The 135949-nt window shown below is 48.3% G+C and overlaps 17 protein-coding genes across 33 annotated transcripts; 8 read left to right on the top strand and 9 right to left on the bottom strand.

Moving 5' to 3' along the window:
* The first annotated feature begins 14439 nt into the window (after positions 1–14439).
* Positions 14440–19435, top strand: LOC112888449 (alpha/beta hydrolase domain-containing protein 17C-like). 2 transcript variants are annotated; one of them, XM_025954668.1, is made up of 7 exons: positions 14440–14983; positions 17028–17064; positions 17188–17424; positions 17496–17543; positions 18299–18732; positions 18844–18925; positions 19064–19435. In XM_025954668.1, the coding sequence occupies exons 1-6, from the start codon at positions 14655–14657 to the stop codon at positions 18911–18913; spliced, it is 1155 nt and encodes a 384-aa protein (XP_025810453.1). In that variant the 5' UTR covers positions 14440–14654; the 3' UTR covers positions 18914–18925; positions 19064–19435. The 2 variants fall into 2 exon arrangements, with proteins under 2 accessions (XP_025810453.1, XP_025810452.1); XM_025954667.1 differs by having other exon boundaries at positions 14441–14983; positions 18844–19435.
* Positions 19436–21006: 1571 nt separating this feature from the next.
* On the bottom strand, positions 21007–28810 carry LOC112888885 (nuclear intron maturase 4, mitochondrial). 10 transcript variants are annotated; one of them, XM_025955260.1, is made up of 7 exons: positions 27982–28810; positions 25334–27888; positions 24552–24813; positions 22553–22713; positions 22220–22327; positions 21862–22070; positions 21007–21571 (listed from the first exon to the last, which is right to left on the bottom strand). In XM_025955260.1, exons 1-2 carry the CDS (start codon positions 28058–28060, stop codon positions 25529–25531), a joined length of 2439 nt encoding a protein of 812 aa, XP_025811045.1. In that variant the 5' UTR covers positions 28061–28810; the 3' UTR covers positions 21007–21571; positions 21862–22070; positions 22220–22327; positions 22553–22713; positions 24552–24813; positions 25334–25528. The 10 variants fall into 10 exon arrangements, with proteins under 10 accessions (XP_025811045.1, XP_025811044.1, XP_025811042.1 ...); XM_025955259.1 differs by having other exon boundaries at positions 22220–22713; XM_025955257.1 differs by lacking the exon at positions 21862–22070.
* LOC112888886 lies at positions 22311–24545 on the top strand. The gene is made up of 5 exons (XM_025955264.1): positions 22311–22441; positions 22566–22612; positions 22711–22843; positions 23360–23409; positions 23878–24545. Exons 1-5 carry the CDS (start codon positions 22315–22317, stop codon positions 24184–24186), a joined length of 666 nt encoding a protein of 221 aa, XP_025811049.1. The 5' UTR covers positions 22311–22314; the 3' UTR covers positions 24187–24545.
* Positions 28811–29530: 720 nt separating the features above from the next.
* Positions 29531–33264, bottom strand: LOC112890092 (nudix hydrolase 2-like). 3 transcript variants are annotated; one of them, XM_025956946.1, is made up of 9 exons: positions 32912–33264; positions 31985–32205; positions 31408–31473; positions 31072–31209; positions 30807–30884; positions 30661–30711; positions 30514–30548; positions 30108–30216; positions 29531–29969 (listed from the first exon to the last, which is right to left on the bottom strand). In XM_025956946.1, the coding sequence occupies exons 1-9, from the start codon at positions 33138–33140 to the stop codon at positions 29763–29765; spliced, it is 1134 nt and encodes a 377-aa protein (XP_025812731.1). In that variant the 5' UTR covers positions 33141–33264; the 3' UTR covers positions 29531–29762. The 3 variants fall into 3 exon arrangements, with proteins under 3 accessions (XP_025812731.1, XP_025812732.1, XP_025812733.1); XM_025956947.1 differs by having other exon boundaries at positions 31985–32199; XM_025956948.1 differs by having other exon boundaries at positions 31985–32193.
* Positions 33265–34117: 853 nt separating this feature from the next.
* On the bottom strand, positions 34118–40149 carry LOC112890824 (protein STRUBBELIG-RECEPTOR FAMILY 8-like). The gene is made up of 16 exons (XM_025957685.1): positions 39568–40149; positions 39357–39489; positions 38521–38592; positions 38364–38429; positions 38217–38288; positions 38054–38125; positions 37572–37643; positions 37423–37488; positions 37261–37326; positions 36858–37174; positions 36060–36325; positions 35585–35856; positions 35357–35492; positions 35116–35255; positions 34861–35017; positions 34118–34557 (listed from the first exon to the last, which is right to left on the bottom strand). The coding sequence occupies exons 1-16, from the start codon at positions 39653–39655 to the stop codon at positions 34405–34407; spliced, it is 2148 nt and encodes a 715-aa protein (XP_025813470.1). The 5' UTR covers positions 39656–40149; the 3' UTR covers positions 34118–34404.
* Positions 40150–41962: 1813 nt separating this feature from the next.
* Positions 41963–46887, bottom strand: LOC112889946 (plant UBX domain-containing protein 4-like). Its single transcript, XM_025956750.1, has 4 exons — positions 46198–46887; positions 43754–44042; positions 42630–42725; positions 41963–42547 (listed from the first exon to the last, which is right to left on the bottom strand). The coding sequence occupies exons 1-4, from the start codon at positions 46800–46802 to the stop codon at positions 42188–42190; spliced, it is 1350 nt and encodes a 449-aa protein (XP_025812535.1). The 5' UTR covers positions 46803–46887; the 3' UTR covers positions 41963–42187.
* Positions 46888–48815: 1928 nt separating this feature from the next.
* On the bottom strand, positions 48816–51833 carry LOC112890969. Its single transcript, XM_025957856.1, has 3 exons — positions 50619–51833; positions 49391–49694; positions 48816–49279 (listed from the first exon to the last, which is right to left on the bottom strand). Exons 1-3 carry the CDS (start codon positions 51516–51518, stop codon positions 49143–49145), a joined length of 1341 nt encoding a protein of 446 aa, XP_025813641.1. The 5' UTR covers positions 51519–51833; the 3' UTR covers positions 48816–49142.
* Positions 51834–55216: 3383 nt separating this feature from the next.
* Positions 55217–59250, bottom strand: LOC112890060 (triacylglycerol lipase 2-like). Of its 4 annotated transcripts, none has more exons than XM_025956899.1 (9): positions 58905–59250; positions 57205–57439; positions 56989–57129; positions 56803–56916; positions 56579–56722; positions 56448–56488; positions 56040–56119; positions 55795–55890; positions 55237–55656 (listed from the first exon to the last, which is right to left on the bottom strand). In XM_025956899.1, exons 2-9 carry the CDS (start codon positions 57370–57372, stop codon positions 55334–55336), a joined length of 1107 nt encoding a protein of 368 aa, XP_025812684.1. In that variant the 5' UTR covers positions 57373–57439; positions 58905–59250; the 3' UTR covers positions 55237–55333. The 4 variants fall into 4 exon arrangements, with proteins under 4 accessions (XP_025812681.1, XP_025812682.1, XP_025812684.1 ...); XM_025956898.1 differs by having other exon boundaries at positions 59002–59250; XM_025956896.1 differs by lacking the exon at positions 58905–59250 and having other exon boundaries at positions 55217–55656; positions 57205–57649.
* A 4995-nt stretch (positions 59251–64245) lies between these two features.
* Positions 64246–65521, bottom strand: LOC112889850 (oxygen-evolving enhancer protein 2, chloroplastic). The gene is made up of 3 exons (XM_025956628.1): positions 65210–65521; positions 64803–65086; positions 64246–64701 (listed from the first exon to the last, which is right to left on the bottom strand). Exons 1-3 carry the CDS (start codon positions 65436–65438, stop codon positions 64441–64443), a joined length of 774 nt encoding a protein of 257 aa, XP_025812413.1. The 5' UTR covers positions 65439–65521; the 3' UTR covers positions 64246–64440.
* A 4805-nt stretch (positions 65522–70326) lies between these two features.
* LOC112889161 (ethylene-responsive transcription factor ABI4-like) lies at positions 70327–71097 on the top strand. The gene has a single exon (XM_025955652.1). It carries the CDS (start codon positions 70327–70329, stop codon positions 71095–71097), a length of 771 nt encoding a protein of 256 aa, XP_025811437.1.
* Positions 71098–82325: 11228 nt separating this feature from the next.
* On the top strand, positions 82326–82838 carry LOC112889160 (ethylene-responsive transcription factor ERF055-like). The gene has a single exon (XM_025955651.1). The coding sequence runs from the start codon at positions 82326–82328 to the stop codon at positions 82836–82838; it is 513 nt and encodes a 170-aa protein (XP_025811436.1).
* Positions 82839–86415: 3577 nt separating this feature from the next.
* LOC112889639 lies at positions 86416–89719 on the top strand. 2 transcript variants are annotated; one of them, XM_025956370.1, is made up of 6 exons: positions 86508–86554; positions 87521–87615; positions 88022–88894; positions 88979–89154; positions 89232–89353; positions 89486–89719. In XM_025956370.1, exons 3-5 carry the CDS (start codon positions 88196–88198, stop codon positions 89347–89349), a joined length of 993 nt encoding a protein of 330 aa, XP_025812155.1. In that variant the 5' UTR covers positions 86508–86554; positions 87521–87615; positions 88022–88195; the 3' UTR covers positions 89350–89353; positions 89486–89719. The 2 variants fall into 2 exon arrangements, with proteins under 2 accessions (XP_025812156.1, XP_025812155.1); XM_025956371.1 differs by lacking the exon at positions 87521–87615 and having other exon boundaries at positions 86416–86554.
* Positions 89720–92994: 3275 nt separating this feature from the next.
* Positions 92995–95614, top strand: LOC112889918 (transcription factor MafB-like). Its single transcript, XM_025956722.1, has 4 exons — positions 92995–93202; positions 93900–94427; positions 94543–94749; positions 94857–95614. Exons 1-4 carry the CDS (start codon positions 93197–93199, stop codon positions 94890–94892), a joined length of 777 nt encoding a protein of 258 aa, XP_025812507.1. The 5' UTR covers positions 92995–93196; the 3' UTR covers positions 94893–95614.
* A 10445-nt stretch (positions 95615–106059) lies between these two features.
* Positions 106060–109344, bottom strand: LOC112889830 (uncharacterized membrane protein At1g16860-like). The gene is made up of 4 exons (XM_025956605.1): positions 108360–109344; positions 107686–107829; positions 107390–107595; positions 106060–106516 (listed from the first exon to the last, which is right to left on the bottom strand). The coding sequence occupies exons 1-4, from the start codon at positions 109026–109028 to the stop codon at positions 106324–106326; spliced, it is 1212 nt and encodes a 403-aa protein (XP_025812390.1). The 5' UTR covers positions 109029–109344; the 3' UTR covers positions 106060–106323.
* A 5105-nt stretch (positions 109345–114449) lies between these two features.
* On the top strand, positions 114450–116261 carry LOC112888480 (serine/threonine-protein kinase HT1). Its single transcript, XM_025954702.1, has 3 exons — positions 114450–115061; positions 115161–115616; positions 115748–116261. The coding sequence occupies exons 1-3, from the start codon at positions 114570–114572 to the stop codon at positions 115997–115999; spliced, it is 1200 nt and encodes a 399-aa protein (XP_025810487.1). The 5' UTR covers positions 114450–114569; the 3' UTR covers positions 116000–116261.
* A 2-nt stretch (positions 116262–116263) lies between these two features.
* Positions 116264–120348, bottom strand: LOC112888482 (GDSL esterase/lipase At4g26790-like). The gene is made up of 3 exons (XM_025954703.1): positions 119935–120348; positions 116580–117069; positions 116264–116487 (listed from the first exon to the last, which is right to left on the bottom strand). The coding sequence occupies exons 1-3, from the start codon at positions 120346–120348 to the stop codon at positions 116294–116296; spliced, it is 1098 nt and encodes a 365-aa protein (XP_025810488.1). The 3' UTR covers positions 116264–116293.
* A 6254-nt stretch (positions 120349–126602) lies between these two features.
* On the top strand, positions 126603–127122 carry LOC112889159. Its single transcript, XM_025955650.1, has one exon. The coding sequence runs from the start codon at positions 126603–126605 to the stop codon at positions 127092–127094; it is 492 nt and encodes a 163-aa protein (XP_025811435.1). The 3' UTR covers positions 127095–127122.
* Positions 127123–135949: the final 8827 nt, after the last annotated feature.

Raw genomic sequence — 135949 nt, 5'->3', positions numbered from 1 at the left:
AGCAGTGACAGTCACCAACCACCAAGGGTCAACAGTCACATGCCTAATCCAGCCTAGCCTACCAGGCACCATGGTGAACCACATTCAAGCAGAATCCCCAGAAGATGTGCCAGTAGTTCAGGAATTCGCAGATGTATTTCCGGATGAACTACCCGGTATGCCTCCAGAAAGAGATGTAGAGTTCACTATTGACTTAGTCCCTGGAACCAAGCCTATAGCAAAGAATGCCTATCGGTTAGCAGCCCCAGAGCTTGCCGAGTTGAAGAAGCAGCTTGAGGAGCTCCAACAAAAGGGATTTATTAGACCTGCTGCTTCTCCATGGGGAGCCCCAGTGCTCTTTGTGAAGAAGAAAGATGGAAGCATGAGACTTTGTGTAGACTACCGTGACCTGAATGCAGTCACCATCAAGAACAAGTACCCTCTGCCTCGGATTGATGACCTGTTTGATCAGCTGAAGGGAGCTAAGTTCTTCTCCAAGATAGATCTGAGATCAGGCTATCATCAGCTCAGAGTACGACCAGAGGACATCCCTAAGACAGCCTTCAGGACCCGTTATGGCCAGTATGAGTTCACAGTGATGCCTTTTGGTCTAACTAACGCCCCTGCCTTTTTCATGACCCTCATGAATAAGGTGTTTATGGAGGAGTTAGATCGGTTTGTCGTGGTATTCATAGACGATATACTGGTCTACTCTAAGCGTGCTGAGGAACATGGACAACATCTTAGAGTTGTGCTGGGAAAACTCAGAGAACACCAGCTATATGCCAAGTTTAGCAAGTGTGAATTCTGGATGCAGAGAGTCAGTTTCCTGGGTCACGTCTTAACAGCTGAAGGTGTTGAAGTGGACCCAGAAAAGGTCAAGGCAGTATCAGAATGGAAGCAACCAACCTCAGCCTCGGAGATTAGGAGTTTCTTGGGATTAGCCGGCTATTACCGGAGATTTATAGAAGGTTTCTCTAAGATAGCCCGGCCTATGACCGAGCTGCTCCGAAAGGACACAAAGTTTGTCTGGTCTGAAGCTTGCGAGGGAAGTTTTCAAGAGTTGAAGAGGCAACTAACTTCTGCCCCGGTGTTAGTCTTGCCAGATAATCAGAAGAGCTTTGTCATTTATTGCGACGCATCCCGACAAGGATTGGGCTGTGTGCTTATGCAAGAAGGAAGAGTTGTAGCTTATGCCTCAAGACAGTTGAGAACACATGAGCAGAACTACCCCACCCATGACTTGGAGTTAGCCGCGGTGGTGCATTCCCTCAAAATTTGGAGACATTATCTAATCGGGAACAAGTGTGAGATCTACACGGATCATAAGAGCCTGAAGTACATTTTTACCCAGTCAGATCTCAACCTTAGGCAGAGAAGATGGTTGGAGTTGATCAAAGACTATGATTTGGAAATTCATTACCACCCCGGAAAAGCTAATGTGGTGGCTGATGCGCTCAGTCGTAAAGCATATTGCCATCACCTAGTTACGCAAGCCCCAGAGCTGAGTGAAGAAATGAGGAAGTTAAACCTAAGGGTTATACGCCACTCTTGCAACCACAATCTTAGTGTTCATCCCATCCTGGATGACCAGATTAAGGAAGCTCAGATGGAGGATGAACGATTGGTATGGATTAAAGATCGCAACAGTGAAGGCAAAGCCCCAGATTTCAGGATAGATAAGGATGGAGTCTTGTGGTTCAAGAAAAGATTATGTGTGCCTAAGCAAGGTCATTTTCGCAGGACCATCTTGGATGAAGCCCATAACTCCACTTATTCCATTCACCCCGGCACTACGAAAATGTACCTGGACCTTAAGGAGAAGTATTGGTGGAATGGTATGAAGGGGGATATTGCTCGATTCGTAGCTCATTGTGATGTGTGCAAAAGGGTTAAGGCAGAGCACCAGAAACCCAGTGGATTACTCCAACCGTTGCCAATTCCAGTATGGAAGTGGGACGAAATTAGTATGGATTTTATCACCGGTCTACCAAGAACCCAGAGCGGCCATGACTCGGTTTGGGTAATTGTCGATCGACTTACTAAGGTGGCACACTTCATCCCAGTACGTACCAGTTATGGAGGGGATAAATTAGCGAAATTATATATTGAGCGTATTGTGAAGTTGCATGGAGTACCTAAGAGGATTGTGTCAGATAGAGGCACCCAGTTCACTTCGAGGTTCTGGGGCAGCTTACATGAAGCACTTGGTACAAAGTTGGACTTCAGTTCAGCATATCATCCCCAGACCGATGGCCAGACCGAAAGAATTAATCAGATCCTTGAAGACATGCTAAGAGCCTGTGTTCTTACTTATGGCAAAAATTGGGAAGATAGTTTGCCATATGCGGAGTTCTCTTACAACAACAGCTACCAGTCCAGTTTGAAGATGTCGCCGTTTGAAGCCCTCTACGGGAGGAAGTGTCGCACACCGCTCATGTGGACTGAAGTCGGTGACCGCATTATTGAGGGCCCAGATTTTATTAAGGAAGCAGAAGAAAAGATAGCGGAAATCAGAGAGAATATAAAGGCAGCTCAGTCCCGCCAGAAAAGTTATGCTGATAAAAGAAGGCGTACTCTCAGCTTCGAAGTTGGGGACTATGTGTACCTTAAAGTTTCCCCAATCCGCGGCACACGCAGATTCCAGGTACAAGGAAAGTTGGCTCCACGTTACATTGGACCTTTCCCAATTATCAAGAAAGTGGGAGCGGTAGCCTATAAGCTTCAGTTGCCAGCAGAGATGTCAGATGTACACGATGTATTCCACGTGTCCCAACTCAGAAAGTGTCTGCGAGTACCGGAAGAACAAGTGGCACCAGAAACAATCGACCTGCAGGATGATCTCAGATACCAAGAAGTACCAGTAAAAATTCTAGATATTGTGACGCGAAGAACTCGCAACTCAGCAGTCAAAATTTGTCGAGTCCAGTGGAGTGGGCATTCTGAAGCAGAAGCAACTTGGGAGAGAGAAGATGCGCTCCGAGCCGAGTTCCCCAGTCTCTTTAGTGGTGAAGCTGAATCTCGAGGACGAGATTCAACCTAAGTGGGGTAGGTTTGTAACATCCCAGTTTTCATCACTATTGAAAGAAATGCAAAGTAAGGGTGTTTGCGTAATTTTATAAAAGTACAAGTACTTTTATGCAAATATTTGATTTACAAAAGTAACTTTTAAATCTACCTAGGACTAAAGTGTAAAAATGCAAGTCATGTCTATCCAACCATTATGACAAGCCTATCCCGTCATAATGACATGTCTATCCAACCATTATGACAAGCCTATCCCGTCATAATGACATGTCTATCCAACATTTATGACGAGTCTATCCCGTCATCATGACGTGTCATAAATGCTTGCATTTAGGTCCTGAATTTTATAAAGTTTTACTCTTTAGGACAAAAGCAATTCAAATCCGACTTTTGTTCCAAAAATTCATGTGTAAAAACATAAGTTTTGAGTTTTTGAATTTGAGCCCTAAAGCAATGTTGTAGAGTTCGAAAAACTCTTCAACTTTCGTGTTGGGCATTTCTTCATTTGAGTTTTGGATTGATGGGAAATTTTGCCTTACAGATGAGCCCCTGCAGTTTTCTGAAATTGCGCATAAGTCCTTGGGGAATTCGATTTCCCTTTCCCCTATGTTTTCCTTCTCCGGTTCTTTCTTTATCTTCACTAGCAACACCATCCCCCTTGATCTATAAATAGGACCCCTCCTTTCTTTTGCCATCCACCTATGAGCAAGTTACATAAGTTGTGGTAAGCTTAGTGTTGGACTAGCCACTTAAGGTTGTGCGTTCCTTCGTGACTTTGTCGCTCCAATAAGGTACGTGTTAGTCTCCTGGTTAAGCTGGAGTACTTAGTATATAGGTTGTGATTCATCTGTTGGTAGGCTCCACCTCGCCATAAATCAGGGTCGTCGCACACAGCGCCGGCCGAGATATTTTTCCGCCGCGCGAACCGCCTCACCTCATTTAAAAAGGAAGCCGACGCACCTCCCTGCCGTCCCCACCCGTGCTCGCTTTCGCTCGCGCACGCGCGACACACCGGCCCCACGACGGGACCGCGCACTGCCGCCGGCACCGCGCCATGCCGCCCACCTCCGCGTCCCCACCTTGCCCACGCCGCTGCAGCGTCCTCGCCGGCTTTGCCGCCTCGACGCTCGCGTCTTCAGTGCTGCCACTGTGGGAGCTGTCGGCGAGCTGCCGCAGCCCACGCCGTCGCCCGTCCCTGTGCGACGCCGCTGCCTCTCCCCGCCTATAAAAGGAGCGAGGCCGTGATGAGCTCCACCATCAGCCCTAACACACCGAGCCGCTTCACTTTGCTAGCTAAACCACTTCTCCCGAGCCCAATTCACTCACGAGACGAAGCTCCAACAGTTGACCCTCTCCTCAAATCATGTACTATCTATTTCTTCTATTTTCATCTCCATTTGAGCTTATTTTATAGCTTGCTTGTGTTGTTTGCCGGTTGCGCCGTTTCCGCCGTAGATCACGGAGTGACCGAGGAGGAGCCGGCCAAGGAGTACGAAGGCCAGTACAGCGCGCCGGAGCCGGAAGACCCGTACCGCGAGCAGGAAGCCGCCGCCGTCGCCGACGCGTACGTAAGCGAAGGCAAGTTTCATTGACCCCTACGTGAGCGGTTGCATCCATGTGAGGACGTCTAGTTGTAGTCCTGGTTTAGGATCGATTACATATACCGATGCTTGAGTGATTGAGTGTGCTCATACATGCATGTGAGTAGTTATGCATATCCAGAGTTGAGACTAGGATATGAAGAGATTTGGTTGAGGCTAGGGCAGCTGGGTATGCTGGAGCCGGCGCTACCGTGGTGGTAGACTGGCAGGTGAGTGCTACCGTGGAGGTAGGCTCGAGTTGACATGTTGAGGAATGGTTGCTGCCCTGGTGAACCATAAGGACCGAGTTGTTTTGACATCTCACCTAGCTTACTTTAGTACGACCACAGGTTCCGTTATGGGCCGGACTTAGCCTAATCCCACTGGTTAGCCTGACGGTCGCAGGGATGGTTCACGGGTATAGACCATTGGGGTCAGGGCCCGAGGGTTGTGCGGCCGGGCTGGGGCGTGACCACGGCTGGGTGTCGGTTATGTCGGTTGTCCGTTCGGGCAGTCGAGCTTGTGGGTACAGTGTACGACCTCTGCAGAGTGTAGAATCCATTCGAATGGTCCGTGTCCACGGAATGGACAGGCTACGGTGTGGTCCTGACAACTAGTGAGCTACCTAATGTGGGTTGTGTCGGGAAGAGTTGCATACTATAAGTTGCATTACTAATACTTTGTGCTTAATGTGCATCGTGCATGTCATTCCCCTCCCGTAGGGTGAGGTGGAACTTGCTGAGTACTTTTGTACTCACCCGTTTATGACTTGTTGCAGAGGATCCTGATTTCGTGCCTGAGGAAGGCGAGTAGTTCGTGCCCTATACCCAAGTCTGGAGTGGTGCCGTTGTGGTAGAAGCCCCCATGTCCGATGAAGAGTTTACCCTTGCGTTTATCATCGCAACTATTGTATTTCTAGTTTACATTATCATTGTAATCGAACGTATTAAATAAGGCTATGTATGACTGTGGCACCACTTGTGTAATGTATTTTCACCAGAGACTGTTTTCTGGTGTTTAAATACATGTTTAGCTCCGGTTGTTTAGGCCGGGGCGTTTCAGCGCCTGCGCGTGCACCGCATGCCGTGCCGACCGCCGCGCCGCCCGACGCTTGAACGCGCGCGCCCGACCCCGCGACGCCGCGCCGCCCGCTGCTGTCGCGCCTGCCCCGACGCGCGGCCCGCCGCTGCCACACAACGCCACCGTCCTGTGCCGGCACAGCCCCACGAGCGGAGCTCGGCGCCCTCCCCGCCATGCTGCGTCGCGACAGCCGCAAGCGGCCGAGGCGCCATTAATGGCGCCCCGCACCGGCCGCCGCCGCGACCACCCCTCCACCACCTCCTCCGGGCTATAAATAGGGCCCCGCGTAGCCCCGACGACCACCAACGCCCTAGCCACCGCGCGCCCCCCCTCCCCAAGCTTGCAGTGCCGCCGCCGCCCGCAGCTCCACCGCCGCCCGCTGTCCTCCGTCGCCCCGCCCCCTCGTCGCGTCCCGAGCCAAAGTGAGTAGGGGAATCAAGTCCCCTTGCCTCCCTCTCCCTTTCCCCTCAACCCCGGGGCGCCCCCGGGCCCTGGCCGGCCGGCGAGAGACCGCCGCCGCCGCCCCTGTCCCCTCCTCTGTTCGGTCACGGGAGAGAGGAGGAAGAACAGGGCAAATTGCCCAATAACCCCCTCCTTTTCCTGTTTTTTCCAAGAAACCCCCCTCTCTAGGAGCACCCCTATCCACTTCCTTTTTGTAAAAGAAACCTCGCGTTTTTTTGTTAATTCAAATTGAACCCTCCAATACACAAATCTAGATATACTTGACACCTTTTTGCATGCCTAGGGTATTTCTAGGATTCGTAAATAGGTCCTTACTCTTTCCGGACATTTACAAACAAGCCCCTGGACCCCCGCTTAACCCCTGAAACCACCTTTAGCGCGTCATTTTATGTGCGAAACGACCTCCGATCGACCCGAAACTTTACCACGCCCTTTCTAGTATAGTTCTAGCCACGCCATTAAGAAACCACCCAGAGATATTGCCCCGACCCCCGTAACTAAATTATTTCTGATTCAAGCTCTACGACGAAAGCTTTTAGTTCTTACGCTTGATTGTGTGTCTGTTTGTTTGCGTCATAGGACACGGAGTGAACGAGGAAGGTCCCGACTGTGACCAAGCGAACGAGGACCAGTTCTGCGACCCCGAACCCGAGGGACAGTGCTTCGATCAAGACCTCCCGCAGGGATTTGATGATGGCAAGTTCAATTCCGCCCTTTGATGCATGTTTCTGTCCTAGTTTTTATAAACACAACCCAGTGGTCTGTTTTACAAAATTGCATAGTTTTGCGTGCCATAACATGGTAGGATAGCCACCCTTGTTGTGGTAACCGTACCTTGAACACCTGATTTTTGTAAAGAAAATGCGTGTGTGTGGGAAAGGGTAAAATGTGGTATTGAAAATACGAGTCGGACGGGATGGATGGCATTTCTGTGTGAATTGCCGTTGGTGTGCTCGTACCTGTGTGGTAGGGCAAGGAACGGAGATATCCATCTTGTCACCCCTAAGGACCGAGTTGATGTGTCATCTCACCTAGCTTCCTGTCGTGCAAACCACTTGACCGTTGTATGGGCAACGGCTTAGCATAAATCCCACTAGTTAGCCTGATAGCCATCAGGAGAGCTGAGAGCAATGGGTGATCAAGGAGAAGGGATAAGCTCTGTGTGACTTATGCCCGGTTAAACCTCGGAGGTAGGTCGAATGACCCCTTGATGGATCCCGTGATGGCTAGTCAGGTCTAGCTAAGGTGGGTAATGGCTTTGATGGGATCTGCACCGGCACTAAGGTGTTCGTGCTGTAGTACCCCACCTGTGGGTAAAGTTGCACACCTCTGCAGAGTTGAAAATCTATTCGAATAGTTGTGCCCACGGTATTGGGCAAGTTACGGTGTGGTCACATAACTAGTGTTTCTCTCCGGGAATGGTTGGGCTGGCGTGAGTTGTTTGGAAAGTATCCGGCAGTTGTGCCGTGTGCTACGGCGGACGGGGAGTCCGATAGCAGTTTAAAACTTGGATCCTGTGTGGATCAACATTACGTGCTTCTGGGTGTTTGAAAACTAGTTTTGAAAATATTTATAAACGAACCTTTGCATATAACCGAGTTTTCCGCAAACAAACCCTAACCGTACCCTTGGATTGTCCTTTGCATTAATTTCTGTTATACCCCCTCCGTGGGTGTGATTGGACTTGCTGAGTACGTTCGTACTCACCCCGTTCTTACTTTACAGTGGAAGATTCCGACTACATCCCCGAGGACGTCGAGTAGGGTTCCGTCCTGCACCCAGTCTTGCCTGTGGGTGAGGTCACCGTTGGAGCTCCGCATGGCGCAAGACTCTGATGATCCTCTTTTCGTAGCTAGCATAGTAGTGTGGGTTTTAGTTGTAATCCTCGCGATAGTGGCGCTTCACTGCCCATTACCGCGTAGAGTTGTACGGTGATGTACCATCTGATGTAATAAAAGTGTTATCAGCCTCCTGGGACTGATAAATCAACACTTTTAAGTCTTCCCTGATGGGGGGGACGCTTCAGATAGGTGCCACCCCGACTCTATCTCAAATCTCTTCGTTCCGGACTCTATCCCTTCTTGTATGCCCGTAGAACCAACGCAGCATACGCATCTCTGTTACACTCAGTTGCTGGACATGTCGCCTTTTTGTAGGGCAACATTCAGCATCGTATAGCATCGCCGGGCGAATCGTCGTCCTATAGAACTTACCTTTTAACCTCTGTGGCACCTTCTTATCATAGAGGACGCCAGAAGCCTGCCGCCACTTCAACCAACCGGCTGAAATTCTATGCCTAACATCTTCATCAATGTCTCCATCTTTCTAAAGCATTGATCGTAGATACCGAAAAGTATTCTTCTTGGCCACCACTTGGCCTTCGAGGCTAACGTCCCCATCCTCATGCCTAGTCGGGCTAAAGTCGCACATCATATACTCGGTCCTGGTCCTACTCAGTCTGAACCCCCTCGACTCTAACGTGTGTCTCCACAGCTCCAACTTCGTATTAACCCCTGCCCTACTCTCGTCAACTAGTACCACATCGTCAACAAAGAGCATACACCAAGAGATATCACCCTGTATGTCCCCTGTGACCTCATCCACCACCAAAGCAAATAGATAAGGGCTCAATACTGACTCCTGATGTAGTCCTATTTTAATTGGAAAGTCACTGGTATTGCCATCACATGTTCGAACACAAGTCATCGCATCATTGTACATATCCTTGATGAGGGTAATATACTTAGTTGGGACTTTGTGTTTTTCCAAGGCCCACCACATGACGTCTCTCGGTACTTTGTCATACGCCTTCTCTAGGTCAATAAAGACCATGTGTAAGTCCTTCTTCTTCTCTCTATATCTCCCCATCAACTATCATACTAAGAAAATCGCCTCCATGGTCGACCTTCCAGGTATAAACCCAAACTGGTTTTAGGTCACCCTTGTCAATGTTCTTAGGCGATGCTCGATAACCCTCTCCCAAAGTTTCATCGTATGGCTCATCAGCTTAATCCCCCGGTAGTTAGTACAACTTTGAACATCTCCCTTATTCTTGAAGATCGGTACTAATATATTTCTTCTCCATTCCTCCGGCATCTTGTTTGACCGGTAAATTAGGTTAAAAAGCTTAGTTAACCATACTACCACCCTATCGCCCAGACATCTCCACACCTCAATGGGGATGCCATCAGGACCCATCGCTTTACCTCCTTTCATCCTCTTCAAAGCTCCCCGATCTCTGCCTCCTGAATCCTCCTCACAAAGCGTCTGTTGGTATCATCAGATGAGTCGTCCAACTCGAAGGGAGGACCCTCATTTTCCCCATTCAACAACTTGTCGAAGTATTCTCGCCATCTGTGCTTGATCTCCTCATCCTTCACCAGAAGTCGATCTGTCCCATCCTTGATGCATTTGATTTGGTTTATGTCCCTTGTCTTCCTCTCACGGGTCCTAGCGATCCTATAAATATCCTTCTCTCCTTCCTTCGTACCTAGCCGTTGATAAAGGTCATCAAAAATCTGACATTTCGCTATACTTACAGCTCGCTTTGCAGACCTCTTCGCTAATCTATAGCCCTCGATGTTGGTTGCGCTCTTGTCGAGGTGAAGGCGTTTGAAACACTCCTTCTTCTCCTTAAGAGCCCTTTGCATCTCATCATTCCACCACCAAGTCTCTTTCACTTCCTGCTTGCCTCCCCTACTCACACCAAACACTTCTGAGGCCACCTTCTGAACACATATCGCCATCTTTAGCCACATATTATCTACATCTGTTCTTTCTTCCCAAGACCCCTCGTCTAGCATCCTCTCCTTAAACGTTTGTGCCTCTTCCCCTCTAAGCTTCCACCACTTCGTTCTCGCAATCTTGGCACGTTTATCCCGATGGGCACGTACCCGAAAACGAAAATCCGTTACCACAAGCTTGTGTTGGGGGACAACACACTCTCCAGGTATCACCTTACAATCTAAGCATGCACGTCTATCCTCTCTCCTAGCAAGGATAAACTCGATTTGGCTCGAGTATTGTCCACTATGGAAAGTCACTAGATGAGACTCTCTCTTTCTAAAGAGGGTATTCGCTAACAGCAGGTCGTAGGCCACCGCAAAATTCAAAACATCCTCCCCCTCGTTCCTACTACCATACCCGAAACCCCCGTGTACTCGCTCATATCCTACATTAGTCGCTCTCATATGGCCATTGAGGTCTCCTCCTATGAAGAGCTTCTCACTGATAGGCACGGTACTAAACATGCTATCAAGATCTTCCCAAAAATGACTCTTGGATCTCTCACTAAGACCTACCTGAGGGGCATAGGCACTGATCACATTTAGAACCAAATCTCCAATAACCAACCGCATTAGGATAATCCGGTCGCCTTGCCTCCTAACATCTACAACTCCATCCTTAAAACTCTTATCGATCAAGATGCCTACACCATTCCTACCCGAAGTTGTCCCCGTGTACCATAACTTGAAGCCAGAACCCTCCACCTCCTTCGCCTTCTGACCTTTCCATTTAGTCTCCTGCACGCATAGAATATTTACACGCCTCCTAATTGCTACATCGACTAGTTCTCTTAAGTTACCTGTTAGAGATCCTACGTTCCAACTACTTAGACGAATCCTAGTTGGTTCGGCTAGCTTCCTTACCCTTCGCACCTGTCGAGAGAAATGCGAAGACCCTTGCTCATTTTTCACGACACCCGGGCGCAGATGTAGCGCGCCACAGAGGCTGCGACGACCCGACCCTTGCTCACTTATCATCGTACCCGGATCACGATACGACGCGCCCCTAAGGGGATGACGACCCGGCCCTTACCCATTTAACACCACACCCGGATTCCGATGTAGCGCGTCGCTAAGAGGGTTACGCCCCAACGAATTAGAAGTACTAAATATAGATTAATTATAAAATTAATTGTATTAATGAAGATTAATTCACGAGACGAATCTATTAAGTCTAATTAGTCCATGATTTGGCAATATTGTGCTACAGTAAACATATGCAAAATGATGGATTAATTAGGCTAATATATTCATCTCGTGAGTTAATCTCCATTTATACAATTAGTTTTATAGTTACCTCATGTTTAGCCTCTCTAATTAGCATCTAAACATCTGATGTGATCCGGAACTTAAAAATTAGTCCTTGCATCCATACAACCTCTAAACTTTTTTTTCATACTAGGAAATGCCACCGTGGTGCATCCAATTACAAGCCAAACTCAAATTCACCTTGTGCATCAAACTGCTAAATACTTACCCCCTGCCTGCATCCAATTACCTGCCTCATCCTTAATCCCTTTTGGAGCAGAATGTTATTTGGAGACACGCTTCGTTATTGCGGCGATGCTTCCCTAGAGCCTGAATCGGAGGTAGCTATGCACAACCACCAACAGTGGAGAGAACCATGCTACATTCCATTTCTTGGGATTATGGCCGGGCATGAAGTTACGAAAAATCCACTGTCTCAGCTGATGTGTTACGACTTGACGATAATAAGCACCATCGGTTCCTTTGCTAAGCTGGTAAATGCAACCATTGTTATGCACATTCTGTTCAGACTGAAAGCAGCTGTTTCTGATCTCAGGTGCTCCTCCCCTGTTCCAAAAAAAACTGCTTGCTGACGCTGGACTCAAGCAGCCGCAGCTGAGCTTCTTCAGTTGCGTGTTTCAGATGCAGCCTTCTCTGTTTTCACATATAAGTTTAAGCTTAAGCTTGATCTGCAAATCATTTTTTTTCGTGAACGTGCCTGAGCACGTACTTCATTAAGAAAAAAGTAATACGATCGATACAAACCTTAATATGCAGAGACTATTAAAGCGGTTACAAAGCACCACCAAGCAACTGGCATATGACCCTAACACCAAACAAGAGCAGCAAGAACAGGTAGTGAGTATCGAACCCGTAACCCCGAGGTTATGAACTTTGTGAGCTACCAAACGGCTCTACCTTCTTACACTAAAGAGCGAGGAACTAAACTAGTGGATAAAAGGAGCGCCCCTAGAATAGTCCATTTATACATAATGGCAAAGAAGGCTCTTCTACGATCATCAATTCGGGAAAACCATACAAATATAAAAGGGTATTTTATCATTCTGTATTTTATCCTTACCAACGGGGAGGTAACTCACGCGAACCCACGAATCTAGACACGATCAAACAACTGAACTTGCTAAAAAATACACCAACATCAAGATTGCAAAATGTCTCCAACTCGAAGGTGGCAAAACATCCACCAGATCAACGAACCAAGACGGCAAAGCATTCGTCTGAAGTGATCAACAACCAGCACGATGATGGCGGCAAAGCATCCGCCAGTGTAGAGGAGCGGCAAAGCATCCGCCAGACGACATCTTGTGCAACCCGGATGAGGTGGATGAAAAAGGCGAAAGCAGGCACAGAAGTAGGGACTCTCCTCGTAGAGCAAACGACCACTACCAGAACCAGATGAAGGAGGACCGGAGCTCGGCAACAATTCCGTCGGCAACCAGTAGCTTCCAAAACAACATCTCAAAGGAGGGAGCGATGCCACTGGTGCCGTCGTCGTCCGACCACGAGGTCAAGGCTTTCGCCTGGAAAGCATACCGGAGAGGAAAGAAGTGGAAAAAAAGATGACGTCTTCGAGAAGGTAAACGACGCGCAAGGGCATCGCTGTCATCGGTCCGCAAGTAGACCCTAGGCTTTCGCCTTCCCCACTCACTCCCTAGAGTCGAAGAAATCATCAGAGCGCCAGGGCAGGAGGAGCCACCGGAGAAGGCGCAGTGCGCACACCCGGACGAGGGATGCGCAAAACCGGCCGCCAGAGAAGGCTGCAGGGCGCCCCTGTGGTCCAGCGCGAGGACGCCCCAAACCCACCAGGGAGGGTCAGCACCGCAAGCACACCCGGCCTGGGGCGGCGGCGCACCGCACCAAGCGGGGAGGAGGGTGGAGCGGCGCGACGCCCCCCACGGGGATGCCGACAGCCACCGGTGAGCCCCAGCGACGCCACGCCAGAGGAGGGGCCCCAGCACGGGCCACCAGCAGCCGCAGCCCCGACGAGCCTGCCACCAGCAGCCACGCACGGCGAGGGAGGGTCACCAGCGGCCACGAGCCCCGGCGAAGGAGGGTTGGCCCCCCGGCCACCCCCGATGAAGGAGCGCAGATCCGGCCCAGAGGAGCATAGATTCGGCGAAGGGGACGACGGATCCGGCCTCCGATGGCCAGTGGGCGGCGGCGGTGCACGACAGAGGTTCGCGAGGACGGGAGGAACAGAGAGGCGGGGAGGGAAGAAGGGGAGGGAGAGAGGAGGCAAGCCGGGCCGGCTTTGGCACAGCTGCCGGCGCCGCTGTCTGGCCGGTCGCCGGCAGCGGCGGCGGTCACCGGAGGCGGCCAAGGGGAGGGGGTGGGTGGGGGTGCAGCGGAGCCCGCCGAGCCGCCGGGGAGGGCGACGAGGAGGTCGGGTATCTCACTGTGCAGTAATTTTGACATGCAAATCATCATTTACATGTCTTTGAGATCACATCAACTGCCCAGCTTAAGCTTCACGTCTGCACTGTCATTGAGGTCACATCAAGTCTTTTAACCCCTGATTGACCTGCAAATCATCGTTTACAATTACAGGATGCTTACCAGAGCCTGAGCTGCTTGTTTGCGTGCGAAGCGTCGTCGGCCGTAGACAAGTTCTTGCATTTCCGATGAGATGCAGCAGCAGCAAGCAACATGCAACACCGTGCCATGCTTCACATCACATACGAATGCAAATCTAAGCTCCCAATTCAAACTTTTTTTTGAACGAGACGTGCAGCAATCGACCTCGTTGCCAGCCTGACATTCTTTCCAAAAGACACGAGCTGTTCCTGTCCCAGAGTTCAGCTCCCATGAGAAAAGGAGTTGAGCGAAGAAAAGGAGTAGTTTAACGCTAGCTAACCGGGTGTCAAAGAAGGGGCACAGAGTTAGTTAACCCGTCCGTATCTGCACTGCCAATCGGCCCCACCCGCGGTACAAAACTCAACTGCCAGGTGGGCCCGTCACCTCGAGTCAGCAAAATCAAAGGACGACGCGCGCCTTTTCCTTGAAGCGACGGCGTCCCTGCCGCCGGCGGCGGCAGCGCTAAAGCGAGCCGCTTCACATGCTAGAGCTTTCTGTGTTCTTTATTGAGGCCGCGCCCAAAAAAAAAAGAAGACTTTTTTCTCCCCTTTTTGCTTGAGAATGCATCCAAATTTGCCCCGAATTTCCGTTCGGATATTCAAAAACCCTCCCTGAACTCCGGTCGCCGGCCAGCCAGCCAGCCAGCCAGCCAGGCTAAACACCAGACGGCGGGGCCCACCTCCGTTTCGCATTAACAAACCACCCCGCCCGCCGCTCCGCTCCGTTTCCCCTTTCCCCTCCGATCGCGGCGGCAGCTTCCGCGAAAGCCTCCACTAAAAAACCGAGCTCGCCACGCCGCGCCGCGCCGCGCGCATCTCCTCCTCGAGTCCCACCACCTCCGCCTCCCGGAGCCCCTACTCGCTCCTAGCTCCGGCGCAGGCGCGGGCTCCAGCTCCCGATGGGCGCCGTGGCGTCGACGGTGGCGGCGCGGTTCGCGTTCTTCCCGCCGACCCCGCCGTCGTACGGGGTGGAGCCGCCGCCGTCGCCGGAAGCGGCGGCGGCGGACTCCGAGGTGGTGGAGCTCAGCGGGGTGCCCGTGTCGCGGGGCCGCGGCGTGGAGGCGCGCCGGCTGCCCACCAAGCGCGGCACGGAGGTGGTGGCCATGTACGTGCGCCAGCCCGGGGCGCGCCTCACGCTGCTCTACTCCCACGGGAACGCCGCCGACCTGGGGCAGATGTACGAGCTCTTCCTCGAGCTCAGCACGCACCTCAACGTCAACCTCATGGGGTACGTGCCGCTCCGTCTCGCCGCAATTTGCTGCTAGCATTGGATGTTTCTCTTCGAGATCCTGTCTGTTGTGCGCAGCTTATCTTTATTATTACGCTGTGATGTTAGTATCGGGTCGCTTGAAGTGGTAAAAATGAATGCATCTTTTTAGGACTGTTATTGTTGGCGCTGCAAGTCTTGTATGTTCTAGTTTAGAACTTGCTTGCTTGCATGTGATTGTTCAGGTAAATTTGGGATCTTGCAATGCATCGAGCAATGTTCGACTCTGTAGCTGCTTTTTAGGAGCTTAATTGGATGGCTCATTTTCATTAGTAGAAATCTGTTATGTCAATTGATAGAAATTGTAATCTAGAATTGAAGTTAACTTTATGGGGGCAAAAGTGTTCAAGGTCGTGCACGCAGTTGGATTGTTTATCTGTGGAAAGTTAGTGTTAGACTCTGTTGCAAAATGTACTTGTTTGGGAAGTTTGTGCCACGGGGCAAAGGTTGAGATATTATGCCGTGTTAATTGTTATATCAGTGGGAATGTCCTAGGCTGCGTCAGTGTAGCTTATCTGGATGTGTGGTTCAGAAAGTTAGGCGGTTCTGTTGTACAGTGGGTGGGTTTCATTGAAGCTGGTAATTGTTTGCTAGTGCATACTTAAGCTGACTGGAAAGTTTGGATGTTGATGTGCTGTACTGTTGATGGAGGGGCACATCTGCTTCATTGTCATCAGTACCAGAGTTGTTCGGAACTTCTTGGACTTCTTGGATCTGGGGTAGGAAGACTGGTCGTCTGTATTGGAGCTTTTGGTTCTGAATCTAGTTTGACTTGTTATCGATGTTAAATAATCCTGTTGGTACTATAGAACTGCTATGTTAGTTGTAGTTGTAGTGGGAGTGTGGGACCCATGTTGCCTAGGTAATCTTTGGTTAGAATCTGAACAACATCACTAATCTATGGATTCTAGTTGTGCCTGATTGAGATCAACTATCCATCCACTTAACATAGCGACTGGAAGCTGCATATGTAGGGATAGAGTCATGCTTGATGCTCACTTCTTACTCCTTGTTTGCTTGCGCTCTACCAAATTTACTTGCTATTACCAACCCATGGCTTGCCTAAGATAATCTAACATAAGCTACATTCTGCCTCGCTGGCCCTGCGGTGACACACTGTCTCTGGCAGCATGAACTTCAACTCTCCCTGTTGCCCATTCTATTGGGTAAAACCCCCAACCTTCATTGTCCAAGTGAAATGTGCTACAGCATGCTTTCTTGTTAACGGTGTTTCTCCTCTTTTCCCTTGATTCCAATGGTTAGCCACTGTTGAAAGTTGTCAACATTGCCCAGCTGAATTCCAGTTTCTCAATTTAAAAGTTTTATGTTCGAGTTGAAGGTTTGAAATATATACAGTACTTCCTATTTGGTTTCACTTTGGTTATGATAGCTGTCCATTGGCTTCTCTAATCCAAGTTTTGCCATTGTTTTTAATTTTGGAGGACATACTTCCTATTTGGTTTCACTTTGGTTACTGTACTTCCTATTTTAGTTATCAGGTTTTGCTGAGGGCTTAGGCATTTCTGGTTTGCTGGCTATATTTACTAATGGGCTGGGAAGAGCTGTTGGTTGATCAGAATCATTGAACTGTACAGTGGATCTAACACTTCATAACTAATTTGAAATCTTGTGGTATGAAGTATCTGGTCAGCTCTTTACTCCCACTTAAATTTTCTGATTTGCCCTTTTGTTTCTTACTGAATAAAGAACATTAGTTTTTGCCATATTGTAGCTTTTATCCTAGTTTACCTTTTCTATTGTAGAGACCTGGTTACAATTTGATATGTAGTTTGACTTTTTAACTGGTGCACCTATTGGACTGTTGCCTTGACACAGTGGAAGCTATAGTGTGATTGGTTATTATGCATTATCTCTATGGCTTTTTTTGAACTTCCTATTGTGGTCATGATATATATGCTTCTCATTTTGATGCTTCATCAGTCATGAACTTTGTGTGCCTATATTACTCTGCATTAGTAACCTCTGAATTGATATTTTCCTGCAGTTACGATTATTCTGGGTACGGACAATCATCTGGGAAGGTATAAACTCACATTTTTCTAGGAAAGTACTTTCCCTTTCCCTGTTTTCTTTATGCTGTTGTCTGAGTTCCAGGTCCCCTTATATAGCATGACTGACCTGTTTAATTCCATTTGATTCTGCAGCCAAGTGAGCAAAACACTTATGCTGATATAGAAGCTGTCTATAGGTGTCTTATTGAAACATATGGAACCTCTGAGGAAAACATCATTTTATATGGTCAATCAGTTGGAAGTGGCCCTACTTTGGATTTAGCATCCCGTTTGTCTCATTTGCGAGCAGTTGTACTACATAGCCCAATTTCATCCGGTTTAAGAGTGATGTATCCTGTGAAACATACATATTGGTTTGATATATATAAGGTGAGTACTTTACTTTATTCCTTCTAATTTGATCATTTACTTGATCTAATCACTGCCAATTTTTTTTACAGAACATTGACAAAATTCCTCTGGTCAAATGTCCTGTGTTAGTAATCCATGTGAGTATTCTTCTGACAGCATATTTTAAAATAATGTTCAACTCCATGTGCGCATATGCATGTGTGTTTCTGTTATCATTAAATTCTGTATTGCAGATAGCGAACTTGGGTTCAAGGCTTTTACATTTGATGGTTATATATGCTTTCGTACTGTGTTATTTTCAAAATATGTTCCAAGATTGTTGTTACCACTGATGTTCTGACATTTTTATTAAGCCCTGCACCTTTTGTTTATCTCAGTGGAGAGACCTAATGCAATTTTGTGTATACACAATTTCCTCATGGGGGCATAATACTTTTGGGGGTCAATGAATTGGTTTACATGTTAGACAATCTCTCTGTACCATCATACCTTCTCCCACTGTTGACTGAAGGAATACATTATTCTAGCGCTGTACTAGAATACTGTTTTTAGTTTCCAGAGTTCAGGCCATAAGGTCCTTTGCCTTATTTGTAGCTGAGATGTTTTTTTAAAATAAATATTTTTTAACTGAGATGTCATAAATTCCTTCAATCCCGCATATAAAATGGTGGTTATGGGTGGCATACACGAGGGACATAAGTATTTCATAATCTTTCATCACAGTTAGACTGTCCTAATGTTTTTGTTGTAATTGCTGCCATTTTGAAAGGCATGCTTTTCCTTTTTAAGAAGAACTAGTAGGTCCAATTACTGTGTTACAAGATGTTCTGCCGATTGGCTATGTAAAGTTTTTTTTTTACCACTTCAAGGCGCTAAATATATCTTGTTGCAGGGTACAGCTGATGAGGTTGTTGACTGTTCTCATGGGAGGACACTTTGGGAGCTATCTAAAGTGAAGTATGAGCCTCTGTGGGTCAAAGGGGGGAACCACTGTAATTTGGAGCTATATCCAGAATACATTAAGCACCTGAAAAGGTTTGTTACAGCGATAGAGAAATCACCACGAGTGAAAGATGAATCTCCGGAGTGTTCAGGTCCTTCAGATCCTAGTGAAACTGGATCCGAAGGTGCAGAGAGCTCAAGGAGAAGCACAGATATTAGGGACAAACCGAGGTCAAGCATTGATCATAGACCAAGCACAGATCGACGGGAGAAACCGAGGGGCAGCATAGACCGTAGAGATAAAAGCAGAAAAAGCATGGATCAACCTGACAAACCACGAGCGAGCGTGGATCAACCTGACAGGCCACGGAAAAGCATTGACCGGTTTGTCTTTTCGCTTCTATGCATTCTTTTTTACGTTTCCATGTGGATTTCTTTTCCACGAGATACCCCGTTTTATGTCCTCTTGACTCTTGCAATGCCTCGATGTGGCAGATTTGGAGGGATGATGAGATCAGTCAAATTGTGCAACATTGACTGTTTCACTGCAGCTTCTGGGAGCTGAAAGTAACGGGAGGTTAGTGCCTGGTAGAAATCTGTATGTAATACATTTTGTATACTTCATTCAATTGGGTGTTTTTAGTGTGACTGGAAAAGGTGTATTGGTTTGAATGAGGTTTTGTATTTTTTTTTTCCTTGAATTGTTTCTTGAAAGGAAACAACCATCGCTCCCCAACCCCTTCCTGTTTTCTGGAAGTCATCCACTTCTCAACTGATGAAATCCGAAGAAAAGCCGCTCCGCAAGGCAACGAGGATAACTGGTTTTGCATAACTGTAAATAGTTGTACTATTACATTTTTTTTTTGTCCACAGAGACGCGCTCATACATTTTTATTGAACTTTAACTGCGTCTTCATTTTTCCTCTGTGTCCAAATACATTCTCTTGAGATGTGGCTTTCTGTTACTACTGTCATGTACTCATGTAATACCATGGTAAGCAAGCCACAGTGCCACACTTGACTACCTTGATTGACATGTGATGAACTTGGAAACTGATCATGAATGAAGGATTACCTTTCACCTTTACTGTCCACTGTTTCCTATCCAATTTGTGGGACCTCTGTGTTTTCAGCAAGTTTATCAACCATACTAGTGCCTTGCTTCTCTACCTGAACTGAAATGCTTCGCACTTCGCAGAGTTTGCCACTGCGATTGGCTTGAAAGAAGCTAATTGACATACTGGACCGAGGGGCCGTTTGGATCTTTGGAGTAAACTTCAGTTCCCATCACGTCGGATGTTTGGATGCGAGTATTAAATATAAGCTAATTACATAACTAATTGCACAAATGGAGGCTAATTCGCGAGATAAATCTATTAAACATAATTAGTCCCTGATTTGGCAACGTTGTGATAGGTTCATCTCGTAAATTAGTCTTTATTTATGCAATTAGTTTTATAGTTAGCTCATATTTAGTTCCTCTAGTTGATATCCAAATATTCCACGTAACACTAAAAATCAGTCCGTGAATCCAAACGGTCCATGGACCTGATATGAACAAATCACTGAATCTAAACGGCCCCTATCTGACGTGAACAAAGTTCTTGGCTAGTAGTACAGTACGCGCCCCTGCCCTAGCCGGCAGTTTCACCTCACGCGCATTGACGCCGGGCGGGGCTACGGAAGCAGCGTCGCGGCCGCCGAGACGTCGCTGGGCGGGCGGGCGGGCGGCACGGCCGCGACACATGGGGCGGCTAGCCTCTGCCTGCCGTGCGGCCAACCGGCAGCAGCGAGAGCCGGGACCGGTGGTGCGCGAGCGAAGCGGCCGCGCGCACATGCTACTACGCTAGCGTAGCGACTAGCGAGGCCGACGGCGGTGAGGTCTGCCGGCATGTGCGCGCCGGTCGGCCGGTGCTTTCGCTCGCCCCGGCGGAGGCGGAGGTGCGCAGGAAGCCAGCCAAGTGGGCCGACTTAGTCCCGACGGCCCAGCTAGCTTCTCAACCCAGCTGACCTGACAGGCTCTTTTATTTGGGCTGGTCATGGGTCGATCTTTAGAGGGCGAATGTAACTGGGCCGAACAGCGCGCCTGGCCTCCAGTTTTTTGCAAAAGAAAAAAAAGGCTGTCCGTGACACGGACGACACGTAGGATGTACTCGTACACCCCTCGGTCCGAGCCGCGGCTGCCGCGAGGAGGAAAATGTGTCGCGGCCTGCCGCCACGATCGGGCTCCGCGGCGAGGCGGGAATCGGGACCTCGCACGCCCTCGTGCTCCTCCCAGTAACATGAACGCAAATGATGATGCGCCCGCCGGAGCCCGAGGCCTGCCCCCGGCGCACGTTCGCCGGCGCGCCGCCCGATACCGATGCCTCTCTATCGGTTTCCCCAGCCACCCGGATCGGACCCCGTGGCCGGCTCAGCCGCGGCCCACGGCGTCGCCGGCCACCCGCGCGGCCGGACGCCGTTCGCGATGGCGGCGCCAGGGCACGGTGTCCCGGTGACGCCATGCGAGATGGCGCCGGTTGCTCATGCCCGTTTTTCACCATCTGCATCTGGGCGTGTCGGACTGCCATGCCTTCGTTTCATCCATTCAGTAGACAGACTAACAGTAACAAGCAGCATGTAAGAATTCTGCTTTCTGGCTCGTGATGGTCTATCGGCTTGCCCTTGTACACAAGTACTATGCGCACCAGTCCAACACACTGCAGACCAGATCTCTGCCCTTCTCAGTAGTGATTGAAAAACTTCTATTACTGGAAATTTCAGATCTACCACAGTTATGTGTACCAGTGGAAGGGCCCAAAGTTAGGGATGTTCATGTCACTATGCCTAGAAGGAAAACAAACGTCCCCATTTCAATGATTCTATTACAAATACAGTATGACAAGCAAATGCCCCAGCATCCGTAGAACGGATGGATTTCCGACGGCCTCCGTCTGGACAAAATGAATTATGCGGTACTCTGAATCATTTCGCTTCAGATGCGAAACAGGCGAACCGCAATGCCGAGGCATGGGCCACGCAGCTGGGACGACTTGAGTCCCAGAAGACCGTGTTGACTGTCTCAGATAGTACATTCCAGTCACAGTACCGTTTGTATGAATCTTCACACCAGGTGCAGAGAGGCCTGGGACTTGTTCCCCAGCTCATACAATCAGGCAGAGGAACCGAAGCTCAAGCTGGCATCCTGCTCATGCTTTTCGCAGCCACTTGTCACGCCCAACACCTGAAAAGAGGAAAACCATCTGGTTAGTCTAGGCTCAAATCATGTGCTAAGAAACTGGACCAAATTCAACCCGCTGAAAAGGAAGACGGGTTCTTCACGCGTTCACTCTCCCAAGCCCCCCTGATTCAATGCTACCGACAACGGCGGTCGAACACCAGGTGCGCCCTTGCGTGCCGAGGGCATCTGGTTCACACCCACCAATTCACCACCAGTTAAATTTTGTGCTACCACCTAGGAGTCTGACGGATCAATATGGTTTAAGGTACATGTGGGGGCACTGAGGGCATTACTTAAGATCAACGGGAGGTGAAACTCTAGGTTCCGGCCTTGGTCCCGGGAAAACTTTCTAGTTGGCCACCAACGCTTGCCTCTTCTTCCTCACTGCCTGCATTGGCAGCAGCACTGCGGGCAGAGGGCCCAAGGCACCCAAAATCTTCTATCCCAAGCAATTTGCCGATCCTTGGAGCACTTTTACAATGCATGAGATCCTTGGAAACTACTGCTTGGCAAATGGCGATGGACAAACTTTGAGTAGTTCCAAGCACATGAATATACTCAAGCCAATAAGAAATGGTGAGGCCACAGAATATCGTATGGATTAAAAGTACAGGTGCAGCATTCTAGGAACAGGAGATATTGCAACTCTACCTTGAGTCTTTGACCAATGGAGGGCCCATGTCTCTGCAACCCTATAAATCTACCCTTCCTTTGTTCTTCTTTCTCCTTCCCTTTCCGTTAGTTACATGACAGACATACCTAAAAGCAGGGCTAGACAGTTAGTTATGCAGCCGTTAAACTGTTTAAGTTTCTTGCTCGGGCTGGCCATCCTCTCAGCCACCCTTGGGCCCTTTGTTACTATTGCACATAGAGGTAGATATCAACACTTCTGCTTTTGTGTTTGCATACTTGAGTCATGTTTATTTTCCCTCTTCATTCCCTTCTCAGTGTAAGAATGGATGTTTGACAAACTGACACACTTACTGTCTGATTTCAGAATTGCTGACGGTAACTGGCAGCAAGAGAGGAGCAGAAATCAAGCTGGTAAGCATCCGGAGCACTTTCATTTAAGTTTTAGAATTATGTAGCCAATAGCCAGGACTCATCCCAGAATACAGTATTTAGTGATGGGTCAAATGCAGGACCTAAGTGTTGACAAAACAAGCACAGATGAGGATGTTAGAAGCAATGTATTGACAGGACGAAAGCTAGTTTCTGGAGATGCAGTCACGGAGCAGAAGGATGCAAATAATTCTGGAAGCAAAACAAGCTCAGGTGCAAAACATTCTGTTGGAAAATGCGGGCAAGGAGGAGGGAAGGATTTGAGTATGAACTGTTATTTTAGAAGTAGAAAACTCCCACCAAAGGTTTACTTTGATGGCCACATTCCCTTCACTGCTGATTACCGTTCACCCCGGAAACACCCTCCCAAGAACAACTAGAAGTAGATAGGGTACAGACAAGTAACTATAACCAGCTTGTTTTCTTTTTTCTTCTTCTGTTTTGCCATCCTATATGTCAAATATGGCTTTCCTTCTTGTTAGATACATGTGTTTACTTATGATAAAATAATAATTTTGTTGTCTTTTCCCATGTCGTGATACTGAAGTTATGCTTATTTTGGGAAAGGTTCAACATTTCTGCATCATTTTATTCATGATTTACCTGTAACCTTCAATTTTCTAGCTGTTACAAGCTTTGCAAAACACTAATATTTCTAAAAAAGAAAAGCAGGAAATCCTATATCAACATTTTCTGTTCAATTTGAATATTGTTACATTCTTAATGCAGGAGAAATTAAGAACTACCCAACTAATTCACATGCGCCTTCAAACCTAAAGGTGATCTCTTCCTCCCCGACATCCTATATCTACGTTTTCTTGGTCCAAAAGCTAGCATGAGTTCATATTTTATAGTACTTTCATGATTTTTTTCTTTTAGAAAAATGCAAGTTCATACTTCTGCATTTCATGCTATCAGAGTGTTCTTAACAGCAATATGTGGACTTGCACCTGTAAATGTTAGATAGGTCAAAACTCTACACGATCTTGTCAGATAGTAAAATGGGGAGGTAATTCCAAGGTACTGCTTACTCTTGACTTCGAAATTCATGAACAAATAATTTCGAGGTATTGCTACTCTATACCAGACAAATATTTTCTAGGAACTGCTATCCAAATATAGGCAATCTGTCCCAGAAAGTCATCATGACAATGATCATCTATCTATCTATCTATCTATTATTTTCCCTGTGTTTCCTTAATTACTGGATTATGGACCACTACTAATTTCCTAGTAAAATATCTCAGGATAGTAGTAGCTCCAGGATGCAGGCAGGACCATCCATGAAAAGAATGAAACCAGAAGGAAGCACATCTGTGATAGTACTCAACATGCCAAATCCTCAACATATCAGAACATTGCCATCAAAGCATTCTGCCATGAATTCAAATGCAGGCTTCAAACAAAAGTTGAGGGATTCAATCGTTCGCAGCACATTACATAGAATAAATGAGGATTCAAAGGAGAAAATGCTAGAGGCCAGTGATGAGGTTCTGAAATTTCTTAACAGGGACTACCATGCCTCTCCCCATAAGAGGAGACCTGTTCATAACTAAGGACAAGGAACTTATGCCAAATCCTAGTCTTTTAACCTAAGTTAATGATCTAGTGGCGAGCCAGTATGATCAAGTGATGTTTCCCGTTCTAAGGAATAATATGCCCCTGTTCATGATAACCCATGGTGTTTTCACTTTTTCCTTTAAAAAAATCCAGTGTGCAACCTTTCAAACTTTTGAAATGCAACCTTCAGAGTTAAAATGGCATAGATGCATAGTCAACCCCACCGAGTAATGATCTTATAAAGATCACACGTGAAACGTATTTCATAAGAACTAGTTCATGTCATGACTCATGATCTAGATGGCAGGCTAAATAAACTATAAAGCATGCAAGAAGAAAACAATTATCACAAGAAAGCTACCTTTGCCCAAGTCTATCACCAATGGGAAATGCAACATGTGATTGCAACCACCTCTTGTGAACCTGAGTGCATTCTGCACTTCTCAACATGAACAGTCTCATTGGATCAGATCAAACCAACCCGATTTTTCCTTCAGTTCTGTTGCACGTCGATCATTATACAGTTTTCTGCCTGATTCAGTTAGGAACTTGTCACACAACACTGCCTCTGTATACGAGTTACAACCAGTGAGACGGTCCAGCAGGGCTTGCAATGCAATAGTCTGTCAAACGAACTTGAGTTTCAGCAGATATTATCACTCACATATGTATACGCAGGAGAAGCAGAAATTTCTCAAAAATAATTGCACATGTACTGTTTCATCATTATTTATGGTCCAAAAGTTGATCAGTTTCTTGATCATGAAAGAGATGGCAAAAGTTTGATACGAAAATTACCATGACAAGAACCAGAAAGCACCAGAAGGGCTCAAAGCAAATTTGCATTCCACTACACATAAATATGCTACATCCATTTCTTTTTTCTTTGAGAGAGGTGAGTTAAAAGAGTCAAACTCTTTTTTCTAAAATATGTGCAACAAATTTGCACAAAATTTAGAAATGCTATGATTAAATCAAGGTTCAGCAACCATCTAACTTAGAAAACGTCTAGCAACTAATCAACATCCAGCCTACTTACGCAGTGCTTAGGCGCCACCCCATGGTTCACCTAGTGTCAAGCGCATTTTATAACATTGGAGAACTGCCAGCAAAAATTGAACTTTGTAAGTCTGAAACACTCACCAAAAAGAAGCTGCTTTCAAAATGTAGGCTAATTTTCAATTTGAATTCCACAAGCATACCACTTAAGTTATCTCTCACAAAATGAGTACTATGGTTAGCTACAACCATAAATGGATTTACAAGCACTGAACCTACTATTCTGTGAGTCAGTAGAAAGCCTTCAATTATCAGTAAACCACAGGTATCATCTTCGAGTCATCTAACCAGGGACCCAAAATCAACTGATTGAAGGGAGATGTGTCCCAAATATAGATCTTTAACATGCTGGGTGCACAATCCAATTCGTCTACCATCCAAACTCCCATGAATCGATGACGAGAAACCTGTCCTCCATCCAGGAAAACGTTGTTTCTCTTTCACGTGAAGCACATACATACTTGGTGACGCAGATTGACAGCCCATGACAAAGCAGTTGAATTGTCGAGTAGGGACTCTAACTCTTGATAGTGTTAACACAAATAAACCACTACTAGAAATGCCATACATCAAAGCTTCATCAGTGGAGGCAAAAGAGTAACTAGATTCCAGAGGTTTAATTGTTGCCTCAAAATCTTCAACCATTGGAATGCCATGATCATCAAGTTCAAACCGCTTTTCTGTCAACTTTTCATACATCCGATACTTTGCAGATAGTGTCCTGATGCAGGATTTTCTGACACATTCAACAAACATAAGCTGAAGTTCTTTAAAATTGTCAACCTCAGAAAACCATCTTATCCAACGATGAATTATTCCTGCAAACCAACTTACTATTAACTCATCATCTTGCAAGGCAAGGGCCGAAACATGCCTAGGGAAACCTTCGACATTAATTAGACCATATAGATGAAGGCACTTCTGAATATAGCTAAGAGGAGCATGAATTTTAATGATACCACCGTCAGTGCAGGTACTAATTGATTCCACCCTCTTTAAATTGGACAACAATGCTTCCGTAGCAGCAGTTTCTGATGAGATGTAATCTTCAGCTTGCTTCTGAAAGTTGTAGAATGCATCCCTAAGGTCTTGCGCAAGTGCTGGTTCAGCAATATATTTAGATAGGAGAACATCCTCATTTAGCTCATTTTTGGCATTGACATCCTGCATCCATACCTTCAGTAATGTTTTGAGCCAGTGATCTGTCTTCATCCCCTCTTTCCTAAATTTTGCAATGTGATCAAGCAAAGGGGTGCTAAGGCCAAGTGGCTTGATCTCACTCTCTTTTATTCTTCTCAAACCATATGCCAACCACTTCTTTCCTACTCTAAGATTCATAGCATCCCAAATCTCTTGCTTCTGAGAAGCAAACAAACTAATCTTCTCCTTAAGCTTATGCACAGCTTTCAGTTTAGCATTCTCCTTTGTTTCCACCCTGACGAAAACACCACAAAACTGTAACCCCTGCATATTCCTTTTGACTGGCATAAGACGCAACCTATCGTCAACTTCCAAGTAAAGTGATTTTCTTAAGTAAGCAACAATTTCAGATTTCATATCTTCTGCAGCATCTCTGGATCCAGAAACTGCAACAAAAATCTCATCCATATACCTACAAGCATATAGCTTTATCTTTGTCTGACAATCTGTTTGATCTTCACTATTTTCATCTTTCCCCTTAAGTTGACTCCGAAACCAGCGACGCAAATTCGACCCATGGTCCTCTGAAACATGTTTTGCCTCTGAACCAAGGCCTTCATGTTTCAAGCAAATCCTAAACACCTCATGGTCAAAACTGTCAAGATATATGTTCATCAGGATTGGTGCAAGTACTCCTTCTTGGGGCAGCCCATGGCCCTTTGGGTATCCACCAAATACCAAATTGATAACCTTGGCATCAAACATTTTTTGCATGAATGCAACTAACTGGGTGTCCTCGATCTTCTCCTGTATCAGATAAATAAGCTTAGTGTTTACATTGCTATCAACCTCTTTGTGCAATGGGACAGTAAAGCACCAATCTGGAACCCCGATTTCATCTGATATGAACCTGAGGGCTGAGTGATACCCTCGCCCACTGCGGCAACCATGTGATATCTTTGAGAATTGAGGCCTGTAGACAACCTCAAGGACTGCCCTTATCGCTTCCTGAACCACTTTCAAGTTCAGCCTAGGAAGAACAAGGCACCCTTCGCCTCTTCTTTTCTTCACCACTGAGAAAGCATTTGCTCTGACATCAAACTCACCACTCCTCAGCTGCTCTGCCAGCGTGACAAAGCAGACATCATCCTTCGCACAAGCTAGATCAGCGTTTGAATTGAGCCGGACAATGTTGTATGCATCCTCCAGTGTCTCGGCATTCGCCACAACCTTACCCATGAGGTCGTAGAACTTGCCGTTCAGGTACTGCGCCTTGACCCTCTTCTTGATGCGGAGCTCTGCCAATCGTTTGCGCTCCATCCGCGTGAGCGGCTTCCTCTGCCTCTGAACGGCCTCGGCCGACTCCTCCGCGAGAGAGGCTAGGCTCTTTGCCAGAGACACCGGCGGCGGCGGTTCGACGGCTTGCTCTGCTGCATCCTCTACTCCATCGAGCGAGAAGTGGTGCCCACTGTACCGCCGGAAAAACGCGGCGTGGACTCCTGTTCCAGCAAATAAAACGACAGAAACATTAGCACTCTGCAGCGGTTCGGGGCGCGGGGTTGGCGTTGGGGTGAGTGAGAAGTGAGGAGAACCTTGCCGTTGGGGCCGCGGCGCGCGTCGCCCCGAGAGCTCCCGGAGGAGGCGACCGCGACCGGTCGCAAGGAAGGACATGGCGCCAGGCGTCCTGGTCTAGCGGGGCATTAAGTCGAACAGGTGGTGTGCGCGGCGGCGACGAGTCGGGTGGCGCCGTTTGCCTCCGCAGAAGAATCGTGCGCCGCGCGGGCCTGCACCATTCTGTCGCGGCCTTCGCCCATTTACAAGGATGGTGGGCCCCAACCCTCTAGGACCCTTCTGTCTGCACTTGTTTCAATCTGGGGCCACCACGCCAGAAGGGCAGACCCACGAGACAGCGTCAAGAAAACGAAGGGCGCGTTTGGATCAGATTACAGATTTTGAGAAGCTAGGATTTTGGATGGATTATGAGAATCTGGATTTAGGACAAAATCTGAATCGTACTGTTTGGAGGTGTGGATTCTAGTAGCTGATTTCGGCTTCTAGTGCGTGTTTGGGGCGCGCACGGGGTGCCGCCGGCCTTGGCGGGGACGGACGGCGAAGACCGTGCGGGGACGAGCGGCGCCGGCCTGGGCAGAAAAGGATGGGGACGAGCGGCGACCGCGGGCGGGGATGAGCGGCGGCGGCGGGCGGGGCGGGGACGACCTGCGCAGGTCTGGGCCTGTCGAGCGGCCGGGCGAGGACGCCGCCGCCCTGCCGAGCGCCGGCGGACGCGGCCACGCGGGCGGCTCGGCGCCTGTGCGCGGACGGGCGCGCCGCCTGGCCGGGGCGGACGCGGGGAGGCGAGCGGCACCTGTACTGTACGGGCGGGGAAGGCAGGCGCTGGATGGAGCAGCAGGCGGCGGAGGAGAGAGTAGGGTGCGGTAGGGGGGAGACCGGGGCGCCGGGGGGGGGGGGGGGGGGGAAGGGGAGAACCGGGGGGCATATGCGGGGGATTGAGGCGGGGCCGCGGGAGAGGGATGGAAGAAGCCGGAAGGGGCAGTTTCATGTAATTTTTCACAATGGCTACGGGCAAAATTGTAAATTCGACCGCGAGTACCTGCTGGAAGCATGCCAACTCCAGATTCTGGGATTTTGAGAATCCAATAATCTTACTGTTGGAATCTACACTAAAATCTGCACCGTTTGGAAGCTGGGTGGATTCTAGGGTCTGCTTGGTTGAGCTCCATCCGCTGATTCTTCGAGGGAAGTGATTCTGTGGCTGAAAGTAATTCTCTTTGATTATCTAGTATAAACTCTTATAATTCAGGATGGAGAATCACTCCACAGAATTATAATTAGGATGGAGAATTCTACTTTTTTCAGCTCCCAGTCTCTTAGTTTATTTATAGAATCACTGCACAGATTCAGCAGAGAATCATTCTCTCTAAAATAACTGTTTGACAGAGCATCTACTGGATTCACTAGAGAATCAGCTTTGGGCCTTAGATTATGGATTCACAAAATCAAGCAAGATCCAAACTGTTAAGAGTTACTATACGCAACACTTATCCCATAATAATCGCTAAATTAAAAATAGAATAAAATACAAAAAAATTCAGGTTTTTTTAACATTGAGACCAAACAAAATTCTCTTGTCAATCCCAACCAGCATTTTATTGTCTGTAAACCTACAAATACAAATCCATAAGCGCAACATTTTCAGCTGTACTTTTGAATTGCTATATCTCCTTTGAATTACAGACACGTGCGGCAGGCAACATACCGTCAATTGGTGAACAAAACAATCAAGTATGAATGATTCAGACCCTTTTCACAGACCAAAGTGAAATTTCAACTATCTTGAAATTCATGTGTATTACTAATTGCTTGATCCTGAGGCCTTGTCGAGATCCCTCCGGTTCATGTAAAAAAAGGACAGTTTGTCTGTGAATGCCGATTTTATGGAGATCGGCGAAAACCCTGCATATTCCTTGTCCACTTTAGCTAAACCGACTTTGAGGATGTACTTCGCGAATTCGTGTTTCTGGAGAAACGGCTGCGCTGCAAATTCCTCCACTGGCATCCACTGCAAATGAGAAGTAGTGTCATCAAAGCAAATATTTGGTCAAATGCTGCTTGAAGAACTGAAGTAAACCCTTTAAGAGGTAGGTTTTTTGGTTGAAATAATCATTAACTTCAATGTTGGAAATTTGGTTCCAAGTACCTGGCATGCCTCTATTTCTGAGTCTTGCTTAGTAATGTCATATGAAAGTGGTCGTAGCAGGCATACAAAAAATAGATCCGATTTATCAAAAAAGGCTTTGTGGCTCTGCCTGCAAAAGATAGAGAGATTTATCAATAGATTGCATCAACAGAAAGAAAGGAATGGAAAATAGGATTCAGGTAAATTTCATATTGAATGGAAATGCAAAGGACTGCCATTTTTTTTCCTTTTTGGTTCTCTAGTATCACAATAGTAGCTAATAAATAAAAATGTCTGCATATAGAATGTTGAACAATACTTCTCTTTCTTTCTGTCGTCGGTATATTGCTTAAGTGTGACAAGATACCTGGTAAGTCTATGCTAGATAAATATAGGAAAGAACTGGGATCAGAAGTCCAATTGTTACCTGAAGGCAAGCACTTCAACAAATTCTGCATCAATCTGAGATATGATCCAGAAAGGAAAAACAAATGAGTATGAGCAACCATGGCAGGATTTTACCAGACAAAATTTATTAGAAACATATTGGACTTCTGTTTACACTAATACATACCCCTGTCTCTTCTTTTACTTCTCTTATGGCACCAACATTTATATCTTCCCCCTGTACGTACCAATATCTTGTGAATTATAACAGAACAAGTTGGTAATGAACGGACCATGAATAATATCTCTACATGCTCAGATAAGAATTATTACTGGTTCAACTACGCCAGTTGGAAATTTCCATACACCAAGGCCTCGAAGTACACCACTCTTTTCTTGTACAGCCAAGACCTGCAAAAGTAAGAATTTCAGGGATAAGGAAGACAAAAAACTTATCTAAGGATGATGCTTAATAGAATATCCTGTTGTCATAACTCATATCGATAGATAATTGATAACAATGTTTTTTAGGATCCGTAAAGGAGGTAACAGAATAATAACAAGCTTAATCCTTAAAGTTATCACATTCATTTTGTACCTCTCTTTTGTCATTCATTATAAAAGCTCCAATACCCACACGGTGGGTTGCATTTACTGGCAGCGTATGTGTTGTATTTGGAAGCCAGTAGGCAAGCATCAAGTATGTTTCCTCTGCATGATGGTACCAGAAACCTTCCTACATACACAAATGAAGTTAAAGCATTTCAGAGATAAAATCAATTGAATCAAACTGTGAACATTACCAAGTACTATCTAAACAGTAAAAAAGCAATTGAGTTATGGTGACTCAAATATTGTAAAAATACTTCACTTTTGAATACACAGGTTAATCAAGTTATACAACTATAAATATTGAAAAGGTGAGTTTAATTACCTCCACAGCTGGTGTAATAAGGTTGGAAAGGGTAATAGGCAATTTGATCCAGACACCTCTTATTCCCTACAACGAGAAAAGTACAAAATAAATTACAACCATGGGGATGATAAATGTAAATTTCTGATATTAAATTCTACTTCCATGACAAGCAAGGGCAGGCTATGCACTGTAACTGCATGTCTGCAGCTCTCCCCCTTAAGATACCCATGAATAACTAAAATTATTTTTAAAAAAACTCAGCCGGCGGAATGATGATGATGATGTGCAAGTACAGTAATCTCTGCATGTCTTCTATGTCAGATGCCTTGGGTATGGTTGGTGGCTCCTCAGCCCTCACAGAAAATATTAAACCTGTAGCATAGTTGTTATGCACGGCACCAACAAAAATAACTTCCTGATCCTACTTACACACAGTTGCCACCATGGATCTTTGCAATAGATTATCCCCAGTTCAAATTTCAAATTTTAGGACATTAATTTTACAAAAAAACTCTCAACTTAGAGGCTGATGGATTTTTAACAAGTCATCACAGAATGATAGAATCCATGATAACATGAGGTGGAGGGGGGTCACCTGCTCCCTCCATTTCGTCAATGCTGCTTTCAGTGAAGCTGAAAACACTCCAGGATCCATCGGAGTCACCATCTCAATAATAACACCTCCATGCTTGTCATTCACAAAAGGTAATTGCTCGACGTTCCTCTCAGCCACAGCCAACTCCGCGGCCACTGTTGAATTCCTCGAACCTGACATGGCTCTGCGACCAAACTCACCTCTCCGTCCTGTCCCTGCACCTAAAACAAAATCATGAACTGCAGCTGTGCAAAGGTACACATTTATAGAGCATTTAGCTTAAAGAGAGCTGCGGATGATGGGTGGTGCGAGCAGTCTCGCCGTACCATGCCCAAACGAATTGACAAGCCGGAAAGGGGTAGTCAGTAGTGTGGGGAAGGTGACTAATTGGGGATGGGTGGGACAGGCAGGCAGGCAGCACCCGCTAAATTGTCATCATGCATGCCCCTCTCTTTCACCGTCCATCGTGGTCACCCTTTACGTCCATCCACCCATTTCTCATTTCTGTTCCCGTTGTCCTAGATCCAAGACCCGGAATCCCAGAATATGGGAGTGGGCGCGGTCCACGTCTAATCTAATCACCCGTACCATACACCTATTCCATTTCCTGTTGATTTCTGTGCGAATTCAAGGATTCGGGTGGTACCAGATGACCACGGTTTAAGCGGCGTCAGACATGCAGGACGCCGGACACCAGCGGATGGATCATGGATGATCCAAAAGTCAAAACTAATGCAGCGAAAAACCAAACCATCGGTGACCACCCGTGGGGGTTGGGGGGTTTGCGGCGGGGAGACAGTTCCCCCGATCCGCTTCCCTTCCCTAGTTCCCTGCGACCCGAGCCTACTGAACACCGCGGCAACCAGCCGGCTGGGAATGGGCGCGCCGCGGCGCGGCGAGTGCTGGGTGAGTCTGGAAGGAACGCACCTCCGGTGCCGAGGAGCGCGAGCCGTTCGCGGGGGCGAGGCGGGCGGGCGCCGAGGGATCGCGCCCGGGAGGAGGCGGAGGCGGAGGCGGAGGAGGAGAGGCCTCGATGGGCCTGGGTCGGGGCGGCGAGGCGGCGCGGGAGGAGGAGCCGGCGGAGCGCGAGGGGCGCGCGCGAGCGCGTGATGGGGAGCGAGAGCGAGAGCGTGGGGGCGGCCATCCGGCTCAGCATCCCCACCCCGCTTTATTTGGGACTCGGAGGACGGAGGGAGGAGCAGCCGCGGGCACAGTGGCACCGCGCGGCGCGGCGCGGTGAAGAGGGTGGTGGGGAGGCTCGTCAACGGCGCGGTTGCCGGCTGGCTCGTCGGTTTTGCTTTTGCCACGAGCCACGCGACGCCCGGGGCGAAGCGAAGGGGCCCGCGGGTGTGTGGCACTGTGGCCCTGGCGTGGGTGTGACCCGGGAGGCCGGGGCGGGCCAGGCGCGACCGGGCCGACGTCGCGCCCGCACGACCGGTCACGGCGCGGCTGCCTTTGCCTGGTGGGAACGGGGGTGGCGGCGCTGCTGGCTGGGGCCGAGCGTGAAAGCGACGCCGCGGCGGCGGCTCGCCGGCCGTTCCCGCTGGCGCACCCGCCGGTCGGCGGTCGACGTCGGAAAGAAAGAAAAGAAAAGAAAAAAGGCAACGCTACGGTACGCGCTCCTGCGCGTAGGCTTTTACGTGTGGGTGCACGCTTGGGTGACCGGACGTCGAACCACTCCGATCCGTCCACTCATCGGCGTCCAGGACGTGACCATCCGACTAAAAATCTGTCGTTACGCGCCTGCCTAATCCTCCCTATCGCGTCGATCCAATCCACTCGCTCACAGTCCAGAGGGCGGCCCGTCCCCCTCCGGGCCCTCCCCCAATCAGTCTTTGTTAGTTGTTACAGCAAACGACGAGCAGGTTGTTACTGCTCCATGTTGACCCGGGCCGGCGGCGACCGCCGGCGGGGACGGATGGTGGTGGCCGGAGCAAGCAACCGGACGAATATCCCAAAGCCATCGGCGTCGAGCGGATCCCCATCTTATCTCGCGTTTGACATCGGGGCGCCGGCCGCAAGATCACCATGCGTTCCCGTTCTCAACAGGCCAAGCAACGCCGGCAGGTCGCCGTCGGCGCCCGAGAGGCGCCAGCGCCGCCAGCAGGTCAAGAGGTCCGGGCACCAACGGTCTGACACAGCAAAATCCACTTCTTTTCCTTCTATATATATACTGTATTTAGAATCACCACTTGCAGGAACGCACACTGTACATGTCCCACTCCCAATTGACCGGACCCCAAACACTGTACATCACATTAACAGAGCACAGGACACAAACAAAAATGAAAACCTGATGGATCCAGCACCCAATGGTGAGAAGGTGACCAGACCCCGTTCTTGCCTTTCACTGTTCCTGTGCAGTTGCAAGCAGTATGCTAGCTGAAAGGAGCTTTGTTCTCCGTCTGAACTCTGAACCTTCAGAAGGCATCGCCTGCGCCGCCCTCGCGATCGGGGACCCTGTACGAGTACCCGAGGTCGTCGGACTGCCGCCGGATGATGCTGGCCCTCTGCATCAGCCGCACCAGCTGCTGCACAACTTCAGACATGGGCGGCCGGAACTCCGGCTCAGACTGCAAACATTGACCAACACCAAGGCACAAACACATTACACATCATGGTGATCTTTAGTCCACCTCTGAAAGGGAGTGATTTGGCTCGAGTAACAGCCGTACAAGCCTATTTTAGTTTATGACTGACTTGCTGGGTGACTTGCTGGGCCGGGTGGCTGCTAGCCTGCTAGCTACGATTCGTTCTTGTTCATGTTCATACTTGGATCCAGAACAAGGTTTTAAGCAATGCAGACAGCGAGATATGCAATGGAAGAAGATTAAAGAATGTTTTTTTAAAAATAAATAAAAGATTAAAGAATGTACCTGGATGCAGATCGCGATGATGTCGGCGAAGCGGGAGAGGGACTTCGCAGGGTACAGCCCGTCCATGGCCGGATCCACCATCCTGGCGAGCAGGTCGATGTCGTGGAGCTGCGGGGTCGCCCACCGCACAAGAGACTGCTCGGACCTCTCCCTGGAGCTGCACACAACACGAACAAGTTGAATCTCCATCTTGATTTCTGAAAGTTGCAGTGACAATAAGAATCTACCAGGTCAGAAAACGGCGAGCATGTTTACCTATCCAGCGGCTTCCGTCCTGTCAGCAGCTCCAGCATCACCACTCCGAAACTGTACACGTCGCTCTTCGTGGTGTACGTTCCTGACATGGCGAACTCGGGGGCGCTGTACCCGAAAGAGCCGACCACCTCAGCTGAAACCTGGCACAGCATCACAGTACCTTCTTCAACCCAAGTACTAGCAGCTAGGAAAACCTGAAGACGACGATTCAGAAACATTTAGCACTGAAGGCGTCGCTTACCTCCCTCTCAGGGTTTGGTGAGAGAGCAGCAAGCCCGCAGTCACACAGATGCGGGCTGTACTCCTCATCGAGCAGGATGTTGGACGACTTGAAGCTCCTGTGCACGACTGGGGGCATGCACACCTCGTGCAGGTACCTGGAGAGTCAGATCAGAGTTTACATGTCAGACCAGAACAACATGGGGTTCTCACGGAACGGAGATGTCAGATCGCTGGAGCGGCGACGTACTCCAGAGCGCGGGCGGCGCCCAGCGCTATCCTGACGCGGGTGTTCCAGGTGAGTTTCCTGCTCATCCCGTCAGAGAAGTGCAGGATGTCGTGCAGCGTCCCGTTCCCGATGTACTCGTACACGAGGAGCCTTTGCCCGTGCTCGATGCAGTAGCCTGTAAGAGGCACGACGTTTGGATGCCTGAGCCGTGAAATGTTGGAGATGACCTCGAGGAAGTTTTCTTCCTCGTACAGAGACAGGGAAGCACTGTCTATCTTCTTGACAGCAAGCACCTGTTATCAGAAGCACAACTTAGTTTCAGAGTCACGATGAAACAAAGAACATAAATGAAATAGCATACAAAATGGGGAATGCATGGCTATGTAAGCAATGCTATGTGAACAGATTTGTATTTGGCCGTATGTAAGGAGTAAATCTGAAAAACAAATGACACCTCGCAATTTTCAGTTAGTCAGGTATTTGGGTATGCTGTTACCTTCCCGTTGGGAAAATCAGCCTTGTAAACACGACCAAGCGAGCCCTCGCCTAGGAGGGAGTCCTGACAGAAGCTATTTGTAGCAACTTGGAGAGCAGCAACCGTATATGAAGTTGCCGTCACAGGAACCTTTGCCTTTTTTGCAGTAGAACCATTTGCACCATAAACTCTCTCTGGAGTCATTTTTCCATTAGGTTGGAGATCTGAAGTTGCTACTGCAGCGTTTTCATGGCTGTTGTTCGGGATCGGGATTTCCCTGTTAGATGCTGCAACAGAGAAACACGAAGGAGTGAGAAGATATGAGTTACAGAGCAGCATTTACAGATTAAGAAGTCAGGCCTTCCTAACCAGTGGCGGAGGACAGACTAAAGTTGAGGTATGGCGCAGCTAGGTTAGACAGAGCTCCAAATTTTGATTCATGGTGACAGTATAGAGAAAATTACTAAAAAAAGCAAGCATGTATAAGAAGTAGAGATACTCCTGGTAAAACAAGGTATGGCAACGGCCACACCTTGCCATACCGGGAGCTCCGCCACTGTTCCTAACCTGGTTTTTATTGACATTTTAGAAAAAAAATCCTGATGACAGCAAAATAACAAGTTGCTGTGGCATCTTTTGTGACCAAATTGCTAGACTTACATTTTCTAGAAGTATATTTTTTAAAATTATTTCCTACTCACTAACCAGCAATAAGAGAGCAATCTCATGATCTTTACCCGATGAATTATGAACCACTAAATGACAAGAATGCTAGTATGATTACAGAACACTACAATGCACAAAGAAATAGGAGCATACCTCTCTCTATGTTTACTGCAAGAGAACCTACAATATCTTTTGGTTCACCGCTCTCATCATTGTTTCTTTTCCGAGCCTTGTAAAGGCAGAATACCAATGTGAAAAGTACGCAGGAGGCAACAGCTATTGAGCCAACAGCTATCCCTACAAGTGGACCTGTTTGCAGCTTCTTGTCATCTTGATCAATGGGAGTGTCAGGGACAGTTGGAGCACTAACAGGTCCTTGAGGATGGTTTGGCTGATCACGTGGATTCTTTGGTGGTGTGAGAGTTGGCGGCGGGGAGGCAGGCATATTGGCAAATGAGTTTCCTCCAACTCTATGGTACAATTGCACTAAACATCAGCACAGACTATACAAATGATTTCCATAAAGAAAGGGGAAGTAAAGCATATTGGTGCATACATCAAATTTGGAATTGAGCTGAATTCTTGTGGTATCATGCCGCTGAAATTGTTGTTTGCAATATTTCTGTTTGAAGGTAGATCACAATACATAATAAGTTATCAGATAAAATACTATGAAGGGTAAATTTGCTGTCATATTGATATGGGGGAAGTCACTTACAGTGTCGCAAGGCTTAGGTTGCTGAGGACATCAACTGTGCCTGATAGTTGATTATTTTGCATGCAACTATATAGCGGGTTAGAAGAAAACTATCAGAAGTTCAGAACCATGAAACTGAAACACAAATGATGGAAGATACGAATACTCACAGGCTAGAAACTTTTGATAGAGAGCCCATTGAAACCGGAAGATTCCCCGTCAGGTTGTTGAAAGATATGTCTCTGAAAGGATTTTAGCAGCGTAAGATGAACTCATGAAACTGAGAGAAAGAACATATTAACACTAATAAAATGTTCATCATCCACATTGGACAATGTAAGTGATTCTGAATGTGTTTCTTAAAAGGTAAAGTGTCAGATAATCAACACATTAAAGCTACTTTAAATTTGACCAAGAATGCCTCTATGATTGTTAGATTGTTTATATGAAAATGATATCAACAGATTTTTCTTCAAAAATCTCTTAGCATTATAAATTTATTAGATTCTACAAACACGTTACAAATTTTAATCCGTGGACAAAGCTATATTTTGAATACGCTAAAATCTGTACCTATTTGATAGGGAAGAGGATATGTGATACTGAAATAGTATGTGTGTGACTAATAATTCAACGGCTCAGTAGACCTTACAGTTCCGAAAGTGAATTGAGGCTTCCAAACAGTTCGCCAACTTCCTGAAATAACGAGTTGTGGCTGAGATTGCTGCACGCAGCAGTTCTCTTGCAGTTAGATTGTGTTAACTAAAAAGATCATCACAGAACGAATTACATATTTGTAATGTGCAGCAACTTACAGGTATTCAAGTGAAACCAAGGTGGATATGGAGTACGGGAGATTACCAGACAAGTTATTTTTCGCCAAATTCCTGTATTCACTTCAATAAAAAAAATGCCAGAACCAAATAGAAAGAATCAACGTGTACAGGTTTGGGAGAATTTACAGATAGGTAAGGTTTGGTGGCAACTGGTAAGGAATTGCATCATGCAAGAAGTTGTTACTTAGATCCCTGCAAGTTAAGAAACGAAAGGTATAAGTTATGAAAAGGACACCAACCGCTGAAGAATTGTACTCTCAGCTCTCAAAGTGTTAGCTCATACATTGTTTTCAGTGCCTGTAGACTGGACAATTCGTAACCAAGAGTACCATTCAGCTCCATACCAGAAAGCTTGCTGCAAAGCGTCGAAACAAACAGAATAATTCAGTGTACTGTATTCTTAACTTTGAAAGTGCAGTTTTGGTTAAGCAGTAATGAATCTCAGTTATAAAGTTATGCCGAACAACATTTACCATTTTACCATAGCAGAATTACATAATCTCTAACCATAAATCTCTTCATAGCAAGCATGAAAAGGCAGTACACTATATCTATATTATACCATGGACCAATACAGTGCAGGGGCGAAGCCAGACAGAATCACCACCGGGGTCTGCTCCATTACTCAATGGGATCAGCATAGCTTACGAACAGTAGATTTCTACATGATTTACAAAATTTCATTGGGGTCGGATGACCCCAATAACATAAGGCAGCTCCGGCCCTGATACAGTGTGATGATTGTGCTTACAATATTAATTTGGCCATAACAGCAGCAGCAGCAACCCTTCTTTTGGGGAAAAGCAGAGTAGCAGCAATAGTGGATGTACTACTTCTAAATGCTAGGAAACACTAACAAACTTTCCAGCAAGCGTGAGATTTTTTTTTTTGAAATAAAGCAAGCATGGGAATAAAGATTCAGATTCATCAGCGTCTTTCTGTCTATCCCATTGCAAGGCAAAACTTAGACATAGGGGAGTTGCAGTTGGGGAGAAAAAGACCAAAAACGAAGCACCGACAGCCCAGATTTCGTCAAAGCAGAACAGAACGTGGCAGAATATCTTGTCGTTTTCATGGATACAAAGTTCAGAATTGACGAGCGAGCGAGAGTGTCGTTACAGTGAGGTGACGGCGGTGCCGGAGCAGGAGACGCCCGTCCACGCGGCGCCGCAAGGGTCGCCGCCGGCGGCGGACCATCCGGCGAGCTGCGCCGGGCTGTTCCAGGAGCTGTAGAGGTTCCCCAGCGCCGCGGCTGCAGAGAACCGGAGCACCGATCACACACTATGCATCGGCGAACGGAAAAGCGACGCGGCATCCTGAGCAGCATTACCGTCGCCGGCGTCGGTGTCGGCTCGCGCCGCCGCCAGAAGCGCGAGGACGAAGAGGACGCCGGCCGAAGCGGCGCCCGGCGCCGCCATTCCTGTTCCTGACCTCTCCCTGCTACGGTGCTCCCTTGTATCTCTCTTCGGCGCCCCTTCTCTCTCTACAGGGAAAAAAGAACTCCCTCTTCCTGCCGCAGTGCTCCTCTAGCTAGGACATCGCATGGCCACGGCCGATGATCACCTTGGCCAACGCCCTCCCCTCCCTCCCTGCTCTGCCACGGCTTTATCCATCAGCGCCAGCTCACGCGCTCGGCAGCCGCGCGCGATGCCATGCTTGCTCCGGGCGTCCTGTGGGAGCGGGATGCAGTGTGGTGTCGGCAAAGCTTAATTCCTCTCCCTCTCTCTGTGCTGTGCGGTGTGGGTGCACGGTGGGTTCCGGGCTGATCGAGCTATCTAAATGCGGCAGCGGGGGTGAGGAGAATGGAGAGGGAGCTGGCCGGAGCGGACGGCGTGATGGGCACTACCAAATGTGGAGTGCGACCCGGGTCTCGCACCGATGCCGGACTAATTATCCGTCCGCCGTCGGGTGGCACATCAGGAAAACATGCTGGATCCGCTCCAGCCCAAAAGGGTTCAGACTTCAGACCGACAGCTCTCCTCTGCAGAGGACGGATGAAACTCGAGACGGCACCACTCGCCTTGTACCGTCAGTAGGCAGTAGAGTTCAGAGCAGAAAACTATTGTGCTGTAAACATGTTCTCTCTGCTTAACATACTGAATGCAGCAGCAGCAGCAGCTCACCATGAAAAGTTGGTAGCGACCGGTTGATTTCCCCGTTTTTTTTTCCGTCGCCCCTCCATGGTGTTGATAGTAGACATGCCATGTGCCGAGGGGATTCTGATTTGGACGCTGCTTAAGCTCAGCGCACCAATCGGGTCACTGCTTAAGCAAGGAAGGTGATCGAGCGCCCGAGACCTGAGACCTGTATGTATGAGTTTTTTTTTTTTGAGGGGGACCTGTATGTAAGAGAGAGTATGAGCGTATGACAGTGCGAGTTCGAGGCCCGGGCCTGCTCGTGACAGGTAGGCCCACCAGCCCACTGTTAACCTAACAGCATATGCCCCGACCCGAGCCCTGCCAAAGGAGGAGAGAGAAGCCACCCCAAGCGAACAAAAACGCGGCACCAAGAAGCAAAGCGACCTTGAGCTTCCGGCCTGTACAGCTTGTCCTGCGGCGGCCGGCGAGATTCACCCCCATCTCCCCGGCCAGCGCGCCCGTCGCGTTCGGCCTCGGCAACGTCGTGGTTGCTCTCTAGACTAGTGTAAATGAGCCGCGCTAGCTACCAAACAAATCCGCGCGTCCGTCCTGTCGGCGGCCTCCGGCGAGGCCTCGTGCTCTCGTGCCCGGTGTCGCCAGCTTCGGCGGCACGTACGGAACGGGGGAGGAATTGCTCGGAGGGCGAGGCGGGAGGGCCGTGATCCAGGGATCCCGGATGGGGCACCATCATGCCCGGCTGACCACAGGGATGGGGGAGCGCGAATCATTGGGTTCTCTCTGGCGCTGGGGACTGGCGGGCTGGGGCAGCCGAGCGGAGCGGACGCCGACTTGTTGGGTGGTGTTAGGCTGGTCCGACCTGGATCAGAGGTGATAATTACTCATCTGCTGCGATCACTGATCACTCCCAGTCCGCTTACTGTCGACGCTTCAAAAGCCACGCCGCAGCGACCGCACGGCGACGGGATGGCGTCGAAAAGGAAGGGGTAACGGAGCAGTGATGGCGACGGTGATGCAGCTAGCGAAAACCGGATGCAAGGTTTTTCGCCATTGAAAGCCGGATAGCAACGCGCAACTAGAAAAGGAGACGCGTTTCTTGTGCTCGTACTTGAGGCAGAATTGAGCTGAAGAAAGCCATGGCGACAACAATAGTGACCGCCAGCAACTGAGTTGAACGACGGAAACCGATAGATGAATGAAAACACCAGCCAAAATTTTGAAATGGAAATTTGATGCAAAGGCCTCAGAGGTTTAACCGTCCCCACGAGAAAAGATTAAAGGAAATGATACAACGGGGCCAACTCCCATGCGCAGTAGTATTAAGATTTGGATTCTTGATCAAGCAACAATGGTCAACAAAGGAATGGCCATTTAGCATTGGAAAAGGCTAGCGATCGACCAGACTTGACCAAAAGGGAGTAACAAAATTAGCCCAGCATGTTATCACATGCGAGCTAGACCACAACTCACCTCGCAGATCGCAATCGTCCGGACATCAGGAACCGCAATCAGGAATAAATTGGCCATCTGGTGCAACCAACCTTGTCCACAAGTGCCGACATTCTACCAACCAGCAGGGGATCAGATAAGAACAAGAGGGCACTTTAACCCACCAAACACTGAGGGAGATATGCAAGCCAAGTGATTAGTATGTGCTATAGATGAATAAGACGAGTACACCCAGATCCCACTGTTTTACAATCCCAATACCTCAAGTAGCTAATGAACGACGAAGCCATAGAAGGTTGGAAGCTGAATTTGAGAAACAAAATGAGGGAAGAGAAGAGCAAGGAAGGTGCTAGCTTCAGACGCCTAGCATGTTTCATGAATATGGCTGACACCTGTTCGGCGGAGCTAGACTGACTGAATGATCACCGAGTTGGCCACTCCGGCCTCCTCGATGGTCTTGGTCGCGTCCTCGAGCGGCTTAGGGGGGAACCCGGCCTGCAGGGTGTATTCACTGGCTTCTGGCCTGGTTGCGTCGATGAATGCCCTCACATCACTTATTGTGTGGCTCGTGTTGAAACGCGCAACCAAGCGGCTGCCATCTGCGAACCTGATTTGGAGGGAGGTTGATGGCAAAGAATCGTCCACTGTGATTGTCCTTGGGGCAGTGGCCGTACTGGAAGCAGCAGCACTGGAGGTGTTATTATCAGAAGGGGCCACGAGAGTTCTCCGTTCCCCTTGAAATGGAGCAGCACGCTTGACTGGCTCCTGTATCAAGGCAGTGATGGATATTGTTTAGTGTAAGGTTAAGCAGTTTGAGGAACGATTGAAGCAGTAGAATGATACTTACGGTAAATTCTTCCTCCTTCCGCACAAGATTCACATTCACCTTAGATTTCCCATCAGCTGGCTCAAGTTCAGTTGGGCAGTCAGAATTCTTGATGCTCTAGTTAAAGAAAACAAAGGCAATTGAGATTATTAACATGCAGTAAAACCAAGTAAACGCAAACGTCATGGAAAGAGCAACAAACCAAAGGAGAAAACAATACACGACATAATAAAACTAAACGAAAATATTACAAGAATATGCTACAATTGGTGAGTATGTTATGACCTTTCCTCTACAGCGTAAAGCTTTTGGCTGAAGTATTACCGAATAGAGCAAAGAGATCCTTTTGCAATTTTAAGGGAGAGAAAAAACAGTGTCCCTCTTCTACTATGTCATGACTTATGCAATTTTAAGAGATAGATAGAAAAAAAAAACGGTGGCCCTCTTCTACTATGTGCAACTACCTGGTGGACCTTTTGTATGAGGCAAGCGTTCAAGTATAAAACTCAATTAGCACTTGCTTAACAGCTTAATGTTTTGCTGAATTAGCTGATTGATATAACTTGGTAAACACAAGCCAAAGTGTTACTTCCATTTTGACATTGGGTTGAGTGGTTTTCCTTCCCGCACTCTAAATTCAAATGTGAAATAGGACTTCACTGACACAGATTTCTGAAACAGAAACAATCTGTTCCCTAATAGGGAAATCTGAAGCTATTGGTGATTAAATTTCCCTCTCACCTACCAAACAGCTCCAGCCATACATTAAATTAATAGGGGACCAGTTAAAACTCAAACAGTTGCGAGATGTTATGATAAAAACCAGCTGAGAGGCCATAATGCTCAGTCAAGTGAAAATAAAATATTATTACACGACCTATTGATTCACCTCCGTCAGAAGTCTAGTTCAATTAAGTCTCGACACACTGTGGGTACAAATGCTGGGCTATGTATCCACAGTTTTTTTTAAAAAAAATCATAATTAGAGGTTCCATTCTGGATTCGGAACAAAAGGAAAAGCTGAAGAAAAGTTAGTTATATATATAATTATTAATTAAAGAAAAAGGTGGGTGGTACCTAACATAAAATCAGGCATGGTAAGCAGAAATATGATGTGGGAAGTTGGACAGAACAAAGTTCTTTACCTCTAAAAAGGATGCATTTGCTGGATCGTCAAAACTTCTAAGTGGACCGTCATTTACTGTAAAGCCATTGCTCCAGAAGTAGATGTTGTGAACAATTTCTTCTGGCGGCTGTGGTGCATCATGCTGTACAGTTTCACCTGTCAGAAGTCTGCCAGTTCCAGTAAAGTTCCTTGAACTAGATCTCCGGTGAGGCTCAAAATGGCCTTGCTTAGCCCCCTTCCTTTTAGCTTGCTTGAATACCTCATCCGTATTGTTTTTATGTTTTGATCGATCTCTAACGACCATTCCACTGAAGATAGAGAAACAAAAGTAATTAGGAATAAAATATAAATAAAAAACAAGATTGTATTGATGAAGTTACTGACAGGGACAGGTCAAAAAAGTTGGTTACTGATTCCTTTTTTCATGCTTGCCAGAGTTAACAGTTTACTACAAATAGCAGATGTAGGCTTCCTTACAACTTGACGATTTTACTAGTCTAGTCAAGATGGCCCACAGCAAAATGTACAGAACATCAGATACACTAGCAGCCAACTAATGCCAGCTTCCTGTACAGCAGTGCAGTTATACACTATATGACATGGAAATATAGCTCCTCCATAACAGTTCAAAAAAAGCAAAACAGAAGCACATAATTATTACAATCTGCGACTAGCATGCAACAGAACTTGTACTATTCCAATTTCCTGTTCAGATGAGGCAATCATGAAACTTTTAACAGGTTATTTGCAGAGGCATTAATAAGACAAATTCCATGACTCAACTAGGCGCCAAAAGAAGGGCTGATTACAAAGCCATCCAGAACCCACAAATGTTCAAAACTCAGGCGTAGTTCGTTTGCCTTACTATTATAATGGCGAAAAGATTCAAATTAAGGAGTTATGCTTAAACAAGTATGGGTAGAAAGATGCCAACTATTTTTAAACCGGATAACTCACCTGCAACACATAATAAATTGCTAACAAATAAGTTTATCAATTATTGGGGCTCACCAATTCAACCTGCTATCATCAGTAACTAGTTGCCATTGTAAAATTTTCCAGAGGTCCGTCATTGACCATGGTTTTCAGCCATCAATAGCTCAGCTAAGCACTAGGACATATCCTCCTAGCTAGGGCTTAAATGGCTGATGAGCCTTGGCCTCCCTAATCAGCTATCAGGTGCAGGTGGCGCCCCACCACTCGCCTGTCACCTATTTCTTCTACAACAATGAAGGTATGCATTTTACGACATCGAAAGACAAAAGTATAATATACTTCCTAACTACACACCATCCGTACTACTAGGAGCTCATGAATATATCATTATAGGGGTCACTGCTGCGCTGCCTGTCCTGTGCTGCACCACAGTTGTTTTTAAGCTGCTATAAAAAAGCAGTATGTGAAAAGTCTTATAGTTTGCTCAGGAAATAAAATAAAGTTCAATCATACAAATCTGAACTCTTGGTACTTATTGGGGTCACTGTGTGTAATTTGATTCACATTAATATCTTCATTTGCAATTTTATACTAAATGGAACACAGTTGGCTAAACATTTAAATATCTAAAAGCAGCTGAACAGAAAGAGATTATCATAATCCACCCCCAATACCATACAGAGGTTAGAAGTAACTTATTCTGATTACTAGTAGCATACATCATAAATCCAAGAAAATCATGCAACAAAATAAAACAAGATGGAAAGTATTATTCATCTGCATCCTATGCCAAGATTAGCAATTCCATAATGAAACCTGGAACAACACTCGAATGATTTCAGAACTACAGGCTACTCTTAGAAATAATGAAATCACTATTATGACATCTTTGGGTTCCACCAAATTTTGCAAATGTTTTGAGGCCCTTAGAAAATGATTGATCTCATAGTTTTTTCTAGCTAGTTTGGGCCAATGGCTTCTTGAGTGCTGCATATCACGGGACAAACAACTTCAGAACTTGACATATTGTTAGCATTCAGGCTTGATGCTCAAGTTATGAACGTCTTCTCTCATTATTAAACTTCGCAACCAACACATAGCCCTCCAGCTCAGTACTAAGCATAACCTCTACCACTTTATCATAAGAACATAAACTCCTAGCCTGTGCAAGGACATTGCACCATTGTCAAAAGGGTTGCAACATGGTTACATGCATCGTCAATTTTGGTTAATATAATGCTAAGAACAGATCAGGACATGAACTAGGGTCCAAAACAACTTTATGGAGCAGAGCCTGCGCAAGATTAAAATTCAGTAAAATGGGTATTAATCGAAACACAGAGACTATCATATCATCCTAACAGCAGCAGGACACCCCTTCAAACCTCAGCATGCAATTCTAGGTCACAAATTTTAGAGAATAAGGCAAATAAGACAACCTAAAACCCTAGAGATCAATCCCTCTATGATCTACTAGTTTAGAACGAGATAATTATCCCCAAACCCAGTAGAACAAGTAGAAATCACCTCTTCTCGCCGCCGGTGTAATACTCGGGTGGTGGCGCCCACTCATCATCCTCTCCGGAGTCCTCGTCGGACCCCGCCCCTCGCTTGCCCCCACCGAGATCGGAGAGCGTCTTCACATTCCCCCGGCCATTCGCACGCCCACCCGCCCTGCTGCCGCTACCGCTCCCGCCGGGCGCGTCGTGGCTCCTCTTCAGCCTCTTCGACGGCCTCCTCCTCTCCTCCGCCGCCGCCGCGGCAGAGACGAGCGCGGCGTCCTCATCGTCGCCGTCGTCGTCCCCGATGTAGTCCTCGTCGTCCTCGTCCTCGCCGCCGCCGCCGCCTCCCACGTAGTCCTCGTCCTCCGAATCCTCGTCGCCTCGGTTGGCGGGAGGGGGCGGCGGTGGGGGCGCTGGATCGGCCCCGCCGGCCTCGGCGCCGGCGCCGGCGTCGGCGTCGCCGTCCGCGGAGTCGTAGTAGGAGCGGACCGCGGATTCGAGGGCCCAGTTGTGGCTCTCGAGGAAGAAGGCGGCCTCCTCGGGGGCCGCGGAGGTGATGCCGCAGAAGGACTCCACCAGCGACTGCGCGTCCGCCGGCATCGGCGCGCGGCCGGCGTCCCCGGCGGCCATCTCGTCTGCGGCGGCCGCGTGTCGAGCTGGTCTGGCGGCTGGCCGCTGGCGTCTGGGGCCGGGGCTGGGGTTTGGCCGACTGCTTTTTCCCAAATTTTTTTCCTGCCCATTTTGACCTTCTCGGAGTCTGGGCCTTGGGCCCTTGGCGTTTCGTTGGATAGGTCGTTTCTGGGTTGTCGTGGCCTTGTGGTCGTGCGAATGGGAGAAGAAGAGGCTTTAGGCTGAAATGGTTGGGCTTCGGAGGTTAAGGTCCCGGTCTTCAAAGTTTAGCCCTGTTATATAAAAGGGAATTTTGTCATTTGAAAGTGTTAAATAAAATTTATCTAATTATTTTTTACATATGGATGCTAATTCACGAGATGAATTTAATAAATATAATTAATCTATAATTTATAATATTGATGTTGCTGTAACCATCCGCTAATTATAGATTAATATACCTCATTAGATTCGTCTCGGGAATTAGCCTAGAAGTAATCATCCATTAATTATGAATTAATATATCTTATTAGATTCGTCTCGCGGATTAGGCTAGGAGTTCTGCAATTAATTTTATAATTAAATTTTATTTAATATTTATAATAAAATTCTCTAAAGTTTAGCTCTTAGTAATCAAATACCTAATAAAACTTTTAATTGGGCTTTAAAGCCTCGCTTTTCTGACCGTGGGCTACTGGGCTCGATAGTTTTACCAGGCTTTTCATTGTAGAGCGCATGAACAAAAATCATTCAGAACAGAAAACGTGAAACATGTTTCCCCTGAAACAATAAACATAGTTTCCCATAGAAACAAGGCCAAGAGTGTCAGGCATATCATTCGCGCGTACAACACTCAGTATACGCATCCTGCAGTACCTGATCGGACAAGGAGTCAGTAACAATTTTCAGATAATGGATGTTGGAGCAACTCCAATAGTTTATTCTAAGTTCAGAGGATTAAAGTTAAAAAATACATTCCAGTAAATCCTCTATTCAACGCTTTATGTTTGAGCGTTTGGAAGGCCTCTAAACCTCATCCTTCACTCTCTATTTACAAAGAATCTCTTGGAAGCCCTCTATTATAGAATTTAGAGTTGAGAATTATTGCTGGAGTTGGAGCAATTTTGGAGGTACGTACAAAATAGAAACACCCTCCATTTAGCATTTGGAGGATCCAATTTAAGAGCAACTCCAGCAACAGTCTCTAGATCAGACCTCCTAGGAATAGAGGGTGGACACTACAGAAAAATAGTGTAATTTCGTCGGCCAGAAACAAACGAAAATAGCCTGAAAGTCGTCGAAAATAGCTATTTTCGTCGGTCGGCCGACGGAATAAAATAGATGAAAATAAACGCTTTTTCGTCGGTAGCCGTTGAAAATAAAGCTATTTTCGTCGGCCTGAGTGGCCGACGAAAATAATGGTAATATTTTCGTAGGCTCAGCTGGCCGACGAAAACATGTCAAGTATTTTCATCGGCTGCAAGCGGACGAAAATACTGGAGCGTGTCCAGTATTTTCGTCGGCCACTAGTCGACGAAAATACTGGGATCCTACTAAAAAACAACTGCATATAATAGCAATTATGAAACGCAATCATCCATAAGCAGTTACTTAGCATATCCATAAGCAGAATTATGAAATGCATCATCACACAATCATCAAATACATCCAATAAGTACAATCAAGAAATCCATAGTCTAAATAACATACATATGTCAACGAAACGCGAAAACTCAAATCAAGGAGGATTTGGAGAGCTTTCCAAAATAGAGGACTTAGTAGAGGGTCCGCTGAAGTGCATTTTTTTTATTTAATCCTCTAAACTTGGATTAGGAGAGCATGCCGAAATTGCTGTAAGAGCTATACTGAAGTTGCTCTTGATCCCCGATCTCTACACGAACCAACCGACAATGCCACATCTACCTCTGTACCAAAGGATTCCATAACAATCTGGTAAAGATAATATTTCTTAGAAAATGCTACGGCCAACGCTACTGTGCACCCAAGAATCTGAGACAGATGCAAAGCTGGAGCTTTCCACAATGTAAATGTATACTAGAAAGAACCCAAGAATCTTCACATCGTAAAAATTACGCAAACCAAGATACTCTACAACACGCATTTACATGCACGGGCAATCAACTCAATTTACAAACGCCATACAAATTCGCTATCGCTACTATACATACACGCACAAACACTCGCGCCAGCCGGTCGCGTACACGAAAAGGCCTTCCCCATTTCACACTCAGCAAACAATGCACAGCTTCACCAAAAATGCAACCCAAAACTCGTTTCAGCTTCCAAGAACGAACGACCACCTGGACGCGTCTTGCCCCCCACCGTCGTCTTCCATTTCATTCACGAGAAGCCGATCGTCTTGCCGAGCAGCCACAGGAACAGCGTCCACTCGAGCATGAAGATCGTGTGCAGGTACGACCGGTCCAGCGTGAACCCGAACACCGTGATCCCGGCTCTGTTGTTCTCCAGGTACGTCACTGCAATGCAAACGAAGCCGGCCGGTCGTCAGGAACAGTTCGGCAGCAGCAGCAGCAAGAAGAATGGTGAAGGAGAGCTATTGTTAAGCCAACAATGGCGGGCTGGATTACCTAGCGCCTGCCGCTTCTGGAAGGAGATGACGTGCGCTTGCGGCAGGTGGATCTTGGTGTTCTCCAGCAGGTCCTCGTCGCCAGTCTCCTCGCTGGACTCGGTGTCGCTGTCGCTCGAGGGGTCCTGCTCGATCATGGAGTTCTGGTTGGACCCGGGCTCCCCTTCCTCGTCCGGGACGGGCGCGATGGTGCAGCAGGCGTGCCACTTGGTGGTGTGGCCCGTGAGCGCCTGCGCCTGGTGGGTGATCTTCGCGGCGCTGCTCAGGATTATGATGAGCCCGGACATGAGCACGACCGAACAGAGCTGAAAAACGTGGAGAGACGTCAGGAATCCAGGATATCCTTGTTTCAGCAAGAAAAAAAAAGGAAAGCGGTAGAAACATTGAACCACTGTTAGGATTTTGAAATCGCCGTTGACATAAATCGCAGTCTGACTTTCTCTAATATTGTAATTGTTCTTTTATTAGTAAACAAAACATTGGGATTGTTGTTGAACGGGCACGCGTGCGAGTACCAGGAATCCTACTTGTTGACTATGGCATGTTCAAAATGCTTTTAACTAGCTATTAACCATTTCTCTTTCAGACGAATCGCCGTCCTGTCTACTCCTACATAACAACCTACGCTGACTAAATCGCAAATGGTGGCTGCGAAATTCGGTAATAAACAGCTGATGTAAAATTACTACTATCATTGTCCTTGCATCTTGGCAGAGTGGTTTTGCTTGCCACCGTGCCTCCAGAAATGAAGGAATAGGTGTGCAGGAGGGGACATCTTTTCAGAATTAAGATCCAGCACCAAACCGATAGCTAGTTGAGCATATCACGTCACACCCCAGCTTTGCTGTTTCTTAACACCACGCTGGGACTAACCAACGAGGCTAGGAGGTCACAGTATAACCGTCGAGAATTCTCGGTCCAATTCAGCGTTCAGGCCACCAGTTTTCTCGATTTGGTTAGGCCCAAATTCTTGACCCCCTCATGCAGGCAATCCATAAATCAGCTCAACGATTCTCTATTGTGCCCAGTTGCGCTTAGTTAAACGTGACACATCGGCAATTATTGGTTTCGTCAAAGTTAAGAAAGGGGACGCTGTAAAGTTCCCCTCCTTGATCAGGGCTTGCGAATTTGGGAATCTAACAATTGTGCCTAATTGGATGCAGGACGTCGAAAATTGATGATGAAGTCGAGCAATTAAGCAGTACTAGAAATATAGAATTAGTACTCACCGCGAGCTCGCCGGTGTTGAGGAGGTCGTCGACGGAGTCGCGTCGCGTGGTGAGGAGCACGGAGGCGAACTGGCTGGCGGTGGCGATGAGCAGTGCGGCGACGATGAACTTGCGGAAGCGGTGGCTGATGACCTTGAGCTGCTTGCGGATGTCGAGGTGCTCCCGCAGGACGCGGTCGATCCCAGCCCGGCCCTCCTCGACCTCCTCGAGCAGCGTCCCCGCGAAGTCCTCGAGCCGGAGGCCCTGTAGGTGGCAGATGAGCCGGAAGAGGACGCAGGTGAGGAGGTAGACGGCGCTGCGGTACATCCAGGAGGCCATCTCGATGGAGCAGGCGAGGACGTCGCCGAGGACGTTGCCGGCGAAGAAGGGCGCGCGGTCGGCGGAGGTGGCGTACCACCAGGCCTTGTAGGCGGCCTCCGCGGCGAAGCAGGGCGCGACGAGCGAGGCGAGGAGGCGGAAGGAGAAGGCGAGGCGCGCGGTGTAGTGGACCCGGACGCGGTCGCTCTTGGTGCGGAGCTTGTCGAGGTAGAGCAGGCGGCGCAGCCCGACGCGGCGGAAGGAGGCGGAGAGGCAGAGGAAGCCCGCGGCGGCGGCGGCGGAGAGCGAGAGCTGCACGACGGCGGAGAAGGGCCGGCGCGAGTCGCGGAGGACGAGGAGGAGGTGCGCGGCGGCGGGGGCGACGACGCCGAGCGCGAGGAAGAGGAGCCAGGAGAGCGCGGCCTGCGCCGGGCCCGAGTGGTCCATGCACGCCCACCGCAGGCAGGAGCGGAACCACTGCAGCTCGTCGTCGGCCCGCGACGCGCAGCGCTCGATCGCCACCCCGCGCTTCAGCGCCGACGGCAGCAGCGGCTCCGCCGCCGCCGCGGCCGCCGCCGCCGACGCGCTCGGCCGCCGCCCCATGGCACGACCACGACCGATCGATCGGTCGCGCGGCTCTGCTCTGCTCGGCTCGGCTCGACTCTCTGCGTTCGCTGTGGGCGCGTGGTGGTGGTGGAAGAATCCAAGTGGAATCCGAGCGGGAGGAGAGAGGGAGAGAGACGGGGGGAGTTATATATTGGTGGCTGACTGGCTGCGCCGGGAACGGAGGGGTTGCGTGCGCTGGGGATCTAGGCATCCGTCCGGCGCGGCGTGGGGGTACACGGGGCGGCGGGGGGCCGGCCAGTCGGAGTGGAAGGGTTGGGTGCTTCCATTTCCATCGCGCGGCAGAGGGCGCGGGGCGGCGGCGGATCACCGGGGGAAACGGCGATTTTTTTACAAGGCAGGACGGCGGCGGGTTTGGGTTTTGACGTGCGGGGGCGCTGAAGACTCGGCGGCAGCCCGGCAGCCGGGTCTCCGCTGTGTTGCGTTGCGGTGCGGTGGTGTCGCCGGCGAGTGACGCGCGCACGCCGCCGCTGTATCGAGCTGGTCGGCATTCGTAACCACCGTTTTCGGATTAGTGTAAGATTGAGTCGTACGTTAAAAATGTTTATAGATGCTGGAGTTGTCTGGACCTGTCCACTTGCATCGTTTCGAACGTTCGGAGGTAACATGGGTCATACCATGTCATATCATATCATATCATATCCTTCAGGTACACGTACATACTGCACGTAACAGTCTGGAGAGTACGGCACTTGCTGTCACAACTACTCTGCGCAAGTTCCGTGACGTGGCATTGACATCCACCGCTTCGTTTCAATATGACGGAGCTTAAAGTGAACCAAACACTCCCTGAGCACCGGCGGCGGCGTGCCTGAGCAGCCGCAGAGACGACCGTCAAAAGAACTTGTGGCGGAGGCACCTGCTGTCCCTCCCGGGGCGCATCCGCCAAAGTGCCAACGTTGACACGCTTTCTGCAGGAGCACGAACCACCTGTGACCAAGTGTAGGGAGTGACAAGTGCGGCGGCGCATCCCGCCCGCCTTGACGCGACAGGCGGGGCCGGGCGGACCGACGGCATCCCGGACAGGGCGGAGCGGCGCGGCGGGAGACCGACCGCGCTCGGGCGTCGTCGCGGCGAAGGCATCGCATAGCGGCGTTGCTTGGCTCGGCTGCCACCCGGCGTGTCCGGCCCCTGTGCCGCGGAAAGCGACCGCGCCCGGCCGGCGTTGCCGCCGCTTGGCCGCCGCCAGAGGGAAACTTTTTTTGCCGCGCCTCTGCGCAGCACAGGGACCCGGTCTCCTGATTTTTTTTTTTGGCTCCCCTCCCTCCTCACGCGGAGATGATAGGTTATGCTCGAGGGCTCGAGGCGGGGGGACGATAACTCGGTGCGATTATGGGATCCCTTTCGTTTTCAGGAGGAGGATCAAGAAGGATGTAGCGAGCGTGACAGGAGGGGATTCTCGTTGCGGCGTCCAGAAGAAAAAAAAAAAACCGGCCAAGAGCCGTGGCAGGTGCAGCGCCGCGAGAGCCGAAATGATTCGCAGGCGGGATCGGCGCCCGGACGGTGCGCCGCGGAACACGGGCGGCCACGCTCCAGGCCGTGCGGCCGGTCGATCGATCACCCGGGCGCGTCATCACGAGCTCGCGACCAGCCATCCATGTGATCCGGCCGGGCTCCGATCCCTTGCTCTCTCCGTGGCCGCGGCAGCACAAGGTTCTCGAAGCGTCGGTGTCGCGGCCCGGGTTCTTTCCGTGGCAAGCCGGACGCGGCGGGGGGCGTCGTTTTGCCGGTGGCCTGACGCTTCAGATTTCCAAGCTCCGATGTCGACGGCTCGGCAAGTGACAAAACGCCGGGTGCTGAGTCACGCATGATCCGCACCAGTAAAGAAACGGCGACCTCTTTGTAGTAGTAGTATTTTTTTTTGTAGTTCGTGTGCTGCGGCGTTGTGCTGTGTCGCACTCCAGCTCCAACTGATTGATTGGTTGATTGAGGAAACATGGGAGCCAGGTCAGACCAGGTGTTTTCTTTTCTCTCTGTTTGGTTGGCTTATCAGGCATGTCACATGACTAGATACTCCATGCGCACGCTGCTCGGTGCTTATCAGGGGGAGGAGAAGTTGACACCGCGCTCATTACCCCCGCTGCAGGTCGCAAGGGCTGCTTGAGCTTGACACGAACCCGTCAGAACACGGCCCTTCTCTTTCGACGGAAGAGAGGCCACACGATGTTGTCAAAGGCGTCAAGGCACCGATCGGCGAGACTTGTCTCAATAATTGCATTACTTTTCTTTTTTTTATATATAAAAAAATGATAACTGCATTACTTTTGATTTGATCAATCGGATTGGTTTGCCTGAAACGAATTGACTTAACCGATTTCTAAGGAAAAAAGAAATGGAAAGCACTGACCGGGGCCATTATTGGGGGAGAATAATGGGAGGTCAAAGCGGGGCACTCTTCAGGACCATTTCCCTGCCCCTTTGGGCGGTCGGTGAGATAGCACAGATACTAAAACTCTTTCCCGAGGCAACGGGGGAGAGCCACATATCATCTGCAGAGCCACATTGTGTAGGGCAACTCTTGGTGACACAAAAGGAGGAAATGAATAGCTGAAGCAGAAGAAGGGCTCACTTGCTGTTTCAAACTTGAGGGAAAAAAAATGCACTGGGGGCAGTTTCTCTCTCTTTTTTTCTTTCCTGTTTTTCGGAACACAGAAAGTTTACTAGTAAAAAATTATGAAAAAAACCTTATTAAAATCTACATGAATCATACATGGAAAAGGCTAGATAGAATTAGTTGATTAATATATCTACATGACTCGTAAGAACGTCGGAATCGTGAGATGGCAGGCGCAATCACCTCCAGCTCGCTGCAACCTCAGGCCGGCAAATATCTCAGGTCCCATCAACCCGTGATGGCAACAGTTACCGCTCCCAGCTCAGCGGCAGCCGCTGCGCGCCGCAAGAAATGCAAGAAAAGTTTAGGTAGAGGCAGCGCAGGAGGACACCTGGGCCCTGTTGGCTCTTCTGCCGGCTGTAGCGGCGCCAAACTCCTGTTCCTCAGCCCTTTCCTGAATTTTGATTTCTCATGGGAACATGAGCATCCAGCACTGATGGAGTAATGGAATTGTTTTTTTTCTCTCTCTGGCTTGGGAGAGTAGGAGACTATGAGCTTGACTACCTGAGCAACACGAAGAACGCAAGAAAAGGGCAAAAGAAACTGTGCATCCAAGCTGAATTCTCCTGCCCAGCCCGAACCTACGGTGATCGGGCTGGACTGGGCTCTAAACTTTTGGGAACAATAATCAATCGGTTAAAACAGGCCTGGCCTGATGTGCTCTAATACAGCAAGCATGTCAGGCCCAATCTGCTCTGCATTATAAATCTGAAGAAAGATATAGTGACATAACACAAACGAAGATGAAACAGCCCCCTCCGTAACCTCGTTTACAGGGGAGCAATAAACTCAAAAAGTTTAAAGCCTTCGAACTGGAGCATTTCCTTCTTGCACTGCGCAGTGGGTATGGTTTGGGCCACATTTCAGTGTTCGGAACCCGGTGGCAAACAAAAATGAAATGAGGTTCGAAGTTCAAACCCAACGGTGAAAAGGAATTTCAAACTTTCGAGATAGTGAGACAAGCCATGAATTTTGTATTTGCTTGAGGCAATATGATAGCGATCAAACTGGGTAAACGAAACCGTAGCATAGCTTGACAAGCTGCATCTTTAAGGGCAGAGACTGAGGTGTAACTCAAACCTTCACAAACTGAAAGTTGACCTGAAACAGTGAAACTATTGAATGTGTGCTACAGGCTACAGCTTATGATAAAAGTGACCTGTAGAATAGGTTTTCAGTGTCAGTGACGCTCGAAGAATTCCACTATGGGCTTGTATATGAGTTGTGGAGCATTGTAGCCCATCACAAAGTCACCATGAGCGTAGTCAGGCATGTACAGCACCTCGATGTCATCGCTGTCGTGCTCCCTGACCAGCGTCCGCAGGAGGTGCCTGGTGTCGAGGACATCACCGAGAAAATCTTGGCCACCATGGGTGAGGAACAAGGGGACATGGGTCGGAATGGACGAGAGATTGTACATCGGGGGCTCCGGCTGATTGTAGTGCTTCATGTTCTCCTTCTCGTTTCCATAGTCGTACCTTCTGACCCCAGCTTTCCTGACCACTACATTTGAGAAACAGAAACGTTAGTGCTGCAACTGGGCTTTGAGCAATAGTTTCCGTGCTTCCTACTATAATGAAAAGGCAGAGCACCTGCTATTTCCCTAAAAAAAAAGCAATAGTTTCTGAAAACGATTTTTACATTGCGACATGTGAATCATGTTTTTCACAGAGGTTGATTGTGGACCATGCTGAAGGAAGATGCATGTAGTCGAAGTATTGAGGCAGCAGTCCGGTCCTTTGGTCATCAGATCAAATTCATTGAAACCACAGTTAGTATGATAATGACTAACCCTCAAGAAAAAGTATGATAACACACCAGCATCAGCATCATATATATATTGCCTGGAAGGCTGGAATTAATTAAAGTGGAGGTAACACCAGCACCTGCTACAGCTGCAAATAAATCATAACAGTCAACTTCAGGGTCGGTGCAGACTTGGCCCAAAACTTCTTGTGCAACTCGCCTGTAGTATAACAGAGCATTCGTAGCAATCGACAATCGTACACACACAGATGAGATTTGAGATGGGTTACCCAAAATAACAGCACATAGAATCTTTACATTCTAAACAGATCAGTGGCAGGCTTCTTTTCCTTAATAAAGGCAAACTTGTTAAGCTATTCTAACATCATAGTAAGCTCCAGCAGTCCAGCTTCTATGAGTTCATCAGAGAATTTAAGCAAACAACTACTCATAATTAGTATATGACTGCGATGAAATGCAATGTTATTGGCCACGTACTTTATATTCTTCCTAATAAGAAATTCAAGAAGTTGTAGAGAGATGCCTACCCAACAGGATTGAACTCATGAAAACCCAGCATGTGAATTGTCTGCATGATACAAAAATAGAGAGAGAGATAATACATTGAACATGACCATTCTAATTAACAATAAGAATAAGAAGGTTCTAGATGCTTTACTTCTGCAAGGAAGATACGAGCCGCAAGCAGTATGAGTCTGGATTTCGTCCTGTGCAGATAAGCAATTGGGCAGAGCAACACAGCTGATCTCACTATGTCTATTAACTTGTGCTCTGAAAAGGCTGCAAGAATAATCAAGGTTCCCTAGAAAATAGAAAATTTTAGCATCCTCCCAAGAGCCAAGCCATTGGTATATTAAATAATAAATAGGGTCATAAGAATACCAGGGAGTGACCGACATAGTGGACTTTCTTGCCTCCTGTTTGATTATAGACAAACTGAAGTACTGCAGGAAGATCATAAGCAGCAAGTTCGTCCCATGAGAAGTCCCAGAAAGCCTGCAAAGAGATGCAAGTATTCCTTTACTGAAATATATGACATCCAGTTTCTTAATCAAGCTAGATGCAAACCGGATCTTCTGGGGTGAGGGAGGTATGTTTCCGACTGGATTTTGTTCCACGACAGTTGGCAATCCAAACATCAAAGCCAGCGTCTGCCAAAATGAAGCCAAGTGATTGTTTTGGTGTACTCAGTAACCAACAGAAACCATCCTGTCCAATCAGCATATTCATTTTAGTTACAAAAAGCATTCAGATTGTATGTATTATGTTCAACAATGTCCTTACCACCATCAGCCCATGGAACAGAAGTACCGGTGTCCTATCCTCAGTCGAGTTGTCAGCATTAGAAAGACCATGGGGGATCCTCTTTAAGCTAAGAATATAGCCATCTTCTGTTGTGACCTGATATTCTTCACATGGATAGCCATAAGCTGCTAATCGTGCCTTGCACATACCTAAAGGATGGGGTTGCAGGGGGCATTGATCATCTGTAGAGTTCTGGATCCTCCATGAGAGAACGCTTCGCCGGTTCAAGGAAATGAAAAGAATTAGGAAACAGAGTAGATAAAGATTCCAAGCCATCTCAATACAGAACTATGATTTTTGGCATTAGAAATGAATCATATTCTTGTATCAAACCCTGAACAATAACTATAGGATGTAGGCTACTACAATTTTGTGTGGTTCCAAGAATAGGGGGTGGAGGTTAGCTGCAGGGATGGTCTCTGAATGAGACTGAGCTTTGCTTAATCCCAAATTGGTAAGGAACGCTAATTTATAGAACTGGTTGTGCTATGTACGGGAGTTTGGTTTCTATTTGTGCACTAATTTTCTTTGTCACGGAAGCATGAGCATGAGAAAAAAGACAAACTATTACAGTAGTTTTTGTAATTGTAAGTATTGAATGTGAGATTGCATAACCATGAGCTAATCAGGTGAAACAAACAGAACTAGTTGTCATAATACCAGCCACGCCATCTTGATGATCAGAAATAAATATGTGTAGATCTCACTTCACAACAATTCTGTGATCCCAAATTCTGTTCATGGCCACTAGGAATGTTGTGGACGAAAAGGTAACATTCTCTAACGTACTTATGGGATTTATTTGCAATTTATTTTTTTCAAAGAAAATGCAGGAGTGCTGCTTTGTTATTTAAGAAGGAAGAAGCAGGTACAGAGTCTTACTAGGGCGATATTTAAAAAAGGGTAGACACTCTAACTCATAAACTGGAAAACGATACATAAAAAAATTAAGATAACTCTGGCCCTCCACAGGCCGACTTCCTAGTGCTAACTTCAATTTATTTGCAATTTAGAAGCAGTAAACATTCAGGTAGCATCACTGGAACTGGAGCACGCTATCCGGATGCCCCTCATATACACCAAGTTCATCAGTTCTGCATGAACAAGAGGACGACAGGGGATTGGTCCTTAAACAGAAAATACCTAAATTGACACTGAAAACCAACTAATTTGTAGAGGAAACCCAAAAAAGAAGGATGAAATCCTAGCATTCTGAAGATAGCGGAGATAACTTGTTTGCATATGAATTATGCGATAACATCTGGTTACCATAAAGTAAGCTGATTGGTCACTAAGCCCAAAAAAACGATGCACTATATATGCCCCTTAAGATGTATGCTCTGAAATAGACTACATTTTGACAGCCAAAGACGAGCGCGCATATGTACCACAACTGTTCCGCTCTCCTGCACCAATTGTGCTAATGCTTCAATACCACACTACCCAGGGGCGAAGCCAGCCAATCAAGTCACCGGGATCGGCTCTATTGTTATAACAGAGTTAAATATAGTAGTGAATAATGTTTTATACTGAGTTTTGCAAAATTTATCGGGGTCCGTCGATCCTGACGGCACAAGGCAGCTCCACCCCCGATACTACCATAAAAAAAACTCGATCAGCGGGGAAGGATACCACACTACCACTAGAAAAAAGAAAGGAGGACAAATTATCTCAGATACACCAGCAAGCATGCGTTCACCGACTGCTGCGTCAAGGCCGCAAGGGTGACCGTGTTTCTGAGAACAATCTACAAATCAATGAGGACGAAGCTCGTACTTTACTCAGGAAGACTTCACAAGCATATGCACGAACACGTGGGGTGCGTCCGAGGTGATCAGCCGAGGAGGATGACGACCTGCCCTCCGCTCTGGTCCCTCCAATGCTTCTTCTATGCCCGAGATCGGCGTGGGCAGTGGACACCCGCACGGCCTCACCGGTCTTCCCGGTCGTCGGAGTGCCCACACCCGCGACCGGTGGCTGCCGTGTTCGCAGTCCCGCGCGAAACCGGGTCGCGCTATCGCAGAAGGGGCCGTCGCTGCGCCTGAGGGCCTAGTTGTTTGGGGTACGGCCCACAAGGGGCTGATGTTTTGGACGGCCTGCGATTGGCTGCTCAAGTGGGCCAGGTGAGTCAATGTCGTTGCTTTCCTAACCACGACAACTGGGCTGTGGCAGGAGAATGCTCCTTTTGAAAAAAGTCCATAATGCTGACATCTAGGTCGAGTCTGTATTTTAGAAAACCGTCCATTCTAGCTCCTTGAAGTAAAAAAAAAAACAGATACAGAACTAATTAATTAGACAGAAAACCAACCGGATTTTCTCCTACGTGGCGCCACATCATCAGTCCAAGCTGGCACCCTGTTGGGTGGGCTCCATATGTTAAGGTTCATCCTCCATGTCTCTTCTATCGTTATTCCACCACCCTCGCCAATCCAATGATACAATCGCCCGCTAGAGCGCTTCGTGGCGCGCGACGTTACAGGCAGTACGCAGCTACCTGTCCTGTCTGCGCCCACCCGCCCAGATGTATTTCCTTTCTCATTTCGTTTCATCAAATATGCAGTACGCAGCTGCCTGCCTCTGGAGTAGTGGAGTATTTTATTCGTTTACGTTCCGCAATGTGTCATTTTTTTCCTTTTCAGGTTTTTTCTTTTACCTTTTCTATAGTTCTATTGTGTTTTTTCTAGAGAAGTTCTCTTGACAACTTTTTTATGGAAATTGAACTAAAAAAACTATATTGATGATGTGCTTAGAAGTTGTATAATGAACTTGTGTGTAAAAGGTTGTGCGAAAAAAACTTCTTGATAACATCTCCATAGAAGTTGTGCTAAAAAATTATCTGCTATAAGTTTTTTTAAAAAACTATGCATTAAAATTGTATGTATTGTGAAAGTTGTACCAAAAAATTATCCTTTAAGAAGGTGTTAGGAAAGAGATATACGTAAAATTTCCATGTATCGTAAAAGTTATGATGAGAATTTATCCTCTAAAATATTATGTGCAAGAAGTTGTGTGTAAAATCATGCTTATAAGTTATTACTGTCCAAATATAGAAAGTTGTGGAGAAAAAATATCTTTCCAAAAAAAATCCACTACTGTCGGAGATCGCTCGCCGCGGGCCCTCCTTGTGGGCGTGCAGATTGGCCTCCTCGTCCTCTGCCATGGTCAAGATCGCTCGCCGCGGGCCCTCCTTGTGGGCGCGCAGATTGGCCTCCTCGTCCTCTGCCATGGTCAAGCCAGGAGCTCAACCCCCGCCACTAGGGAGCAAGGCAAGGTCGTCCAGAAGTGGTAAAATCAGCCGAGGACAAGGCGAACATGCCCCCACAACACCATTAGCTAAGTGGTGACGAGGTCATTGGCGGTGACATAGGCACACCAGGATGGCAACCTCCCGCAGCGACACCACACTTCTTCACCGAGCTTAGCACCACCACTGCCTTCCCCGCCAACCGCAGTACCGCAATTCTTTCAAGTCGAGCCCATCCCCAATTCCCCACGTGCCTTGAACCGAATCCACGCTCGCAGCCTTTCAGTCGTCACTCATCAAGTCACCTCCGCCCTATGCATCCTTGCAACATGTTGTACGCCTGGAACACGTTCGTGACATGATGGCCCTGCGCGGCAACCAGCAGACAAAGCGCCAACGGCAAGTAGGTGATCTCCAAGAGCTGCTCCCGCACTTCCTTCAACCAGGTCCATGGCCACCGCCTCTGCACACTGCAGCAGCAGGCTAAGAAGCCGCAACCCTGCGTCTCCTACCCCTCCTCCTCCGCTGCAACGACAGGGCCATGGCCAAGCAACTGTTGTTGCTTGCCCCCTCCTTATACAGGGTGTGTCGGTGGGTGAGTACCGCAAGTAGGGATTCGTGGGAACCCCCGTTTAGAGATTCGACTAGGGGTGTAACACGTAGTAGGATTCCGGCCGTGTGATGATTGGGAAACAAAAGGGTTTAGACAGGTTCGGGCCGCTGTGAGCGTAACACCCTACATCCTGTGTGGAGCTGGTGGTAGTATTCAACTGAGTCTGAGTTTGGGTTCCTTTTGGATCGGATCCTCTTTACACATTGCACGTCTATTCTATTTATAGCCTTCCCCGTGGACTCTGGGAAGAGGCTTACCGCCTTAAGTGTGAATGCAGCGCCTGATGAGGGGCGCCGGCATGCAAGTGGCGCCCGCCCGCCAGGAAGGGTCCTGTGCCGTGGGCCAGAACTGTCGTTACCCAAGGTCCTCCTTGAGGGACCTCGGGATGCTCCGGGATCTCTCCTGGGCTCTGTGCATCGCCCAGGGTCTTTCCTGTGCGTTGCCTACCTCCCCATGTCTACCCGACGTGACGGAAGGTGTGAGTGGCGGGGGCCACCCACCGTCTATCGCCAGACGACACGACGTGACCTGGGTGGGGAGGCTCCCTCTATCCCGGTCGCCGTGTCGTCTGAGAGCACACCTCCCCTGTAATAATGTGGTTTTACGGGGAAGGCGCGCCGCCCATCGGCCTCGCCTGGCAGTAGGGCGGGCGCGTTGAATGAGCCATCAGGCGATCCCTTCCCACGAAGGAACCGCCCCCTTTCGGGGAGGTGCCTGGCCTCCCGCGGTTTTGGGTCCTCTAGGAGGTGCCTCATTTTAGCCCGTTAATGCTAATGGGCCAAGAGAGTCTTTTAGCCCACTTATCCTTAATTTGTCCAGGGCTAGGGGGACCCCGTTCCCGTGGCGCTAACGGGGTGCCTCTCCTTCGCCTCCTCTTTGTCAAGGGATGCTCACGCCCGCTTGGCCTTCATCACTGCCACTGCTAAAGGACAAGAATGAGGCAGCACGAGAGGACCGACAAAAGTAGTGAGTGGAGCTGGAGGTCGATGACGACAATGGGTGTTGTGCAGGTTCCGATTTGAGGCTATTTCTTCTTCTATTTTTTTATCGGTGAGGAGAGAGAGAAAGGGAGATAGAAGAAAAGGTAGACTCACATGTGGGGCCCATCGAATAAGTTGCCACCTATTATAGGTGATGTGGGGCCAGCTTGGTCAAAATCGGGTGGAATTTTGTTAGGGAGGTCACGTATCCGATTTCTCAAGCACATGAGGAGTCAGAACAACGGTTTTTGAGTTTCAGGAGGAAATGTAGACTCAGCCGTAGTCCAGCCTGATGAATAGGATTTTTTTCTATTATTTTCCTTTCCTCTCTCCTGGATTTACTTGGTCCCGCAGATTTCTTCTGCCGGCGGGTTTTTCTTATGGGAGTAACTACCTAATATATGAAGGATTTTCTATTAAATTATCACCCACATTTTCACCCAATAGTAGTGAATGATATAGCAAGATTCTCAACCAAAAAATACAAGAAGAAACTAAAAGAAGATTTGAATGAAAACAAAGAAGAAAATTAGTGAGGCATCCAACAACACAAAAACTTACAACTTGTAACGGATGTTCCCACGTAGCACTCTGTGTGATCTTAAATTTCTGTAAGTTAGTTCATAATTTGCTAGCATTAGATGAGTTCCCTTTTTCGTGATGCTAATCATAGATTGGTTGCTACATGGTTGGGGGAGTATTTTGATCTAATTTTCTAATTCGACAACATGTGATCTCTAGATCTACCCATGCGCTCATGCCGGTCTCGGCCATCTCCTGTTAAGCGTGTGCAGGACTTCCGTGACTTCAATCTGCAGCCAAAGCATATATACATATATCCGTTTGATGATTTGCATATTGATATGATATGCCATGCATGTTCTGAACACAACCACCTCATCGCAGAACTCGTCCTCATCAACTCCATTAGCGGCATCATCGGTTGTCAAGCAGGTGGTTCGATAATGGTGTCTATTCCTAGCACGCAGCAAGCACAAACGCCAACACTCCAATGGAAAAGCATGAATGCCACACTTTGTTGAATGTTGGTTAATCCATCACTCCAACTGAGAGCATAAAAGCAGCTCAACAACACAAAATTACTTTCCACTGATACAGATCTCAAACTAAGAGTTATATGGATATTTTTTTTGACGTGTTCTGTCTCCTTAACGTTTCCTTAGTGAGATAAATGGATTCCTTCTTATGTTATAATTTTGACCCTTAGGCTTTATTGTCATCCAACTATGCAAACCTAATTATAAATATAGTGATTTGCATTCTTTAATCGACTATAAATTGGTACAACCATCGCGGAAGTTCGCTTCAATCAGTTTTTAATTTATCTCAATTCAGGTTTTAATTCTTTTATTTTGCCGAGGTAGTAAAAATGAAGAAATAACATTCATCTGGGAAGTTTTCCTAATGTAAGATGATTATGTTTTCACATTATGTGGTAACCAATTATCTTATCTATACTACTGGAATGTGGGTTTCAGCAAGTGCCAATGAGAAAAAAAAATAAATGCAACTGGTACATGTGTATCAAAGGTATAGTTGCTAAGAACAAATTGAAATTCTGAAAATCTGAAAAGTGTACTAGTGTTGATATATATTATTTTGAAATAGTAGACATGTTTGTTTTGATGTCACCCAGTTACTTTTATTTTTTAATACCTTTGTAACATATCAATATAATTCTTTTTGTATTTGCCAGCTCACAATGAAATCATTTTCATTTGCTAATACTTATGTAAGATATCACCATAAGTTTGTTTCTATTTGCTAGCTTATATTGAAGTTGATATGTGGTGATGTATAGTCGGAATTCTACTGATTGGTAATTGAATTAGAAATGTAAGTATATCTTGCTTTTGCTTAGTGTTGATTAGGGACTTAATGGATCTTATTAGGACTACTGCTGGGAGCGGTACAATCTAGTTAGCATTTAGCACCACAAGGCCATAGTGTCATTTTTTGACAAATATATATATGAACATGTTGCCATTTAATCACACTTTGATAATGTTGTAAATGTCAAAATATCAATGAGCTTGTGGCCATGATTGTGTGCCAAATGTTCTAGTGTGAATGAATGTGGAGGAGAAATCCCCCCATGAAGAAGCACTGCTATCTACTTTTTAGATGATTATATCACTCACCCCCTACCTGGAGCACCAAGATACAAAAACGAAGCATTATTAGTACTAGGAGTTCTTAAACATCGTGGATGAGAGCAGAAATCAATCCTTGCAGGGACGAAATGGAGCTCTCCTTGGTCTTTGTTCTCATGTACAATCAAAGGCCGGAGCGCACACGCATGCCCAGCCTCTGTATCTACGTAAGCATCCCTGAACCAAAAGAAACAAATTCCGTGCTTATGCGACGCTGAAGGAGCTGGCTGCCTTCTCGACGCCCTTCCTGGCGCCCTTGAACCACCTCTTGTCGCCGGCCTGCGCCTTGCAGATGTAGAGCTTGCCGTCCGAGACGGTGGCCGTGATGAGCTGGTGCTTCCCGCCCTCGTCGCCGTCCGCCGTCCTGGTCAGCACGGACACGCTGTAGTACTGCTTCCCATCGATCACCGGCGCCGAGCTCTCCAGGATGTTGGCCGTGGCCACCGCGTCGGTCTCGAACCCGCCCTGCACGCGCGCGCGTGCAAGCACCGCAGGTAAGTAGCCGTACGTCGCCGGAGCAGCGGTTGCCGGAGAATCAGATGCAAGCGAGCGAACTAGCTACGAACCTCGGAGTCCGTCTTGCCGGCGTAGGCCTGCTTGCCGAGGAGGTAGTCGACCTGGGCGAGGAACTCCTCGGGCGAGCCGTAGTCGGTGATGGTCTTCTTGGTGGTGGGCTGGACCATGACGGAGACGTTGCTGTTGGCGTCGAAGTTGTCCTCGTAGCGGAGCACCTGGCCGGGGAACTCACGCTCCTTGCTGGGGTTCCACTTGGACGGGATCAGCAGCTTGAACCCGTCGCCGCTGTAGGCGATGAAGTCCGTGTTCGTCTTGGGCTTCCCGAACACGTTGGCTGCGAGCGCAATCGATTGCATCCGCGCGTGTCAGTCGCGAATCGATCCATCTCAAGCCAATAGCTAAGAGCTGGGGATAGACGTTGGCGTATCCAATCGATCAAGAACGCAAAGCTTGTTACCTGCTTCTCCGTAGGCAGCGGCGGCGGGGTTCACCTTGGCGCCGACGGCGGCGACGCCCGCGAGGAGCGTGAGCGCGGCGCGGCGGGTGACCGCGGCGTCGCCCTCGGCGGCGGCGTCCTGCTTCTGCGCCTTGCACACGAGCTGGGCCCGCGGCGCCTGGGGGCGCGCCGAGGCGGCGGCGCCGAAGCGGGCGGTGGACTGGTGGAGGAAGCAGGTGGTGGACGCCATGGCTGCGCCTGGGCTCGCTGCTCGCTGGTTGCTGTGCTCTCCTGCGATTGTCTCTAGAAAGAGCTGTGGATGCGCCGGGCGCTACGAGTGTTAACGAGAGGAGGGGGCGGTGGGGTACTGGGGTCGGATGGGCGGCAGGCGGATGGAGTTTGGATCAGGGGATAAGGCTACGCGACGCGTCATTGGGCCACGTCGGATCGCGATGTTTGAGCGATGCTGGTCCAACTCTCCTCTCCACCTTGTCTTCTCTCTCCGCACGGCATTTTGGCCGGCGCGGAGCTCTTGTCATCCCCGAGCTCCCTCCCTCCCCAACCTCCTCTCTCTCTCTCTCTCTCTTCCCAACCTCTCTCCCTCCCCGAGCTCCCCTCCACGCCCGCGCGCGCGCTGGGATGCGCGAACCGCGCGTCTCGGTGGGGGGCGGCGCACCTCCGCCAGATGCGGGACGGCGCGGGGCGCCGCGGACGACGGGGACGGGGGCGCCGCGGACGACGGGGACGGGGGCGCCGGCGCGGCGCAAGGCAGCGGACCACCAGTGGCGCACTCGCGCCCGTGTGCATTCTGGCTCTCGATTCCTGCCCCCGCGCGGACGCCCGCGCCTCTCAGTCCAGCGCCCGGCGCCCGCTGCGCCCAGCTGCAGCTCGGCTCCCACGCTCGGCTCGCACGCCTCGCTCACGCTCGGTTCGCGGCGGCCTCCGCACCACACTCCGGGCCTGCAGCATCCCGCCGCCGCCTGCGCCCTCGCCGGCGCCGCCAGCGCTCACGTCGAGGCGATGGTATACCAGTGGTGGTGGGTGGTGAGTACGCAGTCGACGTAGGAGCCGACCTCGCCGGCCGCCTTGAGAACCTTCTCCACCTCCACCTGGTTAACGGCCGCCGCCTTCTTGGTGCTCTCGTCCACGATTCTTGGAAAGAAAAGAAACCAAATAGCAATCATCAAATTCCAAATGACTTCAAACGATGAGTCGCTCAAAGAACTGGGCGAACAAGCGACGCAGGCCGATTCGTACATGTCGGTGCAGTTGTCCTCCAGGCAAGGTACCGGAATGATCTTCGTCGAATCATCGGCAGTCGGCAGATCCCTTCGGTCAAAATCTCTGGAGAGTGGAGACTGAGTCTAGGACTGCGTGTCCTCCGCCTCGACGTGAGTGCCGGCGGCGCCGGTGAGGGCGCAGGTGGCGGCGGGCTGCTACAGGAGCTGTCGAGCTTGGCGCGGACCGCGGAGGCCCGCTGCGAGCCGAGCAGCATGCGGGCGTAGCAGACGTTGGATTGCGCACTCCGACTCGCCAAATCCTAGCTGTGCCAAATAATTCGTGCATCGCAGTATATTAACATTATTTTTTTAATTATATGGTACAACTCAGACACTCACGACGCACGTAGACTCACCCCTTTGAACACACGTATGCAAACTCAACCCCTACGAGCATATTCAAAGACTGAGTCGGCAACGAGATTTATAAAGTTACCATAGACTTCTCACTGTCGACGTGAATGTCGACTACTGACGGGTCTAGAGATCCGGGGTCCCCGACGGACCCGCCTCCCGCTGACATTCAGACTAGCCCAAATACAATACCCGGAATAAACGTCTACCTTCACGGGTTCGTCCAATCCGTCCAGGGCTATGATAAGCATGGCTCGCGTCCCCGACCTAGGAGACTATCGGGGACTGGGTCCGTACCATGGCTCCAACTGAGGTACCCTGATCAGGCTCCACCTTACGCGTGTCGCTATCCCCGACTGGCGAGGCCGAGGACAGCCGGACCCTGCATACTAGCGGGCCTCGGGAGTAGGTGTGGAGGATAAGAATGCACACCGGAGTCAACTTACTGTACGGGCCAACCACCCCCTCCACGGCTGTACGGGCCAACCACCCCCTCCACGGGAGTTACAGTCCCCTTTGCTACCACAGCAGAGGGACGCTATTCCACCTACCCTCCTCACGAAGGGATGGGGCGCAACGCCATCATGACATGATGGACATGCCTCCGTCACGACGGAGTGATAGGTCCTGGTGCAAGGGACGGAGCATGACTGTCGTACCATACTTATCGGCGCACGCCCGCCTCCCGACCGACGGAACACGACGTATAGGGACGGAATGCGACGGCCACTCCGTGAGACAGGACTTGGACGGTGGTCGTCCGAGGACTCCGACTGACAGAGCTGACGACCCCGGCTAGGGGGGCCAGAAACTCTCTCTCTCTCTACCTCTCTTTTCTTACTCTTAGGTCCCTGTAAAGGAGACCCCCCTTTGGACTATAAAAGGGAGGGTCAACCATTTAGGAAAGGGGATGAGATTGAGATCCAAGATATTCATTCTCCACTCGAAAGCTTGTAACTCCTCAACTCTCACAGCACCTGGGCTCAAGCAATACATCCGACCGACCCCCAACTGGACGTAGGGCACATTTGCCTGAACCGGTATAAATCTTGAGTCATTGTGTGCTAGGCCACCTCCGATCACGACGCACGATACACACTTCGAGTAGGTTTAGCTACCGGCCATTTCTGAAACCAACACCTACCAATCCTAAGAAATTCATCCCACGGGAAGTCGAACCCAGGACCTCAGGTACTACTGAGGCACTATAACCACTAGGCTACAGGCCCTTTCACTATTAACATTGGTTTGAACCCACATTAAATTTAAATAACATTTTGTCTCTACTTAACCATTCAAAAGTTTTCATACCTCAATTATCAAATTACTTAATTCATTATATAACATGTAAATCAGTAAAAAAATATGAGCAAACTGACAAAATACAGCTTCTCATAGAAATTACCCAAGTTTAGATGTTTAGTTAAAGTTTTCTATAGGTTTGAGACCCTAAACAAGATCCTACTAATCTATAAACAACCCTCTTGTAGAACTAAGATACTATGAAAATTATAATACTTGGTGGGATCGGCATCGTTTCGCTTCCATAAAATCGTGGTATCATAATGTATCATAATATTCTACAATCTAGATCATGGCCCTGACAACCTTGGGCATGTGTATAGATCGATTTGGGATTTTTATACACAAAAAAACTTGTGAAATTTTTGGCCCAATTTTTTCGTACGTCGCATAAATATAATTCCACTAGCTCATTCTATAATTTATGAGAGCTTTGCACACAAGCCCTGTGATTCAGTTTTGAGGATAGGAAAAGGGACGGGAAAATGTATGGTATAGTTTCCAATAGGAAATTTTGCGCATTCACCGTTTGATCCAGATTTTCCATTCATTAGGGAAGGATTCACTTCTTGACTTTTCACCGGAAAGCATGCATAGAGTCTGATATAAATAAAGCAAATAATCATTGGTTCTACCTATTTCTCTTTTTATAGACGGATATTGGTTCTACCTCTGAACACAAACCGTGTACCCCTTTCTTGTTTAGATTTCTCACGTTTCGTATCCTCTCTTGCCAAACAAAGAAAAGCTAGTAACTTCGTTTTTTCGAGAGATAGAAACTAGCCTCTAATGAAAAGCTGCTAAAAATATTGGACTATTGATACAAGTAATAACCTGGAAGATAAGGTGTGGAAACTCGCCTTGCCATTGCTAGGATACGTACGCTTTTATGAAGAAAAAAAATCCAAGAGACTCCAAGTCTTTCTCATGAAGCCTAGGCCCATAATAAACCTTGACAGGAGGCAACACATATCTTAGAGCAATGGTCCTTTCTCTCACATCCGTTTCTTCTTCCCCTTCCCCCAAATCCAATGCAGTGAGATGCCGGAAATATCCGTCGCTTTTCCACACCTGGTCCCCCCCTCCCCCGGGCGCACCCACGGTCTAAGCAAGGCTCTTACTAGATGTGGCTTATGGATGAGGGGCTAGAAATATTACCTTCGTCATCCTTACTTTGACTTGTGGTGCTATTGAATCTAAAGTTTTCAACTTTTTTCAGTACCATAGATGAGCGTTAGTGATATTCTTACTAGAAAAGATGATATAACAATGATGGAGGTGGGGGGGGGGGGGATTTTGATTGATTTTGGGTAGTGGCGGATCCAAGTCTTCAACTTAGGGGGAGCTTATTTTTTATTTTCTTCTTCCTCTTCTTCATCCATGGCTGAAAAATGATGGTGCCTGCCCCACGTTGGATCCGCCCCTAGCTGGTTTTGGGCTTAGAGGAAAGATTAAGCATCAATGTGTTTGTTTCCATTTAGGATACATATATAGGAAGCCGATGCCACATGCACGCCGACAAAGATATCTATATCATCACAAGAAGGCAGCAAACGACATCGCTCGTAGAATGCCACTTATGAACCTTCACTCGAAACCCTAGCGCTCGCAATTCCTCATCTCATACGGACTTCATTTCTTAACCTTACCATGACCAGTCAATGTTATTCACCACTCCATTTTCACCCGATATATAGAAATTCAGCGTGGCGGTGGTTGGTGCGCGGGCACACAAATGGACAATGCCGTCCTTGCCTTTGCCACCGATCGAGCACCACCGGCGCAAGCAAACCGGCCGCGCCGGACGTCATCTCCAGCCTTTTGTTTCGCGAGGGATACCATCACTATCTTTGTTTGACTCGCGCAAGCGGCCGGACGCTAGGGTTGCCACGACGCACCCAGCCGTAGCGAGCGCGAGGAACTACAGGGAAAACCGCTCGCGCAACCGGGGGGACGGAACAAGCGCGGCACGCGAGGTGGTCGAGTGGAGTGACGCGACGAGAGCCGGGGGGCGCTGCTGGGCGGCGTGCGCGGCTGCCTGCACTGGCTTCGATCGGGACACGCGACGCGCGAGCGGGGCGAGCAACCCCCCGGCCTGCCTGCCCGGCTGCCCCTATAACAACACGCGAACTCCCGTCACATCGGCGCTCATCATCACATCAAACACCGGCACAGCAGCGCGCACCAGGCGAGGGAGAGGAGATGAAGAGCGGCGGCGTCGTCGAGCTGGCGAGGCAGGCGGCGGCCGCCGCGCGGGACGAGCGGCGCGCGCGCGCGGCCGCTCTGCTGCCGGCGCGGAGGTACCGCGGCGTGCAGAGGCGCGGCAACAGGTACGTCGCCATAGTTTGGAACTCCGCGAGGAAGCAGCCGATGTGGCTCGGGTCGTACGCGACGCCCTTGGAGGCCGCGTACGCCTACGACGCCGCCGCTCGGCGCGTGCATGGGCGCTGGGCCAGGCCCAACTTCCCGGACCCTGCGGCGCTGGCGACGGCGGTCGCGGCGCTCGAGGATCTCGTGCGGGCGGGGCGCGCTCAGGAGCCTGCCGCGCGCCAGCAGCAGCCGGCGCCCCGTGCTCAGGTGCCCTTTTCCCACTGGGCAGCGCCTGCGCCGGCGGCCGCGGCACAGCCACAGCGCCAGCAGCGCGCACCGCCGGCGGCGTTCGCGTACCAGCGCGCGGCCACTCCGTACTCGCCGTATTCCTACCGCCCAGGTTACTCCCCCGCCGCCGCCATCTACGCCGCAGCCTATGGCGCCGCGTACTTCGAGATGACTCTCCTGCCGGGCGCCTACGTCGCGCCCGAGCTCAACCGTCCGGCGAGCAGCGCGCTGAGCAGCGCCGGGCCCGTCGGCGCCTCGCTGTCCCTCTCTGCTGCCGCCCCAGAGCGCCTGATCGAGCCTGATCAGGCCGTGGTCGGGGACAACTTCACCGACGACGGCGCGCCCTCGTCTGCTGCGCGCGCCTTCTTCTGGTGAGGCGCAGTGGGGAGGCAGTGGGCAATGGCCGTGCCATGGCGAAGGGGACGAGCGTGACCGGTGACCGCGTGCGCGGCGGCTGCGACTTTGTTCCTTCGACATGTATCTTATTTACCGTCTTTCTATAATGTCATCGTCGTAGTCTTTCTATAATGTCGTATCGTACCGTATGTGTTTCACTTTACCTGGACTTGTGTTGGTCTCCTGACCGTGGAATGTCACAGTAGTTTGTGTTTGTTTTTTATGTTACAATACAACTTGGTTTCAGTTTCCCCGTGTCTGCGAGAAAAAAAACTCACTGCATGTACATAAACGTACACATCGCAGTAAAAAGAAAAGAAAAAACTAACTGCAGACGTTTTTTAGCAGCCTGTTCATTCTCGTGTGCTCCGTGGTCCAATGATGATTTTTAGCAGCCGTTTTTTCCAAACAATATGTTCTTCATTGTGTGCTTCATTCCAAATTAGCATACATTACTTGTCACCTAGTATTCCAAAATATTTTTAGCAGCTTTTTATTTAACGCTAATTTCTAGCTTTTCTTCTCTCGCAAAAAGAAAGTACTACCTTTTCTTTGTTTGGCAGTAGGGGACGAAACGTGGAAAAAACCTGGACAAAAAAAGGATAGACGGTTTGTGTTCTTAGAGACGGAGCCAATGATTATTTGGTTTAAATCTGCAGGCTCGATGTGCATTCAGTTTAAAAGGTGGAGAAGTGGACCCTTTGCAAGAAAAATGGAAAAGCTTGTTCATTTGTTACCAACGGTGAAAGCGCAAACAATCCTATAGGAAATTAATTAAACCGTCCCCCCGACCTAATCAGAGCTTGTGTGTGCAATCCTCTAATAAACGAGAGAAGGGGGGGGGGGGGGGACATGATTTCACAAGTTTTTATTTGGTTGACGAAAATCGCAATCAATCAGCTAACAACGATCGAGATATTTTGAAATCTGTCCCCACTGAGATAAGAAAATTGGAAAAAGTGTCAGAACGGGTTGTTACCGGATGTGGCTTGCAGATGAGAGGATGTTTCTTCATGTCGACGAGGCTAGAAATGTAACCTTCCTCGACTTCTTATAGCGTTGTTTGTCATCGAATATATATGAGGTCTCTATCCGCTTTTGTAGTACTACAGATGATACAATACAGTTAGTTCTATATAGAAATCCATCCACACTGAAATAAGCGAATCGAGAAAAGGATCCAAAGATGGTTCTTACCAAATCTGCTTGTAGATATATGACATGGTGATTCTTCGCTTTCCTCTACGTCATATAACTTTGGCCCATGGGAATTGTCGAATTTGAGGTTCTAGCCCTTTTGTAGTACCGGGGATGATGGCTTTGATTCGATATAATTCCGACCAGTAGAGATGGAGGTTCATGCGATCTCTTCGTGAATTCGCATTGGTGATGGGCTAGGACAGAGGAACAAAGGAGGCAAAGTGGGATTTGGTTGATTGCTAGCATTGTAGCGAGAAGGGAAGAGGTGAGAGGCGGCAGATAGAGGGGAAATAAAGGGGCGATGTGTTTATTCGGGGCTGCTAGGGGTATATATAGGGATTCAAAGCTGTATACGACATAAACAGTCGCGCCATCATTCTCGCGACTCGTTCTGACATGGATGACAGCACACGTCACACTAAACCGGACGCCATTACTCGTGAAACGCCATTTAGGAACCACAAATAAAGATACCCGTGTCTATACCTGATCACGGTCTAAGTCACCCGATGGACCCGACCCAACCCGCTCGAAAAAACCCAACCCAATCCAACCCGACCCGATCAATATGTGGTTCAGGCTTGGGCCAAAATTTTTGACTTGCAATAAAAATCAGGGCCGGATATGGGCCAATTTTTAACCCCAAACCCAACAAAACCTGACCCAAAAATTACACATAAAAATTTGGGTTTAACCCGACCCGACCCAACCACGTGTCAGGTTGGGCTCGGGCTGAAAAATCTGACCTAATGGTCGGGTCGGTCCGGGTTTAGGCTGAAGAAAAAAATACCGGGTTTTTCTTTGACCCGGCCCATGATCAGGGGTACCTGTGTCTCATACTTGGAATTTTTTCTTCTAACCCTAGTACTCTCAAATAAGTAAATAAGTCTCTCATCTCTTGCCTATTTCATTTTCTTTTCAACACTCTTACTGAGTTATTTTTTTTCTAGTGGATGAAATCCACAATCAATCGACTAACAAAGATCTAGATATATAGGAATACATCCCCACTGAAATAAGTAATTCGAAAGAAAGGTCCGACAGGGTTCTTACTAGATCTGGCTTGTAGATGATATGATATTTCTTCATGTTGTCGATGAGGTTAGAAATATAACCTTCCTCGACCTCACATAGCTTCGACCGATGCTTGTCGTTGAATTTGAGGTTTTCTATCCCCTTTTGTAGCACCAGAGATGATAGAGTTAGTTGTAAAAATCCATCCCCTCTGAAATAAGCAAATCGGAAAAAGAGTCTGAACATGGTTCTTACCAGATCTGCTTGTTGATGACCAGATGCTTCTTCATGTTGTTGATAAAGCTTGAAATATAACCTTTCTCGACATCACAAAACTTGCGAAACGTTGAATTTGAGGCTTATAGCCCCTTTTGTAGTACTGAAAATAGAGTTGATTCTATATGATTCCGTCCAGTAGAGATGGATATTGATGGATTTCAACACAAACTCGCATCGGTGATGGGCTAGGCTAGAGGGATCGAGGAGGCGAAGTGGGATTAGGTTGATTCTAGGCTAGGGTTGTAGCGAGAAGGGGAAGAGGCAAGAGGCGGCGAGCAGAGGGGAAAGGAGGCGTCGATGCGTTTGTTCGGGGGCTGCTTGGGGTTTATATAGGGACTCGGTGCCGTATATGGCAGTTCTCGTGGTTCGCTCTGACGTGGATGACAGCACACGACACACTTTACTGCACGTCGTTCCTCGTGAAATGCGTGATTTATGTGACACAAATTAAGATACCCATCTCATCCTTGGATTTTTTTTCTTCTCTCCTAACCCTAGCATTCTCAAAACAATTCTCTCATCTCTAACACATTCCATTTTTCTTTCCCAGCCCTTGTTACCAAATTGTTTGTGCATCCGTCCATAACTTGATTACATGACTGATTCATCACTTCATCTTTTATTACCGAGAGAATTTATCACCGGGGGGGGGGGGGCGGCGGAGGGGTTGTTGGTGCGAGGACTGCTGCATGGTGGCATGCCAAGACAACCGCGTCGCATCGCCACCGATCGACCACCCACCACCCGACGCAAGCAAAGCCGCGCCGGACAACATCTATCTAGTGGCTTGGTGCAGATGCCGCACAAGGATAGCGTCACGACCGATTGACTGAAGGAAGGGGCGGCCGGGCAGGTCTGCAGGAGCAGCCCAGCGCCCGCGCCGCGGCTGGACACTTGCTTGAGCTGGGCCGTGCATCGCGGCCGCGCGCGTAACGAGGCGCGAGCCAGGGAAAGAAGAGCTGGCCGTAACGCTCGATCGGAGGGCAGCAAACACGGCAAGCCATCGGCATGGCGTGGCGTGGCGCGACGCGGGGCCAGCCGGCCGAAAGTCCGAACCGCGAGTGGGCGGCGTGGTGCGCCGGTTTCGAATTCGGGCCACGCGAGCTCGACCTGTTGTGCTTAAACCGCGGGTGAACCCTGGGACATCCACGTCGGCTGCACAACTGCCAGGCACAGGGGAGAGTGAGACGGTCATGGCAGTGCACCTGTCACCAGGGCAGTCCCAGAAAATTCCAGGCCGGAGCCAAATTCTAAGTTGGACCAAAAGTTAATTACTACTGCGTACAATTAAGAGCCTGCTTGGTTGGATTAGCTAAAATTATAGCAAGCCAATATTATAGCTTGCTAAAATCAGAACATGTCAAACGGGCAAGAAATTTAGGTATCCATTTGGTTTAGTATTAAAATATTATTTTAGTAACCAATACTTTTTTTTCTCTTTTAAGGTTTAAGAAGTTTCTATTAACTTGCCATAATTTTATTATAAAAATGAAGTACCAATTTTTAGATACGAACCAAATAATAGCTAAATTTTAGTGGCATGCCTTGGGTTCAGCTTGGAAAAAGTTGGAAGCCAAACAAGCAGCCTCTAAATAATACTAATATACATATCACAACGTATCACTCTTAATGTTCATAAATATACAGCTTGTTTGGCTGTGCTGGCTGCAGTAGGCCACATCTGCTATGATAAGACTTGCCGGCTGTTGAAGCTACACAACCATCATAGCCGAATGTAAACATAAGTAGGAATGGAAATATGAATGCGGATATCCGAAATATTCGATATCCGTATCCGCTTAAACATCAATATGGATATTCGTATTTATATTTTAATTTAATGTAGTAGTAGAGTGGATACATCCGAATCCGATTTTTATTATTTTTCTCTATCCGATTCTACATCCATATTCAACAATATCCGACACTATCCGTATCCATTTTCAATAAAAATATATAAAAATTCATATTTATTTCCTATAACCAATATTATTAATTTTTATAATAAAGATATAATAATATTAAGTTTACTTGTAAATATTCTTGTTTTGGCTGAAATTACTTTTATAATTTTTTATTTATATATTAATAAAATTTGTTTATATATTTATTGAAAATATATTTTTATTTCTAATTTATATTTATGTGTTTTTTGTTAAAATATTTATTGATAAATAAGCTATTTTTGACTAGCTATCTTTGTTATATTGTTATTCTTTAGTTTGTACATGTATAATAATTTATATTCTAAAATTACCAATAAAGAAAATAGCTAAACATTATCCTATATATCGAGTAAATATCCAAATTCAAATCCGAATCCGAGGTATCCGTTTTGCATTTGTATTCGAGAATATCCGAATCCGTATCCGTTTTTGAATTAAAATATGGTAAAAATGTTATCCAAATCTGATTCCATGCGTATCCCATCCGCTTCCATCCTTAATCATAAGGATTATAGTTTTATACTAAATTAAATATTCTAGGTTTGACCAAATTCATAGAATAGATAATAATATCTATGATACGGTAGAGTTTATGCAATGCAAACATGAATGTTATGTGTGAGAGCAAATAACTATCTGCGTACATAAACAGTTGCAGAAAAGAAAATCCAACGGCACACCAGGCTATTATTGTGTTCGTTCTCTTGTATGCTACCAAAGTAATAACTGTTTTAGTAGTCCAATGTTTTATGCAGTTTTTTCCACGCCATTATCTTGTTCATTCTCTTGTATGCTTTACAAGTTATTACTTGTGCTAGTAGTCCAATATTTTTAATTAAAAAGTTCTTTTTTATTATATTCGACAGACAACAAGTTGTAGCACTGTTGCTCAACCACCACCCCATCGTGACTATATGTCGCTCGCGCTACAAATGGGAAATCCATCACCCACGCGCGGCCCTCCCTCAATCTCCCTCTCACGGCCATGACGGCCCAAGTGTGCGGCGTCTTCTTCCTCACTGCTGCCTTTGCTCGTTCTGCCATGGCTAGGGTTAGGGGGGTTCGGGGTTCGGGTTGCCGTGGTCTCCGGCGAGGTCCTGGCCTCTTGGCTGTAAAGGGAAGGCCCTAGGTGGAAACCAGCCGACGGTGGTGGCGGTTCATAGGCGGGGCGGCGGGATGCCACTGGTCGCAGGTGGTGGGAGACAACCGGTGGGCGGTGGTGGAGGCGGGGGCTTGTCAGGGTGATCTCTGGCGAAGCCGCGACGGCGGTGATGGTTCGATTCGGTGCCGGAGATGGTGGAGAAGGGCAGTTTGGGAGGAAGGAAGGAGCGCATGATCTCATCGGATTTGGGCGGTGGTGGCGGCTCGGGGGCAAGACGTTGAAGACGGGCCGGCTTCCTCTTTAGGCGATGGGTGGTTATTTTATCACCTAAAGTGATAAATAACCTTTCCCTCGCCACCCTCCTTTGGTCATTTGACCTTCACCCTGGTGGAGGCCGCTGCCATGCCACCCCGCAAACGGGTCCTATCTTGGTAGTTCCTTTTGCCTACGGCTAGCCTTCTCCATGAACGGTGGCTGAGCTCTACACTGCTGCCACCATGGAGGGATGAACAAGCTCCGAGCCTCCGCTTCACCATGGATATGCCATCGCATTTTGCCCTGGAGGATGCGTGAGTAGGTCATATGTTACATGACAACTGTTGGTGCATGTGATGGTATGCAAGCTACCCTGCCTCCATTCCTTTAGGATGATGAGTGCACGCCATTGTGCACTCTACTTTGTACGAAGGTCGGCCAATGACAATGAGGTAGCTAGACCACATACGGGCCTACTCCCTCACTGCTTTGATGCCATCATCTTGACCTCCTAGCATTGCGTACGATACTGCCACATGGTACTACCATATACGGCGGCAATCGCCAACGCCACTCACCGAGGGCTCTTAGGGCAAACCCTACTAGGGCTGGATTTCGGTGGCCTAGGCCCAAGAGGAGATCGGGTGGGAAAAGAGCTAGCTTAAAAGTTGATGGCTTGTGGAGATAGGCCGATCAGGTACAGGCCTGCTGTGCCAAGGTTAGCGAACTGAGCCGACCTCGTGACGGCAAATAAGGCTATATGGGCCAAGGTACATATAAAATTAGAAAAAACCAAAATAATGGGGATAGAGCCCAATCTATTTGGTAAATTTTCAGAAGGATTCTTGGACTATTACCAAATTACAAATAGGTCCTTATTTAGGAGGGGGGAGACGGGGTGTTTGTTGATGTTTGTTGGCTTGTGCATTGTCATGCTTTCTCTTTCTTTTTCCTTTTTTTCGCTATCCGTAGTTGGCATGCTTCCTTGCAAACACCTATTAAAAAACTAGATGAGACGCATCTAATCTCATATGCCCACTTCCTCCCCTGTAGTTATAGAAATTAAAAAGTATTTACATTATATGAAGTTCTAATAAATAGCTTTTTGCAATAAGTTAATGGAAAACCTATTTGCATAAGTCTTTTCAGAAAAAATGCTTCTGACAAATTTTCTAGAAAACTACCTGAAGCACATTTTCAAGAAGTAGGAGATTTGAAAACATATTTGAAGAAGGTATGTATAAAGTTTGTTTGAATTTTCACCTAAATACTTAGCAAAAAATCTATTCAAAAAATTCCTTGAACATTATACTAACTTTTATGAGAGGGTTAAGGATCAGGTTTTCCTTTTCAGGGTTACGTGTCATTTCCTTTGATGATTAAGTGTCAACTTTTTGTACGAACAAATAAATGTCATCCATAATTCCACGAACGCAAAGCAGATACAACAAGCAGCCTGAAATGCATCAAAAAAACACTTTGATTTTTATACTTTCTATCCTTTAGTTTAGCAAAAATAAATGTTATTTAAAAATTACCACAAATAGTCTCAAGGAGTAGGCCGTTCATATAAATTTCTCTTCTAGTGAGTGATCCATTATGGATATCTCAGTCCGAGGGTGAGTCACCCATTTGGATGGTGATCCATGTGGATCTCCCACTTAGAGGTGTTAGGATATGAATTCTTCCAGAGCGCGCGGGGGTGAGGGTGGGGGGTAGGGGTTATGGGTCCGCTCCTCATGTGCCATGACTTCATGGATAGAGGCATCAGATAGTGTAGTTTTTTTTTCTCTCCGACCTTGCCAAAAAAATTGCATGGAAACCCTTATATCATTTGTAAATTGTACCGATTGAGCCTTTCTTGAACCGTGATTCATATAAGTCTCCCATTAAGAGCAAGGAAATATTTCAGAGGGATAATTTAACATATTAATACCCTTAGTAAGATATCCATATCGATCACCCTCTGAGGGAGATCCTTGCTCTCTAAGTGGGACATTCATTATGGATTGCCCATTTAGGCTAAGTCCAGTGGTAGGGGGAGATATCTCCCTGCCACGTCAGCTCTCACCCTCACTCTCACCCCACTCTCATCTCACGCCTCCAATGCACAGGCTATAGTGCCAGCTCTTACTTCTATCTCCTCCACGTCAGCTTTTCTTTTCCAGATTTAGTTATTTCACTCTCTTTTGTTCGCGTATGCAAAATAATTCAATAAACTAATTTTATTCAACTAAAAAATTACTAATTAGATCATAATTAAAAAAGAAAATTACATCGTAATTAAAAATAGCAAAAATACATAATAATTAAAAGAAAATTCTAATCCTCCTCCGAATCCTCGTTTAGTCCAAGCTCTTTTTCCACCATCTTGACGGCCTTGAAATGAGTACGTTTTTCTGCTTCGTCCATATCCGCGGTTGATCGGGACTTCATTATATTCCATTGCTTGAATAGTTTAGCCTTCACTAAGCCACCCCACATATTCTTCATTGCAAATGCTTTACTTGCTACCGCATTGGTTGATGAGGATTCCTTCCCATTCTCCTTCCCTTTAGCCTTCTCCTTCCGCTTAGCCGCCTTGGCCCTATCATGGCCTATTGGACGAGTCTCATTGTCCTTCTCGGTATCTTCTGTTCCGTCGGAGCTGTACTCACCCGAAACTCCGAGGTGGGTTCTCTTGCTACTCACATCAGATCCATTGCCAGGACCATGTTTCCCTGCCCACTTGGGTTCGTGGTGAACAGCTCTCCACCAATGATGGCGCTTGAATGCTATCGTAACTTTCGGGTCGTTCTCGTACCTCGCCATTGCCCCCTCCATGATCATTGCATCGTCTACTCCACTCTGACGCACTCTTTCTTCTTGGATGTAGTCTCCATTAAACAGAGTCACCTCGCGGTTGTACACGTTCCAATGATCCTTCAGTTGCTTCAGGTGCGATGACGGGACGGCTCCGCGGTAGAGTTGAAGGTCTCCGCTATTTGGCCCCAAAAACTCAAACCGGTCTGGTTGTTGCCGGTGATAGAGTCATTCGAGTGATAAACCCAAGCATATACCTAGCCCGAACATATTGTTAGTTATTTGAAAAAAAAACACGATATTTAAATAGATGAACACTAATTAAATTACCAGTTTTCCTCCTCCGCAATCGTCCAGTCAAGTCTCTTTGGACGCTTTGGTTCGGTCGCTCCCGCTCCTTCATTTTGAGACTCAACGGAGATGGAGCTTGGAACCGTGGGTGCCGCGTGCGGAGGTGGTGGGTATGGACCATATGGAGGTGGAGCTTATGGAGGTGGAGCATATGGAGGTGGAGCGTACGAAGGTGGTGGGTACGGACCTTCAGTCCCACTCCTTGTGCTTGGAGGTGGAGCATATGGAGGTGGTGGGTATGAGTACGGAATGTACGGATAATGATATGGCGGTGGAGATGCCCCCGGAGCCGGAGGTGCAGCAGGGGGGAATAATGCCCGGGTCTGCAGCGAAGAATTGACATCGGAGCGGCGATGCATCGGAGAAGACTCATCTTGGGGAGATGCTTGTGACCCGTTGGACTGCAAGAGATCGGTGAAGGTATGGAAATCTGGAGACCAACCGGTCATGGTGGAAGAGATTTCGGATTGTAGAGGAGAGAAATAAGTTCAAATGGGGTGTGGAAGAAGTGAAAACCGGGTGGGGTATTTATAGGGGGGTTGGGGATGAAATTTGGGATTTTTTGTAATTTTTTTGAATTTTTTGGAGTTCAAACGGTCAAATAACGGCTAGTTCAACGGATAGTCCGCGTGGACCAATCAAAATACGCCACGTCACTCCCGCCCCACCCCTCTCGCCTGCGCACGCCGACGCCAGCGCGCCGCCTTGCTCCCGCCCGCCTCCCGCCCCCGCGCGTCTGCCAACGCGGGCGAGAGCGGGGCGATAGCACCCGCTCCCGTCCGGTGGGATCCATCCCGCCCTCTCTCTCCCATTGGCACCAGCCTTACAGATCTTCAGATGTTATGGCAACCAGAGTGTATTTGTATCAATTTTAAAAATGGATATTTATTTTTGCTAATTTTGAAATAAAAATTATAAAAACTCCATCACAACATGACCAAAGTCCAAGATGTGCCAGCACACCGCACATGGCACATACGAAACTAGTATTTACTAATCCGAAGACCCACAAAATTCACTCTGAGCTCCTCTCTCTCCTTCCCGTTGCGTCCACTCGCCCACGCACCCTAGGCCTAGCTAGCTTATAAAATTTTAGCCTTCCCGTTGCAGCCAGCCAGCCACCCGCACCCTAGCTGTGAAACTGAAAAATAGGTAGAATGGAAAGTGTTTGCGCCATTCTAGCATACATGAATGGCAGGAGCTGCTGCCTTTACAATAAAGCCCTCTTTCCATCCATCAACCTTCTTCCGACTCATTAGGTAGGTGGTGACGGTGGCGGCGGCCGAGTTGGAGGCGATAGGGATCCTCCTCCTTTGTGTGTTTGTGTGTGTTTTTTAAAATAAATATTTATTTTTGATAAATTTTATTTAAAACATAAAAACCAATGTATGGGTAGTGTGGGCGCGCGGGTCGAAGCTGGCAAAGAGCAGTGTGGGTGCGCGGGTGTTGGAGCAGGCCATGTAGCTGCAACACATGGGTGGCCATGGTGTATGGGTAGTTGAAGAAATTTTCTTTGGATTTGAAACTTTGGTTTCAATTTTCTTTTAAACCGTAAATGCATTTTGAATACACATATTTCAAAAATTCCGGTTTACCCAAAGTGTTAGACTTTGGTTTTATTGGTTGTTGAATCAATTTTAAGAATACGTTGAATCAGGATTTAAAGAATATCAACCTGTAGATTCTTATTGATGTTCAACCAGGTCTGTCACGATGTCCTTTTAAACAAAAAGTGTCCGTCAAAGATGTTATATTTTGCCTTCCGTTTATGGTTAATGGACCTTTTGTGTGCGCGGGTGACGACGGTGTGTATGGTGGTGTGCAATTTGGAAGGAAAAAAAAGGGAAAATCCCGGAAACAAGAAAGACGTACAAGTAGAAGATAGCTGGGCCGTTTGCTTTCGTGGGCTTGTGCGGCACCGACGACTCGACAACTTTCGCGTGGAAGATACATACGAGAGCCCGGTCCGCGCGCGCGCCTGAAAATGTGGGCTTCCCGTTGCGGCCACCCGCCCGCCCGCGCCCTAGAGTATGAAACTGAAAAAAAAGCGGGACGGCAAGGGTTTGCGCCAGTCGAGGCGCGGCTGGCCGGCGGCTAGCTGGAGACGCCGCGTTGCCGCCAGCCCTTAAAACCGGGCCCTCTCCCCGTCCGCTGGCACTTGCGCCAGGGCAAGCCAGGCAACAGCTACCCGCGAACACTTGTGCCAGCGGCGTGTGTGTCTGACATCAGTCCGAGAGAGAGAGAGAGAGAGAGAGAGGATGGACGGGGTCCAAAGGGACTTCTGCCAGCTCGTCAGGTGGGCGGCGGCGGCGGCGAGGGCCGAGCGGGAGGCGGCGGGGCTGCCGCCGCATCCCGAGAACCCGGGCTACCGCGGAGTGAGGCGGCACTACGGGAAGTGGGGGGCGGAGATCCGCGACCCGCTGGACAGCGAGCGCGCCTGGCTCGGGACGTACGCGACCGCCGTGGAGGCGGCGTACGCGTACGACATCGCCGCGAGGGTCGTGCAGGGGAACAAGGCCCGGCCCAACTTCTCCATGGCCCCGCCGGTGCCGGGGGACGACGAGGACGCCGCCGACGACATCGTGCACGCGTACTTCGCGGAGGTGAGGCACGCGCGCCTGTCTCGCGCGGAGAGGCGCGCCCAGGCGGCCGCTGAAGCAGCAGCGGCGAGGGCGGCCGCTGCATCGGCTCCGGCACCCGGGGCAACTGAAGGAGAACACCTGCCACCTCGTACCGGCGATGCAAGCAACGCGGGCACCGACCATGAATGATCCCGGATGCATCTGATCCACCTATCCATCTATTTAGATTTTTTTTTTTGAAAAAAATATCGATTTACCTGTAGGCCACCTGTTATCTGGTGTTGTTCTGCTACATGGTGAATGTGTCTCGTCGCGTGTGTCTATCTGTTCTGTTGTGTGTAATGTCAACTTGTTGCCTTAGTTCCCCTTTGTGTTCAAAAAACAAGATCAGTATTGCTGAATGTTATCATGTGTTCGTGTTTCCCTGTGATTGTAATCAGTCTGATCTTAATGATATCATGTGTTCTTGTTGTTTACCCTTGTGCTGTGTTGTTTACTGATTTAATCTTGTTTATATTATATCATGTGTTTGTGTTTGGGAGTGTGTGTGTGTCTGTGTATAAATCACGACAGAAGAAATTACTGGTAAAAGTGTCGTGCACGTACATTGTATCTTCACCTGTGAATGAAAGGTTCTAAACTTGGTTTTTTAGACATTTTCCAAGTGGTCATAACGTTATACATATGTACCATGTAAACACTGTCCTTGCTCCAAAACTAATCACTACATATTTCAATGTATTTCCTCTACATATATAACAGGATCATTGCTAGGTTAGTTGTATTGGTTTTACAAAAAGGTTATATGCAAAACGTTATTAATAACCACGTCAACTCCTGTTGTGAACTTCTATGCACATGGTGTCTGAATCTTATTAAAAAATTCTGGTATTTATTTTATTGGAGACATTACACAAATCAAAATAGCAAAGCCTGGTAATGTTACAGGTATATATCCAGATCGATCCACCAAGAATTACATGTTTATTTGATGTTTCTATGACTTATATATTGGTATAAGCAAGGTACCTCATATAAATTCTTGAACGTCGCATATTGGTATGTGGAAAAGCCTCAGGCCATTAATTGGTACGGCTACGGCATATGGGTGCTGGCCCATGGAAACACTGGTAAAGTGGTAATAAAAAAGAGCAAGATTTATATCACAGTGAACTTCTCGGTTTTATTGTTGGGACTTATTTTTTTTCTATAATTTAGTACTGCATTTTTCATTTTGATTATAGTTTGATTCCTAGTATATATGTTTAATCGGTGGATCCCTTCCTATTGTTTTCTTAACTCTTCTGCATCGCACATAAGTATCTGCATAGTCAATCCAAAGGAACTAGATATATAGAAGGTTCTGGAATCCTAGTGAGATGATGTTTTTGATATATCAGATATGAGAGTTATTGAAGATTATAGCAGACACAACATGCATATAATTGCATTTATTTGCATATTCAAACATCCGATAGTAAGCATTTTACATTCAATGGTATGCTTTGGAGTTTATGTAACTATAAATGCGGTATTTCCCATAAGTTGTGTCAAACAGAAGCATATGAGATCGATCTGCTAACACACACATGATGACAAGTATACCGCATGCTCAACTTGAATTTCTAATATCAGTCGTAATATGCAGATGTTTTCATTTTTTTGAAGCTTACCTAGCTACTTCGTTTAGATCTTATAATTTATTTAATGACAAAGAGTTTTTTTACAAGGTTAATCCTTATCCGATTACCATAGCGACGAAAAATACTGTTTCTGTTTACATATCAGGTAAGGGAACACAGAGGTAGTATACTGTCTATTTGATGATTTTGTTCAGCTTTATATTGGTGGGTGACTGCAAAACATCCAGATGTGGCTTCCCTTTGGTTAGATTCTTGTTTTCTCATTGTTTTTTCTGCGAGTAATGTTACAATGAATAAATATTTATTTGGACACAACATTTTTTCAGTTCACTTCCTCTAATTTATTTGGCACAACCAGCAGTTTGGGGTGGGACTATCTCCATATCATGCAGAAATGCACCAGCGAACAGCTGACTGGTCTTCCTCTCTACTGCAATTTCTGTGCCTCGTATGATCAGAGATCACAAGCCGCACTGGCGATAGTGCAGAGCTTGCCTCTGATGAAAGAGTGCACATGCCATTGCAAAGTGTAAAACGGTTTAATTTGCTATACCACACCAGCGGTCATATTTTCTGCAGAAATGGTGGCTTTTTCACTACCGGAAACGCGGCCTTTGCCAAGTGTCCAGGGCTTTACCGAGTGCAAAATATCGGGCACTCGGCAAAGGAAAACACACGGTGAACTCCTCCTTTGCCGAGGGCCATGCACTAGGCAAAGAAAAACACTCGGCAAATAATTTTTTATCTAGTGTCGAGCACTCGGCAAAGGTAGATACTCGGCAAACGAGCGCCAGGACGTAACAACAATTAACGGCGTTAGTATTTGCCGAGTGCCTAGTGGAAGACACTCGGCAAAGAGTAGTTTTGCCGAGTGCATAGGCAAGACACTCGGCAAAATATACATATTTTTTTCTTTATTTTGTCCAAAATTTTTTCTATTGTCATCCTACATTCTCCTCAACAACATATGTAATTTAGGTTCATTTATCGAAGTGTTTTCTATATTTCGTCAATTTATTTTATTTTATTGAATTTCTTGAATAATTCAAATTTGAACTGCATGGTCATTCGAATAGTGGAAAAAATGAATGAAAAATTATTATTCATGTTAATGAGCATGCTTTGAGGCCTTATCGAAGAAAGGACTAGAAATTTCAAACCTACTATTCACGAAACATGGTGACTAAATTGTGTTCAAGTCGTGTTTAAATTGAATAAAAGGCAAATTTGGTCGGAAAATTATGAAACTTGTCAAGATGTCATGTTATCATGTGAGGGAACTGTGATAAAATTTTTATAAGATTTCGTGAAAGTTTAACATCTACGATGCTTAACACCTAATCGGACTTCACATGAAATCATACACCTCTTTGAAAAACTTTCAATTTGTAAGCATCGTATGTTGTAACTTTCACGAAATCTCGTCAAATTTTTATCACAGCTTTCCCATGTGATTTCATTACATCTCGACAAGTTTCATGATTTTCGGACCATATTTGCTTTTTATACATTTTAAAAACAACTGAACAAGAAGTTCGTCGTCACGTTTCGTGGACAACAAGTTTGAAATTTCTAAGGTCTCAACGCATGCTTCAATGACGTGAATATCATTTTTTCATTCATTATTTTCCATTATTCGTGTGACTTGTACTTCAAATTTAAATAATTACAAGAAATTCAATAAAATAAAATAAATTGATGAAATATAGCAAACACTTCGAATAATGGGCACAAATGGCACGTACTGTTACATACAATGTAAGTATAAAAAAAAATTTAATGCTAAAAAGTAAAAAAATTATTTACCAAGTGCAAGGATAAGCACTCGACGAATAGGTCCTTTGCCGAGCGCAGGGCTAAGTCAGTTGGCAAAGAATGTTCTCTGTCTAGACTCTGGAGGACAGGGACAAGACGACAAGGCCACCCTGCACTCCTACTGGCCGGTGGTGGACTGGTGGTCTCCGTCCGCTCCACACCAACCACTCGCCCCCACTCCCGCAGCTCCTCCGGCCGCCGGCCATGGCTCTCCGTTGCCAGGCGCCGCCCCGCCCCGCTCCCAGTCTCACCTAGCGCCCCGCCGACCGGGTGTGGGAGCGAGCCCAGAGCGAGGGCGGCCGGGAGGGAGGACACCCCCTTCCAACTTCCCGTCAGCTGCTGGATCCTCCGCCCGCCGCAGCGGCCGCTCCTCTCGCGGCCGAGTGGAGCGAAGTGCAGGCGGAGATCTGCCCGTGCGGGCTTTGGCCGGTTCGCCTTCTGCTGCCGGTGAGTAATCAGCACGTCCTTGCTTGATTCTTCTGATGGATTCTCCCGGTTGCTGTAGGAGTTGGATTGGCGTTCCCGGTTAGATCCAAACCTTTCGTCCGTCCTCCCGCACTCGCTCGCTCGTGGATTCGCGTGCTGCGCGGTGGTGCGTTAGGTCCAAATCCATCCGTCCTCCATTAGGCTGTTCGTTTTCCTTGAGATGAAGATCAGCACTAATTGACGCGCCACTTGGTACTGGTACCCAATTGAGATGGGGGGAGTGCAGCTTGTTCCCCCCAAGATTTTGGGGTTTAAGGAAATGGTGTGGGATTTAGGCCAACAATAACTCTATTGTTCTTGTAGATTTGTTACGTTCTGTGTAGGAAATTGGGTTTGAGGTGCCGGTTTAACTGATTAGGTATTTCTATCCACTTTGCCGTTTGCTTCAGGGTAATGGTGTAAAACTTCCCATGTTTGACACAAGTACTGAAAATTATGACAACCCCAGGCTCTTTTCTAACCCTGTCTTGTACTCACTTAGAGGTGTCCGTCTACTGAAAATTCTGTTTTTTTAAATATGTTAACTTGCATGATTGGCATGGAGTCAGGTAGTGGCTCCACTGTAGAGCAAAAATATCTTCACAAAATGGACGCTCACTTTTGTTTTTGACTGTGGATAGGATATCTAGAACACCAACTACATCTAGTTCTCCAGTGGTCAGGTACCTTTTTTTAGTACTAGGTCAGGTACCTAATTACCCTGTCCTGTGTTTTGCTTGTTGGAGATCCACAATTCCACATGGAGGGGTATGTGCTAGGAAGTTAAATGATGTTTTTTTAAGAAACAAGGTTCCCCTGCTTTATTTCAGGCGAAATAAAGCACAAACTAAATGATGGTTAAGTGTCTTGCGTTTATTGATTGGTTGCAATAATCAATGTTCCCTTTTACTTCGTGGGTGAAACTGAAACACCATTTTTTTCACATAGATGCAAAGATAAGTTTGGGAGAAAGCAACAATCTTCTGGCCATACTTCTACATCAGTCTCCTAACCCACAAGTAGCAAGCAATGTTCCGCAGCAAGTAAGTCAAAGTAAACCACCAAATGCTTCAGAAAATCAGCTGATCTTTAGAGCATCGCTAAGTGACTTGTGTTCACACACATGTCAAGGTTATCAGATACAAGCTCAAGCTTTATACCTGTTGCATGATAGTTAATTACATGGTAATGATTTAGGATAGACTGGATTAATTTCGATGCCTATCAGGCCATCTGAACATACATAATGCAACTTGCAACCACTTACGTAGATATCACCATCACAGTTAATTAAATGGCTTGATAGGCATATATAGGACCTACCATCAACACTACTTACTAGCTAGGGTTCTAATTATTTGGCAGACTCACTTCATCATAGTCTCGGTTACACCATTCATATGCAAACTTCCATACTTCGTTTTTATTAATGAAAAACTTGCATTGCAGTTCAGCGTCGTCTCCGGCAAACTTGTATTGCGGTTCACTTTCCTATAGACGAAGGGTCGTTACATCCTATAGACGTAGGGCAATTGATATTACTCTGTCTCCGGTGTATATGTTAGAGGATGGAAGACCGTGCGTGGATGTACACTGGCCGCCCAAGTCAGGCTGGGATGACTAATGAGTGGATCAACAAGACCGATGCTTTCTTGGAAATGGCGTTTGGTGAAGCTGCTAAAGGAGCGAGTATGGTTCTCTGCCTATGCAGCAAGTGTGCAAACAGGAAAAGACAAAATAAGAAGAACATGGGGGAACATCTTTGCAAAGAATGGATTTACGGCAGACTATACCCGGTGGATCTACCACGGTGAAGCCAATCGTATGAGAGAGGATGTGGTGAGACCACGTGTCGAGGATTATGATGCTGATGCCGGTGTAGCAGACATGTTGGATGACTATGGGGAGGCATGGTTCGCTGAGGGACAAACGGAGGAGGAGCCAGAGGCGACCGCAAAGGCGTTCTACGACATGCTTGCCGCGTCACATAAACCCCTTCATGGACATACGACGGTTTCTCAGCTTGATGCCATTGGACGCATAATGGCGTTAGAGTCGCAGTACAGCCTGAGTCGAGGCGCCTTTGATGGTTTGTTGACAGTTATTGGCAGCCTGCTTTCGAAGGGTCACATTCTGCCAAAGAGCATGTATGAGGGACGGAAACTCCTTCGTGCACTCAAGATGCCGTATGAGCAGATACATGCTTGTAAGAATGGGTGCGTCCTATTTAGGAAAGAATACGCGGAAGCAAGGAGCACGAGTGCGAGCCCAGACATACGACCTCGGCAGGACACTTCACGCCATCAGATACAGGCACTCCAGGTTATTCCTTCTTTTTCTGTCGTTCGTTGATTATTACATACCTTTTCTTTGCATTATTGTAACATTGGGGTGAAAACTGTGCAGGGCCGGCTGGAAGAAGAGACGAGGAAACGACAGGAGTTGGAGCAAAGGATGAGTGATGTACTTACTTACATGCAGAGTCTTAGCGCTGCAACGGGTGTACCTCCGCCGCAACGGGTGTACCTCCGCCAGCTTCTCTGTTCGCGCAACCTCCACCACCTGATGCGTACTCTACTCCTGTGAGTGGGGATAAGTTGTATTTATGTATGATCGTCATTTATCTTGTCTCACATGCAATCTCTTCTCCTCTGTGTAGAGACAATCGGCGGCATCAAATGATCCGCATGCTACGCCATCTTCAAATCAGGCAACTCCAAATCAGCCATCTCCAAATTTGCCATCTTGAAATCTGCCACCTTGGTGATAGTTCTTGAAATCGTATGTCCTTGTCATTTTGGTTACAAATCTGCATTCCTAATATTATGCATGCTTGTTGGTAAAAAAGAGTATGAAATCTTTTGGAGTCAATGCCTTTTAGTTTCATAATATATTGGTACACTGTCTATGCAGGAAAGAGAGGGATTTGAGAACCTTCACTTTGACATTGGAAAGACTTGTTGGCGATGGCAAAGAGACTAGTTGTTGTAAAACTTGTATTGCACTTTGTAGACTTGGCATTTGAGAACCTCTATCGTTGTTAACTCTTGTGTGGTGAACTTGTGTATGTGATTTTAGTTGTGTGATGATGAGACTTTGGTAAATTTGGTTGTGTGATAATAAGACTTGGGTGAATTTGGTTGTGTATGTGAAATTTCAAATAATATGCCTGTGTGAATACGTGCCTGTGTAAAATGGAGGCTCCCCATCGGGAATGGAGAAAAAACATAATAAAATCTTCATAAAAAAAAACACTTTGCCGAGTACAGAGGAAAGGCACTCAGCAAAGTGATTTAAACTTTACCGAGTGCCAAGGGCATACACTCGGCAAAGTGACCTGTACTTTGCCGAGCGCCACGTCCCAGGCACTCGGCAAAGAGTCTAGTCATTGCTGAGCGCCACATCCCAGGCACTTGGCAAAGAGCCTAGTCTTTGCTGAGTGCCAACTCAAGGGCACTCGGCAAAGACGCCGTCACGGCCCCAAACGCCGTCACGGCTACTTTCTTTTGCCGAGTGCCGTCCCGGACACTCTGCAAAGCCTTTGCCGAGTGCCCGACAAAATCGCTGCCGAGTGCTCTTTGCTGAGTGTTACACTCGGCAAATCATTTGCCGAGTGTAATTGGGGCTTTGCCGAGTGTCCCAGACACTCGGCAAAGTGCTTGAATCCGGTAGTGTTTGTTGTTGCTTGAATCCGGTAGTGTTTGTTGTAGTATTAACAGAGAAAAGTAGAAATAAAACACAGGCCATGCCCAATTCAATTCACTTTTCTCTGCCAACTTTGTTTCTTTGATATTTGGGGCTTTTAACTGCAACCTTAATGCTAGACTCTATATTCATTACTAACACCTTAAAGTCAATATTAGATCAATTTATTATCGTTATCTCTCTGTTCACTGAATGGCCAAAGAAAAAAAAAAAAGACCTAGCCACACCTAAGTGGCATCCTAGCCTTCATGCACATCCATATCGCACTTCATAAATATTTCAATAGGGGCCAAGAAGACACCAACTGCAATCATCATGACCTAAGTAGTATATATGTTACTTCACAATTTGTTGCCAGGCCTGTTTAGTGTTCTCTCCTGTGCCTAAAAAGAATACAATTTTTTTAGAAATCCTGTTAGTTGATTTTTTTTAGTTTTGACCATTATTGTATAAAGATGATGTATGTTACTAGAAAAAAAAGGTCATTTTAATGTATGGGAAAAAATGGGGCAAGATTTTACCGGATTTTGTTTGGTGGGCAAACAAATCGTCTATCAACTTGTCAATAGATAGATATAGAAATCCCTCCTTACTTGAATAAGTAATTCAAAGGAAGATTAAACATGTTCTTATTACAAAATGCAGGTCTAGATTATATGACTTATGACGCTAGTTAATACAGAAGAGACCGTCAACACGCATGCAACTTTTCGCAGCCTCTCTGTTGTTCACTATCATATGCTACTGTTGAAAATAAGTCCGGCGAATTAGATCCGTGAAATATAATTGCACAAGTACGACTGGTGTTACTAACAATGAAAGAAAATTCATCTTCACAATTTTAATTAAGCGATCCGTGACAAATAAGCCATCCAATAAGAGGGCTTGTGTAGTCGTGTTTATCGCTGACGGAATCTGGCTCGACTCTAGCTAGGCCACCTATTGCTACTCGATCATAAGTCACAGCTATTTTTGAAGGAAAATGCACTACTGATGCTGCACGGGGCACTCAAACCCGCAACCATGCTCTCCAATGTGATATTTCCTAACCACCCTACATATGCTTGTTGCTTACATCAATGGGATTTCTTTTCCTTTTCACCTTATTGATCAAACTTAGGAAGCTTATTTAGGTATATTAGTAAATATTAATTATAAAGTCTTAGATCTTCTCACGGCAATGAAACCCCTAGTCTGGGTTTAAAGTTGAGGTGCGCTTGTTTAAGACGAAATTAGAGGGACGTCTGATCTCTATCTCTTTGATCGAGTTTTTTTTTTCATTTAGAACTACAGCTTTAATTCCTATAAACATTTTCTTCATCCGAGTTTGCATGAACATCTTATGAATTTCCAATTATTATATCAGTACAAAATGAAACTGGTACTCGTTTTACGTGTCTTAACATTAACAAACTATTTTACCTATATATATATATATGTATATATATATACTCATACATACATACACACACACTACCATCAGATCTGATGAAGACCATTTATCTAACTAATATTTTTGTGGCATTCCATATTTTATATCCAACTTGGAACACATTCCATGAATGCATTCATATACAACATGTTAATTATATCATTCACAGTTTATGTACTACATATATTATTACTCCACAGTTTATTGATATACTTTTTTCACCTAATTTCAGAGTGTGGTAGGTATTCCCACGAGTAAACAATAACAAAAGAAGCCAATTGCGATAAGTTGTGTCGAGTTAGAACTTTAGAAAACAATCAAAGCAAAAATGCCCATCAATGTCATGGATCATGGTTGTGTTGTCTCTCAAGTCCCACCAAAAAATTTAACGATAAATCATGCTGCAACATGTTTTTATTACGAATGAGTAAGGTAACCATTTTTCCTATAGGATGATGCTTGTCAAAAATTAACACCGCACCGTATCATCCATTCTTGAGTCATGGCTGCAAGTAAATTACGACGATTACATGTTCATTCTGACTGATCGGAGCTTGCTTTGGAGTTTTCTGTATCCGCGCCTTTATACTCCGTACATGACATGATCTCATGGTTGGTAGCATCATGCTCTGCATCGCATATATAATTATAGGATTAATATACTTTTTACCTGGCGTTTTTCAGATTTTAAAAATGTTTTGTTAATGTGACTATTTTCACTCTCCTCTCGAAAGTAGTGCTTGCATTGCTGCATCCAGGAATCAAATCATTATTACACTAGCATTCAAATGTGACCTGCTGATTCCTCACCGGCTAACCGCGGTGAGCCGGTGAAAGCATAAGAGTTTCTTTTATTACTAAAGAAGCTGGCATCAGAAGCGTGTGCATATCTACACGCTCCAAAACACACTCACCTCCATCCATGTCACACGCGCATCGATCTGTCTCTTACCAGGCAACGTAACAAAGTTGTAGAGAAGAAACTGCAACGAAAGAGACCCGGTCATGAAGGCACCAAGGCTCTACGCTCGCTCTTCCCACATTGACCATCCAGACGTCGTTTCTCCCAGCCGAGAAAGCCAGCGACGAGGTCAGAATGCAAGGGCAAGAAGGAAGGCAACAAGAAGACTGGAGAGACGACTCGGTTTCGGTAGGTAGGGTACCGTGGGAATGCATCACACACGTCACCGCGTCACCTTCTTGCTGCGTGGTCTTGCCCTCCCCGTCCAGTCTATAAAAGAACATGGCCGAATTGGGCTGCCACTATTTCTCAGCTTCATTCGTCTCTTCCGCAGTTGGCTAGCTTCTCCTCCTTTTATTAGAGGATTGCCAATTTTTGGCTAGCTTTCACCTGCCTTCTCTCTCCCCTAGCCTGCCGGTGCTGCCTCTTTCTCTCTCCTCTCTGTAGGGGAAGGGAGGGAAGTTAGAGACCCAAACCAAGGCCTCGCCGTCGCCGCCGGCCGTCCGGTCGGGTCCTCGCCGCGCCTATGGCCGTGAGTGCTTCTTCCTTCTTGGCCAGCTCCCGGCCGTTTTATTTGATGCAGTCATGATCTTGTTCTTTGTTTGCGTATGAATCGCCACTTCTCGATCTTGAGCCAAATCTTGTATTCATGTATTATTGGCACATATGATCGATCCATGCTTAGATGCTTTTCGCATAAACTCGTAATGATCTATGTTCATCGTCTTCCTTGAGATGAGCTAGCAGCCTAGCAAGAAAAGATTTGCCACCCAAACGATTTGCTTCTGCTTGAAGATTTCTGCACGTTCTAATAGGGAGAACGACTCTAGTCTTAAAAATGTAAACACCCTCTTTATTGAACACGTCAAAGAATTGCGAATCCTTTTTGTTTAAACACGCAATCACTTTTGTAAAGCATACAATCACACGGCTCCGTTTCCTACTTGGAGGCACGTCGTTTTTGCTTATGGTCAAGAGAATGGCCAACCAGCTGCAAATCTGAATCGGCAAGAGAAGAGTTCGTTGACCCGTATAGATCCATAGTCATGAGCTCTTTTGCTGAAACTTTTTCTACCCTTCTTAGAATCTGAATGGCTTTTGATGGCATTTTTTAGTACATTTAAACAACGGGTTATGATCGATGATCCAATACTGAAGTTGTAATTTGCATTTCCATAATATTTACTGAAAATTTTGGACTGTTCATTCCTGGACGTACGTACTTGCAGAAACGGCCGACCGTGCCCAAGTTCGGCACCTGGGACAAGGACAATGTCGGGTACACGGTCTACTTCGACAAGGTGCGCGAGAACAAGGGCGCCACCGCGCCGCCGCTGCACCGGCCGTTCAACCCCAACGACCCCGAGGAGGGGCCCATGATGAGCGTCCCCCCGCCGTCGTCGTCGAGGCCGGCGACCTCGGGCGGCCGCCGGGAGCCGCAGCAGAGGCACCACCAACGGCGGACCGACAGCGGCAGCAGCGCGGCGTCGGACCCGGGCGGCAGGGGCGCCGAGCAGAGCAAGTTCGCGCCGCCGCCGCAGTACTACCAGCGGCCGAGCCCAGAGCCGGCCCATCAGCAGTACAATGCCGGCCACCACCAGCACCACAGCGGCCACCACCACCAGCAACAATCCCATCAGGCCGAGCACGGGGCTGGCGGCGGCGGCGGCCACCGCGCCTCGCATGCGCAGAGGCACCACCACCACGCCGGGCCGGCGGCGCGCGCGCGCTCCGCCTCGCCGCAGAGCAACGCCCCGGTGAGTATTAACTCCTAAACTGATCAGCTTTTTCCGCGCGTCGCCGGCTCGCCGCGCATGCAGACGCGTGATCGTTGACGACGTGCCGCCGTCTTGGTTTTGGCAGAACCGGCAGCGAGCGTCGGCCGTGCCCAAGTTCGGCGTGTGGGACGAGCAGACCGCCGCGGCGGCGGCGCAGGGGTTCACGGTGCAGTTCGAGAACGTGAAGCGGCACCGGGAGGTGGCCCGGACCGCGGTGCCGTCCGTGCCGCGCGCGCCGTCGCCACCGGAGGGCGGCGCGGCGAGGCACTCCCATCATCACAAGCCCCCCTTCGTGTCCAAGGTACGTGATGATGCCTCACACCCCAGAGAGGCAGAGACTACCGACCGTCTGGCATGGCGATCGATCGATCACTGATCAGCTCTGCACATTCCTGTTCTTGCGCGCAGATGTTCGGATGCTTCCTTCCCCCGGCCAAACACTGAGAGCAATGGCCGGCGCATCTTCAGATTTCGTTCCCGTGATTGTACTATGATCAGGCTTAGAATGTTCTTTCATTTCATTTCAGTTGCGTGTGGTGATCGAGCGCTGGGGCGACAGCAGAAGGTTGAGTGGGGGATTTCATTACTGTTATGATTGGTTTGTACAAATATTATGATGTATAATGATCTGTATATGGTCCTATGATCTGCTTAGATTAATTACCGAGCATCCTAAAATGATCATTTGTAATGATACAGAAAACACACACCATTACATGTTTACGTTGAGGCCATGGTTTGCCTGACAAAGCAAAATGCCAAACACACCCATCCGCATCAGGTGCCGCCATATCAGTTGGACTGTTGGAACGTGACTCACGGACAATTGGTGCCTCAATTGTGGCAGTAACTAACCAGAGCTGGCTCTGAGCTCAGAGTGCCTCCAGTTGCCACCACCGTTTGCAGCAACTGACCCATCCACGGCGCTAGAGCAGCTAAATGAACAGACGGTGGACGGCGTCGTGCAAGTTGGGGCCGATAGGGTGGCGGCCGGAGGACAGGGCAGGACGACTTTTGTTAGAACAGAGAATGCTTCAGAACAAGTAAAGTACACGAGCGGTCCTCAAACTTCTCATGCCATATCATTCTGATCCCCGAACTTGTAAAATGCAGATTTGGCTCCTTAATTTTGCTTCGGGTGTCATTCAGATCCCCAAACTCGCAAATTGCATATTTGACTCCCTAAATTTAGTTTCAGCTGTCATCCAGCTGTCATCTAGGTCCATGATTTAATTTAACCATCAATATATCTAAAAATTAACCATGACAAAACATTCATAATTATTCCTCCATATAAATTATTTGTCAAACTATCACCATATTGGCCACGCCAACCTAGTGTGAGGTGTCCATCGCCTATTGTTGTTTACCGGCAACATCAAAGCAATTTTGTTAGATGATAAGGTGGAACGAAACTCTCGCCAATGCTTATTACAACGGTAGGGAGATATTATAGGGAAGGAGCTTGAAGATTGTATTGCGAACAACGGCGAACGGCGAGAGCCATGCTTATGAGAAGAAAGAAAGAAGGTGTATATGTCGTAATAAATTTAGGGACTTAATTATGTAATTTATAAGTTCGGGGATTGGGATGACACTCGATGATAAGTTTAGTGAGCCAAATATGCAATTTGCGAATTTGAGGACCGGAATGACACCCGAAGCTAACTTTAGGAAGCCAAATATGCATTTTACAAGTTCGGGGACCGGAATGATACAAATAACATGATAAATTTAAGTACCGCCAGTGTACTTTGCTCTTTGCTCTTTCAGAAGCATCGTCAATGTCTATGTGGAAGTCCCGAAACCAAAGGCACACACAGTTGCAAGTGTCGTTGAGGTGGGCTGCCATTTTTTTTTAAAAAAAATAGCGTGGTGCATCTTCAGGACGCATCTTACACCGGGTGTCCTCCCTGATGAACCTGCCTACAAATTTTGTGAACGGTGGTGCGTGCTAGTTTTAACTGGGAAGCAATTCCAATCAAATTCTTTCTCATTTTTATCGAAAACGCAGAAGAACTGCTCTTCTTTGTATTAAGAAGGAAAAAAGTTTGTTACACATCGCGGAGCGTCACGTGCTCACGCTAAGAGCACACGAGATTGTGATTACATAAGAGGTAAACAACCAAAACAAAACAGCAAGAAGGGCACGCCTAGCCCGGGAGCAGCTCTCCTAACTTTACTGCACCTGCAAGTAATTTTTCGTCACCCAACCGTTGTTTCTGATTTATGTCGCTCATTTTGCACTCGAGACACGCCGATATAGAGATTCGTCATCCGGGTTTGCAAGCGCCAAAGCCAAGAACCACAGCCATCACAATCAGGTGCCATATTAGTCGGACTGTTGGAGTGCTTGAATGCTTGCGATAACCATAGTTGGCGCCGAGAGCCCGAGAGGGTGGCCGCCGCAGGTGACTTCGCTGCAGGAGGATACGGCGACCTTGTTATTAGAACAGAGAATTCTTCAGCATAGAAATGCACACTAGTTTCAGTCTTTCAGAAGCATTGCCCAGGCACGCACAAAAGTTCAGCAAACGGCATTGGTAGCTGGAGTGATCGCCTGCCGAACAACCGGGCCTTGCTTGCGCCGTTCCTTCCATCCCAGTGCCCAGTGGACGTCCTCCCTCACAGTCACTAGTAGGCCTCTGGCCCCTCTACGACGACCGTAGTAACCTGATCGAGGCACTCACCTCTTTCAATCACAGTTGCAAGTGTAATTGAGATGTGCTGCCAAAGCATCTCCGGATACCCTAGTAGTACAAAGTACAGGGCAGTAATGTGTGAATAGTCATGAGTTATCTCATCAGAGAGCATACCCTTCGTGTGTTTCATCATTAAAATGGCAGGGAACGTGAGTTCACTGGCCTCAAACTCCTCAAGCACTACATAGTTTGCAAATAAATCAGTTGTGAATAGAACACTGTCGAAGAAATGAGAACAAGCAAGTCAGGATCGATGTCAGGATCGATGGTGAGATATTTGGGAAACCAATAGAGCTTGAGTGTTTCAGTTCCGAGCCAGAGCCGGATGATTCATTTGCTGCTGCTTACCTCTAGACACGTGAGACTGCACTAGATTGTAGTGGTATTGTTGTGAGGAATACCGTATCTTAGAAACTATGGTGTACATAGCAATCGCAATGATTTGGCATTGAGGTTATCCTAAACAATGATCTCAAACTTTTTTTTGTCACTTTACATGCTATTATTTGGGCTCAAGATTTGTGAACTTTCAAAGATGATATCTCCTACACCACAAAATTGATTCACAATTTTTTGTAACAAAACGATAATATATTTATAGTTTGCAGCATAACTAAACTAGGAGACTTAGAGCGTCTCCAGCAATTCCCCGATAAATCTTTTCCAATAACCAGCTAATAGGGATGTTTGAATGATTCTTTTTTATAGTTATTGGGAGAGTTAATTTGTTGTTCCTCAATAATTTTATCCCAAAATAACTACCGTATTGTGAGAGTTTTAACTTTACCTCTATTTTAGAGTTGGAGTGAGTTATTATTTTGTTCTAATAATTGTTAGAAAAAGAGAAAGTTAAAAGAAGATCTGTTGGAGCATAAATTTTACCAAACACATTTAATATGGTAATCGGATTGGGAAATGAGAATCCACTCGAGATGCTCTTAAACAATTTACGCCGTCGTAAGCTAGCTACAGCCAAACACAATTTACTAGTGTGTATGTTTTGTTTAATTAGTGTTAGCCAAAGCAAGTGGTTTTTTTTTCTTTCAATAATCTTCAATGATGCAAGCAGATCGAACAATGCTTCCACACTCCATAAATTGTTTACGTGACATCAATTTTTTCTCTGACCTAACCACGCCTTTTGGATTCCTTCCTCCACATCACATGCCTTCCACACGCGCCTGCTGGGCCGAGCGGGCAGTCCCGCAGGGTCGCACTGCCCGGCTTCTTGGGAATTGGCATCGCCGGCCGACCCCTCATCCATGCCTCCTCCACTTCGCCAAAATGGCATCAGCATCGTCATCGACATCCACTGCGGCTTGTGTTTCGAACGCGGCTGGAGAAGTCGAGGCGGCGAAGGCTCCTTCAGCTAAGAAAGAACACGGTGGTGGCAGACGGCGAGCAGCCGGACAGGACACAGGAGGAAGCGGCGGCGGCGGCGCTCGGGACGGCAAGCATAATGCACCGGTGCTTGCGAAGCGCGCACCAGCTGCAGAGTCTATCTATTTGCGGGCCTTGGCAGGTTTTTGCAGGCCTAAGCAGTTCTCCAACGGGCTTTAGCAGGCTGTCTCGCCGCTCCACACCGCAATTGTCCAGAAGATTTTTTTTTTGGTAGAGCGGGCCAAGTGGGCTTGCGGGCAGGCCCACTCCACTTCCTAATGTGTTCTCTCATGGTCACGTGCTTCATGACGCCCTATCACACACACTTGCAATGTCCCCTTACCTGATGACCTGACCTAATTTGTGTTCGCTGATGACACTCGCAATCTTTGTGAATAACATTGCCTTATTTGACTGGTAAAGCAATGCTAATGCAATGATCTTGGCTCGTGGCCTGCATGGCTTTCTTGTGTTCTGAATGAAGTTTGAAATGCAAAATAGATGCTTTGCATGTAAAGTCTCACAAGATTACTCGCAAAAAAAAAAGTCTCACAAGATTATTGTGATATCCAGTTTCTGACTTGCTTCTATCATCTATAAATTCCTGGGTGAGCTTTTGTTGTCAGCATGTAGTAGGTGGCAAAGTAATTTGGGACAATTGTGAAATTGGAGATCGTTGCACATGCATAATTAGATCGTGGGAAATCATTTACAAAGGCCAGTGGAATATTTGAGGAAACCAATATAGTCTTTTTTACACGAAGCCATGAGCGCAGGGGGGTGGCAGGAGAAGACGTACCATTTCGCTATTTGGCATGTCTTTATCCGAGAATCAGATTGGACAGCGGTGGTGTGTAGTAGTTGAAATGGGCGTATTAGCGTATTGGCCATGGATACAACTTGTAGCGATTTGGGGCTAGTGGGGTTCTTTTGTGTGAGATCTATAAACTTGTATGTTCCATGGCATGACGGCTAGCGTGGGCAGTGCCTCGTACCCGCGCCCCACTCCCTGTATATTATTTGAGTCCTGTATATTATTTGAGTTTGGTTTGGGTCGCTTTCTTTTTATTTTCGCCAGCGTGGATGTAATCGTTATAACAGTGGGGTGTGTGGCGTGAGTTGTAATGGTACTTAACCCCTTCTTCTTCTTAATAAAATGAGACATGGCTCTCCTGCGTTTTTCAAAAAAAAATTATTCTCATCAATCAATGGAGGTAACATTTATTATTTTGCATGTGAGTACTTATAAGTATAGAAAATGTGGCATAATCAAACCAATAGACTGGCAAAGTTTGCGGTCTAAGCCAATGCCGAGCAACATTTATTTTATTCTCTTATTCAGTACTAGGCAAATATACTCGTGCGTTGCTATGCACAAAGTTAGTATAAGTATCGGATACGTATAGTTGGTCATGCGTTAATTTGTAAAGATCGACGTGATTAAGTTGTGGACGGAGAGCTGATCCGACTCGCATATGGGATGGACTAAAACCCACCGGTCAATGACACAAGACGGATCAAACAAAAAATTTAGATGAAAACGTTAAGCTAATCAAGCACATATTCCACTACTGTAAAACAGTTTTTAGAGGTGGTAAAAACCTATTTATAGGGGCGGGTGCGGTACCCGCCCTTGCTTCTCGAAGCTACAAATGCTGTTTGCAGGGACGAGTAATGCACCCGCCCCTAAAAACCAATTTCCACGGGCGGGCTAGCCCCTCACCCATCCCTTGAAATTGGTTTTTCAGGTGCGGGTCGTGATGTGACCCACCCCTTCAGATCAAATAAAAAATAAAAAAATCGCAGGCAACTGCTACTCCCCGCGCCAACTTGAGGCGCACCACTGGAGACAGAGAGCATCGCCACCGCCGCCGCTCGTGCGCTTGCCGCGGAATCTGCCCATGCGCTCACTTGCCGACGAATCCACCCGTGCGCTTGCCGCCTGATCTACCTGCCCGCGCGCTCGTCGCCAGACCCGCCCGCGCGCTCGCCGCCGGATCAGGCCGCCGCTGCCACAGTCGCCTCCCTGTCCTGCGCTGTAACATTCCAGATTTTACCTAGAATGTTATTGTTGAAAAAAATTATGAATTTTAAAAAATTTCATGTAAGTGCTCTTAGTTAGGATCAAATGCAAGGATATTCTCTCCTACACCAAATTCCTAGAAAATTTGACCATTCAGCGTTGAACGGTTAAGGTTGACGTCAGCAGGGCCACTGCTGACGTCAGCCGGTACTGGCTCCCCTTGCTGATGTCAGCATGCCACGTGGCACTCTCTGGTGCTGCCACGTGTCGCTGCTGAGTGGTTTTCTTTTCCAAAATTCTTTTATTAATTTCAGAAGTAGATTTTTCCTTAGAAAGTTCATAATAAATCAACCGGACCTCCAAAAATTATGAAACCAGTCCCATAATTCTTCTAAAATCATGAACTACGCATTAGAGTAGGTTTTGTTGTGATTTGGGTCTTATTTGACATCTTTTGTGCACTTTTACATTTTGATCCTTGCTTTTACTCGTATTTACGAATAGGACCCAGCTAGAGGAGCTGATCAACGGCCAGGATCATCCGGATGCCCAGGAGGACATCGAAGAACCGCCAGGTTCACACTCATCTACGATCTAATTACCTATTACGCATTGCTTGCTAGATGTGCTACCGCTTCATGATGTATTACTATGAGATGAACCTGCATAGCCTATTTATTTACCTTTACTCCTTGCAATCCTATCACACTTGAATATTATATGAAATGCCTTGCTATGCTTTGCATGTGTATGTGTGGGAATGGATGGATAGTCTTAGCTTGAGTGGAGATACACTTTCCAGGAGTTGGTGAATAGGGCTTTTAGCTGGGAGCGGGCGAACTTAACTCGATCGTGGATCGAGGGCTTGGGGTGTGTATCTTGGCACACTCTACAGAGTACCTGTGGCGGGTACAACTTTTGGATACTTGGCTAAGGTGTTGGGGCACCCGTAATGGGTGCAATTGCGGACCATTGCGGTGGAGACGCATATGACGAAGATGCCCGCTTCGGCAATTGAGGACCGGGTGAGAGTAATTATGATTAGTGGGACTATATTAAGCGTGCACACCACTTACCCATTATGAGAGTGGACCTGGTCCAGGGCTAGCAAGTGCGGTGCCAAACCGGTAGGAGGATCGAGTATCGGTGCAGGGGAAGGAGGTGCTGACCTCATGTTTCCCGAGACGCAAGGGAGGCTTCACAGTTCCGGGACGACCTCTTGCGGGAGGATGCGCCCAAGACTCAGGAAAGTCGGATGGTGTCGTGGCTCCTGGACCTATTTCAGTAGACCGATGTCTCGTTGCTCAGTCGGCTGATCCCTAGCTGGCGTCGATTCGAGTGGGTCCAAGTGTACAACCCCTACAGTGTGAAAACTATACGTATAGCCGCGTCCTCGATCATGGACAACCCTACTCTTCCTACTCTTCTGTTGCTCTTGTTAATTAGTGATACTCATGATTTCTACCTCCCTCTAGAGATGACTTCCTTCCTGAGGCAGTTGAGATGCGAGGAGAGGGAGTCCTCACATCGACTTGATGGTTTTGGAAGGTGTGTGATGGGCCGGGAGTCCGGAATGCCGGAAGGGTCCGAGTTCGAAGTTGGAAGAAATTATATATATATATATATATATACATATATACATATATATATACATATATACATATATATATAATATGCATAGGAAACCCCAGCTTAATCCCTTGAATTTTTGTTGTACCCTTAGTATAGTCCACTTTAAAGTTTGCATTTGGATGGTGATGTGAACCTATGCCATAACTTGGGGATAGTCTGGTATAATGCAGGATCCGATCCGGAGTTCGACCCCAACGATGACAGTTGGAAAGATTGAAGCCCGTGCTACGCTCGAGTTGCCTGTGGAGGAGGTTCCAGAAGATGAAGGACAGCCAGAGGCCTAGCTACTGCTTTTCGTTTTCTGCTTGTTTGCTCTAGCCGAGAGGCTTGTAATGAATTCCATACTACAAATCCTATGGATTTATGTAATAATTAAACTCGTGATTGAGCTTATGAGAAGTATAACTATGATATTATGATTGGAATGAGTTCTGTATATGATAGCGCTTGATTCAGGGACTATCACAATGATACAGGGAGTCGGATGCTCGATTTGGGAATCCAGTTCGTTTCATGCGTCGTGCCGCCATTTCTTCCCCATGCCGCGTAGAGCCACTACTCCTCCCCCGCACCAACAGCTCCCCCGCCTCAGCAGCTCTGCGCGCCGCGGAGGCCTCGCGTCAGTCGTCCCGCGCGCTGTTGTCCCCCTTGCGCCGTGCAGCCCTCATAGCGCCGCCGCGGTCCCTCTCGCGCCGCCGTGGCTTCAGGTGGTGGCAGAGAGAAGGGGAGGTGGTGGTGAGGGAGGAGCGGTTCAATCCGCACCGTCGCCGCCCCCCTCGAGCCGCGTTGACTCCGCTAGGAGGGAGACAGAAGGCCGGCAGGGGAGGGAGAGGAAGGGAACGGCGGCGAAGGAGGGAGAGGAGGAAGGGAGGGTCGTGGGGAAGAGAAGGGAGGGGCGACGCGGTGAGAGAGGAGGGGATCGGAGGGAGAGAGCAGGAAGTAGGCGGCTTGTGTAGAGGCCGCGGTGGCGCGCGATTGACAGATGGCGAGGGGGCGCGGATCAATGATGTGGAATTGGGAACGAGCGGGGGATAGCTTAATTTTTAGGGACGGGTGACGCCATCACCTGCCCCTAAAAATATTTTTCTACTTTATTCCGAAAATTCATTTAAATCTTTACATATAGCAAAACAAATAAGAAAATAAAACTTCTACACTACGATTATTGTGAAATGTAGATAAAAAATATGTAAAGTATATTTCAGTGTATATAAAGGTTAAGATTGTGGAAATCTCAAAGTATGACTTGATTTGTACGAGATATTGTATAGTTATAGCTATTATACAACTTATAATATTTTTTGACTATTAGATGATCTTAAATGAAAAGGTTATCAACTACAAAATTGTAGGTCTCGTCAATCTCTACAATTTTAGTATAAAGTTTGACTTCATCCAAGATTATAAGAAAAAGTTATGATTTTTTTTTACGTGGGACTATTTATAGGGGCGGGTGACGTAATCACCCGCCTCTAAAAATGCATTTTAGGGGGTCAACTGCTAAAGTAACCCCGCTTCATTTGTAAGAGCGGGTTATATTTTTACTTGCCTCTAGAAAAATAGGACGTTGATACAAATTATTTTTTATAGTGTTCTAATATTCTTCAGATATCTCATTCATGACCTAACAATACTTTCAGCACTTTATTCCGTACAACTTCCTGCAGCGCTTCTACTTTTGGATTCGTTACCCCCGTTTTGCTCGCGTTTCACCATCATTTGGTGCCAATGGTGTGTGATGGACCTTATATCGTACTTTTACACGCGGATCATACTAGCATGCATGACACGCCATTATATGCAGTTTAGTTCAGTTCCATAAGACGCTCCTTTCTATTGCCATCAAAGTTTATCATCTTGTGTTTGATCATCGAAGTGATTTTTTTGGCGGCAACTTCTTCGCCTGCGCACTTTAGGTTCTTGTCATTGTCGAATACGTAGGTAGAAATTCACCGCCAGCCTATCACTGATGCATGTGGGTTTCTTGGCTCAGCTGATATACGTGACGGCCGAGAAGGGCCACCATGGAAGTTCTCCTAGGCGGCGAGCCCGCGACCCATACATCTGTCTTTGGGCCAGCCCACACAACATCATTACACGCGGTACACTGAAGAAAGGATATGGATATGCATCGCATGCTACAAACCATCGATTTGTCAACTACGCGATGTGGCGCATTAAAGCCCAATTTGCGGTCCAATGTACGGTCTTCTTCATCCTCGTGGCGCAACGCGCCGCTCGCCGTCGTCCTCGCCACACGTTGTGTTAAGATTTGAGGCTTCGGAGTTCGGGTTGGGATCGGGAGGTCGCACTGGTGAGGCCACAATCATAGAGGAACTGAGCATCCCCGACCGCGGGTGACGGGAGATATCCTGTGGACGGGGTGTTTCGATGAGATCCTCGGCGAAGTCAGATTAGGGTGGCGAATCCGGTGGTAGGTGCTGCCAGAGACGATGGAGGAGAGCGGTGGTGCAGAGGTAGTCAGACGAAAGATGGCGCGAGCTCATCAGACTAAGGGCGGTAGCAGCAGATCCGATGGTGCGGGGAGAATGATGGCAAAAGGTGGAGTTGCCGGAGACGGGAGAAGGGTTAAAGCATCTCCAGCAATCTTTTTTTCCAATAAACTATTAATATTGGAAAAAATATACTTCAGTAGCATCTTGATGGATGTTCTTTTCCAATATTTTACCCTAACTCCACTCAAATAAAGAGATGGGATTATTGGACAACTATAAAAGTATCTCTCTCAATAATTCTTTTATATGGTATTGGAACAAACTGAGAAATATTTACTGAGAACTGGTGGAGATGCTCTTAACCTCGGGTCTCGCGGAGGAGGAAGAAGCGCTATCGTGGGCCGTTCTTGTTTTAGACCACGAGATGGTTCAGGTGATGTATTTTTTATTTATCGGACAGGTGATATATAACCGCATCATCTTCAAACCCCGAGGCTTCACTTCTTAACTGTCCGGTCGGATCTCTAGCGGGCGCAATAGGCGCGGAAAACATTTCACCTGGCTCACCACAGGACAGGCGCTGGTTCCACCGGAAGAATGCCATTCGTGCTGGCAGCCACTAGTTTCCTCATGACCGTCAGACTACCGTACCGGAGCATAGCTTTTGCGGTTTTGCCTCCTTAAATAAAACGGTAGAGAACGCATGCATGGGTTCGCCTGTTCCAAACTCCTCTAGCACTGTAAATTTACGGAGCCGTTTCACTTGCCGGTTGAGGCGGTGGAAACATGTCAAACACCAACGAAAAAGGGAGCTAGGGATGGTGAGATATTTGGGGAAACCAATCTGATAGTGCGTTTCACATCAGGAATACCACGTTGACAGGGAGGCCGTTGATTACACAAAAGGCTTCAGGCCAAAAGTTATCCTAAATATTATTGGAGTGCTCTTGCGTATGAAGAACCTAGTTCGGCGAATGTAAAGAAATCAAGGTGCTATAAAGATAAGCTGGCATCTCAATGAAACTCCGCAGCAAGAGTTGGGGCAACAGATGAAACAACTGGTATATGTTCATCACATCAGTGAGGGTCTTTCACGTCAAATCAATTTGAGCAGGAATTACATGTTTACAGCAAGGCGCTGCCCTTTATTAAAACTTTAGGAGATCAACTCGCCCATGATGATCACACACTTATTATCATTAGCACAAATTATAGTTTAACCAAACATGATGTCTCTAGGATGGTGGAGGCAACGGATCACTTTTTTCTTCTTTGATGTCCTATTTCGTTTATATACTAAGTATACAAACATGTATTACTATAAATTGTACAATGAAAAATCTCATTTAACTACATATGGAAAATGGAAATGAAAAGGCTCAAATGGAGAATATTTGCAAAAAGAAAAGTGATCAAGCTAGATTGCAAAAGAAATGCGGCACAATAACATCAAGCCTTTTCCAACAAACAATTGAGTAGTCCTCTTAAGAAGAAACAAAAGAAATCACACCTATACTACCGACAAGCCTACAAATACAATTTTAATTTACATCATTTCATTCCATCAACTATGAAAGTCATAAATATTTTTTTTATCAGAAACCCTAAATGGAGAGGTACTAAAAACATCCTCTTCGTCCCCAACAACGCGTGTATTCTACATCAGTGTATATGTTTAGAGTTCAGACCATATATACAGCCTCATCAGGGTCTTCGTTCCCGGTTAGTATAAGCCCCTCGATGAGGACAGGGAACATGCACCGCATTGGCTGGCACCCGGTGGTGACCACACCGGCTGGTGCGTCGACGATGTCACAGCCATGGTGCTTCTTCAGGACGCCTATCACACTTGTTGTGTCTCCCTCTCTGATGAACCTACAATTTTTGATGTTGCAGTCTTTGTGAACAATAGTTGTACTTGAAGTGCGAAAAGCTGCCAATGCAATGACCATGACTTGTGGCTGCATAGCTTTCTTGTGATCTGAACGAGTTTGAAACGCAGCACCAACATTATGCATGTAAAGTTTCACAAGATTACTATGTTATCTAATTCCAGTATTCTATCATCTATAAATTCCTGGTTGAGCTTTCATTCTTAGCTTATAGTAGGTTACATGCTATTTGGACCATTGCAAAACTATGATCGACGCTCCGCTTAAATTATGGCAAATCGGTATACATAGTTCAGTGAGATATTTGAGGAAACCAATATATATAGTCTTTTCTTTTATAAATGCTACTTTCAATACATGGAATCGAACCATATTGGTTTGCTATTTGGCAACTGAGAGGCAAATTAGAATTATAGTTGTTGAAAATTATGCAAAGCATGATGCCGTGAATTGCGCTTATAGTGATTTGGGGTCAATTGCAGTTCTCTTTTGGGAAATATATCAACTTTTGTTGCTAATCTTGTTTCAGTAATCCATTGAGTTGACATGTTTCTTGTTTATACATGAGAACTTACTGGTAAACAGTATTACCTAAATGTTAGCAAATTATGGCATAATTAATAGCCGAGCAAAGCTTGCAGCATAAGCCAATGTCGAGCGTAATTTTCTATTTTAATGAGTGTTATTATAACGAATTTGACTTCCTAACATTCTTCAGCTACGTCATTCTAGACCTAACAATGCTTGAACACTTTATTCTGTGAAAATTACTTATATCTCTTCATATTCGTTGTGACCCAACCATGTCCTTTGGATTCCTGCCCCCACATTGTTATTTGTGCACGAAGGATCTTACCCTTCCTTGGCGCGCACAGCGCCATCGCAGGACAAGCCGTTGCTTTCCATCCAGTTCTTCAGGTCCAATGACGCGCCCTTCCCGTCGCCGTCAAAGCTGATAGTTCTCAGTTTGATCATCGGAGTGATCTTAGCACCCTCGCCGGCGCGCACATAGAACCTCTTGCCGGAGTTCCTGTCAGAAATGTAGAAGTTCGCCACCCGTGCCTGCCAAAGCAGTGCCAATCAGCTGGACTGAATGGAAGACTGGCGTGTGAAGTCTGAACGTACGGTGGCAGCCAGTAAGCAGAGCCTGACCTCGGAGTGTCTCAGCTGCCACCAGCGGCGGCAGCAGCACCCGGCCCATCGACGGCGCTTGAACAGCTGGACGGACGTGAACACGCATCGGGCGGCGCCGTCGTGGAAGTAGGCGGCGAGCGGGTGGCGGCCGCAGGTAACTTGCTGCAGGAGCAGGGCACGGCGGTCAGTCCGGCCATGTTAGAACTTAGAACAGAGCATGCCAGATACTTGAGCAGATTTTAGTTTCGAGCCATTGCTTTGGGCCTTGGAGAGTTGGAAGAAGGAACGACAAGTTAGCGACGCATTGCTTTGGTGAAGCAAAAGTGGTTTGGTAGCTTGGCTTCCTCAATCAAGGCCATTGACCACTACATGCGACTCATCAGTTTTGACATTCTCTGACGCATAACCAAGTTGAAGCAACAATTTGGACCAACAAAAAATTGTAAAAAATGCATACAAGGACACGGCAGAAGATCTTAGGCACGTTCCCAGCACAATAGAGTGCAGTTTTTTAGTTGTCATGCAAGGGCTCTGGGTGAACGTCGATGCCATTGTCATTTGTCAGTGACGTGAATGAGCAGAGTTGTACTACGTGAGGTAACAGGTTTTGGTAAGGACGAAGCTAGGAAGGACAGCAATGGCTGATTGATTTTGGCGAGGAGAATGGTTGATCGGATTGAAAGAGAGCTCACCCCGGTGATCTTGACGAGCTCGCCGACGGGCATGTCCCCGTGGCCGTCGAACACCGTGTCGGGGAACCGCCGGAAGAACCGCTCGGCCTCGGCGCCCTTCCTCCACGCGTTCCACGCGAACGCCGCCCCGACGGCGGCCACCGCGCCGCCCGCCGCGGCGAGGACCTCCCACCGCCGCCACGACACGAGGCAGAACGCCCCGGCGCCGAGCGCGGCCGCGGCCGCCACGGCCACCAGCACGTAGCACGCGAACGGGACGCCGAGCCTGGCGCTCCCGCGCGCCGCCGCGCTGCCGCCCGCGGCTTCCGCCTCCTTCCCGGCGCCGCCGCGCCTCCAGCTCCCCTTCCTCGAGGACCCGCGCCCCGGCGACGGGGCCTGGGACGGGGACGGGGACGGCCCGACGAGGAGCCCCGGGTGCGAGAGCTGCGACAGCGGGCCGGACGCCGGCGACGGGGACGGGCGGGGCAGCGGGCCGGAGCTCCGGCGCGAGGAGGCCGGCGACGGCGCCTGCGACGCGGCGATGTCGAACATCCGGCCGAGCTCGCCCGACCGCGCCACGTCCCCGCCCGTGTACGGCGGCGTGGCGGCCGAGCCCGACGACAGCCGCCGCTCCCGCCTCCTGTCCGGCGCCGGGCCGGACACGTACATCCCGCTCCCAATCTGATGCATCCCGAACTACCACCGATCGCGGCCGAAAGAAACCGCGGCACGGGCGCGCACGATCTAGCTGGACCAAGAAGTGGACGAAGAAGTAGCTAGAAAAGAAGAGGAGTCCACTCCTGACTCCCCGTCACGGCCTGATGCGAGACTGCCTACGGCTGCCGCTTTAGGGCGCGACGTGGTGTCGTGATCATCTTATCAAGAACAGAGTAGGGAGCACTTCACTGCACACGGACACAGAGCACAGTGCTCCGAGCCGGGAATTCATCCCGTTGCTTGGTCGCGAATTCATCCGAGGTCGGCACGGCGCGGCACGGCTGGGCGCCATCGGCCCTGGCCAAACGTTTCGGAACGGATCCAGCATTTGAATACGGCCGGAAGTGGCGGTGAAACTGAGGAGAGCCCGCCACCCGGCGCCCAGCTCGCCGCCGGCGTGCGCCCGTGCGTGCCAGTACGTGGCGCGGTGGCGCACGCTGCGCACAGGTCATTGCTCATTAAGATTTTTTGTAACTACGGTTTCTGTCGCTGTCAGTCCGGGTGTGCTCCTTTGGCGCAGATTTCTCTTGAAGCGACGCCAAATCAAATCCACGAATTGCTCAAGATAGCAAAACTGCCGTGGAAACGTAGCGATCTTATATCTCTCGCGACAAGTAGGCTTGTCGAAAAAAAGGTGAATTTTTCTCTGCACCCGTCTCTAACCTCCCCGAGCAGAACCGTGGCCACCGTTCCAAGATCCGGCCTCCCGGCTGGCGTTCGTGATCGCCATGGGACGGCGACGCGTGAGCACTTGCACAAATTGCACGCCTTGATCGACCGGATTACCGCGCCCGATGCGGGACGATCTCCAAGTGGTGGAGGGCCAGACAGCGACGCCACCGGTGGCCGGCAAAGCCGGCCGCGCGCGGACGTGTCGCCGCCAGATAAGCCTCCCGGCGGCGCACGTGGACGCGCCCGCCCGGCGCCGTCCGGCCGGGCCAGCCGGCGCGGGCTGCTGCCGACAGTTAGGCCGGGGGCGGACGCGTGGCCGCACGGGGCGTGGTCCGGCGAGCGCGGCGGACGGCGGAGATGGGCCGGGGCGGTGGGGCCTGGAACGGGAATGTGCGTGCGGCCGGTCCCGTGACGCCGTTGCGGGACGTTTTGTCGTTTTCGGGGATCACAGGTGACTCGCGGGGCCGCCGCAGCACCGGATCGGACGGGGCCGGGTGACAAGTAGGACCGGCGAGTTCACACCGGCGTCTTGCCCGATTTCAGCTTCGTGATGGAATGGTGGGTCGACGAAGATCCGCGCCTAACGCTCCATTGCTGGTAGCCTTCAGCATACCCATGGACCATGGTGTGCAGCTGGGTATTGGCACGCTATCGGTAGGAGCTTGGTTGTAGAAATTAAACAACCTACCTTTCGTCGTCCTAAGAGAGTAAAAGTGAGAAATGAGAGGGGCTCCTGGAGAGAGGGAATAGGTTGCGGAGAATATGATTTTTTTAGGCAGATAAGGAGAAAAAATTCTTTTTATTCGGGTCATGTTTTCGGTTAGAATCAAAGTTAGGGCTGGATAATGAGCCGGCTTGGCTCGGCTCGTTATCCTAATGAGCATAAAGGTCTGCTCGGCTTGGCTTGGTTCAGCTCGCGAGCCGAACACTGACATACTCATACAGGTGATATACATTCATAGATGTTAAATAAAAAATTAGAATAATATATGGTTCTATTTTCATACTTTTAAGACCATATATAATTTTACAAGTGATACTTTCATGATTCATCAACCATACATGTTCAATCAATAACATATGCCCATAAGCTAACCTATCGTAAGCAAGGAGCTTATAAAATACGGTCTCTCAGATACATAAATTGATCAGTCCATTAAATGGACATTGGATAAGCACAAAAGCACAAAGAAAATACTAAGTCTTGGCTTTTAGACGATATGTAACGTAGGTAGAAATTATGTTGTACGCGTAGCTCGTTTGGCTTTTAAGCTGGCTCAAACTCGCTCGTTATACTAACGAGCACAAAGTTGTGCTCGGCTCGTTAGGAATTGGATCGAGCTGAGCCGAGCCGGCTGCGAGTCGAGTGAGCTAATAGCCACGAGCAATTTTTCCAGCCCTAAATCAAACTATGAAATTCAAAAATATTAAATCCATTAAAGCTTGTTCGACGGATCCTTTCCAAATGGCAGACAAAGGTACCCCGCTTGAAGACCGGGGTCACCAGCAAATGGTGAACTCCTCCACTTCCTCTACCATGGTGGCGATGAGAGACCTAGACGTCGAGATCCATGTATACTAGCAAAGGTGCTTGAAATAAAAGCGTGGAATAGTGGTGGGGGCTTGGCAACCCCTTTTGAGTAGCTGATTTGATCAAAGTGGGCCGATAGAGGCAACATGGTGTTACCATCTTTCACTCTAATGCGGCCTACTAATTAAATTTGACAGTGGTGAGAGATATGCCATTTCACCCTTATTTCATATTGTCCACCTATACAAATACTATGGCCACTGATGCTCTTTTTCAGAGAATACTAGAAATGCTAGCGCGGCTTTTACCGGGCCCTTTTGTAACATTGGCCGGTTTACCTGCTTAGAAAGTCATCTATTTTTTTCATGTGGTTTTGAGAAATTTGAACCTTTGGAGTTATAGGAAATGAAACCAAAACAAAGCATATCACATGATTTATACCAATTAGCAAAAAAAATATGCACCAAAACATTAAAGAGCAACTGAGATGACAAAAATTTGAATATTGCAGTTCACATGAATAATATCGATGACGAAATAAATAGATAGCAGATATATATGCACACTGGAATCTTATTACAATAGCAAAATTTGCTTTACGTAGTTAGGTGAAATCATATATCTCTCATTCTTATAGAAATCATAAGATATGTTTAATCTTCTATATTGGCATAAGGAAAGAAGCTATTTACAGTTTGCCATTGGGTACAAGAAGAAAAAAATAAATGAGATCACTCGATTCTCATTGAAAGGTAACCATAGAAAACAAATGAGTAATCCAGTTGTTCCACAATAAAAAGAGTCAATATCGGATGGGTTCAAACAAAGCAACAAGTTTACACGATTTTCCGTAATATGAAAGCAGAATTTAGTTTCTAGTTCCTTACAAATCATGGGATACTTGATTCTTTAAATCAATTTGAGAAAAGTAGAGTCAATTGGATGGAGCTACCTGCATTGTTTCTGGAGCAAAATACTCTTAACGTGTTCCTTCAGCACAACATATATGACCATAGGGTTATCACCACGTTCCCGTTCTCCTGACAAGATGATTGTGGCAACACGGAAAATTTTGACAGTTCCAGCTTTTGGATCATTGAGCGACTGAAGTTGGGGCTCATCTCTGGGTTGGCATTCCGTCGAGCAGGTGGCAAGCGCAGGTGCAGGCATAGGCACATACAATACAAGCAACCATCGTTTTTGGTTTAAAACAGTTGGAGCTCCATCTACTGTAATTTTGTTCTTGCTCTTTGGCCTCCTGAGCTCCAATTTGTTCCATATCAGTCTCTGTATCTGCAGTTTTATCTCTAAACAAATCAAGAACCCATGAAGATTCAATTAAACTAAAATTTCTTAGTTTCAACTTACCTCTAAATTCACAAATCATAGTCAATCACCATATTTCCTATGGCCTGATAAGCCATGGCTGTGATCCCATTGCACATTTATCTTCTCCTCGACCGTCGCTCGCCACGTGTTGGATGGAGTAGCCAACGATGATGGCCGTGAGGGGCAGAAGAGCGGGGCTTCGGCATCGGCCGAACAGCTGAGCGCATCATCGATGAGACGGCCAGCGGTCTTAATACTGCCGGCGTCGTGTTTGAGCGAGGCAGAGGCAGAGACGTCGGAATGGTGCATGGGGCTAGGAGGTGGGCGACTGGACAAGGTCGCCATGAATGGCCACGCGGCGTTAGCGGCGGAGGGCTCTCTGAGCAGGACACTGTTGCGGCAGGTAGACGACATGGCCGATTTGATTCTAGTTGTGGTGGAGCACCCGCACCGGCAACTCCGAGCTCAACGGCGGTCGTGACCGTGGGGACTAGCGATGGCGTTAGCGCATGAGAGTACACGACGCGAACGGAGAAACGACCGGAAAATCGATGAGCTCAGAGAAGAGTCGTGAAACTCTAACACTCGCTATGGACGGCTGGAATTCGCATTGCTCGAGATCGAGAAAATAGGCTAGGTAACGTGGCCCAATGAAAACTCAATAATGTCACCAACTTTAGATCTTTTGAGATGAGATTGGTGATGCTACTAGGTGACCATGTTTCCCACTGGAGGCCACAGAATTTTTTTTTCCAAACGGAATTCAATGCAAAGAATCGATGCCAAAATAAAGCTTGACTAATTTATTGGGCCAAATGTCAGGGTACAAAATACAACCATCGGCCTACTATACTATATACACATCACTGTATTGGGCCACCCACAGTGGGCTACACCCGAGTCTCGAAACTGGCCCACCACGAAATGCTTCGCCTCCACCTTCCCCTTCTCCCTCCCCTTCACCAGAAACGGCTCCCTCCCCGGCAAAGGAAGATATGACGCATTCGCTGATGCCATACCAATCGGCGCGCCGTCCTTGCCAGTTGCCACAGAACGCCCCTCCACGCCGACCGACGAGAGCGCAGACCGCTGCTACGTCGGGAGGCGCCGGCGCCCTCCCCGCTCGCCGTGCCTCTCGCCACCACCCTTTTCCCCGGCGCGTTTTACGCTTAGCGTCTCGCCGCAGGTCATGGTCACCCCCCAAGCTTTTTCCTCCCCTTTTCCGTCGCAGATATACCTTTTTCCCGGCGCTTTTTCTCGCTCGTTGTAGATATCCCTAGCTGAGGGCGATGTGATCAGAAACGGAGCACCCGATCTAGGTGGTGCGAGCTGCGAGAGAAAAGGTGCGGCCTTTTCTGAACTGCATCTTCACGAGACATCCTTGAGCACCTTTACTCTTTCCCGGCTTATCTCTCTGGAGTCAACAGCACCAGCCAGGGCTTCTCGAGGGTGCCTGCCTGAGAGGAGGAGGAGGAAGAAGAGAGGAGCGTCTCCTTCGTTCTCGCCGCTGCGCCTGCGCCTGCGCCTTTCCTCCGCCTCCCGTGCCGGCCAATTGTGTCGTCCTAGCTCGGCTCCAGGAAGCTAGCTAGCACCAAGCTGGGGTCCGTGGCACGCGGGCATGGTCCGCATAGGGTAGCTGCTAGCGTCTGCGTCGTTGCGAATTGGGTCGAGTAGGCATCTGGGCTTGCCGGCCGGGGCGCCGCTGCATGGGCGTGAGAGCTTGGGATCTTCGGTTAGCTTGATGCGAGGTGACTGGTGAAGATACTTTGCTTTGGTTTGGGCCGAGTGTTCGAGTCGTGACTCGTAAGCAAGCATCCGAGCGCGGCAGCGGCGGCGGCGGTGGTGTTGCGGCGAGCAATGCTCGTGGCCGTGGCACTGCCGTGGTCCGGCGTGTCGGTCCGTCGTGGTGGTGGTAGTGGCACTGGTGCCCGCGCCGGCATGCGGTGTGCGCCGCCGTGCGACTCTTGATCCTGGCGCCCCGCATGCTTTCGTGCTTCCGGCTGCCGCGCGCGGGCGGCGGCGGCAGGGACGCGGCGGAGCAGACGGCGGGGGCGTCCCCGCGGCGGCCGTCGCTGCCGTTCGCGGCGGGCCTGTTCGCGGCGTCCCCGTCGACGTCGGGGGGCGGGAAGAGCCCCTGGCCGTCGGAGGCGGACGACATGGAGAAGAAGCGGTGGGACAGCATGGAGTCGTGGTCGATGCTGCTGGACACGGTCATGGGCCCCGGCGGCGAGGGCTCCCGGGACAGCGGCCGGCGCGAGGAGTGGATGGCCGACCTCTCGCAGCTCTTCATCGGCAACAAGTTTGCGTCCGGCGCCAACAGCCGCATCTACCGGGGCATCTACAGGCAGCGCGCCGTCGCCGTGAAGATGGTGCGCATCCCGGAGCGCGACGAGGCCCGCCGCGCCGTGCTCGAGGACCAGTTCAACTCCGAGGTCGCCTTCCTCTCCCGCCTCTACCACCCCAACATTGTGCAGGTCACCCCCCCGATCCATCTTCTTAACTCGATCGCTGCTTGCTTTCGCTCCTCTTGCTCCTATTCAATCTCATGCTGATTTGATCTCTCGTGCGTGCAGTTCATCGCGGCGTGCAAGAAGCCGCCGGTGTACTGCATCATCACGGAGTACATGCCGCAGGGGACGCTGCGGATGTACCTGAACAAGAAGGACCCCTACTCGCTGTCGCCGGAGACGATCCTGAAGCTGGCGCTGGACATCTCGCGGGGCATGGAGTACCTGCACGCGCAGGGGGTGATCCACCGGGACCTCAAGTCCCAGAACCTGCTGCTCAACGACGAGATGCGCGTCAAGGTCGCCGACTTCGGGACCTCCTGCCTGGAGAGCAAGTGCCAGGCCACCAAGGGGAACAAGGGCACCTACCGGTGGATGGCGCCGGAGATGACCAAGGAGAAGCCCTACACGCGCAAGGTGGACGTGTACAGCTTCGGCATCGTGCTCTGGGAGCTCACCACCTGCCTGCTCCCGTTCCAGGGCATGACGCCCGTGCAGGCCGCCTACGCCGCATGCGAGAAGGTGAATCACCTGTCTCTCTGAATCCCTGCTGATTACTCGATCGCCAGAACCTGAATTTGTTTGCGTCTTTCAAATCAAAGAAGAGAAAAAAAAAGAAACTGAATTTGATCCTGACTGGTGGTGCCTGCCAGAACCTGCGCCCGCCGCTGTCAACCTCGTGCCCGCCGGTGCTGAACAACCTGATCAAGAAGTGCTGGTCGGCGAACCCGGCGCGGCGGCCGGAGTTCAGCTACATCGTGTCGGTGCTGGAGAAGTACGACCACTGCGTGAAGGAGGGGATGCCGGTGATGGTGCACCAGGAGCTCAGGCTCTGGCGCTCCTTCGCCAAGATCTTCAGGATGGGCTGCATCGCCAACAACTTGTCCATACCGGTGCACGCGTGACCCGTCATCGCTCCTACTATAACTGAACCTGAACTGCTGCTGCTGCTGCTGCTTATTGTCTCTGCATGCTTAGTCTGTCTTGCCTGATCCAGAGACTAGGAACTAGTAGCATACACATCTACCTATCTGTCACAAATTGGCATAAAAAGACGTCCGGAACCAAATGTAACTCGATCCAATGTGTAAATTTTTATCTTTCTGCTCATTTAAACCCAAAGAATACAATCGACAGCATCGATGCACAGAGTGCATTCTTGACCAACCCTATGTACTAAATTGTACTGCATCTGTGCGTCAGAAGAGCTGCTCGTAGCACAGGTCCAGCGTCTTCTTGGCGAAGAACTGGTTCACCTTCTCGGTGGGGTGGAACGAGTCCCAGAAGAAGTACTTGCCGGCGTCCTCGCACGTCAGGGGGCTCTTGTCGTTGCACAGGTAGGACATCTCCACCTTCCCCGTCGCGCAGCACCCCTCCTCCACGTTCTCCAGCCCTGCCGACCGGTCGTCAGAATTCCAAACAAAAATCCCCCATGAAAATTCCTGTGAAGCTCGTATGGAATCGCAGAAGTTTCTATAGGCTCACCCAGCGTGGACGGGTCGGTGATGAGGTCGAGCATGTTCTGGTACACGTTGATGTAGGCGACCTTGAGCGCCGGGCGCGACGCGGCGAGGCGGCGGAGCATGGCGAGCAGCTTGGCGTTGTAGTCCCGGGCCACCTGGTTGTACTCCTCGACGCAGCCGCCGCGGAGCGCGTTGAGGGTGCGCTCCAGGGGCAGGCACCCGATGGGGCTGAGTCCGGCGAAAGTGACCCGCCGCGCGCCCAGCCGGTGGATCTCGGCGAGGAACCGCTCCGCCTGCGCCACCAGGAAGTCCTCGAACCCCGCCACCGTGAACTCCGCGAACCGGCCGGTCACGAACAGGAAGTAGTTCTCCAGGAAGTCGTTGGTGCCGATGCTGACGACGTAGAGCGCGTCGGAGACGATGCGCCGCGCCCGCGCGCGCCCGGCGTGCCGCCGCAGCCGCCGCTGGTACTCCTTGAAGTACTCCACCTCCTTCCACAGCGGGATCACTGACTTCACCCGCGATCGTGCGTTTCTCAGGTCAGATTGAGGAATGGAGGAGAATCAAATTGAATTACGAACATGAACAGAATCTCTGAATCTGGGATCGTGATCTGCACGCACACAGTGCATGCCACAGTGTGGCGATCGTCCTGCTTCTCGGTAGATGGCTACATTCAGATTCAGGGTTTGAATGCCCCCAACGACGCTCGCTCAGGGTTCAGGAAACAGGGCACGTACGTTCACCCATTCAATTCGCGCGCTAGTTCTTTGTGGGCTCGTGGCCAAGGAGGGATCTTTGTCCCCGAAATGGTTGGGGAGCAATCAACGAGATAACTGTGTGCAATTCCTTCCACAGGGAACACCATAACAAACTGTCAAACGCCCCACCATGTGCAACTTTAGCAAACAGTGTACTAAAGTAGGCTGCTAGCTGTAGCTGATTAATAGAGCACGTGATTATATGTCAGTACAAGTTAATGAAAGGAAGAAGACTCATTTCAGAGAAACAAGCAATTTTGCAAGGGCAATCTTGTCCGTATCAGCTTGATTAAAATCTAATGCCCTTTGCCCTCCCCTTCGCGCTTCACGGGCAAAAGGGACGCGTGTCGTTCAGCCTGGCATTTGGCAATTTTCCAAAAAATACCCTCCGTTTTTTTTAAAATCACAACTAAATCCAGCTCGGCTAGACCGCACAGTACCATATTCGTACATTTTTCACGCAGGCCCTCAAACTAATGTTTATTTCGATATAAAGAAGGAGAAATTCGATAATCCTGTCGTGTTTGCAAAAACGCCCGGAGACACTTTTTCGTTTACCCCTTCCCGCAGCCCCGAACCCTAGTCCCCTCACTCTCCTCCCCCGGCTCCCCGGCACCCTCTCCCTCTCGCTCCCGCTCCTCGCCGCCGCCCTCTCTCTCCCTCTTTACCCTCTCCCGCCCCGCCGTCGCCTCCCCACCCTTTCTCCCTCTCCGCCTACGTCCGTCGCCCCTCCCCTCAGGCGCTGCTCCTGCTCTCCGTCGACGCCACTTGTTCCCGCGGAATCCAGATCACCAACAGGCGGTGAAGTGTACGCGCCTCGTCGGAGGGAGAGTTGGCGACATCACGAACGTCCGCGGAGGTGGGGGTCAGCGGGAGGGAGAGCGGAAGCGGGGCGTGGAGGTGGAACACGCGCGGGAAGAAGTGGAGGAAGTGGAGCAGGCAGCGGCGGTGGAGGCGGCGCACGAGGTTCGGCAGCACGAGCGGCTCGGGGGAGGCCCACAACGGGTCGACCAACAGCGACACCGCGACAGGTGGGAGGTGCTCTGGCGCAAGGCTCTCCAAGGCGTGGTCCCCACTCAAGAGGTGTCTCATGATCCTTGGCTGCTCCACTTCCAGTGATGCAAGCGCCAGGCGGGGCAGCGGAGGTAGCCTCAAGGTAGCGAGCGGCGGATCCTGGCTAGGGCGAACGGTGGATCCTGGCTACGACGCGTCAATGTGCCGATCCTCTCATAAGTTTAAGCCAAGCCAACCCTGTTCATGTTAGAAGGCATGGCATCTATCTTAGATCTTGTTCGGTTACGCATGGATTTATTCCGGGCCAGGAACGATGGGCACAACAAAAGATTCATGATAGGTATAACAAGATATCAGGATTTATTCTGGGCCAGGAACTAATTGTAACAAAATAGACTTATAATAGGCACAATAAGAGATCGTGATTGATTCCACACCTCTCGACTTATGGATTGATTACCGGTCTCTTATTGTACCTTTGATAAAGTCAATTTTGTTGCAATTAATTACTTACCCGGAATAAATCCCGATCTTTTGTTGTACCTATCTTGAATCTCTTATTATACCTATGAGACCCGGAATAAATCCACATGTTACCGAATAAAGGCCTCATCAGGGTTGCTACCTTTGATAAAGTCAAAGTGGTTTGACAATCCGTCCTTCCTCATCTGCCCATCTTCTAAACTTGGGGATTGGAGGATGCATCCTTAGAACCTGACCTCCCAAATTATTATTACTTAGATTGTGGGAGAAATTCCGTCTCCAAAGAAGAAGATTTTATTAAATAAAAAGAAAGAAGTTTTTCAAATGCAGAATTTCAGAGGTGACCGAGAACAAAGGAACGAACAGAATACACTGGCCACTGTAGCACTTTGCTGGCCGCCACAGGTTGGCTGCTGACCAACCCTTCTGCTGGCTCTTTAAACACACTGGAGTTCAGTGACGGATCGCAGCTTGAAAGCACTGCCCCGCAACCATTCGACGCACTAAATGCGGGGGGTTTTAATGCCTCTGCAGTTGGTTGCCGAGGAGGAAGAAAACCAAGAAAGAAAACCAGAGGACGCTTCACGTCTCCGCAAACCCCGTAGCGCTAAAACGCGTAGGAGATTGGACTGACAGGGACCGTCAGAGACTGATCGATTGGGTAACTCGCTAACTCTCCGAACCCTAATCTAATCCGTACCCGTCTAATCCAGGTTTGGAATGCTCAAGTCTCTCGAGAGGAAAAGATGGAGGCTGAAACTTGCAGTTCGTGGGAGTGTGGCCCAGCAGGGCCTTCATCAATTCCGGGAGCTGCAAGACCACTGCAGACTCCCCCGCTGCCATCATCTCTTCGTCCCCAACCCGATCAGACATGGCGAAAGGGAAATCTAACCGCTCGGCTGGTCGGCTGCCGTTTGGAGCCCTGCATGGCGCACGGAATCTTCTCCCCGGCAGCCTTTTCCTGCCGTCTTGGCCGTGCCCCAAAACAATTTGCCGTGTTCAGTCAGTCAGAGATGTGCAGAGCGCAAGGATCATGGAGGATCGGAGCTCACATTGCGTGGGATTTCTGGGTGGTTACGCGGCGGGGCGAGGTGGTTGTCTGATGGTTAGGTCGCGTACCAGGACGCCGGCGGTCTTGTTGTCGAGCCCGGTGCCGGCGGAGGCGAAGCAGACGCCGCGGGCGAAGTCCTGGATGCCGTAGGCGGGGTCGAGGTAGGCCGGGACCAGCGGCGGCAGGCCGAGCGCCTCGGAGATGAAGTCCGGCGGCAGGCGCCCGTTGCAGAACCGCCCCGTGGGCCGGGGGCCGCCGGCCATGTCGCGCCCGTACGGCGCGAAGTTGCTCTTGAGGATCGTGCCGATCGCGTTGTTGTTGCCCGTGTCCACCGTCGAGTCCCCGAACACGATCACCGCCGGCACCCTCGGCGGCGCCGGCCTCGCGCCGCGGAAGCAGCAGCAGCAGGACAGGGCGAGCAGGAGCGCCGCCGCCGCCTGACGCGGTGCGCTGGCCCGGCGGTGGCCGGGCGGCGACGCCATTCCGGGTGGAGGTGAGGTGGCCGTCCTGCTCGGGGTGCGCGGACGTCCGGTCTGCTCGCGCGGCTGTGCTCTGCGGCTGCGGCCTGCGGGCGCTGTCCGGTGGTGGTGGCCATTAAATAGAGGCCGGCCACGAGGCGGCGGTGGGGTCCCCGTCCGACCGGCGGCAGACGAGCCCGTACGCAGCATAGCGTGTGGCGCGTTAACTGACGGAGGGGGGGCTTTCAAAGCTGCGTCAAGCGACGCATGATCTCACACTTTTGTTGGATGGTGAAACCTTCGCTCATGGGAGACACCCAAAAAGTGGGAAATGTGAAGTTTTTTTTTTCTTTTTGCCTCTTCAATTACGCATGATCTCACACTTATGAGTGTACCCGCAAGTCCACATCCTAACACATGGCTACATATAAATATTAATTACCGAAAACACCCACGAGTGTAAATCGTGAGCATAAGAATTCAAAAGTTTCTAGAATTCCACTAACACTTAACTTGTGAACAAAGGACAAGTAGCTATAACGATAGAGGAGAGCGGCATGGGGAAGACGACCTGGTGCCATATTATGCTCACATGCTAGGGATTAAATGTTATTTGTATCATTATACTACCTTAGTCCAAAAAAAATGCAATTTTAGATTTGAATTGAGTTAAACTTTCTTAAATTTGACTAAATTTATAGAAAACATTATTAACTTTTATAAGTATAAATAGGTAGATAATGAAAATATATTTCATGGTAAATATAACTATAATTATTTGATATCATAAATAATATTATTTTTTTACATATTTAGTCAAAATTGATCGGATAGACTGATTTGGTAGAAAGCTAGAATTATAAAAAAATTTGGAACATAGGTAGCAATACTTAAGGAAGAGGTGATACTAGCTCACCTCCTCCACCTTACATATAAACATTAACCGCCAAAAACACTCACGCGTGTAAATCGTGGGCATAAGAATTCGCAAGTTTCTAGAATTCCATTGCGTCAGCACTTAATTTGGGAACAAAGGACACATAGCTATACGATAGAGGAGAGCGGCACGGGGAAGACGAGCTGGTGCCATATTATTTCTCACATGCTAGAGATCAGATGTTATTTGTCTACTACTTTGATTTGGTTCTTGATGGACGTAGACGCCGGGTACCCTGACAAAGGGTCCGACCGGCAACGTGATAGACCAGGCCGACAATACAAGGAAGGTTTATTCTCTATGGTTGTAATCCGATTAGGAGATTTGCCATGTAAATTCTACCCTAAGAGTATATAAGGAGGGGTAGAGGTACTCTTAGGGGATGGGTTAGCCTCGACGGTTCATCGTGAACATCAACGGCACAACGCAGCTAGCCCGCATATTCCACGAACCCTAAACCAATAAATGCAATCCAGAATAGCGGAGGTAGGATGTTACGTTCTCGGCGGTCCGAATCTGTCTAAAATCCTTGCGTCTTCGTATTACCATCGAGTTCTTAGCTCTACGATCTCCCTCGTCTACAAATCTACTACCTGAGCAATACCTCAGGTGGACTTACCGGAGTACAAATCCGACAGTTGGCGCGCCAGGTAGGAGATTTTTAGAGTTCTTACACCGAGTTTGATGGCAGTAATCATCAATAATCGGGTGTCATTCCTAACATCCCCTCAAATCAATGTGTTCCTAGATTTCGTAATCACAGATTGATTTATTTTCCGGTTCAAAATCTACAATGCGGTGCCTCCACGATCCACGCTGCGAGCGTACTCGTGCCTATTTTACGGAGGGATTCCTATTCGTCCGTACTGAAAGCAAGAAAGGAGATGGCATTCAAGTTCTGTACGTGCTGCTACGTACATATCCACCACGGGAAGCAAGCAAGGGGCCCTCGGCTCTCGGCGTCGCAACACAAGACTTCGCCTCGCTCGTGCCTCGCACCACACAACGATTTCGCCAAGCGACATCGCGCGGAGCCCGCCGCCTACTCGGCCACAGCAACCACTCCGACTCAGTCACGCCGACTACTTCGATAACCGCCTGCTCGGTCACAACGACTACTTCGACTTGATCAAAAATCAAGCTAAATCATGCTTTAATAAATATTTATCAATTAAATATTCTCCAATCCTTGTGACTATCGCCAACCATATCATACATGTCCGCCACTGCTTACACGGTCCGCCTGCTGCACGGACCCTCGGGCTACGCCCTACGTGTGCGCTCCGCGCGCTCTCTCTTCTCTCGTACATCACCGACTACTTTATGTTTTCTGCCGACGGTCGCTCTTAATCCGTAAAATCTAGGCTTCCCTCGCAACTCTCTCATCACGTGTTCGATGACCAGCTCTTAGCCGAATGAGTTGAGATCGTGCAGGACCAGATGCTTAAACATAACAGTCTAACTACTCAGAAAAATTACATGACCTAACAAGAGCAAGAGCAATATGCAATCATGTTGCACCAGATCAATTCCAACACCTTCAATGGTTTAATAATTTTACATTATGTTGCATAATGTTTGTATTGTTGTTTACAGTGCCTAGGTATGCGCCTACAGTAATCTCGTGCAACATAAAGTAGTCGGTGTGCTTACTCAGAAAAATTATGTTGCATAATTTTTGTATTGTTGTTTACAGTGCCAACTACTCGGCGTGCTTCTGGCGGCTCGTTTGGCTCCCATGCTCGGGGGCTAGGGGCGACAGGGCACTCGGCATGACTTCAGCGGCTCGTCTGGCTCCCATGCTCGGGGGCTGCGCACGACAAGGTACTCGGCGTGCTTCCGGCAGCTCGTCTGGCTCCCGTGATCGAGGGCTGGGCGCGATAGGGCACTCGGCGTGCCTTCGGTGACTCGTCTGGCGCCCGCGCTCAGGGCTGGGCGCAGGAAACAACTCGACGTACCTCGCGCGACTCGTCTGGCTCCCACACTTGGGGGCTGGGCACGAGAAAGAACTCGGGCACCAACTACTGCTACACTTCACGAATATTGTAAGCCGAGTGCTTTTAGCACTGGGCTGGTGCTATACTCCAGATGATTTATCTTAGAAGACTCAAGACTTTTGATCCTCGAATTGATTATTCTAATTAATCCGAGGCTCAGAGACTACTTCATATGGAGTGCGACTTGCGTCACTCTCCATATTAAGGTTCATTGAACAAGTCAGAAAGGATGGAACGGGTGTTCTTCCCATTATGAGCACCAATCGGCTTCCTGACGACCAGGGCAGAAGATCGACTCAGCTGCTCGGTGCTCAGGAGCTTGACGAGATAGATCCTCGGGTACCCTGACAAAGGGCCCGACCGGCAACCAGATGGGCCTGACCGGCAACCAGATGGGCCAGACCGACTGCACTAGAAAGGCATATTCTCTACATTTGTAATCCGGCTAAATCTTTTGTATAGTAGCTTACTAGTGGACTTGCCATGTAAATCCTACCCCAGAGTATACAAGGAAGGGTATGGTACCTTTAGGGGATGGGCCAACCTCGACGGTTCATCCTGAGCCTCGACGGCACAACGCAGCTAGCCCGCACATTCCACAAACCCTAAACCAATCAATGCAATTTAGAACACAGAACGTAGGGTGTTACGCTCTTGACGGTCCGAATCTGTCTAAAATTCTCGCATCTTCGTGTTACCATCAAGTTCTTAGCTCTGCAATCTCCCTCACCTACAAATCTACTACCTGAACATACCCCAGATGGACTTGCCGAAATATAAATCTGACAGTTCCAAAAAAACATGCAATTTAGATTTGAACATTTATAGAAAATATTATTAACTTTTATAATTCTAAATAGGTATATTATGAAAATGTTTTTCATGATAAATTTAATTATAATTATCCAATATAATAAATAGTTTTTTAATATATATTTGGTCCAAATTGAGATAGATTGACTTGGTAGAAAGTTAGAATTGTATTTTTTTAGGACAAATGTAGTAATACTCAACGAAGAGGTGATTCTAGCTCACCTCCTCCACCGTGCCTAAATAATATTATGCTTGCTGCCAAATAACATTTGGAAAGAGAGAAATTGAAGATTTTTAAAGGTAGGTCGCTGCCCGCGCTGCAAATTGTTGCTTTCATCAAGGAGAAAATTGGCTTGAGGCAAGCAGCCCTCAGATTACCAAGTGTACTTAGTTTCCATGTTTAGTTATTTCAGTTCAGTGAGTGAGAGCTATTTTATTTTATATAATATCTATCATGTTTGTATGAACCTTTGCTTCTCCTTCTTATATGATTTGGCAGCACTCCTAGCAGTTTTTCAAAAAAAAGCCAAGACCGGCCTAAGAAAACACCCATCCGAAAACGGGACCTTCCTTCGGCCCAGCCCATATATGCTCAGGTCTGGCGTGGTTATTAACTAGGCTAATTAACTCAAGACCTACACTTGCACAATGTATTGATTAGCCATTGATTGCAATGTCTCACGAGGGTCCTCTTCTTGATTTGGTAAGTGCCTTTGTAAGAAGGTTGCATTGGACGCGCACGGTTTACACATGCTAAACCTATGTACCCCACAGGGTGCCCGGCCCGTTCGTTCCTCCAGTCCCGGCCGTCGCTTTTCCTGCGCCTCCCGTGCCTTGATTGCTTGCGGCCTGCTTGCCCGATCCATCCATCCACGCCGCGTGCGTGCGTGCGTGCCCACCCCCAAGTTTGCAATGCATGGATCGCGACCGGATCCCCGGAGCCGGCCGGCGGCTACGACATCTACCGGCCGGTCGGAGAGCCCCACCGCCAGCTAGTAGCTAGTAGCTAGTCCGAGACCGGGAGAGCAAGGGCGGGCGGGTGGGCGGAGAGCATGAGCAGCGACAGGCTAGCAGCTTGGCTTCCAGGGGAACACGACGACGATAGGATGATGTGCGCCGCCGGCTGCATGTGCGAGCTAGCTTGCTGGGGAAGAGCGGCGGGCGGAGACACGGCGGTGGGTGTCGGTTCCGCGTCGCCGTCGCGGCCTTGATTGTGCGGTTAGTCCATCAGGTCCACTGCGCCGCGCGCGATGCGTGCGGCGGACGGATCGGATGCCGTGTCGTCGATGCGCGCGGATCAAAGCTAGGTGGGGGCGGCCGGCGGCGAAAGGCCGGCGCCGGGATCGTGCAGTGCTTCCTCCGCGCATTTCTTCTGATTTGATCCGGGGAAAAACGAAGCTGCAGTCGCCGGGCCGGTGGCCGTACGTGCCGGATGGACGGGACGGCCGGCCGGGCCGTTGGTCTGCAGGGGACGACGAACGTGCAGGCCGCCGCGCCGTACGGTTGGTTCTTGGAGTCATGGATAGCCGGAGGCCTTTTCGGCCGGCCATCGTTCCACGAGCTCGCACGATCGGACGGGCAGTCGTACGTGCAGGGGCATAGCCGCATGGCCGTGTCATGCCGGGGCAGTTCAGTGCCCGTGGCTGTGCGTTAAGTAACTGTGACGACTGACTGCCGTGCCGAGCTGGTTCGTTCATTGCTGAAGAATAAAGGAAATAAATTCATCATATGGCTTGCCCAGTTTTTGTTTTCTTTTTGCGGAGCAAGAAATTTATATTAGAGTTTAGGAAATGTCATCACAAGTAAGAGTCCTCACGATTTCTGGAAAAGAATGAAAAAAAAGACACAACTGACTCACGCCGATTGCTAAATGGGCAATTCATGTGCCACCGTGTGTTTGCTCCCTGCCGATTCTTCCTGACCTCAAGATGTTGTAGCTGACGCGCCGTCGCCTGGGAGCTTGCCTGCTGCCGTTGCCCAATCTGTTTCAAGAACCACTTGGACATCGTCAGGCCAGCGTTGGGCCAGAGCCAGACGACTACCCTCCGAGCAATGCAAGCAGTAGCCTCTGCCTCCTCTGGGTCCCTGCAGTGAAACAGAAACTCTACAAGCTGCAGTGCTAGCAGTCTGATTGAAATGGAACCCAGGTGTCTTAGGCATACCCCAACCTGAATTTTGAGCCATTCAACATGTCGATCGAACTGTTCACTTTTTTTTCTCTCCCGGTCCTGGGTTTTCTTTGAAGGGTCTAGTAAGACCGGATTTGAAAAAATGCTTGTATCGAAAGTTGAGGAAAAACAAACAGCCGCATTTTTCTTTCTGGGACTAAAATTAGCCACCAGGTTGGACCTCAAAAAAGAAAAAGAGGAAAAAAAATCCAGGTTGGGGCGGGAGGCCGTTCATCTGTTTTCTCCCTGAAAACAAGGACCGCCATCCACAGAACGGCAAGCTCTCGTTCGCGGTGCCTCCTGAACGTTAGCTGCTAAGCCATGCAGAGCCAACCTCCCCTTAAATCCCCCTGTTAATGCGCCATGAATTCCCAACGCTCCTGCTCCATCACTCCCCCCCAAATCGATCGCCGTCGCGAATCCCCGGTTCCTCCCACCCGGCGACCTGTGACCCTGCTCCTGCCGGGCCGGCGCGAGCTAGCGAGACCAACAACCAACCGACGACCAACCATGGCGGCGGCGCCCGTGCGCGCGTGGTTGCTGGCAGCGCTGGCGCTGGCGCTGGCGTGCGCGCTGCTGTCCGCCGACGCCGCGGGGACGCCGTCCCCGCAGACGCCGGCGGCGGCGCAGGCGCAGGCGGTGTCGTCGGGCGCCACGAAGCCCAAGTGCGAGCCCGGCGCCGTGAACGACAAGGCGTGCCGCGTCGGCGCCGTGCACGACCCGGAGAACCAGGAGGAGGAGGGCTTCAGCGTCACCGCCAAGGCGCCCACCGGCGCGCCCGACACCGACAGCGACGACGACTACAACGACCCCGACGTGCCCAACGACGACCAGCTCGTCGTCGTCGGACACTGATCGAGCCGCCCGCCGTCGATTGGATCAATGCATGCATGCATGCGAAGCATGAAGGGGACGATGGGTTGGCCAATGGAACCCCGGTGTTAGCTCGTGATCCTGACCGGTCGAGAAACTGATTGGGCTTGAATGCTGTTTGAATGTTGTTTCATTGATTGTTCTTGTTAACTAGTGTACGGTAAATTGCTTGACGCTATTAATCACCAAGTGTGCTGTGAATTCTTGATCCTTTATCTTGTGCCGGAGTACGCTATTAGCAAAGACGCATTTTTGTTAATTATGGAAAAAAGTTTCGGATCTTGATCATTCACATGCGAATGACTACAGTAAAAAAATTATAAGAGTTAGATTCTAAACCTCAAATGAGGGATTTCACAAATATAAGAAAACAAACTATAAAATAAAAAATAAAGCTAGAATACTAAGCTGCAATTTTCTTCTTCGTTCCCGCTTCAACCTTACAATATGTGCATATAATATCAATCCATCACATCTCTCTTCTGCTTAGAAACTTAATGTTCGGATTATATATTGCTTGTCAAGTCTCTTTACGGGAATCTCCGCCTAGCGTATAGCTATAATGAGATGTTGACATCATCTCCAGAAAGGAAGTAGCATCAAAAGGTGTCACCAGTATGGGCGCCAGCGTAATACCAATGAGGATTCCGTCGAACAGTTTCCCGTACACCCAGCTTCAACACGGTTATGTAGAAAGGTTAGCGCATCGACAAAGTCTTCGTGAAGAAAAAACGACGCAAGAAGCTGCGCCATTGCTGGCCAGCATGAGATCAGACTAAGAGTGCGTTTGGTTCAGCTGTGGATTTCTGAAAATCTGAATTCTGAAATCAACTGTGGGAAAGCTGAAAGCTGTTTGGCTGAAACAACTGTCAGATGTGGATTTCTATAAAAATATCTGTTATGCCTCTGAGATCCCATAAGGCTGTTTATATACTAATTAATCGCATGGACATGTAGATGACCGTTTTGGAAAGGAAATATTCATGTTTGTTAATATTTGACATATATAATAATTTATACAAAATATATATCCACGTTTTAAAAATAATTGAACAATTTTTTTTTCTTTCATTTTTTCTCTGTATTCCTTTCCTCTTTTTTTCTTTCTTTTTTTCCCTTTTCCCTTCTCCCTTTTCCCGTTCCTTATCCTTTTCTCCTTTGTTTTTCCCGTTCCCCCGGGGCGGGCGGCGGCGGGGGTCACGTCGGGCGGCGCGGCGGGGCCGGGCGGCGGGGGCGGCGAGCGGCGCGTGGGGGGCCGCGGCAGGGCCGGCGGGCGGCGCTTTGGGGGCGGGCGGCGGGGACGGCGGGCGACGCGTGGCTTGTTTCCTTGTTGCCTCGGAGCGGCTGGCGGCGTCGTTCCAAGCAAGCTACGGTGGACCAGGGGCGGCCGGCGGCGTCACTGGGTAGAGGGACGGCGGATCTTGGCGGAGCTCCTCGGGTTGCCGAGGGCATAGCAGCTCGGGGCCGGGGCCGGGGGTCGGGGCGGCGGGGCGGCCGCGCCGGAGGTCAGGGCGGGGCGGGGGCGCCGCGGCCGGGGGCGGGGCGGCCAGGGGCGGGGCGGGGCGGTCGGGGCGGGGCGGGGGTGCCTGCCCCGCGGCCGGGGGCGGGGTGGCCTGGGGCGGCGCGGCCGGCGGGTGGCTGGTGGATGGGAGGGAGGTGGGGGACGGGCTGGTGGATGGGAGGGAGGTGAGGAAAAGAACGAATCGTTATGTGTGTAATGGATGGCATGGTGGGTAATTTCTTCCTCAATGCAGTCAAATCTGGGGTGTACCAGCTTTTCCACTTGAACTAGTGAAATAATCAGATTTTGAAGAATCGATTTCTTCCTTAAACCCTTTTGGTTGAGATTTCAGGTTTCTTGATTGGAATGACTTCCTCGGAGCTGAACCTAAGATTTCTGCCTGCGCTCTCCGGAGCCACACATCCGCAAACCTGCGCCAGCGGGCCGAACACCGAAGAGACTGTCGCCAACCAGACCCGAGCGACGCGCCGCATAGAAACGCTCATGCCAGGGGTCAGCCTCCCGAGGGCCGACGAGCCTCAGCAACTCCTTCACCGCGAGCCGTAGCTGCAGCCCCCCATCCCGCCGACGCACCTGCACCTCGGGCGAGGCCGGATCCGGCCACACCAGCCCAGGACCCGGCGCCGCCACCCCCGCCTCGCTGCAGGCCCGCTGCCTAGCGGCGCTCAGGCCGCGCGGCGCAGCCCGGCAGCTAGCCTGGGCGGCGGCTCAAACTGGGCCCGAGCGCCGGAGCCCTGACGGCATCGCGCTTCACCACCCCCAAACCACCAAGCCGGATGGCCACCGCGCCGCTAGAGCTGCGTCGTGCCAGATCCGGTCGGGAAACGATCAGATTAAGCCCCAGATCCGGCCATGCTCGCGCCGAAACGACGCCTCAGTGCCGGCGTCGGCCAAGCTGCCGAAGTAGCCCGGAGCACACCGCTGCAGATTGATGCAGATGCTCTGGGCGCGAGGGATCCGGGGAGGAAAGCCCTGCCGTCACCTTCCTCGCGGTTGCCGGACTTCCGGCCAGAGGCAGCGGCAAGGGAGCTGGCAGGGTTGGGGGAGCCCCGGCGGTGGCGCGGCTGAGGTGCCGCCCGGGGGGACGACGCGGAGGTCACGAATGATGTGATTCTGTGAAAAGATTAGACGTTACTAGCAGGACTTCTAAGCACAAGTAGTCCAACAAATCATAGTGTGAGTGTATATCTAATAAGTCAATCCTATTTAAAAATATTATAAATAAAAGTTATTGAAAGTTTTTCATAGTTATACAGGTTAGGATTATCTAATTCCAAATCAATCTTAGAAATACAAAATTGCATGAAAATAATGATGAAAAGAATCTTATAGTATTTTTCTAACGTAATATATCATGTCTTCTATTAGATGTATTTTCTATTTTTTAGATTTTCTAAAGTTTATATCTTGTGAGCATTAACGTTTAAAGGTTATTATTTCAAAATAGAGGGCATGCTTAAGCTTAAGATTGCAACGCATGCCCATCCATGATTCGATTTACGAAGCACAAGTCGGGCAACATCTTTTGGACGTCAACAACCAAAACGAAATTTGATTTTGGACCGGATAACCAAGTTCAATTGAAAAAAGTCAAGAAACTAAACTCAATCTTTTTATGACCAAGAAACTAATTTACTCTACAAGCAACACAGCAGCTCACTTCACCAAGTTATTGCAGCCCATGAACAACGTCGTCACGTTGGGCTGGTGGTGATTTTACGCTCATTTGCCAGCCTAGGCCAGTAGCGCAAGCAGTTGTTCCAGCTCTCTCGGCCCGCCATACGACGACCCATTTGTCAGTAGCCCGCAGAGGTGAAACGGAGGCCCATTACAATTCACGAATCAAACCCTCAAGCAGTCCATCTCTCTCGGCCCGCCCTGCAACGGCTCGTCGTGGAGAATCAGCAGTCGTGGTGCCGAGGCCTGGCCGGGCGCCGCCGCGTGCGCGACGGCGACGCCCTGCCGGGGACCGGCCGGGAGCGGAGCGGAAGGGCATCCATGATGGCGCGCGCGGGGCGCGGGCATAATTCCGCGTATTTTGGCGTGGCCGCCGGGGAGGAAAGCGGCCGGCCGGCTACGCGCGTACACCCCCGGCCGTATAATAACTGTCTCCGCCGCACGCATGTGCGCGATCGCGCACGGGGCGCGGCGGGGCGCACAAGGCGGCCGGCCGGCTTCGGCGGCCGTGTATGCCGGGCGCGAGCGAAACACGCGGGGGGTGTCTCCTTTAGTCCTTTCCCTGTGCGCCCTCCCCCCCGCGTCCGCGCCATGATTGCAGCAACCAAGCTCATCAGCTCCAGCCCCAGTGGCGTAAGTGTAACGGACCCTCGTCGGTTCAGCTCAGCTCACCGCTCGCCCTCTTCCTGTCACCGCGACGCGACGTACATCTCCCTACCAAACTTATCTCTACCAAACCTGTCTGTACAGCGCGCGTGGTGCAGGTACTCATGGCTGCGGTAACAGATTCCGGCTTCGTACATATACTACATCATGATTCGTATGGCTACAAGCATGCCGTTGATTCCAGTTTGACCGCGGCTGTAATTAGCTATACCCCGGCCTGCCGGCCGGCGAGGGTTAAAAGGCAGGGGGGAGAGGGGATGATTTTGTTGGGTTAGCGCGTGGGAATCTGATTAGTGAGGGGCTGGCACGCCACCTGACCCTGACGAGTCCCCTCCTATCATCACGTCAACCAGCCTACGGCCGGCCTCTCCTTTTTTGCCTACTTTGCATTGTCTGCGTGGAAGCACCTACTATCATAATCATGGAGACCTACCTGCAGGGCCCACCACTCAGTTCCAATCTCCACACATCCATGGATTTTGTTTATTTCACCGTGAAATTGACCTATACTGTATACTATGTGCAGGTGCTGGAAACTAAAGGTTACTACAGTTATTGTTGTTGTTGATGGAGGAGTAGTAGTAGTACTGTAAAAGATGCCCATGCACACAGAGGAAAGAGCTAGGCTTTCAATGGATGGATGGATGTGCAGAGAGAGATGGACGACGGACGAAGAGAGAAGAAAGCTACTATTATGATGATGATGGTAGGGGAAGACGAGATCAGGTAGAGCAACCCTATGCGGGGCGTGTCCCCTGGGACGGTGTCACGGCAGAGCCCCTTTGGCGCCGCTGTCCCCGCCGCTTTGTAGCAGGCCTTCTGATTGCCCGGCTGCTTGCTGCTTCTACCCATCTCACACACTGTCACACAGGGATGAGAGGGAGAGAGAGAGAGCGAGAGGCCGGAGTTGGATGGTTGTCGGTTTAAGAAAAGGAGCGACGAGGAGGATTAAGAAACTGGGGTTCAGATTGCAGACAGATTTACGTGCAAGGTGCTCCCGATTAAGAAACTCGGAGCCTTTTGTACGGGCCTCCCAGGCTTCTTTCTAGGCACACACATTCTGCGCTCCTGCTCCCGATGCTGCCCACCTAGCTAGGTCTCCGCCTCCGCCTCCGTCGTCGTCGTCGTCTTCCTCCATCCTCCTCCGACTCTTTCTGAAAATTCTCTCTTTCTGAATGAAGAAACGAAAAAAGATAACTCATGTAATGTGATAATAATTAATGCCGCGATAAGTGTACCAAATTCACTGCCGAAAATTCCTCATAATTGAGATGATGGCCTCTAATATACTCCATTAATCCTACTACTAACTGAACCGCATGAATGGACATTCATCATCCGCAAAACGCTCGACCTACCCCACTATTGTATGCCGACCATGCGTGCATGCAACTGTGTAATGAGAGAGAGGGAGGGAGGGAGGGAGGGAGGTGCACACATGACATATATCTTTTGATCTGCCCTCGCTCATCATTCTGCTCACTACCCCTCCCTCATGGAGGCCGAGCATAAAAGCCCATCGCATGCTAGCTAGGTCCCCTCCAATGTGTGCCCGGCCGGCCGGCCCTTTCTCAACCTCTTCATCCTTGCCCTACAACCACCTCACTTCTTCACCGTGTGTTTCCTGGCCTTGGCCTGCATCTAAGCTCCTGCATGGCTGACCTTAGGTCTTAGCAGATGCCAATAGGTCAGTAGTGAAGCAATATCTAGTGATCTCTGAGATCTACATGTATACCATTTGCAAAGGCTTCTCATGACCCTCCCAGTTAACCCTAGCAATGCTCAGAGACGTACTGCATGCCAGAAGTTTCTTTCGACGATCCCACCACTAGCCGAGTGGTTTATTTCCAGATGCATTCACTTCTGATCGTAGAGAGATCAGGATGATCTCGATCAGCTGGTATGTAAATATCCTTCTTGTCTATTTTTTCAGATGATAAATATATATCCTTCTTGTTGATACGAAGGTCATCTACGATCTACAATCTGTTGATGAGCTTGATCTCCTGATTTCAAGATTTCTAGTGTCTGATGTGTCCCATGTCAAAGTTGTAGGTGATGAGAGAGTGGAACAGCCAACACTACATACCTACTAGCAACCATGAGGAGCTCCATCTATCCGTGCATGATCTACGTACAAGCATGGTTGATCACTGGAAAGAGCGATGTTGGTGAGGTTCAATCCGATGACAGGCTTTACAGCAGCTGTAAAACCGGTATCTGATTGAGCCGCGCCAATATCTCTTCCGCCTGTTTGGCCTCGATCTCTTCCTTCTGAATGTAATCGTGCTAAGGTATGTTCATGGCATGCACATCATCATCAGCATCAGCATATCACATCCTATCTATGTCACCGGCATTGTTTTCATTAAAGCCGCAAACTATTTCTGCACGCAATTAATTGGAAGATAACCCCTCTACCTCAACTTGCATGCATCTATCATCATATTTTTGGCAAGCGATGAATTTACCTTTATGAATGAACTGACACTGAACAGAGAAGTACATTCTGTCAAGGTTAATGAATATCTCTTCAAGATTTTGTTCCACTGTTCTTCATTAATTATGATAGTATAGTCGGTATAAACGCGCAGATGTACACATGCTTCTTCTTGTCTGTATCCACAAAAACTTATTAATACATCACTGTCAAAATTTTCAAGATGGAATATTTGTGGGTCTCGTTTTCCTTGTTTGAAGAATTTTTTGGTGTAAGATTCCCGTATTCATGGTATCGCATTAGTGCTACTCAACCTGTGTACACAAAATTTGTTCAATCCGCACATCATTTTCTATATCCTTTTTATGTGTTAGCATGGTGTCGATCTCAAAGAGGTGCTATCTACTCCTTCCATCCCAAATTACAATTCGTTTTGGCTTTTCTATGTATCTGAAAAAAGCAAAATAAATTGTAATTTGGGACGGAGGGAGTAGTATATAACGTCTATGCCCATCAAAACCTATACTAAACTTATATACATGCATGGCATTGATTATCCCAAACCCAATCATTTTGCTGCACTAGTTGAATGCTCGTTGTTACACACAAGCAAGCAATTACCATAGCAAGCTGAGCTGCGGTTAGTGAAAGTGTCATATGTGATCTTCAGGCTCAGCTCTGCGACAGCGCTTGGCTGCGGCTTGGGCAAGCCAAGATTGTGTGCTTTTACCATTAGCGCTTAATCTATATGATGCAGAGGATGAACAGGGAATGACATGGTGCCACGTAAACAAATTTGAGGAGAGGGGGAGGAAGTTGCTGGGACAAGAACAAAGGTTTTACTCCCTCCGATTCCAGTTCAGGTCGTTTTAGAACTCTTGGGTCAAACTTCTACTTGACGTACCCATCAATAATGCAGAAAAGGTTGCATGAATTGACACCACGTATATGGTTGATATAACTAGATTCATCATGAAAGATACTTTCATGGTATCTGACTGCCTATATTTAAAATAGCATACATTTACAAAAGCCTCTGATTCAAAGTGTCATATTGGAGACTGTAAAGGTCCTAAACGACTTACATTTGGATTTAGAGGGAATAACAACTAAACTTAATTTGTTTTGCAAGGAAGTCATTTGTAAATGCTGGTGATGTGTCATCGAATATTAGCTCTCTTTCCTTTATATCCCACTCCCTTCACGAGGGATTTCACTTAGATGGAGTGCGTGGTACAATGAATTGTTCGCCTTCTGTTTTATGGTTGTTTTGTCCCTTTTGTTATTGTTAGATAATTGCATTTAGGGAGGTGAAGTGGGTAAGAGAAGGGGAGGTGGAGCTAAATTGAGGCCAAGATGGGTGAGCAGAGATGCTGGCAATAATATTTCTGGCTAGGGCAAGGAAAGATCTATTAATCATGACAACATGGAACTTCGGCATCCACTTTTGTAAGGCACATTTTGATCCGGAGAGGTAAGGTTACCAAAAGTTTGACCATATGCATTCAACGTCAAAGTTATATCAATTATTAATATTTTAGTTTCAATATAACGTTAATTAGTCCTATAGTTATTGACAATACATTACTGTGCTATTCATCTTCAATATTTCATAGTGTTTAAGATTGTGCCCCCAAAAAAGGTGTAGAGGCTGGAACCTTGAATATTCCATTTTCTGAAAAAGAACTCTTGAGACATTGCCCTAAAATATGTTTTACACCTTTTTTTATTTCAAAATGATGCATGTAGCAGTATGGAATGTTGACATAGGAAAAACTTTTCTTGTTTACAGCTGTATTTGAGCTCAAATAATCTATTAAAATAACTTGTACAGTGTTTTTCTCCTGTTTGCCACAAAAAAAGTTACATTGAGTGACCCCTGCCTTGGGGTGTCTAGCTTTTCTAGACAAAGTTGAGTGGAGTAGGAAAACAGTAATAGATCCTTTTACTTTTGTTGAGAAATGACCTAAACTGTCAGAATATCTGTATGCATTTTTTATGAAATTTATCTGTCTGCCTTATTAAAGATGGTGGAGAAATTTCTTTAGTTTGCATTGGATTCTTTAAGTGCACAATTTTGGACTAAAAGGCAGCTTGCAGCTTCTGCGAACCCCTTGCAGCATGACTAAAAGCGGAGAAGCTGCAGCTTGCCTTTTGTGGATTGTAGGATCCTTTGTGAAAATCGAGTCTGTTTAACCGTCGGTTCAGATTGTTTAGTTGAAATCGTGTATACAGGCTGAACTACTGTGATTCAAGACCCTGCTAAGTGTGTGCCATTGAATTTGTTGGCATTCTCTTTAAAGCCTATATAACTCCATATACTTTGTGCAGATGCCTGAATGGACTTTTCCGCTGTTCAAAAAGAGTGTAGAACAATATCTAGAGCTGAAATGGTTAAAATAAATATGTTAGGTCTAACTGGGCATTGCTTCAACTATATAACTAGGCACAAATACATTTGGTATAGGTTATATTTTTTAGTGTGAAAGTTCACGCTTGAAAGGAATCGGTGCTTGTAGCCTAAAAGGGGAA

The sequence above is a fragment of the Panicum hallii genome, chromosome 4, assembly GCF_002211085.1.
Source record: "Panicum hallii strain FIL2 chromosome 4, PHallii_v3.1, whole genome shotgun sequence".
NCBI lineage: Eukaryota > Viridiplantae > Streptophyta > Magnoliopsida > Poales > Poaceae > Panicum > Panicum hallii.
Note: the sequence above shows the minus strand (reverse complement) of the source record. Positions and strands in the feature narration are given on the sequence as shown.

What these genes read in the sequence shown, in the direction of transcription:
- LOC112888449 (XM_025954668.1), top strand. Translation starts at nt 14,655, where the DNA reads ATGGGCGCCGTGGCGTCGACGGTGGCGGCGCGGTTCGCGTTCTTCCCG. An exon ending in CTCAACGTCAACCTCATGGG is followed by an intron (nt 14,984 to 17,027) that starts GTACGTGCCGCT and finishes ATTTTCCTGCAG; the next exon opens with TTACGATTATTCTGGGTACG. An exon ending in CCACGGAAAAGCATTGACCG is followed by an intron (nt 18,733 to 18,843) that starts GTTTGTCTTTTC and finishes TCGATGTGGCAG; the next exon opens with ATTTGGAGGGATGATGAGAT.
- LOC112888886 (XM_025955264.1), top strand. Translation starts at nt 22,315, where the DNA reads ATGACAGACATACCTAAAAGCAGGGCTAGACAGTTAGTTATGCAGCCG. An exon ending in GAGGAGCAGAAATCAAGCTG is followed by an intron (nt 22,613 to 22,710) that starts GTAAGCATCCGG and finishes GGTCAAATGCAG; the next exon opens with GACCTAAGTGTTGACAAAAC. An exon ending in TGGAAGCAAAACAAGCTCAG is followed by an intron (nt 22,844 to 23,359) that starts GTGCAAAACATT and finishes TTCTTAATGCAG; the next exon opens with GAGAAATTAAGAACTACCCA.
- LOC112888885 (XM_025955259.1), bottom strand. Translation starts at nt 28,060, where the DNA reads ATGTCCTTCCTTGCGACCGGTCGCGGTCGCCTCCTCCGGGAGCTCTCG. An exon ending in GCCGCGGCCCCAACGGCAAG is followed by an intron (nt 27,889 to 27,981) that starts GTTCTCCTCACT and finishes TTGCTGGAACAG; the next exon opens with GAGTCCACGCCGCGTTTTTC.
- LOC112890092 (XM_025956946.1), bottom strand. Translation starts at nt 33,140, where the DNA reads ATGCTGAGCCGGATGGCCGCCCCCACGCTCTCGCTCTCGCTCCCCATC. An exon ending in CAACTGGCGTAGTTGAACCA is followed by an intron (nt 30,712 to 30,806) that starts GTAATAATTCTT and finishes TGGTACGTACAG; the next exon opens with GGGGAAGATATAAATGTTGG. An exon ending in AAGTAAAAGAAGAGACAGGG is followed by an intron (nt 30,549 to 30,660) that starts GTATGTATTAGT and finishes ATCATATCTCAG; the next exon opens with ATTGATGCAGAATTTGTTGA.
- LOC112890824 (XM_025957685.1), bottom strand. Translation starts at nt 39,655, where the DNA reads ATGGCGGCGCCGGGCGCCGCTTCGGCCGGCGTCCTCTTCGTCCTCGCG. An exon ending in GGCACCGCCGTCACCTCACT is followed by an intron (nt 38,593 to 39,356) that starts GTAACGACACTC and finishes GACGCTTTGCAG; the next exon opens with CAAGCTTTCTGGTATGGAGC. An exon ending in GGCGCCGCCCGCGCTCTGGA is followed by an intron (nt 35,493 to 35,584) that starts GTACGTCGCCGC and finishes CTGACTCTCCAG; the next exon opens with GTACCTGCACGAGGTGTGCA.
- LOC112889946 (XM_025956750.1), bottom strand. Translation starts at nt 46,802, where the DNA reads ATGGCCGCCGGGGACGCCGGCCGCGCGCCGATGCCGGCGGACGCGCAG. An exon ending in TACACCGGCGGCGAGAAGAG is followed by an intron (nt 44,043 to 46,197) that starts GTGATTTCTACT and finishes CTCTATCTTCAG; the next exon opens with TGGAATGGTCGTTAGAGATC. An exon ending in GGAAGGAGGAAGAATTTACC is followed by an intron (nt 42,548 to 42,629) that starts GTAAGTATCATT and finishes GCCTTGATACAG; the next exon opens with GAGCCAGTCAAGCGTGCTGC.
- LOC112890969 (XM_025957856.1), bottom strand. Translation starts at nt 51,518, where the DNA reads ATGGGGCGGCGGCCGAGCGCGTCGGCGGCGGCGGCCGCGGCGGCGGCG. An exon ending in TCAACACCGGCGAGCTCGCG is followed by an intron (nt 49,695 to 50,618) that starts GTGAGTACTAAT and finishes CACGTTTTTCAG; the next exon opens with CTCTGTTCGGTCGTGCTCAT. An exon ending in CCAGAAGCGGCAGGCGCTAG is followed by an intron (nt 49,280 to 49,390) that starts GTAATCCAGCCC and finishes TTTGCATTGCAG; the next exon opens with TGACGTACCTGGAGAACAAC.
- LOC112890060 (XM_025956896.1), bottom strand. Translation starts at nt 57,501, where the DNA reads ATGGCTTGGAATCTTTATCTACTCTGTTTCCTAATTCTTTTCATTTCC. An exon ending in TGTTCCATGGGCTGATGGTG is followed by an intron (nt 57,130 to 57,204) that starts GTAAGGACATTG and finishes CTGATTGGACAG; the next exon opens with GATGGTTTCTGTTGGTTACT. An exon ending in CTCGTATCTTCCTTGCAGAA is followed by an intron (nt 56,489 to 56,578) that starts GTAAAGCATCTA and finishes TGTATCATGCAG; the next exon opens with ACAATTCACATGCTGGGTTT.
- LOC112889850 (XM_025956628.1), bottom strand. Translation starts at nt 65,438, where the DNA reads ATGGCGTCCACCACCTGCTTCCTCCACCAGTCCACCGCCCGCTTCGGC. An exon ending in CGCTGCCTACGGAGAAGCAG is followed by an intron (nt 65,087 to 65,209) that starts GTAACAAGCTTT and finishes TTGCGCTCGCAG; the next exon opens with CCAACGTGTTCGGGAAGCCC. An exon ending in CCGGCAAGACGGACTCCGAG is followed by an intron (nt 64,702 to 64,802) that starts GTTCGTAGCTAG and finishes GCGCGCGTGCAG; the next exon opens with GGCGGGTTCGAGACCGACGC.
- LOC112889161 (XM_025955652.1), top strand. Translation starts at nt 70,327, where the DNA reads ATGAAGAGCGGCGGCGTCGTCGAGCTGGCGAGGCAGGCGGCGGCCGCC.
- LOC112889160 (XM_025955651.1), top strand. Translation starts at nt 82,326, where the DNA reads ATGGACGGGGTCCAAAGGGACTTCTGCCAGCTCGTCAGGTGGGCGGCG.
- LOC112889639 (XM_025956371.1), top strand. Translation starts at nt 88,196, where the DNA reads ATGAGTGGATCAACAAGACCGATGCTTTCTTGGAAATGGCGTTTGGTG. An exon ending in ATCAGATACAGGCACTCCAG is followed by an intron (nt 88,895 to 88,978) that starts GTTATTCCTTCT and finishes AAAACTGTGCAG; the next exon opens with GGCCGGCTGGAAGAAGAGAC. An exon ending in CTGATGCGTACTCTACTCCT is followed by an intron (nt 89,155 to 89,231) that starts GTGAGTGGGGAT and finishes TCCTCTGTGTAG; the next exon opens with AGACAATCGGCGGCATCAAA.
- LOC112889918 (XM_025956722.1), top strand. An exon ending in CGCCGCAGAGCAACGCCCCG is followed by an intron (nt 94,428 to 94,542) that starts GTGAGTATTAAC and finishes CAGAACCGGCAG; the next exon opens with CGAGCGTCGGCCGTGCCCAA. An exon ending in AGCCCCCCTTCGTGTCCAAG is followed by an intron (nt 94,750 to 94,856) that starts GTACGTGATGAT and finishes TCTTGCGCGCAG; the next exon opens with ATGTTCGGATGCTTCCTTCC.
- LOC112889830 (XM_025956605.1), bottom strand. Translation starts at nt 109,028, where the DNA reads ATGCATCAGATTGGGAGCGGGATGTACGTGTCCGGCCCGGCGCCGGAC. An exon ending in AGCTCGTCAAGATCACCGGG is followed by an intron (nt 107,830 to 108,359) that starts GTGAGCTCTCTT and finishes CTGCTCCTGCAG; the next exon opens with CAAGTTACCTGCGGCCGCCA. An exon ending in GCTGTGCGCGCCAAGGAAGG is followed by an intron (nt 106,517 to 107,389) that starts GTAAGATCCTTC and finishes CAAAAATTGTAG; the next exon opens with GTTCATCAGAGAGGGAGACA.
- LOC112888480 (XM_025954702.1), top strand. Translation starts at nt 114,570, where the DNA reads ATGCTTTCGTGCTTCCGGCTGCCGCGCGCGGGCGGCGGCGGCAGGGAC. An exon ending in ACCACCCCAACATTGTGCAG is followed by an intron (nt 115,062 to 115,160) that starts GTCACCCCCCCG and finishes TCGTGCGTGCAG; the next exon opens with TTCATCGCGGCGTGCAAGAA. An exon ending in CCTACGCCGCATGCGAGAAG is followed by an intron (nt 115,617 to 115,747) that starts GTGAATCACCTG and finishes GGTGCCTGCCAG; the next exon opens with AACCTGCGCCCGCCGCTGTC.
- LOC112888482 (XM_025954703.1), bottom strand. Translation starts at nt 120,348, where the DNA reads ATGGCGTCGCCGCCCGGCCACCGCCGGGCCAGCGCACCGCGTCAGGCG. An exon ending in ACAAGACCGCCGGCGTCCTG is followed by an intron (nt 117,070 to 119,934) that starts GTACGCGACCTA and finishes TCGCGGGTGAAG; the next exon opens with TCAGTGATCCCGCTGTGGAA. An exon ending in CACCGACCCGTCCACGCTGG is followed by an intron (nt 116,488 to 116,579) that starts GTGAGCCTATAG and finishes ACCGGTCGGCAG; the next exon opens with GGCTGGAGAACGTGGAGGAG.
- LOC112889159 (XM_025955650.1), top strand. Translation starts at nt 126,603, where the DNA reads ATGAATTCCCAACGCTCCTGCTCCATCACTCCCCCCCAAATCGATCGC.